Source organism: Bubalus kerabau, chromosome 1, assembly GCF_029407905.1.
Source record: "Bubalus kerabau isolate K-KA32 ecotype Philippines breed swamp buffalo chromosome 1, PCC_UOA_SB_1v2, whole genome shotgun sequence".
Taxonomy (NCBI): domain Eukaryota; kingdom Metazoa; phylum Chordata; class Mammalia; order Artiodactyla; family Bovidae; genus Bubalus; species Bubalus kerabau.
Window position 1 is genome coordinate 230,666,230 of NC_073624.1, and position 144,179 is coordinate 230,810,408.

General features: G+C 46.5%; 1 protein-coding gene and 1 pseudogene across 7 annotated transcripts; both read left to right on the plus strand.

The window, feature by feature from the left end:
- Positions 1 to 2,746: 2,746 nt before the first annotated feature.
- On the plus strand, positions 2,747 to 87,251 carry NDST1 (N-deacetylase and N-sulfotransferase 1). Of its 7 annotated transcripts, none has more exons than XM_055558654.1 (17): positions 2,747 to 2,955; positions 3,827 to 3,885; positions 22,123 to 22,212; positions 32,286 to 33,172; positions 41,525 to 42,019; positions 44,881 to 44,968; positions 62,506 to 62,660; positions 63,316 to 63,501; positions 65,255 to 65,383; positions 66,207 to 66,389; positions 70,218 to 70,314; positions 71,537 to 71,660; positions 73,792 to 73,966; positions 78,841 to 79,011; positions 79,636 to 79,745; positions 81,107 to 81,209; positions 86,123 to 87,251. In XM_055558654.1, exons 4-17 carry the CDS (start codon positions 32,660 to 32,662, stop codon positions 86,240 to 86,242), a joined length of 2,649 nt encoding a protein of 882 aa, XP_055414629.1. In that variant the 5' UTR covers positions 2,747 to 2,955; positions 3,827 to 3,885; positions 22,123 to 22,212; positions 32,286 to 32,659; the 3' UTR covers positions 86,243 to 87,251. The 7 variants fall into 7 exon arrangements, with proteins under 7 accessions (XP_055414629.1, XP_055414608.1, XP_055414657.1 ...); XM_055558665.1 differs by lacking the exon at positions 2,747 to 2,955 and adding an exon at positions 3,266 to 3,393; XM_055558633.1 differs by lacking the exon at positions 22,123 to 22,212.
- A 14,064-nt stretch (positions 87,252 to 101,315) lies between these two features.
- LOC129642250 (60S ribosomal protein L17-like) lies at positions 101,316 to 101,815 on the plus strand (annotated as a pseudogene).
- Positions 101,816 to 144,179: the final 42,364 nt, after the last annotated feature.

A 144,179-nucleotide genomic window follows, 5' to 3' on the forward strand; every position in this document is an offset into this window, starting at 1 on the left:
TAGGTTTGAGGGGATGGAGGAGCAGGGCATCTTGACAGTGTCCCTCAGAGCCTCCCAGGGTATGGATTAGAAATGCAAGTTGTCAGTTCCACTGAGACCCTAGACCCAGGGAGGCTGATTCCCTGGGTGGGGCCTTTTTGCAGGCTTTCTGGGTGACAGTGAGCTGGAGGGCCTTGGGCCCTCAGCTCAGGAAGCCTCTGGACACAGAGAGGGACATGCAGATCATCTCCAGACACACCTGGGCACTTCTTGAGAGTGCAGATCTGTGTCCTTTCAACCCTGTATCTGTTACCAAGAACACAGGGCTTGATGCAGGGAAGACGCCTGCAGGACCTCATGTGGATGAAAATGGTCTTCTAAAGCAGATTTGAGCGTTAGATTTTGGGGCTTGTTTAACCTGCCCAAGACCCAGACAGTATTCAGGGATTTTAGATCGTTGACTGCAGGAACATGGATCATAAAAGAGAATGTGCTGGTGGATGCTGATTTCCCTGGCTAAACTGATGGCATGGCTGGAGTATGCCCTAGGAAGTCACAAGCCTGTCTTTGAATAAGGCCTGCGGTTTGGGCCTGTGGTCACCAACCCTAGGCTAAGTCCTACTGACTGTGCTCCATCTAAACCTGTCACATGGACATGACTGATCTTGAGCCTGGTCCCACCCCCCAGCAGCATACCTTGCTCAAGCCTTTGAGTCTTTCCCTCTCTGAGACACGAGTGGGCTGGCTGAAATCCCTCCTCCCTCTCAACCCCCCCACCAGCACAGGGAGGTTACTCTTTAGGGAAATTGGGGTGAGTCTGTCTTACTCTTAAGAGTCCGGCTTAACTTTTCTACCTCTCCTGGCTTTGCGATTTTTTTTTTTTTTCACTTATATTTTTTGTTTTATTGCAAGATATTCACTTTACAGTATTGTGCTGGTTTCTGCCACACATCAACATGAATCAGCCACAGGTATATATTTGCCCCCTCCCTCCTGAACCTCCTTCCCATCTTCCACCCCATCCCACCTCTCTAGGTTGTCACAGAGCGCTGGGTTGAGCTCCTTGTGTCACAAAGCAAATTCTCACTGGCTGGCTGTTTCACGTAATGGATATGCTTCCATGCTTCTCTCTCGATCCTTGCCACCCTGTCCTCCCACACCATGTCCACAAGTCTGCTCTCCGTCTGTCTCTCCACTGCTGCCCTGCAGACAGGTTTCTTTCTAGACTCCATACACGTGTGTTAATATACAGTGTTTGTCTTTCTCTTTCTGACTTACTTCACTCTGTAAAATAGACTCTAGGTTCATCCACCTCATTAGTACTGACTCAAATGCCTTCTTTTTTAAAGCTGAGTAACATTCCATTGTATGTATGTACCACAGCTTCTGTATCCATTCATCTGTCAGTGGACATCTGCTGCTGCTGCTGCTGCCAAGTCGCTTCAGTCGTGTCTGACTCTGTGTGACCCCATAGACAGCAGCCCACCAGGCTCCCCCGTCCCTGGGATTTTCCAGGCAAGAACACTGGAGTGGGGTGCCATTGCCTTCACCCAGTGGACATCTAGGCTGCTTCTATGTCCTAGCTACTGTAAAAAGTGTTGCAACGAATAATGGGGTGCATGTGTCTTTTCCAGGTATGGTTTTCTCAGGGTATATGCCCAGTAGTGGGATTGCTGGGTCATATGATATATATATATATATATATTTTTTTTTTTTTTTCTTTAAGCTTTGCTCCTACAGTGAGGTAATCTTGAGCCTCTGAAGGCTCTTAGGAAACCACCAATCTATTGCTTTCCAAATTTGCTCTAGTCTCACTCCAGGCCTATGAGTCAGACCTGTAGGGTAGGGTAGGGGCCTGGTGATCTACATCATTAAACAAACTCCTTATGGCTCCTAATCAACCAATCAACTAATGTCCCAGCCCCTCATTTTACAGACAGGCTCATGGATGGCAAAAAGCCCTACCTGGAACAAACACATCTGTGTGCAGGCTCCAGCTCTCAGCCACTTAAGAGACTCCCAGAAATCATTTTGTCTTTCTGGGCCTCAAGGTTCTCATCTATTTAATGAGGATGACCACTGTAATCCTGCCTAATTCACAGGGTCCTTGAGATCCTTGAAATAACACCGGAGGTGGGAAACTGAGGCTCAGTGGGAGAAGAGATTTGCACAATGTCATCCATCTCTTCATCTGCCTGTTACGTGCCAGGCGCTGGGAATTCAGCTGGGAACAACTTGTTGGGGGAGATGACATTCTAGTAAACAATGAAACCAGTAAATGAACAAGATAATCACGGTAAAGGGAATAAAGGGGTTTTCGAGAGTAAGGGCAAAGGGGTAGGGGGTGCGGGGAAGAACTGCGCACGCAGGAGGGGTCCACTCCAGCGGACACCTGGTTGTTGGGGAGCCGTCAGAGGAGGCCCTGGAGGGCTGTCACAAGCCTAGTGGCGGCAGAGCCACGAGGCCCCCTCGGGCCCGGCGGGCCGCTCCCAGGGCCCTTGGAAGCATAGCGGGCGCGGGTCTTTGTCTCCCTCGGTCTCTCTGCAGCCTCTCCGACCCCCCAGTGCTGTTCCCTCCTTGACCCCGAATAACTTGTTGGCTTCACTCAGGCTTTGTTTCCTCGAGGTCACCGCCTCCGGGACTCCCGGCAGCCGCCTCGGGCCCTCGTGGGTCCCGCATCTGACACCCCCTCCCGCCCCCGCCCCCGCCCCCTACCCGCTCCGAGACTGGGGTCAAAGGCAGCCCGCGTCACGTGGTCGCCGAGCAGCACCGAATCGGCCGGGAGAGCCGAGGGAGAATCCGGGTGGAAGCCGAGAAATCCAGCCCCGATAGCAGCGCCCAGTCCCGCCCCGGCCCCCGCCCCGGGGTGCTCGCAGCACGCCCGCCGGCCGCTCGGGCCTCCGGCGCCGATCTCCGGCCGGCACCCACGCTCCACCAGGGGATCGAAACCCGCCTCCACCGCCGAGATTGGGGGAGGTAGGCGCTGGGGCCGGAGGGTGTAAGGGGAGGCAGGTGGGGGGGGGTCCCTTGGCGCGCGGGTTCACCCCTCTGTGCTCCGCGGGCCCGCGCGGGGGCGAGGTGGCGCGCCCCAACTTCCAGTCTCCAGGGAGACCCCCCCACCTCCCACCGCGGGATGAGGGGGTTGGCTGAGCGGTGCCCCAGCGCACTGCCGGGGGCCGGGACTGGGGGCTGGGCACCGGGAGGGAGGGCCTGGGGGTGGAGAGCCTGCGGAAGGCGGGGCGGCGGCGGCGGCGGCGGCGTGGAGCGAGGGTGGGAGCGGCGGGAGGCGGCCGCGAGGGGGTTAACCCCGGCCCGGGCCAGAGCCCCGCGGCGCGCGCTCGGCCCGGGGGACCCAGGCGTCCGGCGGCTCGCCGGGAGCGCCCCCTCCCCCGGGTGGCGCCCTAGCCGAGGCAGGTAAGAGGCTGGGAGGGCCGGGGCCGGCCAGTCCCCTGTCTCCGAGCCGGCGGGGCCCGAGTCGAGCCGGGCGTGCAGGCCGCGCGGGGCCCGAGTGGCTGCCGGCTCAAGTTTGGTGCGGGCGGGCGCCGGCCGGGCTCGCAGCGTCCGCGGGGCCCCGCGCGCGGGGGTGGGAGGACAAAGGGGTCGGGGACCGCGCGGGGGCCAGGGGCAGGCCGGGGTGCGGGCGAGGGCAGCGCGGCAGCTGTAGGTCACGGATAATGTCACTCACGAGGAATGCCCCCTCCCCCTCCCCACTCCCGAACAGGGGAAACTTTTGTCTGGCGAGGGAGGGGGTTAGAGGCCGGGTCCCCGTTTCGGAAGGGTAAGGCAGCCGGACCGGTTTTCCCTGGGTAGTGATCCGTCTGGTCTCTGAACTCCCCTCCTCCCTCAGGTTCTCGGGAGCAAGGACACCCCCGCTTTGAACGCTGCCCTTTAACAACCTGGGACGAGGTAAGAAGGGGGCGTATGTGGATGCGAGGGCTCTGGGACAAACTGGAAAATTGGGGACTGGCCTCCTGGCTCTTTCCCAGACTCAGGCTCCGGTGGGTCAGCGAGGAGCCATGCCAAGCCCAGGGGATATAGAGCCCCACCATCACACCCCCGTGCTGTACCCACCCGCCCAGAGCATTTGGAATGGCCTGGGCATTATTTTCCCTGGTTTGAGGTTCAGATTGATCCGAGTGCCTGTCACACAGCCCAGCTGTGTAAGCTTGGGCTGATTCCTTACCCTCCCCTAGCCTCAATTTTCTCACCTGTAGAATGGGCAAAGTGTAAGAACGGGCCAGGATAAGAATGAAATGAGAACCTGGGGTACCTTCGTAAGCAGAAGCATGCTTACATTCAACAAGTATGTGTCCTATGTGTACTATACGCCGGGCCCTGGGCTAATTGCATTATATACTCCATCTCGTTTAATTCTACCATGTGACTATCAGCAACATTTTACAGAGGGGCAAATTGAGGCACAGAAATTGGGAAGGTTACACAGGTGAGAAGCAGTGGAGCTTGGATTTGACTCCCCTCCCCCAGCCTGAGTCTCAACTACCGGGCTCTATAAGATCCTGCTGTGACTGATCTCCTTTTCCTTTGAAATTATCAGGACACCCTCAGCCTTTCCCTTACCCCCAGGTGTTGCTCCTGCCTTGGTTCTTATTATTGTGGGGGGCTGGAGCCTAGCGCTGGAGCCTGGGCCTGGCGCTGGATAATGGTCCAAGTTCTGTTGCTGGCTGGGACCATGGCAGCAACTCGCTTGTCGTGCGGGTGGTGCAGGGAGGTGTTCTACCCGGCTCTGGCCGGGGACAGCTGGCGGCTGTCTCTTCTCAGCACCCAGGGGACCGAAGAGCTTTCCAACTCCATTCGGACCAGGTCACTTTCAGATCAGCAAGGGGCAGAGGTAGGGCCAGGAGTGGAGCCCTTGGGGGTGATGAGAAACCTATGGCCAAGGGACTTACGTTCAAGGTGTCCTCTGGTGTGACTCATTGGCAGGGTCCTCATTGCAAAGGTGGTGGGCTGTTTTGGAGCCCCAACCCCAAGGGTCCTTGAGGATAGTCATGAAGGGTGGACTTTGAGCCCATGTCTCGATTGCAGAATCCTCATGGAAACTGCATGGGTTTCTGAGCCTAGAGGACACTGTAGGCCCTCAGTAAATAGCCCAGGAATCAATGTGGGGTGGCCTAGACTTTGACTTGCATAAGTGCTCTGTGCTAGCCCAGTCTTCTAGTGGCGGTACCATTCCATGACTATGGATCAGGCTCTGAGTAGGGACCTTGAGAAATTTATTTAAAAATAGAAAACAAATTGCTGGTTAGTAAACGACATATTAAAACAATAGAGTGGGAGTAGATAATGAATAAAGTTTTGGGGAGAGGAAAGTTTGTGCATTACTGTTCTAACTGCTCCAAGGGCTGTTCCAGCACTGAGTCTGGGATTTGCAGTGTCAATAGGCTTTTCCTGGACCCTGAGAGGAGGGGGTCCTCTTGGACTGACAGTTCATTGCCAGTTTGTAGGACCAAGAGGGGAAATTTGACTACTTAGCTAGACTTTAAGGGCACTCAGAAATGTGGGGGATTGAAAAGAGTCCTGAGGGATGGGAATGACCCTTGGTGTGTGGTCAGATTCTCCTTGTCATGATCAGAACAAGAGAATCAACAGGTGAAGGGAGGAGAAGCCAGCAAGAATGAAAAGATGGATGGTGAATCTCCAGCCACAGGGGTATGCAAAGACAGTTTTACAATCACAAGTTGAGGATGCAGTTAAAGGTATGAAATCATAGGCTGGGGGTTGACCTAGGGGCAACTGAGAAACCCTGCATGTGGGACACTTAGGAATGGACTCTGGTTTTCGCAGAGCTTTCTCTGCCCTGGGCTGTGGACCTGCGTGACCCGTCTTGCAAACTTTGAGGTCAAAAACAGGCCTGTAAGCCCCTGGAGACCGGGCAGACTTCTGCTGGCTTGGGATTTGGTTTAGGATATGGCTTGAAATATCTGGAGTGTTTGGAGAACTTGGACATTCTTTACTTGAAATGGAACGTTCGGGTAATTTGTTAAATATGTATGGAAAATGTGGATGGGGGTGACTGGGAAATGAAATGGGGTGAGGTGCTGCTGCTTTCTGACTGGAGAGTCTGCTAATCTGATGGGGGAGGGAAGGCAAGGATCAAGTGATGGCGAAGAGGCAGGATGTGATCAGTGATAGATGGGCTTTGGAAGGTCAGTGGAGGGGAAAAGCTCTTCTGGTTATTAATGTCGACAGGGCTTCCTGGGGGAGGAAGTGCTTGTGAGGGTGCAGGCAGCGGGAAGGGGGGCAGTGGGAGGCAAGATCAGGTTATGGGGAGCTTGCAGTATCCTGCTCAGGAGTTTGGATTTTATTCTGTGGCTGGTGGAGAGGACAGAGGGTTGTAAGCAGCTCCTTGAGTTGGTGCCTGTTACTGTGTCTTGTGCCAGGCTCCTTACAGACGCTTCATTGAAATCTCACAATACCCTGCAAAGTAGCTGCTTGCTGCTTACCCCCAACCCCACCCCATCTTCAGATGAGGAAATGGAGGCTCAGAGGGGTTGAGTCACTTGCAGACCTGTGACTGAGCCCAGGTTTGAACTGTTTCTGCCCTCTTGTGCTGCTTCTCTTGGGGGTCATTTGGCTGGAGATAGTGGCAAGAGTGGCAGGGTTGAGACCAGCTCAGAGATGATGCTAATTGTGGTCCAGCAGAAAGTTGACCAGAGTCTGACTCAGGCCACAGGATGGACTGAGAGGGAAGGAGGGCGAGGCTACAGGCCTTGGTAGGTGCCTTGGGGATGGCATCATCACAAGTGGCCTAAGGTTGGGGAAGGACCCATAAGTGGCCGTGTCACTGCTTTCAATTCCCTTCAGGGCTGTCTCTGGGCAGAGGGCATAATCTTGTCCTGTGTGGCTCTCAAAGGCAGAGACAGCAGCAAGGGTGACAGTGACGCTAACGGGCATAAACTGCCTGGGAAGACGGCAAGGTCCCATTGCTGACAGCACGCGGAGAATCTGGAGAGGGTGCAGAGAGCGTGTGCCAGGACGGTCAGGCCTGGGTGACTTCTCTCAGTTCCCTTTTCACCCGAGAATCTCAGCGTTTAGGGTGTGCTTGACCCACTTCCACTTCATTTTTCTCATTGCTTTTCAGAACTGCCCCTTCTGTGCATGTCTAGAAGTTCCTCTGCGGCGCTCTGCCTGGGAGAGCCCTTGCCCCATGGAAACCCTCAGCCCAGCTGCCCTTTCGGAGGCCCCTCAGGATTTCTATCTAGATCAGCCACCAAAGCCTGAATTGCCAGGGCCTGTGGTTTCACATAGACCTGGAACCTTCTGCCTTCCTTTCTCAGTCTGTGAAATGGGTTCAGTCTGTCTTTCCTCAAATATGAGGAAATAAGGCTGAATCATGAATCAGGCTGACTCAGTTAGGGGTTGGTTTGAAAGTGAGGAATTGGATGGGGTGAGATGTGTGTTGGAGGGGGCCAGGGGTATCTGCCTCCTTCCCCTCATTAGAGGTTAGAGTAGAGTCTCCCAGTCTCAGGGCTCACCAGCCAAGGTACTTTCTTCTGACTGTGGGGCTGTCACAAAGCTCTGTCAGCTTCAGCTTGGATGTTGGGAGCTTGGAAGAAGGGGTGGATGGGGGTGCTTTGGACTGTGTGGTGTTGGGGGTAGAGTCAGTCTGTCACCAGAGGGATTATAGAGGTCCCCAATGGCTCAGCGAGCGGTAAAGAATCTGCTTGCAATGCAGGAGATGCAGAGATTTGGGTTCGGTCCCTGGGTCGGGAAGATCCCCTGGAGGAGGGCATGGCAACTCACTCCAGTATTCTTGCCTGGATAATCCCATGGACAGAGGAGCCTGGCGGGCACAGTCCCTGGGGTCACAAAAGAGTCAGACATGACTGAGCGCACACACACACAGCCTAATGCTCTTATCTCATGAAGAAAAGTTTGTGTCCAGTTGCCTCCTGCACCTTTTTATTCCTGCTTGTTTTATTTGTTGATACAGATTGGATTAGTCTAATTTTAAATGTGCACTGCAAATGAACACTTATTTGAGGGCCAGGCATGGGAGGTGGGTGGCTTGCTGTGTGACCACAGTGCCCTATCTCCCAATCCCCCTAACCCTCACAAAGAAACTGTCCCCTTTCCCTCCCTGTGTGCTCAGTCCCTTCCTGTCTCCACATCTCTGCTCACAGAGAGGACGATGCTCCCCAGTCACTTCCGCTCACCCACCCCAGAGTCCCTCCCCAGCCAGTACCCAGCTCCAGCAGAACCTCTTTCTAAATCCACAGAGCTGGCACTGCCTGCTCCCTGCTTTCCATGCACAGTCTGTTATCTGGGCCTCTACAGGGACCTTCATACACCTGGTTTTGCATTCTGGCTCCTTAAGGACATGTCTCCTCTCCTCCAGGCTCCATGCTCTGGAGGCAGTAGCTGCAGGCAGCCCCTTTCTGCCCCAGTGGATTTGGACAGCTTTGCACAGTGGAGTCAGAAGTCCCAGGTTCACGTCCCAACTCTGTCATTGTTAGCTGTGGAATATAGATCACGTTATGTAAATCTCTCTGGGCATGGTTTTCCTCAACTGCAGAATGAGGATAGTAATAGTCCTGTTTTGCGGGGAGATGGTGTAGATCTGTGCCTGACCCAGTGTCAGAGCCCAGTAAGTGGGAGCTGTTCAGAGATAACAATGGTTATCATAATTATTGTGAGGTGATCTCTCTTTCCAGAGATGAAGGGAAGAATCTCTGGGGTTTCTAAGCTCTCTGTCTAATGACTTGAGGCTTGTATGGGTGAGGAAACTGAGACTGGAGAGAGAGGGCAATTTGCATGGGGCATGGCAGCTGCCCGTCTCATTCTGGAAGCCTCGCAGGATCTCACTCTCTCGGTTACATCTGATTTTCCTTTTTTTTAAAACTAATTTTATTTTGTACTGTCCTGGGTCTTCATTGCTGCACAGGCTTTTCTGTAGTTATGGAGAGTGGGGGCTCCTCTCTGGTTGTGGTGTGTGGACTTCTCATTGTGATGGCTTCTCTTGTTACGGAGCACAGGCACGAGGGCCTCAGTGCTTGCATCTAGGGGACTCAGTAATTGCAGTTCCCGGGCTCTAGAACACAGGCTCAGTAGTTGTGGTGCATGGGCTTTAGTTGCTCAGTGACATATGGGATCTTCTCAGGGGATCGAACCTGTGTCTCCTGCATTGGCAGGTGGATTCCTTATCGCTGAGCCACCAGGGAAACCCATTCTTCTCTTCTTTCATGGTTGAGATGCTCAAGTTCTGTAGTTCCAGCCTCCTCCTTGGTGGCCTGTTGAGTGGTACCTGAAACTTGTGCCAGATGGATTGGCCCAGCTGGCAGGCCTCCTGACTGCCCTCAAGACCAGGGGCCCATACCCTAGACTGTGGGCAGCTGTGGAGGCTGCAACCTCTGTAGGCCTCCCGCCCAGCCTCCCTGTGCCCCAGGAAGGGGGAGAGGATGGTGGCAGGGAGAGGTGACCTGGGCTGGATCTCAGGGTGGGCTGATGGGGACACGCATTGAGAAGAGGCTGGGAACCAGGCTCTGGAGCAGGATAAGCTGGGTTCACATCTCTGCGGGGCCACTTCCTACTTGGTGGGACTCTGGGCGAGCTGTTGTAGGTTCTCATCTGTACAAAGGGGATGACTGTCCTCATCTCATGGCATTTAGAAAGAAAACACAAGGAGGATGCTTAGCTGCAAGCCCAGGCCAGAATAGATATGGTTACCGTAGCTGATGATGTAGTTAATGACCAAGGACCCCATTTTCATTCTCCCAACAACAGAAGGAGGTGGGCACTGTTATCACCCCCCTTTAGCAGATGTGGTGACTGAGGCCCAGCGAGGTGGATGACTTGGCCTGGAGAGGTTCAAACTTGGCAGGTCTGTCCTTGCTGTCTGGTGGTTTCTGAGGGAACTGCTCCGGTCAGATGAAGCTGACTTGCATGAGGCACTGGAAATGCGGAAGCAGTCTGAGCTGGCCAAGATGGAAGGGGATGTGTCTGGAGGTATGGAGCAGAATCCTGCTGCTCCTTGCTGAGAAGTGGTGGAGACCTGAGAGGTCTGGCTCCGTGAGGCGTAGCATGGATTCTCTTCACTTGTGGGCCGGCCAAGGATGGGCCTGTCAGGGCAGGTCTGGGGTGGCGGTTGGTAGAGGTTTGCTGTGGTTATTACGCAGCCACCTCTGGTTTATGCTGCCTGCCCAGGCAGAGGCCAGGTGAGGCGAAATGAAAGTCGTCCTTACAGGGCCTTCTCTCTGGCTGCACCGTCTGCCCAGGTCCCCTTTCTCCTGCCCTTACCCCGGCAGCTCCTGCTCGTGTGTTTACAGGACTGTTAGCATCACCTGTTCACAGACGCTCTCCCTTATTCACCTGCATGTTAAGTCAGTGGTTCTCAAAGTTGGTTTCTGGACCATTGGCATCAGCATTACCTGGGAACTTATTAGAAATGCAAATTATCCAGCCCCACCCCAGACTTACTGAATCTGAAACTGATGAGTTAGGGAGGGGGGAATCCAACAATGTAAGTTTCTCAGGTGATTTCGATGCATGCTCACCTTCCAAAAGTACTTGGTTGGGTTAAAAAAAAAAAAAAATTAATGCTTCTCTGGGCTCTGAACATATACAGACACCAGCAAATACAGGGGACCCAGAGGAAAGCCCAGTTTCTCTCTAGCCTGACTTCAGAGAGTCTCCATCTTGTAACAGCTTCCTCTGCCTGGGAAACAGTCTTGTGCCACAGTGATAGGGTTCAAGAGAACCCCAACATGCTTACAGGAGACAGTGCCAGGGCCACTTGGGAGGTTGGGGGACTTGCAGGTGGCAGACTCTGTGGGTGGCAAGGATGGGTGCCAGGAATAGGCTGGCTGACTGTGTTCTAGCACTGGGGGCAGAGAGTGGTTCCTGCTGCAGAGAAGGGTGTGTCCTGGGGTCGGGGGCACATGCATGCATGTGTGGTCACAGTGACCCGATGTGGTCCAAGAGGGCCATGGGGCCTTAGCTGTTACCAGTCCAATGGTTTTAAAGTGTCTCAGTCATTTTAATGATGGTGATCGTATAATTGCCACTCACATTTGTGGAGAGCTTGTCAATGCTTGCTAGGCACATCCATGTAATCTCTGGAGTAATCCCCAGAGTAATCTTATAAGGTTGGCATCATTATTGGCCCCATTTTACAGATGAAAATACTGAGGGCACATAGCCATAGGTGGTAGAAGTCTAGGAATTTTATTGTGGGGGCCTTAGAAGCGTGATCTCCTTGGAAGAGAGGCTATGGAGGATTGTTTTGGTGTGTTTGTGTAGCAGGCTTTATAGAGCTGCATTCTATCATAGGAGTAAGTCAGGCTTTACTGAGGAGGGGTGATGGGATTGTGTGGGGTTGGTTAGGGCTCAAGCCTCCAAATCATGGCCTCCACTACAGACACTGTCATTCTCCCTGTCTCATGGATGGGCCATTTGAGGCTCAAAGAGGCGCTGAGCTGAGTTCCAGGCCCCACAGCTAGAGCAAGAAATAAAATCAGAGAGAAAAAACCTGGGTCTCCTCTGGTTTTAGCGGGAGGGTTTGGGGAGTTGTGATCAGAGAGCCCAGTGTGCGCCCTGCTGTTCTCATCTGCCTCCGTGTCTTTGGGTGCAGTGCAGGAGCATCCCTGACACAGTATAGGAAACCCTTCATCTCTCAGTGGGGAGCAGGGACCCACACAGGGCCACCCACCGTGTCACGATTGGGACCAGACCTGCAGCGCTCTCTGTTCTGACCAGGGGAGGCTTTGTTTCCTGAAAACTGTCCCTGCCCCCCACCCCTCCTTTGGCAGGCTGGGTAGCCATAGCCCTCAGGCTGGCCCAGACCAGTGCTGGGCTGGGGGTAGAGAAGGGTGTGTCCGGAGGAGAAAGCTGCCAAGGAGGGTGGGGCGGCATCCAAGGGGAAGAACATCAAGAAGCCCAGACCCCAGACGGAAACCAAATGTATTTTCTAGGTCCTGAGAGGATATTTGAAACAATGGAAGTAGAATGGGGGAAGTCAGACTATAAAAAGGGCTTCTTGATATCCTTACAGGAAGAAAAAAAAAGTCTTTAGGTTTGACTTTTGTTTCTCTGAAGGATGTTTATGTAACTTCCTGAAAGCAGGATCCCAAGGCTCTGTGAAATTTGTCCGGTGCTGCTGTTTATAGACTCGGGGCTGTGGCGCTGGGTAGGACTTGATACATTCGTCTTCCCACTTTATAGTTGGTGAAACTGAGGCTCTGACAAGTGGGGGTGCTGCCTGAGCTTGCACAGTGAGGCAGCGGGAGACTTGGGACGGGACTCCGGGTCTTGCAGTACCTTGTAAGGGGCAGTTGTCGTCACCTCTTGCTCCCATGGCACCAGCTGGCCTGGAGCCCAGTGGAGACTGTGGAGGGTCCCCTCTTGGAAACAGAGCCGCTAGAGCCTGGGCAAGGCCAGGTCTAACCTGTAGACAGGTGACCCACTGAATGGTGACTCTCAGGGTGGGGAAGCATGGTGGTAAGCTTGGCGATGCCACCCCCGTCCAGATGCTGGGGCCCAGCTGTGCACCGTCTGCCTAGCAGCTGGGAGCTGTGAGTCACTCCCAGTGGGTGCAGAGGCGGGGGCTATTGTATATCGTGATTCATTCTCTTCTCCCAGCCCTGAAGAAATGACTAGGCCCTGGGCCCTAATGCGTGCCCACGCCTGTGGACTAACGTGGCTGTCCATCTGGGCTCCAAGTTCAGAGATGAGGGGCTCAGAGAGCCTCGGGGAATCCCCTTCCTCCACTTCCCCCCAACTTTGGAGTATTCCATGCTTTGGATCCGCTTTGCTCCCCAGCTCAGGGCTGTATGAGCCCCTCAAATCTCCTGCAATGTTTTGTAGGCATTTCTGTGGATTATTTTTCTGCAGGGAGAATCTGTAGGTTTCATCAGGTTGTCAGAGGACTCAGTGGCCCCCAAAGTGCTGACAGGAGGGCAAGGGGCTGCATGCATGCCCTGAGGGCTTGAGAGAAGGCAGCTGAAAGCCAGTATGGTTCTCGCAGAAAGTAGCCTGATGGCAGTGTAGTTTCATGGTTCGTTGTGTGGTCTTGGAGGCCACTGTTGGGTTCTGAAAACTGGCTCCTCCTCTGAGCCAGCTCTGGCCTCACCTTGGGTAAGTTAGTATGCCTGTGCTTCAATTCCCCCATCTGTAAAGTGGGAAAAATGAGAGTAGTTATCTACAGGTGTTGTGGACTTTTTATATAAGATAAAGATAATATGTGTAAAGGATTTGTGCTCTGCCTGGCACAAAGTAACCACTTGGTTAAAGTTTGCTGTTATTATCAGTTTCAGCTTTGCTGCTAATTTGCTGTGTGATCCTGTTAAGTGCCTTATCTTGGGGTCTTAGTCTCCACCCACAGCTCTGTTGGGCTTTTCAGGAGCTGCGGGGCACAGTTGAAAAGCAGCAGTGGGCAGGGGGAGGCGGGGGAACCTTCTGCATCCTGGGTCTCCCCAGCCCAGGCCCTCACTGGTGCCTTGAGGCAGGATTATGTAACCAGTGGGGCCTGGCCAGGCAGGACGGGATTCTCAGCCTCATTTTGTCCTCCATTGTCTCTTCCTCTCCCTTCCCCACCGTGGGGCTGTTACATTAGCTGACCTGTTCCTCAAGCTCCAGGGATGAAATCGAACCCGTGCTATTCTGCCACCGACTGGTTTAGTTAGGAGGTTTGCTGGGCAAGTGGCCCCTCCTGCGGCCACCTGGGGACAGACAGAGATGATGCCTCTGTGCCTGCTTTGGGGATGGAGACCAGGATTCCTTTTTAGGGGGATAGGCAGGCTATAGGCTGGCGGGTGGTGCCCTTGACCCATGGTCCTTATGGCTTGAATTGGTACGCCACCTGCCCCCCACCCCACCATGACTCCCTCCCCAGGAGTGACCTACCCGTTCCTGCAGCCCAGCGCCAGGCCTCCTCTCCCAGGAAGCCTTCCCTGGTATCTCGGCTACAGGGAGCTGCCTCTTCTGAGCTTTGCATTCTGTTCTCTGTAAGAAAACAGAGGCCGCAGACTGGCAGGCCACATCCACCCCAGGGGCAGATTTTACTTGGCCCACACCAAATATTGAGCTAGTTGCCAACAGGAGATTTTACGTAAGATCTCAACTTCTGGCTTTACTTCAAAAATGAGAAGATTGTAAAACTTTGAGCCTATTTCTCCAGTGGCCACTACTGGAGATGCAGCACGTAAGCTCCACTTCGCCCCATCCCTCCCAAGCCACTTGGCACACTTGCACAGTCTTTCTAGCCTCCTAGGCATCTGAGTTTTCGACCCTGTCTTGTAGGCACGGCTGGCTCGCTCTCCTGTGCTGTGGTATGGTGCCCTGTCTGTCAGCTTTGTGGGCTCTTTGAGGGTGGTGGGGGGTAGCTGACACCTCTCTCTGTCCCTTCAAGCACTGTGCTCAAGCTCAGGACTGCATACACAGCAGGAGCATAATAAGTGTTTCCTTTATGAACGAAGGCGGGGCATTGCTGAGCCTCACCAGCTGTGAAGATTCCATTTAATGGAAGCCTCTGGATCAGCCTGCCCCGTGGCCTGAGAATCCTCCTCCCAGATAAGCTGTGACTGCTTAGCCACTGACCCCGGCAGCTTCTTAAGCTGGGGATAAACAGTCACTCAGAGAGTCATCCCCATGCTGCAGTATAAGCAATGAGAGGGACATTTCCCCTGCAGCTGTCTCCACCTTCCACTCTCCCCCAGGGCTTGGAGGAGCTTCGGGGCAGAGGGAGGCTGGGATCAGCAGCCTTTGGATGGCATCAAGTGCAAACCTCTGCATCCTGGGGAGATGGGAGATGGTGGGGGAGAGTCAGTTCAAGTGTTTACTGGACTGGGTTTTCCCTCCTTCAGGCCTTTCTCTGCTTTATTCTTCTCCTAGAGAATGTGCTTTAACCCCCAGCTTCTTTGTTCAGCTATCTATCTGTGTAAGGCTTATTTTACTATTTTAATGGAAATCCTAACTTTCCCTGGAGACCAGCTAAGATGTCCCCTCTTGGAAGAGGTCTTAGCTGAGAGGTCACAATTGTTCTGGGTATAAGAAAAATCTGGGAAGCTTTTTTTTTTTTTTAAAGTAAAAAGCATGCAGATTTCTGACCCTCATCTTTGAGTCTTTCAGTCCAGAGTATAGTGTCCCCCTCCTAGAGGATTTAGATGCGAGGCTCTGTAGACATGCCTTGAAGACCCTATCTTGGCTTAGGGAGCCCAGGGCTGGAAGGGTGGACCTCTGGGTATGTTTGTGCTATGTGACATCTCGTGCCCCTTTCCCTCTCTGGGCTGCTTTTTCACCTTTTGTGCACTAACACGCTGGGTTAGTGTGCACTAACACTCTGGTGGTTGTGACTGAAAGTATCTGGAGCACCATCCTGGGAGAGGTTGATGGGGGGATCTGGGCAGGTGTCAGAGTCTGGGCCAGGCCCAGAGGGATTTAACACTGCTCAGGTGACAGCTCGGGAGAGGAGGGCCCTGATGGCAGGGGAGGAGGCAGGCTGGAAGCCCGGGTCCCAGTGGGCAGGGCCTGTGCCCAAGAAGGTTGGAGGACTGTCCTGGGCTGCCAGTGACCTGGCCACAGGCTCAGAGGCGCCTTGCTGGGTGGTCTGGTGGCAGACAGGCTGAGGCTTCAAGCACGGGCCGGCAGAAGTCATTTACAGGTGGGTACGTCGAGGTACGCGGAGGGAGGGACGTCCCCTCCCTCCCACGTGTCTCATGTGGTTATGTGGAAAGCCAGGCTTGGACCCAGGTCTTCTGACTCTCAGGCGAGGATCCACTCCTCCATCCTCACCTCTCTCCTCAGGGTCAGTGCCAGGCCCCCCTGCGTACCTCCCCCCCCCCCCACCCCGCCCCGAGCTGGGACAGTCGTCTGGTTGTCTGTGACAACCTCGAGGCTTGGCCTGGAAAAGCGAAGCCACCATCGTCATAGCCACCCTGGAGGCATGAAACTGGTTGGGTGTGCAAATTACCCCTCAGACATCCTCCATCCCATTTTTTTTCATTTTTCCTTAAACTGTCTCCAATGGGCCAGCTGCCTCTGTGCCCGTTTCCGCCTGGCACTGGGCTTCTTGCTCTTTATTCTGAGAACAAAGCTTCCTTCTGACGGTCCTCCTACTGACAACAGGAGAAGGGCAGGCGTGGCACTGGGCCTCCCTCCTCCACCTCCCCTGGCTGGGGGCCTAGGGTAGCCTTTGTCAGATGCCAGACCCCGGCAGCACTGGCGGGCTGGCGGGGGGAGCCCAGCTGCAGCCCAGTCCATGTTCCCGCTGGGATGGGAGCTGCCCCATGGGCTCAGCTGTCAGACCCAGAAGTAGCCAGAAGAGTGGGCACAGGCATCAGATAGGGACCAGTGTAAGCCCTGTTCAGGTTCATGGCGTTACTTGTTCCAGGACTGCCCATGTGACAACTGTCAAGATTCCAGCTGGTACAGGCAGAGTCTCACTTCACCTCCAGGCTCTCCTGGTCTCCTTGGGGCTGAAGAAACCAAAGATGCTCAGATGAGGGCAGCCATAGTCCTCCCGCCAACACATTTTTATTGAGCATCTACTTTGTCCCGGGCACTTTTCTGGGCACAGCAGTGAACAAACAGACCAGGTCCCTATTTTGGACTTGGGGGTGACATTCTAGTGGTGAGAGAGAGTCAACAAACTGATGAATAGTGGCTATTAGTCAGGTGGCCAGAGTGCCTGCCACAAAAACAAAGCTGTGTTGAGTGAGTGGCTCTGCTGTGTTTGGGGTGGGGGTCATGGAAAATCTCTGGTGAGGGGACGGGAGACTCCAGGAGGGAGCTAGGGAGCCACAGGGTGTGTGGGGAAGAGCATTCCAGGCAGAGGGCGCAGCTGCACAAGGCTTCGCGGCAAGAGGGTTTGGGATGTGCTCGAGGAGCAGAAGACTGGCGTGGGGAGGGGCAGAGTGAGAGTGGCCCTAGGAGGAGAGGCGGCCAGCGCGGGCCGGGGAGGACTTTGCTGTTGAGTCTGAGTTAAGGGGAAGCTGCTGAGGGGCCGGGGCCCAGGGCTGACTCACGTTTGCGGGCGGGGAGAAGTCAGGAGGGTGGAAGCAGGACACAGCCAGGCCGGGAGGGAGCGAGGTGTGGCGGTCACACAGGTGGCAGTACAGCTCAGCGTGGCAAGGGGTCGGACTCCGAATGGGTTTCTCAGGATGGATCAGATGGGGGGCGTGGGAGGAAGAAAGTGTCAGTGGCAAGGTTTCTGGTCTGAGGGACTGGAAGGACATTTATGGAGATAGGAAAGGCTGCAGGATGGCAGGTTTAGGGAGAGAAATGGAGATTTCAGATCAGATATGCTAGTTAGGGGCATACCTGGGGGAGGGGAGACGCATGGGTAGAGGTTTGTCCTGGGTGTTCCTGTTGTTGGAGGGGTGTGGGGGTGCCCTGGAGGACCTTCCAGACTCTTGAGAACCTGTCTGTAAGAGCAGCATTTCCTGGGCCTTTCATGTTCTTTTTCTTTCTTTGTAAACCTGCTCCTTTCTCCCCCTTCCTTCTGGACAGAGGAAGAAGGCAGATTCTGAGGGCTCATTGTCTTGGCGGTGGTCCTGGCCTTTCTGCCTGGTGTGTTTCCTTGGGTGGGGGTTCCTCCTGGGGTGGGTGGCGTTGGGGGAGTCCTCAAAGAGGAAGCCGGAGGCCTCAGGCCTTTCCCTGCCTTGGTTACCAACAGAGAGAGGTTTTTCTCTGTGCTTTGGTTTCCCCTCAGGCATATGGAAGTGTTAAGCTGGCCCCAGGGTTCTGAGGGTGGCAGGGAGCACTTGAGTAGGCCGAACGCAGAGGTTAAGAACCTGGCTTAAAGTCCAGTGTGGATGTGAGTCCTTGTTCTGCCACCTGGCTGTGAGACTCTGGGCCACTGGCGTAACCTCTCTGAGCCTCAGTTTTCTCATCTGTGGAAACAGGCCAACCATAGTACCTGCATCCTGCATCAGAGTTTCTGTGAGGGTTAAATGAGAAAACGCACACAGCCACGGCCTCGGCGCACACCACCGGCAGTGAACAGAGGCTGTTAGTAACAGTGGCTGTGCAGTGGGTCAGGTTAAGGGGCTTTGCCCGCAGGTGGTGGGAGCCATGGCAGGCTGTAGAGCAGGAGACTGGTTCACACGTGCTCTGAGGAGGCAGCTGTGAGTTTGGCTGACCCCCGTCCACCTGCAGGAGTGACAACTGAGGGCCACCCCGATGGACTATCCGCCCTTCCTTTAACTGGTGGTCTTCACTGACGTGGCGTGGGCAGCTTCTGCCTTGCGCACGTCCTGTGGGAATGGAGGTGGTCATTTTCCCTAAGATCTCCTACAGAACCCCTTGTCTCTACATCCCAGTGGCTGACCTTAGGGAATGTGAGTGTGGGGCTTTGAGGGGTGGGTGACGTTGAGTGTCCTCAGGTTGTCTGGACAGGATCAGGGCAGGGCAGGCCTGGAGTGACATTCCACTGGGCACTTGGATGTGACCTCGGTTCCTGGTCTGGGTCCAGCCCGGCTGCTTACTCCACTGGAGCCATGGAGGGGTTGACAATGGGTGGAATGTGGCCCCCTTAGGACCCACACTTCAGTGGTGCCCAGGCATGCTGACCGAGCCCTGTGCTTTTGCAAGCCTGTTACCCAGCAGTTGACTCGTGCCAGGACAGCCAAGGACATTTCAGATTCCCCCGTGGCTGGCAGCCAGGCTGTCACCAGGCATTGCTTGTTTTCCCAGGGTCCAAGAGTTTTTCGAGGTGGAGAGGGCTCTGGAGATATTCCAGGGACTTTTCTTAACAGCTGGGTAAATTGAGATCCAGAGAAAGCAAGGCACTTGACCAAGGTCTCACAAGGCCGCCTCCCTCCCATCTGTCACCTCCCTCTGTTCCCATGTCCCTTGCTCAGACTCCTGGCCTCCTGCCTGGATGTTTGTAACAGCCTGCATCTTCTGGGCTCTCCAGGAGCTTTGTTTGTCTTCCTGTTATCCTAATCTCACCATAACCTGCAGGCACACATGCTGTTTGAGTGTGTCTGCTCTCCTTTCCCCTCTGGTCCCAGAGCGAGCACAGAGATTCCAAGGCAGGCCTCAGAGCCAGGCTGACCTCCGGTTGAATCTCCTCTCTGCCCCATTCTAAAATGGTGAACCGGGGAAGATACGCCATGTTTCTGAACTGCAGTGTCTGTGAAATGAGAACAGTGGCAGTAGTTTGTGAAGCTGTGTTGATGGTTAAATGAGATAACGTGAAGGGTGGGTGTAACACCGACTCAATGGACATGAGTTTGAGTAAGCTCCAGGAATTGGAGATGGACAGGGAGGCCTGGCGTACTGCAGTCCATGGGGTCGCAAAGAGTTGGACACGACTGAGTGACTGAACTGAACTGAATACCTGCACAGAATGAGCTCTCAGAAACGTTCGTTAGTGGGAGCTCCTTGGCGGTCTAGTGGTTAGGAGTTAGTGGTTTCAGTGCCATGGCCCAAGTTCAGTCCCTCATCGGGAAACTGAGATCTCACAAGTCATGCAGCATGGTCAAAAAATAGGCCCATCAGTGCTGGTTGAACTGAAAAGGGCATGGAGGAGTAGACAGAGCTCCAGACCTGAGGCAGAGGGTGTGGGCTTCAAGTTCACTGCCAAACGTTGCCTCACTGTGTACTTGGGAAGTCACTCTTCCTCCAGGAACCCCACTTTCCTCATAGCAGAAAGAGGGAAGAAATCCCTGCCATGATCTTAGAAGCTTGTCATGTGATGCCAAAGCAGCATCTGTGAAAAAGCTTTGCATTTGTGTGATGATTTAAAAATGGCACAGTGGTGGCGGTGGTGTGCTGGTGGTGACGAGGACTTTGTGGCCACAGTAGTGGACAGCTGGCCAGGCCGGAGGCTGGTCAGTCTGCAGATGCTCAGCACCCACACAGGCTTCCCATGCCTGCCTCTGCTCCCGCCACCTCTGGCAGCCCGCCTTTTGCATTAGCCTCAGCATTGCACCCTCAAAGACGTGGGAGGTGCAAAGACCCAGTAGCATCTTCTGAGCCGTAGTGAGTTCTGGGTTATCTGGCGGATCCCGTGGAATGTAGGATTACAGCCAGGCCCTGGTTCGAATCTCAGCTTAGCACTTCCCGACTGGAAGCTTGAGCCAGTTGCTTTACTCCCGTGAGCCTCATTTTCCACATTCGTGAAATGGGGGCTTGATGAAGCAGAGGCCAAGCATTTAGGAAAGGGCAGAGCACACGGTTACATAGAGATGTTATACCATGCTTTCTGCCTGGAGCATGGTGCCTGATGGGCTTCTGGATGGCGGGAGTGGGCGCCACTGTGCCCGTTTCTGGGGCTGAGAGGGGAGGTCGGTTATGCTCCCTGCAGAATTGTCCAGCTTGGGGTTAGGTTGGCCCATGGAGTCATCTGGCACCATTCCATTTTACTGGTGAACACAGCAAGGAGGGAGTGCTTGGCTGGGCTCATTGGCAGGTTAGTGGGAGGCTGGGCCTAGGGTGAGGCGAGGGAGGCACTTAGAGGCAGACTGAGAGGAGCATTCAGGTGCTGCAGTGAGACTCCTGGTGCCAGGTAGGTGCCCGCCAGCACCGGAGAGCGGGCACCTGCTGCCTGGATGCCTCGTCCTGGCTCAGTGGAGGACTAGAACACCAGTCTCCGGACCCCAGGAATCAGCCCCCGAGCCTTGGGGGTGTGTGGACACCTGCAGGGTACTTTGTAGAGCCTCACCCAGGGCCCCTTGGCCTCTTTAAAAGGGGCCTTGGATAAGTAGTCACCTGCCCGATGCTGTTTACTCTGTCTCGGCTCTCTAGCTGTCTGTGATCCAGAGAGAGCAAGGCCCTCCCCCTCCCCCACCTGCTGCCCCTTCCCCTGCCAGCTGCGCCTCCGAGTGAGCATCCGAGCCCTCACCCGGGAGGGGAGGCATGTTGGCAGCAGACTCCTGTCGCGGTGACAAGCCCCAGCGAGTCTGGAGGGACGAGGGTGCTTTCATGCGGGTCCTGATGAAGCCTCCTTGGTATCAGCAGGCCTGGCTGGTACCCACCAGGCCTCCAGGAGATTAGGGGGCTTCTGGGGCTCCAAGTGCCTCAGGCTTTCCTTTCCTCTTTGTTGACCCCAGAGCTCCTGGCTTCCCTCCACTCTGGCCACGGGGCCCGGAGGCTTCTCAGCATCCCCCAGGCTTTTGTGCCTCTAGGTCAGTCTCCCCATCACTACCGCTGAGCCACAGGTGACTTGTTATGAGGTGGCCAAGGCTGCTAATCCCTGCAGGAGTTCCTGGGATCACTGCGGGCTGGCAGGAGCCTGGGCCACCCTTGTGGTGTGATGTGAGTAGCCTTGGACAGTCAGCAGTGTCGATCCCCGGACCCTATACGTTCAAACATGTCATTAACGCCGCACCACCCCCCCCCTCCTCCGCGCCCAACTGCTACTCTTGGAGCCCGAAATCCTGGCCTCTCGTGCTCTCCTTGGCATCCTCTAAAAAGGCAGATACGTTCGCAGGTGTATGCTCTTACATGTTTGCAGCTGAAGAGCAAACCCAGGCTAGCCTGGCCCTTGTCCAGCTGCCTATGTGACCATGGCCCAATTGCTTCTCCTCTCTGGGCTTTGTTAAGGCCCTTTTCCGCTCTAGAGCCTCTGCACTCTGGCAGTTACCCTTCTTTCTCCTCTGTTGGGGTTGGTGGGGGCAGTGACAAGGGCCTGGCAGCTGGGGTGGGGGCCAAAATGAGGCGCTTTGACCACCTACTGGCCCTGTAGGGGCTATCAGTCCTGCTTCCTCTTCGTCTCAGGACAGGTGGGGAAACTGCGATTTGGATTGGGGGACGGGCCCTGCTTTGATCACATAGGAAGTCAGGCAGAGCTGCAGTCAGAGCCCAGTTACCCTTGCTGACGGCAAGGGCTCATCCACTCCGGGCTGCCACCCTTGAAAGGAACGTGAGGGCCATCGGCATAGGGTCAGGGACATACTTTCTCCTCTTCTGTGGAAGCCACCTCTCTCAGGGCGGGGGTGAGGGCGCGGGGTCCCTGCCTGCTGTAGGGTCCCCTGGCGTGGGACGGAGTCAGACGAGGCATCCTCTTCCTGAGGTTCACGAGGGTAGGGATTGGTGGCCTCTGGCAAGGGATGCAGTATGGGGGAGGCCTGGAGGCTTCCGGGAACGTGGTTGGTGGCGCGGGGTGCCCCTGGGCCACCCCCTCCCTCCCTCCCAGGGAGGGGACTGGGCTGACAGTAATGCCATTTGTCCTGGCTCTGGGATTAGGCGCGGCTGTGTTAAGTGAGGAGCAGGGAGCCATTACAAGGACACGGCGACATAAAGTGGAGCGGAGCTGAGCGGCTGCCTGGAGCTCTGGTGGGTGCTGTCATTTTTCTCCCTGGCCTCCCTGCCCCGTCTGACCATGGCCTTGTGTGCCCTCCCTCCTGTGCAGTCCTCCCAGGTCTTTCTGATGTGTGTGTGTCCACAGTGTGTTCATGCTCATACCCACGCAGGACGGGGCCTGGGGTGCAGCAGTGGTCCCCAAGCCTGGCCCTGGGGGTCCTGTCTGCATACAGGACCAGAAGCGGGTACCTCAAGGATCTCCACCACCAGGACTGCCCCAGGGAGACAGCCCAGGGCCGATCTGGCAGACTCCTGACTGAGGAGAAGGAGACTGTGGCTGAGGGGTGGAAAGGACGGGCTCAGCTTCTCTCTGCGCTTCTCCTGACAGCTCAGCAAGTCCACAAATCCACCTGAGGCCAGCAGGTCTGGGAGTTAAAGATTTACCACAGGCCCTGGGGGTGCTGGGGTCGTGAGGTCCCCGGGTGCTCCGAGGATACCTTCGTGGCTTCAGTCCTGTCTAGATGGTGAGGATATGGCTTGTCAGAGTCAAAAGGCTGCTGCGGACTTTCTGTGTTCGTTCTTTGTTTTGGCTGTGCCAGGTCTTAATTAGGGCATGTGGGATCTAGTTCCCTGACCAGGGATCGAACCTGGGCCCCCTGCATTGGGAGCACGGAGTCTTAGCCACTGGACCACTAGGGATCCCTCTATGTTCTTAACTTGACTTTTGGGGAGGGGGTCGTTCACAATCTCTGTGAGTTTGTGTGGAATGTGGCATCTGTCTGCAGAGAGTCTGCTGACAGCCTTCATGAGATTCTCAAAGGGTGCCGTAACCCCCAGAGGTCACAAACTTCTGATCTAATCTGTACCCCTTGCTGTCCAGTTGAGGAACAGGCTCAGAGAAGGAAAGGTATTGCCCGGAGGGAGCCGGTGGACACAGTGGGATGCTGATGGTACTCCAGGCCCATGTGGAGTTTGCTTCCTCCTCCAAGAGTTGGAGACCCTCATCCCATCCTGAGTACACATGTTTCTCAGGATCTGTCCAGGGATCGTATGGCAACCTGGGATGGGCAAGAGAGGGTGGGCAGGGGCTGGGGTTGGCCAGCGTTTCCCAGCTCCCCTGCAGGGCTGGCAGACGGGGAGGAATGGATAACGGTAAACTCGTATGTACTTCCTTGAAAGAAAACGACGAATAACTGAGATCATGGTTGGGCAGTGCTTGCCGTAGTATCTGGTGTGTAGCAGACCTGTGAGGCATGCTGGTCCCCATGATCCTTCGAGTTGGCCTTGTTAACTCAGATCTCCTGCTTCTGACCCTCACCACCCAGCTCTCCTCTTCCTCAACACGAAGCCTCTGCCTGGGGCATGGAGGCAGCCTTCCTGTCTCATGTTGTGGGGTCTCTGCCTGTCTGGGATGGGGCAGGGGATGGTCAGGACCCTCAGGCTGAGGTCCTGCCTCTCTGGGGACCTGTGGTACCTCATCTGTCCATGAAGGAAGGCTTTCCTGTTGCTAGGGATGCCGATAAGCCTGCATTGAGGCAACTGGGGCCGGTCACCTGCAGGGAGCAGGAACCTACCCGTCCCTGGGTAGGTTCTGGGCTGCAGACCTAGTTTAGGAATGGTGTGGAGTGCTGGGCAGCTGCACAGAGGCTGGGGCTCCAAGTGGGCCGGCTTGGGGTAGTCCTAGCTCTGCCCTTGCCCAGCTGTATGACCTTGAGTCAGTTGCTTCATCCCCTCTCTGAGCATAGATTTCCCCTCTGTGAAGTGCACGTATCAGTGACACCACCTCTCAGGGTGTGAGGATTGGGTGTGATGAATCAGGGGAAGCCAGCGTCTGGCTGGCAGGGTACCAGGAGTTCAGTCAGTGTCGGCTGCCATCAGCGAGGGAGGTTAGGATATTTGCAAAGAAATATCTTACTGGTTTTTTTTTTTCTTTCCCCCAAGTGCCAGTGATCCAAGACTAAGAGAAATAGCTGGGAATGAATTTGACTGCATAGATGGATTTGGGCGTTGGGTGGAGACAGCCCTATTTTGAGGAGCTCTGTGGGCTAATGAAGAGCATGCTCTGTGAGGGTCCTGCCCGCCTTGGTTTGCCTGAGAGCTCCAGCGGGGCCAAAGGGCAGCTGCTCCTGCGCCCTCTCACTCCCCACTTTGCCGCCCTGCTGTCTTGTTTGTTTGCTCAGTAAACCCTATTTTCAGAGCTGGTACAAAGGTACACTCTCAACTCAGGCCTTGCGGAAGAAAGACAAATTCTCAACAAGTAGGGGGTCTCGGTTCTTGAGATTTTTGTTGGGCATTCCCCTCCGGGGAACCCAGAACAGATCCCAGGTTGGGAGCTGGGGAGTGAACGAGTGCTTTATGGTTTGTTTGCTTGTTGATTGATGCGTGATTTGTGGGTCTGCTTGCAGGCAGGATCGTGAGAGGCTGCTTTTGATGTTAAAAGACACATAAGATGCTTGAAAACAAAAACAGAAAGTGCAGCATTTGAAGGGAACAGAGGACGGGGTGTGCAGGCGCTCGCCTGTGTCAGCTGTCCTCAGTGGACTTGGAGGGCACGTGCTGCTGAAGGATGGATGGGCTGGGGAGATTCCCAGCTACCACTCGTTAGCAAGCCCCAGACCGCTCTGGGCCTTGGTTTCCTCATCTGTCAAATGAAGGGTTTCCTCATCTGTCAAATAGTGGTGTAGTGAGGGGTAAATAATAACATGTAGTACAGGCATATCATGTCTAATACATGGGAGTTCATGCTTTAATACGTTTAGCTTGGCAGTTCATTGTAGCAGATTGAAAAAGGGAAAGGTCATTGGCAGGGGCACTTCACTCTTACGTACCTACCATGGGTGGGTGATCACTTCTGCCTTGGAAAGCTTTTGTTGAAGTTGGGGCCCAGTGTGCTAGTCTTGATTGCAGCTGACATCTCTGGCACATTAGTCTGGCCCTGCATGGTGGGGTACAGGGCAGGACAGCTCATCCAGGACTTCTGAAATTCAGAGCTGGTAGAGTCAACTCTCAGCTGAGGCTGGCCTTGGAGGAGGATGTGTAGGCTTTTTTTGTGGATAAGAAAATGGGCCAAGGCAGGTGGGGGTGGGGCAGGCCTGGCAGGGCAGCCCGAGGTGGTCCTTTCATCTCTCTGGGCCTCCGTGTCCCCGTGTGCTCACCGCAGGGTGGGCCATACACTCTGCAATCCTGAGACCCTTCAGCCAGACTACCGACCGTCCCTTGGTGGCAGCCGTGGACTCCAGGGTGACGGATAGGCAGCCCTTTGGCCCCCAGCCAGGCGGCGCTGCGGGGCTGTGGGGGGTGGGGCGTGCGGCAGATTCCAGCAGAGGAAGGGATTTGCTTCTGGTCTCGGCCTCCCAAGGGTGTGATTTCGCCAGAGAAACTCCTGCACAGCTGGGAAGCAAATGTGAAGGATTTTCTTTGCTATACATGTGGTGGGTGGGGCAGGCTGGGGCCGGGTAGCTGGTGGAGCAGAGTGACTGTGGGGTGTGGCTGGGTAATGGGTGGTGGTGTGACTGTGCTGGGGGTGTGACAGGCTGGGAGGGGCCGAGTCAGCTGTGGGGAACAGCCCTGGGATTGCGTGTGGGGCTCCCAGTGCCCAGCCAGCAGCCACTCCTCCTCCCTGAGGCTGAATGCCCATTCACATACTTTTGAGCCTGTTTGTGGGCTCTCCCCGCACTTCTTCTCAACTCCCCACCCCATCCTTGTGCCTGTGGCCCGAGGCCCGTGTTGACCCATTTGAACATCTCAGCACCATGTAAGTTTGCTTGTCCATTCATGTGCCTGTGAGTGTGGAGGAGGTAGGGGGCATGGTCAGGAGTGACCCAGGCAGGAAATAAAATCTGGGCTGGGTGAGCGTGCGGGGCTCTGGGTCCCGGCCTCCGTTCAGCCCGCAGTAGCAGCACGCCAGAGACCTAGGACCTTGGAGCCCAAAGGCCTGCACTTTCAGTGCCCAGTGCCCTGCTTGGTACCTGGCGGGGCTTGGTAGGAAACAAATGAGGAAACAGAGAATGGATCATCTGCTTGTTCCCAACTTCCAGTGTGCGCCCAAACCTGACCTCTCTTCCTGTTTCTGGATCCACTATCAATTTGATATGTGGTCTTTGGCCAGTTCCTTCTTGAGTCTCAGTTTCCAAATCCATTAAGTGAATAATCATCTTGTTAGCCTGTAATCACCATGTGCCAGGCACTGAGCAGTTTTACACAGATCATCTCTCTTAGTCTTGGCAATAGCCCTGCAAAATAGATAAGTAGTATAAACCCCATTTTACCCTGGGGAAACTGAGACTCAGAGAGGTGGAGAGATTTGCACAAAGACCTTTAACAAGGATGCTAGCAGCTACTGCATCACTGCCCCGCAGATGTTTGGGATGACACAGCATGATGCATACAGCTCTTCATGGGAGGCCTGCGGCACATGGAGGCAGCAAGTGCATGGGAGCTGGGTTGTTAGGTGCACTTCACCGTGAAAGGCTCAGGGGGCTCTTGGTCTCACTTCAGAGCCCACCTGTCCATCCAGGGCAGAGCTCAACCTCCTCCCCAGTCCTCCTCTCTAGACAGCTTGGTTTCTGAGAAGTTCCTTGTAGCTTCTGCCTCTTTTCTCTTTGGGTCCTAGAGAGGATTCTGGGGGCACCTGAGCATTTTGGAGTGGGGGGTGGGGTCATGAGTGACTTTCAACAGAGCAGTGGCCACAGTTACCGTGGTATTTCCCGAAAGTGCAGCGTTGCCATGGCATCTCCATGACAACCAGAGCATCTCATTCATTATCCCCAGCACCTTGGCAGGGAAAGCTGGGCCTAGGGCTGAAAGAGCACAGTGGAGGCTTGGTTGAGGGCTTGGTAGCTGAGGCCCCCTCATGCTCTCCCCTATCCCTGCCAAGATTCCCCTGTAGGCTCTGGAGCCATCACCATTTCATGGGGTTTGGGTTCAGATTTCATTTCTGCCACTGACTAGCTGTGTGGTTTAAGTGGCTTAACATCTCTGAGCCTTATTTTCTGCAACTGTAAATGTGAATGACAGTATTAGTTGTAAGGATTAATTGAGATAAAGTATGTAAAAGTGCTTAGCATACTGCCGGGCACAGGTCGTAAGTTCCGGTCCTGCTGCCATCTGCAGGCTCCAGGGTACAGAGCCATGTGTAGAAACACTCCTGGTCTGCTTCTCCTGGACTGCATGCTCGGGTGTGCTCAGGGGTTGGTATGTGTGTGTGAGTGTGTGCACTTAAGTGCTTAATTGCTCAGTTGTGTTCCACTCTTTGCAACCCTTTGTTGCTTTTTACTTTTTATTTATTATTTTATTTTTGGCTGTGCCGGATCTTCGTTGCTGTGTGTGTTTTTCTCTAGTTGTGGTTTTAAGGGGCCACTCTCTGGTTGTGGTATGAGGGCTTCTCATTGTAGTGGCTTATCTTGTTGCGGAGCCTGGGCTTTAGGGCTTGCAGGCTTCAGTAATTGAGGCATGTCGGCTCAATTGTTGTGGCTCCCTGGCTCTAGAGCACAGGCTCAATAATGGTGGCACACAGGCTTAGTTGCCCTGACTCTGGGATATTCCCAGATCAGGGATCGAACCTGTGTCTCCTCCATTGGCAGGTGGATTCTTTACCACTGAGTCACCAGAGAAGCTCTCTTTGTGACCCAGTGGACTGTAGCCCACCAGGCTTCTCTGTCCATAGAATTTTCAGGCAAGAATACTGAGTGGATTACCATTTGCTTCTCTGGGGATCTTCCTGACCCAGGGATTGAGCTTGCATCTCCTGTGACTCCTGCATTGTAGGTAGATTCTTTACTTGTTGAGCCATCAGGGAGCTAAATGAGGGAGGGAGGTCAGCTATGGGACTGTGTTCACCCACCTGAGGCTGGAGCTTGAAGTATAAGGTACAAAGGTAGCCAATGGGTGTGCATGCCCCATGCTGAGTTCAGCCATTCAGTCGTGTCCAACTCTTTGCGACTCCATGGACTGTAGCCTGTCAGGCTCCTCTGTCCGTGGGATTTCCCAGGCAAGAGTACTGGGGTGAGCTGCCATTTCCGCAGGCCTAGTGTCACTAAAACATGTGTTTTTTTTTAATGGACTTTTTCTTTTTTATTTTGCCACACCACGCAGCGTGTGGGATCTTAGCGCTTCAACCAGGGATTGAAACTGTGCAGTCTTAATCACTGAACTGCCAGGGAAGTCCCTCAAATGTGCTCTTTTTCAAGAAGTTGGAAGTTCTGTTTTTTTTTTTTTTTTTTTTTTTTGCCAGTAAACAACTTAGTCTTCTATTTGCCTAAGGCCAGCTGTTGCAGGCACTGAAGCCCCAAGACTTCCAGAAGGGATGAGGAGTGGGGTGGCGAGCCATCCTGCCTCCCAGCTGCTGCCTGCCCCATCCTGCTTCCTGCAGGAGATGGGAGAGTAGATGAAGTATACCCTTTTGCCATCAAGTATCTCCTCAATTTTGTGTGTGTGTCAGTAGCTCAGTCGTGTCCAACTCTGCCGCCCCATGGACTGTAGCCCATCAGGCTCCTCTGTCCAAGGGATTCTCCAGGCAAGAGTAGTGGAGTGGGTTGCCATTTCCTTCTCCAAGAAGTTGGAAGTTCTGACTTTTATATGAAATCTCCTGATTTTAAGATGCTGATAGCTAGTCTCAAAGAAAACTGCTGTCAAAGAATTTTGCATCCTGTTTTGGCTGGAGGGTCCTGGTTCTCAGCTTCTATGCTATAGAGTAGGGATGGGGCGGGAGCCCGAGGAATGGGACGTGAGGGCAGGAAAGGGGTTGGTGGGTGGAGATGACGATACTGGAACTGGGGTCTTGAAGGATGAGTAAGTGTCCCAAGGGGTAGGGGAAGACATTCCAAGCAATGGGAACTTCATTAACAAAGGCTTAGATGCATGACCAAGACTGGTGACTGGTTGGGCGAGGCTGGAGTTTAGGAAAATGGCTGGTGATGTCGGCAAGGCCCAGGCAGGTCCAGGGCAGGAGGGAAGTGTTGAGGCCTCAGCCCCTAGATGTCCTTGAGGCCTGCGTGGCTCCATGGAGGTTTGAAACCTTTGTTTGGCATCCCTTGAGCCACAGGAGTGCAGGAATTCAGGCAGGTATGGAGGGCCTTGAATGGCTGGTGCCAGGCCCTTGAGGGGTTGCAGTGGGGGCCGCACTGGAGGCCCCCGTGGCCAGCTCGATGGTGGTCAGTGATTTGCCAGGATACTCGGCCTTCTCTGGGGCCAGGGGCTAGCTGGTCACCCGCTTTCCCCCTTTACCCTCTCTTGGGCTTGAGCTTTGCATGGCCTTCTCTCTAGCCTTATGGCTTCTATATGGCCTCTGCTCATCCATCCAGTTCCCCAGCAAGGCATGGCTCCTGAAAGTGGGGATTTGGGATTCCAAGGGCCGTTAGAGACTTAGAGAGTGCCCAGAGCTTCACGGTGCTTTGTGGGCCCACGTTATGAGTATGTTAAATAGGAATACATGAAAACAGCAGCTGGGCCTTCCTCGGGGTTGTGTGCCAGGCTTGACACTTCCTATGTATCCACTCATTTAATTTTCACAACTTCGGAAAGTATGTCAAGTTTTCCAGTTTTACAGATTAGGAAACTGGGGGCACTTAAAGAACTTGCCCCAGATGACACAGGTACTGGGTGGTGGGGCTTGGGTTTGAACGAAGCTGCCTAGCTCTAGTCTGCCCGTTAGGCTCTATTGACCTAGGGCTTTAGGGAGTTGGAGGCCCTGGGTTTGGACTGTGAAGTTGTTACAACATTTCCCAGCATACGTGCATTTTTTTTTAATAGGGAAATGTCTGATTCCCACAGGGGTCGGTGACCTCAAGACGCCTGAGACTGCTGCTTGTGTCATTAGCACACATGTTGAAAGGCTGTTAATGCAACAGGCTGAAGGCTGGTGACCAGAACACCCAGGCCAGCAGGGGAGGTGGGGTTAGATGGCCTGAGTAGACAGGTGCCTCCCCACCCACTGTGCTCCTGTCCTGGCCCTGGGCCAAGGGGTGGGGCTCGCTGTGGCTGCAGGGCAGAGGGCTGCCCTTATCAAAGGGGATCAGGACATGGGTGCACCCTGGGAGTAAGCTGGACCAGTCGCCCCAGCTCTCTTGGGCCCACCCAGGAAGTCTGTCCCGCCTTGCCCTGCCCTCAGCTGGAATTGCAGGGACTCCCTGGAAAGCTCTGCCTGTTCCCTTACGTCTGAGCTGCGCTGTGTGTCCCTCCCTCTTCCTACCCTGGGTCAACCCTTGCTTGGCTTTCTGGCCAGTTCAGGTACCACTTCCTTCAGGAAGCTTTCCTTGATCCTCCCCCTTCCTCCTCCAGGGGGATTAAGTGCCCCTCAGTTCCCTCAGATACCCTCCCTGCTGTCACACTCGCCTGTTTTCTTGGCCGCCTTGGGCTCCCTGTGATGCTGGTACATCGTAGAAGACTGAACTGTAGAATATCAGAGGTGGAAGAGTCCCCAGACGCCATCTGGCCCAGGCCCCTCGCTGACCGACAAGAAGCCCAGAAAGGGGCAGAGTGTGCCGAGGCCACACAGCGCATTATGGCAGAACTGGGAGCAGACCCGGCGTCTGAGACACGTCCTCGTTTCATACCCCTGCCTCTTTGCTGAGCACATCTCTTAAAAATATTTGTTTTCACGTATTCACAAAATAACAAATGATTATTATAGGAAATCTAGGAAACAAAGGAAAAGAAAAGTCAGAGATAATTGTTACTGTTTTTTGTTTTGGTTTTTGGATTTAGTACCAGTTTCTGGCTTACACGTAAAATTTTTCACAAAAATAAGACAGTATGGTCTTATAAAAATGTTTTCTACTTTAACAATATATATGGTAATTATATTTTTGTGTCAGTAAATGTCCTTCAACATACTATAAATGGCTGCCTGGGATTCCATCACATGCTTGCATTATAATTGCTAAAGACAGTCCCCTATTGTTGGGCATTTGCTATTATAAACAACACTCTGGGCTATTATACAGCGCGGGGATTCGTTTTCTTCTGGGGAAATCTTTGCACACTTCTGCAATTACTACCTCTAGGATGAGTTCCTAGAAGTACAGCTTTAGGGTCTCTGGTAGACTGTACCCACGCTGAGCAGACCATATAGTCTGGGGGCTGGGAACGTTTTTGAGGATCTTCATCCCTGCCTCTGGGTCTGAGACTCACATTCCCCTCCTGGCTGCGCCAGCCCAGTCCCTCACTCCTCCTGTCCTTATCCCCATCTCCCATCCTGCATGGGAGCTCTCCTGCCAGCTTTCAGCAGCTGCCTCCACTCACGTTTAAGGGAGACTAGAGGGCCGTGGTTGGGGTGCTGTTTGGGTGAGGATGTTGGGCGAGCTTGGGATCCTCAAGGCAGGGGGGTTTGGTCGCCTGCTGTGCTGGGCTGGTGTGTGCTGCTGCGGGCTTGTGCCCTGAGGATGAGAGATGCCTGTTGTATTTGGGGCAGATAGCGGCAGCTGCCATCTTACGTGTGGCTTACGCCGTGCTCCTCCAGTAGGTTTCCTCGGTTACCCCTCGGCCCCAGCCCGGTGCAGCAGGCCTGGTGATGTCAGACGTGAGATCGCTGATGCTTGAGAGGCCTTCTCGCACAGCCAAGCCGCTGATGCCTCACAGCCTAAGTCTGAATCCTAGTCTGAGCCTTAGGCTTTAATCTGTCAGATGGCGCTGCTGGGCGCATTCCGAGAGAGAAAGGGGTGGGAAGCATGCGGGTAAGGGAGTGGGGGAACGCGGTGTTGGGTCATGATTTAGAATTCCACCTCTAGCTGCCAGGTCTTGCGAACGTTTATTGTCCCACTTTATTCTTCCTGCTTCTGGAGTCTTCTTGGTGCAGTCTTGGGCTCTGGTAATCATGATAAACAGCATCTATCACTGTAGACACCATATGCAGGTAACTGCTCAGCGTGATGTATACTTTATGGGATGAAACCTCCCAGCCTCTGGTGAGGCAGGGACTGTTGTTAACACATGGAGAGACTGAGGCTCAGAGAGATGGAGAAGCTTGCCCCAAAGCATGCACCCAGGTCGAGTGGCAGTAGTCGAACTCGGGCCGACTTAGATCAGATCCTGTGGGTCCACAGTCAGTGGAGACCCCCAGGGCCCACACTCTGACTTTCTACCTTCTGACTCTCCTTCTCTCTCCACAGCCTTGGCCCCGGGGGCCCCACTGAGCGAGCAGCATGTGGCCCCCCCAGGCCTGCCCAGCATCCTTCTGCCCGCTGCCCAGCCCCCCCAGGAGGCCCTGACGCCCTGGGGCACTTCTACTGTGCACAGGACCACGTGGGGGTTTGCCATGGTGACATAAAGGGGTGCGGAGGAAGGAAGGAGCGCAACCAGCCGTGGACTGCGCCCCTGGCTGGGAGGAAGGGCCAGGGCCCGGATCCTCCTCTCCCCCGCCCACTGCGGGCCTCACTCACTGAGTCTCTGTGAATCTCTCGGCCGGTGGACAACTTGGGCATCTCCTCCTGCGTGGGGCCTTGGGGCAGGCCGGGGCCCTGGTGGCCACGGTCTGGGGGCCAGGATGCCCGCCCTGGCGCGCCTCCGCAGGTTGTGTCGGCACGTGTCCCCGCAGGCCGTCCTTTTCCTGCTGTTCGCCTTCTGCCTGTTCAGCGTTTTTGTCTCGGCCTACTACCTTTATGGCTGGAAGCGGGGCCTGGAGCCCTCGGCGGACGCCCCCGAGCCTGACTGTGGGGACCCTCCTCCCGTGGCGCCCAGCCGCCTGCTGCCGCTCAAGCCCATCCAGGCGGCCACCCCTTCCCGCACGGACCCTTTGGTGCTGGTGTTTGTGGAGAGCCTCTACTCGCAGCTGGGCCAGGAGGTGGTGGCCATCCTGGAGTCCAGCCGCTTCAAGTACCGCACGGAGATTGCACCGGGCAAGGGCGACATGCCCACACTCACTGACAAGGGCCGCGGCCGCTTCGCCCTCATCATCTATGAGAACATCCTCAAGTACGTCAACCTGGATGCCTGGAACCGGGAGCTGCTGGACAAGTACTGCGTGGCCTACGGCGTGGGCATCATTGGCTTCTTCAAGGTACGCGGGGGCAGGTCTGAGCAGTGAGGAGCTCCAGCTGAGCTTGATTCTCATCCCACACTCACTGGCTGAGTTCCTGACTTTCCCGTCTGTACAATGGGTGTAATGACAGCGCCTCCTCCCGGCTTGCTGGTTGTGAAGGGTGGGCAGGTGAGTGTAGATAAGGTGCTTGGGGCACATGGTGCCTTGTGCCTGGTAGGTGCCTTTTAAGTATTAGCTTTATTAGCATTGCCTGCGTTGCACAGGCCTTGCACGCTGCTGGCCCACTCTTAAGAGTGGCCCTAGGGATGGGGTGCAAGGGAGAAGAGCATGTGCTCTGATGGGTTATTCAAAACCTGTCACAGCAGTTCTCCCAAGGGCGGGGGTATGTCCCTGTTTTGCAGATGGGCAAACCAAAGCTCAGGAGGGTAAAGTTAGGTTACAGGAAGCTGTGCTGCCTGTAAGTGAGAGAGCCAGGCTCTGAGCCCAAACTTAGATGGTTGGGGCTCTGGGTCCTATACCCTTTCCTCTTGGCTGTGGAGGGGTGTATGGAGTTCATGCACCCCTTGGACCGAGCCATTTTGCGTTGGAAGAAGGAGGGGAAAGAAATCCCAGAGGACAGATGAGCTGCTCTGGGCTTGGTGGGGTACCCGGAGCGACTGCTGGGACCACGGTCCTTTCTGAAATTGTCATGGAGAAGCTGTCCTTGGGGAGGAGGTTGGGGACAGCCAGATAGGAGACCCAGAGGCTCTGGCCAGAGAACTCTGAACTGCAGGGTGAGTGACTGGGACTAGCTGGGTGCTTGGGGGTGTTTGTTCCTTCATTCAGCAAATATTTACGAAGTGCCTACCATGTTTAAGTTCTTCGGTGGACACTGGGGACACAGTGGTGATCGAAGTGTGCCAAGTCCCTGCGGTTGTGCTGCTGACATTTCTGTGCAATGGGTGGGGTGGGTGACTAGACAGTGAGCAAATGAACATACCAGGTGGCAGGTGGTGATAAGTACAAAAAAAAAAAAAAGGGGGCAGGAAAGGGCATGTGAATGATGGGTATGGGCAGTGATGCTGGTTTTGATAGACTGGCCAGAGATGTTTTCTTTGATTAGGTGACTGGAAGGGCATGAGAGGAGCCCATGGCTCTGTGCAAAGGGCCTTCCAGGCAGAGGAGACAGTAAACACACAAGTCCCAAGGTCAGCCCTTGGGTGGCGTGAATGGAGAGAGGAGCAGGAGATGGGTCAGAAGTAGCCGTGTGCACCGGTGGCTACCCGTTCGTGCCCAGGCGTTGGTGGCACAGCCGCGCCCTGGCCCTGTGCCCTGTGCTGGGAGGACTGTGGTCTAGATGAGGGTGTCTCACGGTGTGTTCTTTCATGCATTAATGGAGCAGGATGCTCTGCCACTAGAAAAGGTTTTGTGGGCCAAGAAATTGAAGGCCCTTAGAAGTCCTGCAGTGGACCAACCTGGTGAGCTTTGTTCCCCAGCTGGCTTGATGACAAAACCCTTTATTTCACATCTCAGCATCTGGGAAATGCTGGCCTGGTTTATGGCTGGGCAGTGGCGTAGCGTCAGACGGCTTCATTGTCTGCTTTCCCTTTGCTCCTGGACTCTGTTCCGTTCCTGCCATGAACTTCATTATGCTTGATGCAGAGCCCCACACCTGAGAAACGTCGGCGTGGCTGACAGTTATTGAGTGCTCATGCACAGCCACACACATGCTATGCACTTTATGTGAGCTAACACATTTGACACTCATAAACCATCCTCCAAACCAGGCGGAGGTCATCCTGATTTGAGAGAGAAGAAAACTGAGGCACGGAGGGGCAAAGCAATGTCCCCGCACTCAACACCTCTAATGAGCATAGGCGTAGGATTTGAACCTAGGTGATCTGGTTCCACAGACTTTATTCCCAACGCTGGGATGGGTCCAGGAGCATTGAAAACCACGTATTTAGTAGCATTTGCACCAGAGCCCACGCCCAGTGCCCAGACCCCCCCTGGTTTCTGGGGACCAGTCTGTGGACTCTGGTCATTGGGCGCAGTGGGTACAACAGAGCTGGGATCCTCTTAGGCCCTGGTTCCTTGCTATACAGAAGGTGAACATTTGGCCCAGGGAGGGGCAGTGGTATGCTGAGTCTCCTGTGGGGCCTGTGGTCATTCCAGTGCTCCATGCTCTTTCCACCCTTCTGTTTAAGACAAGACCCCTCCTTGGTTTTCATCAGGGGCCGGTGACTTTCCATTCTGACTGGAGCCATCTGGTGGTCAAGCTGCATGTTTCTGCTCTTCTGCAAGAAACATGTAGGTTGGGGGTTGGGACTCCAGGGGTCTGGAAGTGCTCACTTTCCAATACCCACAGCACTAGACTCCGTGGTCAGTGGGAGAGCAGGGGCTGGAGAGTCCAGACTGTGGGTCAGTTCTTTCTGTCACTTACAGACAGAGTGACCTTGGGCAGGATATTCAGCCAGTCTGTGAAACGGGGCCAATCACAGCACCCACCTTTGTTGCGCCACATTGAAGACAGGACAGTGGACAGAAAGCACTAGCATAGTGCTTGGTACCCAGAGCCACCCAGGAAGCGGCAGCTGGCTGGCCTTGTCGTCTTAGCACACACGACTAGGGGTGGCTGTCTGTCTTGTGGCTCAGCCAACATGTGCCCCTGAAGTCCCTGAGGGCGGAGTCGGTCTTTGTCCGTAGCCCTGTTTCCTGGCTCAGCCTGGCAGCTCCAGGTTCCCCTGGGTTGAGCACATCCTGGCAGAGGCCTGACAAGGGCCACTAATGCTTTCTGTGCACACTTGTGTGTGTGTGGTAAGTTACCTCAATCGTGTCTGATTCTTTGTGACCCCATGGACTGTAGCCTGCCAGGCTCCTCTGTCCATGGGGATTCTCCAGGTAAGAATACTGGAGTGGGTTGCCACGTGCTCCTCCAGGGGACCTTCCAGACCCAGGGTTCAAACCCCTGTCTCTTTTGTCTCCTACAGTGGCAACTGGAGTCTTTACCACTAGTGCCACCTGGGAAGCCCTGTTTGTACGCTTACTCTGTGCCGCACCCTCAGCTCATTGCCTTGCAGGCCTTGTTGTTCAGTTGCTCAGTCATGTCCAACTCTTTGTGACCCTATGGACTGCAGCACGCAGCACGCCAGGCTTCCCTGTCATTCACCATCTCCCAGAGATTGCTCAAACTCATGTCCATTGAATCGGTGACACCATTCAATCATCTCATCCTCTGTCACCCTCTTCTCCTCCTGCCTTCAGTCTTTCCCAGCATCAGGGTCTTTTCCAAAGAGTCACCTCCTCCCATCAGGTGGCCAAAGTGTTGGAGCTTCAACCTAAGTGTCAGTCCTTCCAATGAATATTCAGGGTTGATACCTTTAACATTGACTGGTTTGATTTTCTTGCTGTCCAAGGGACTCTCAAGAGTCTTCTCCAGCACCACAGTTCAAAAGCATGAATTCTTCAGCGCTCAGCTCTCTTGATGATCCAAAACTCACATCCATACATGACTACTGGAAAAACCATAGTTTTGACTAGACGGACTTTTGTTGGCAAAGTAATGTCTGTGCTTTTGAATACCATGTCTAGGTTTATCATAGCCTTATTTCCTCAGAGCAAGCGTCTTTTAAGTTCGTGGCTGCTGTCCCCATCCCCAGTGATTTAGGAGTCCAAGAAAATAAAGTCTGTCACTGTTTCTACTTTTTCCCTATCTTTTTGCCATGAAGTGATGGGATGGATGCTGTGATCTTAGTTTTTCGAATGCTGAGTTTTAAGCCAGCTTTTTCACTCTTCTCTTTTACTTTCATCAAGAGGCTCTTTACTTCCTCTTCGCTTTCTGCCATTAAACTGGTACCATCTGCGTATCTGAGGTTGTTGATATTTCTCCTGGCAATCTTGATTCCAGCTTGTGAGTCATCTAGGCCAGCTTTTCACAGGATGTACTCTGACAGTATACAACCTTGATGTACTCCTTTCCCAGTTTTGAGCCAGTCCATTGTTCCATGTTCGGTTCTGTTGATTAAAGGTGGTCTGGTATTCCCATCATTTTAAGAATTTTCCACAGTTTGTGATCCACACAGTCAAAGGCTTTAGCATAGTCAGTAAAGCAGAAGTAGATTTTTTTTTTTTTAATTCCCTTGCTTTTTCTAAGATCCAACGGATGTTGGCAGTTTGATCTCTGGTTCCTCTGTCTTTTTTGGATCCAGCTTGAACACCTGAAAATTCTTGGTTCACATACTGCTGAAGTCTAGCTTGAAGAATTTTGAGCATAATCTTGCTAGCATGTAAAATGTGCAATTGTGTGGTAATTTGAACATTCTTTGGCATTGCCCTTCTTTGGGATTGGAATGAAAACTGACCTTTTCCAGTCCTGTGGCCACTGCTGAGTCTTCCAAATTTGCTGACATATTGAGTGCAGCACTTTAACAGTATCATCTTTTAGGATTTGAAATAGCTCAGCTGGAATTCCATCACCTCCACTATCTTTGTTCATAGTGAGATTTCCTAAGACCCACCTGACTTCACATTCCAGGATATCTGGCTCTAGGTAGGTGATCACACCATCGTGGTTATTTGGGTCATTAAGACCTTTTTTGCACAGTTACTCTGCGTATTCTTGCCACCTCTTCTTCATCTCTTCTGCTTCTGTTAGGTCCTTGCTGTTTTTGTCCTTTATTGTGCCCATCTTTCCATGAAGTGTTCCCTTGGCATCTCCAATTTTCTTGAGATCTCTAGTCTTTTTGTTGTATTCCTTTATTTCTTTGCATTGTTCATTTACGAAGGCTTTCTTATCTCTTCTTGCTATTCTCTGGAACTTTGCATTCAGTTGAGTATATCTTTTCCTTTCTCCTTTGCCTTTCTCTTCTCTTCTTTTCTCAGCTATTTGTAAGGCCTCCTCAGACAATCACTTTGCCTTCTTGCATTTCTTTTTCTTAGGTATGGTTTTGGTCACTACCTCCTGTACAATGTTACAGACCTCCGTCCATAGTTCTCGAGGCATTCTGTCTACCAGATCTAATCCCTTGAATCTATTCATCAGCTCCACTGAATAACCAGAAGGGCTTTGATTTAGGTCATACCTAAATGTTCTAGTGCTTTATCAAATATATCACTTTGTCAAATATATCACCTATCACTTCATAGGTCCTGTGAAGTGAGTACTTTGTTTTCAGGTGAGGAATTGAGGCTCCAAAAGTAACATGGCTGTCTAGACTGACACAGCTCGTAAGTCTGAGCCAAGATTGAGCCAGCATGCTCAGCTCTTCTAACCCACTTGTAGGAGTAAACTAACCGATGGCTGTGAGACCTGAGGCCCTAAGAAGTAGTGCCTTGGGAAACAGCGCCCTGAGGTTCCCAAGATCATGCAACCAGTTACTCTCAGTCTGTACTGCTGCTGCTGCTGCTGCTAAGTTGCTTCAGTCATGCCCGACTCTGCGACCCCCTAGACGGCAGCACACCAGGCTCCCCTGTCCCTGGGATTCTCCAGGCAAGAATACTGGAGTATTGCCATTTCCTTCTCCAATACATGAAAGAGAAAAGCAACTCTTAGCGACCCCATGGACTGCAGCCCACCAGGCTCCTCTGTCCATGGGATTTTCCAGGCAAGAGTACTGGAGTGGGGTGTCATGTACTAGGCCTTCCCATTCCTGGGTCAGGGCTGTTCCTTCCTCTGCCTGATGACCCCACTGGAAGACTTGGTGTGTCTTGTGTGGGTCCCTAGTGCTAAAGAACAGGAGGGATTCCCCTCCCTTGGGGCGAGGCCCACAGTGGGAGTTCAGTCTCTGCCATGCTTATGCTTACTTTCCCTTCCCTTCCCAGATGGTTGCTTTCACTGCAGGCTGGGGTGGACAGTCAGTGACTTGGCTTTCTCCCTTCCTCGCCGTGTCCTAGCTGGCCAGCTGCCTGAGCTGCCAGCGCCTGGCAGTCAGTTCAGGATCGGGGCTTTGAAATGGGATCCCCCAGTGCCTGTGGTCCACTGTGGCCTCCCCGGCCACAGCAGGTGGTAGACAGGGTCTGAGATGTCGCTGGCCCCCACTGCCTTTGTCCCTGGTGCTGGCTTAATAGTCCTGGGGACCCTGGGGCTGGGGGAGGGGCCTCTCAATTTGGGACTCTCATCACAAGGGTGGGGAGTTGGCAGGTGTTCCTGGTGTGTGGAGAGTGGAACACAGGCCCCTTACCTCAGCTTGTGAGGCCAGGGCCCTCCAGAGCCTTCATGGGAATTACAGAAAAGCAGTTTTGCATGGAGGTTATTACTGAAAGGTGCCCTGGCACAAGGCTCGGCCCTCAGCAAGTGTCCTTGCACGGGGCTCACAGGCCAGCTCTCCAGGGCGGCCCAGCGCACCACCCTGCCTCCCTCTCCAACCTCATTTGGCACCCTTTGTCCACTCTTGCTTTGTCCCACCCCACACAGTGGCCAGATGGACCTTTAAAATGCAAATAGGAACCTGTCATCCCTCTGTTCAGATCCCTTTGATGGAGTCTGTTGGCTTCCCAGTGCCACTTCCAGCCTCCAGGGTCCTGCAGGTCTGGCCCCAGCTGACCTTTCTGCCTCTTCTCCCTGTTGATCACTCTGCTGGCCTTTCCATGATCCTTGACTGTGCCACACTCTCTCCCATCTCAGGACCTTTGCACTTGCTGTTCTTTGAACTTGGCTCCCACTTCTGCCCTAGTTGACACTTACTCATTCTTTAAATCTTAGTTCAGAAGTCTGTTTCCTAGCGAAGCCTCTCTTGAGCTAGCTGACTATGCTCAGTTACCTACTCTTCTAGAGCTCTGAGCCTCTTCTGTGTAGTTGTGCCACATTGAAGTTTTATGTACATTTCTGCTATTTTGATTTCTCTCTGTCTTCTCTGCTTGCCTTTATAGTTCATAAGGGCAGGAGCAGTGTCTGTTTTTCTCACCACATGCCTGTTACTTAACACAGTGCCTGGAATAGTGAATAATTGTGGGATAAACAAATGAAACGTGTAATGAACAGCTGTCATGTGCCAGGTATTCGGGATCTGTCTGTTCTTTCTTTTTAAAAATTCAGTTACTCATCAAATATGCCTTTTCTCCCACTGGGTGTCAAGCCTGTGCTGGCACCAGGAATCCAAGGTGAAAATGACATCGTCCCTGCCCTTGAGAGGGCGTGGACTAGCAGGGAGACTGAACAGATAATGCCGCAGCCGAGGTGAGAAGTGCTGCAGCTGAGGCTTTAATGTGGTCCCAGGGACGAGAAGAGAGGAGATGCTTTGGGTTTTGAAGGATGAGCAGGAGTTTGTCAGGCCAAGGAGACTCAAAGGAGCTGGCACAGGAACAAAGACAGATTGTACTACAACCAGAGGAAGGTGACTGGGAGGGTGAAGGACAAGGGGCAGGGGCTGTGAGTCCAGGGAAGAGGAAGGAGAGGGTGCTGTGGGTACTGTCTGAAGGTCCCCAGAGAGCTGGCAGCAGTGGATCTTGGGAGGAGACAGAGGCACAGGGAGCTGGACTCCTGTGGGGCATGGCCTCGGGAGTGCTGGGGCGTCTAGGGGTTGGGAGCACTCTGCGGCAGAGTGTCTACTCCTGCACCCCTAGCAGTCTCCTGCTTTCTGATCTCTTCTCCATGGGCATTCACCCAGGCTTCCTCCTGAAGAAAAGATGGTGTGGCAAAAGCCAGCTTGGAAAGCCCAGGCAGGGAGCCTGGTGGTCAGGCGGGTGGGCTCTGGGGTCAGCCATGTGGCTGTGCAGCGCGGCTCATCCTGACCACTGTGTGGCCCAGGATGGCACCGCGCTCGGAGCCTCGGTGTCCTTGCCTGTGAAGCGGGATGACAGAGGCTGATGTGAAGACTGAAGGAGTGATGATGATGCTGCCAGCCCTGTTCTGATCACTTTGCCAGGATTAATGCTCACTCTCCTCCACCAGCCCTGAGGGACTTGCTGCCATTCTTGGCCATGTTTTATAGCAGAAGAAACTGAGGCGTCGGGAGGTTACATAACTTGCTCAAGGTCAGGCAGACTGGTGGCAGAATCCATGCGCTCCACTGCTAGCTTTCCCGTGTGTGATTTTGGACAGGTTACCTAGCCTTTCCGGGACTGGTCTCCTTGTCTGCATAACGGAGATGCCTCCATCGTGGGGCAGCTGGGAGGATTACAGGGTCTCTTCATGTGAAGTATGCGAGCCTGGTTCCTGGCTTTGGGAAGCCGTCCTGTGTGTGAGCTGGTGTAGTACTGAGATGGGCAGAGTGGGGTGTGCTATGTTCACAGAGGCTCAGGAGTGTGATGAGGCCTCCGGGAATGAGAGCGGGTACTGCTGACATTACTGTTCTCTGCCCATCTCAGTATTACACCTGAGATTCCATGGTCCCAGGGGGGCTGTGGATCTGATGGCTGTCTTTCCCCTCCCCTCCTTTCCCCTCCCTGCTGCAGGCCAATGAGAACAGCCTTCTGAGCGCACAGCTCAAAGGTTTCCCCCTGTTCCTGCACTCGAACCTGGGCCTGAAGGACTGCAGCATCAACCCCAAGTCCCCGCTGCTCTACGTGACCCGGCCCAGTGAGGTGGAGAAGGGCGTGCTGCCCGGCGAGGACTGGACCGTGTTCCAGTCGAACCACTCCACTTACGAGCCGGTGCTGCTGGCCAAGACGCGCTCGTCTGAGTCCATCCCGCACCTGGGCGCGGACGCCGGGCTGCACGCCGCGCTGCACGCCACGGTGGTCCAGGACCTGGGCCTGCACGACGGCATCCAGCGTGTCCTCTTTGGCAACAACCTCAACTTCTGGCTGCACAAACTCGTCTTCGTCGATGCCGTGGCCTTCCTTACGGGCAAGCGCCTCTCACTGCCTCTGGACCGCTATATCCTGGTGGACATCGACGACATCTTCGTGGGCAAGGAGGGCACACGCATGAAGGTGGAGGACGTGAAGGTATGGCTGGGGTGCCAGCGGGGGCAGGGGAGGCCTCACCACCATCAACCTCTGCTGTCCCCACTGTGACTTTGCTCTTTGTACCTCCTTTATGCTGTCCGTCCCCCTCCCTTGGCCATTTGGTTCTATTGTCTTCTTCGCAGCAGGTTGCCACTTAAAATTATTTGAAGTTCTGAATATAGAGGAATTTTGCATCTGGATATGTGGGGCTCAGGAACATAACTACTGAAAGATGGGAGCTGTGCAGAGTTGTTTACCTACCTCTTAATCCAGACATGATTTTTAACTCTCAAAAATGTGTATGTCAGTATCAAAGCTCCTCCAAAACTCATAAAACACGAATTAGAGCTTAAATCATACACAAGGCATACTTTAACTGAGCTCTGTATAGATGGTGGAAGGCATGTATTTAATTAAAAAAATGTTTACCTGACTTAACTAACTATATGTAAAAGCATTTTGCAAGCCATGAAATTTTACACATGTTTCACTGTAAAAGAGACACCTACAAATTAAGACCATTAAGCATTCTCTAAAGGACAGCTTCCATCTACTCACTATTTTACTCAGGGTTATATGCAAAGGGAACAACATCACTTGTGTAAATGGGGAAATCAGTATCACATGCCATAAATAGAGGGCAACCATAACAATAGATCCAGTGAAAACAAAACAGGGGATTAAATTCTAGTGAAGTACTGCTGCCTACTGACCGCCTGGCCTCTCTTATGTGAGATTAGTGAGAGTTAGAAATGCATTAGCACCAAACCAAGACTTTTTTTTTTTTGATGTTAGGAGGAGGAGTGAAAGAGACTTTACAGGAATGCTTTCCTCCCATGGGTGCTGTGTTGGGATTGGCTGTAGGTCCTGAAAGGGCCATAGCGGGTGGGGCCCCCTGGCTGAGGAGCAGGGGGATGTGTTGACCTTTCCTTGGTCCAGAGTGAAGTCTCTGCTCCTCCTTACACCTCCAGAGGAGAAGAGCAGAGCAGAGGCTTCTGGGGAGCAGGCAGTGTCTGGGGAGTCAAGACCTGGGTTCAGGTCCCAGTCTGCCCCTAAGTGGGTGACCTGAGCACACCCCTTCCGTTGTCTGAACCTCAGCAGTGAAGTGACAAGATGGGGTGGGGGGAGGGGCCTGGATGGCTGGGCTTGGGGTTAGGGGCGTGTGCAGGTGCCAGGCTCTGAGCCCTCTGCCCCACTTTTAGGACAGGGCAGTATTGCTTTTTTACGTGTTTGCTTCTGAGATTTCACCTCCTCAAGGGCTCCTCTGTTGGAAGAAAGTTTTGCGACAGCTCCTCTTGAGCCTTCCAGCTGAGGCTTCATGCGATGCCACGATCCACCTCCAGCAAAGTAGATTACTCTGTTTTCTACCTAGGTCATTTCTTCTGGTGGCCCAGCCTTGCTCTCTCCTCTGTAACTTAGGTCTTTGCTCCCTGTCCAGGATGAGTCCTTGAGAGGTCCATTGTTGGCCCCAGAAGGAAATCAGGCTGCCAGGCTCACTGTGTCTCCCATGAACCCCAGACTTGGCTTCTTGGTTCTTATTTTCCCCATTTTTAGAGTGAGAAGAATGCTAGCAGTTTGGAGCTGTTTCTGTAGAAGAGTACCAACAGAGATGCCCTCTTCCATGCATGCAGCTCAGTGGAGACTGCCGAGCCCTCCAGCAGCCAGGTCCCATTTGCCTTACGCATCCTTTTTTGAGTCAGAATGGACAGTTTAAAAAAAATTTTTTTTCTTCAGTCCCAAGCACTGGTGACAACTGAGCTTTTCTTTCAGAAACATGAATGTTGCCTCATTAACTTGTACAGTACGCGCTGTCCAGTACAACTTAAGTAATACCAACAGCAGCTTTTATTCAAGGCTTGGCAAGCGCCAGGCTCTGTGCTCAGCCCTCTCTATGTGTTGCCTCATCTGATCCTCACAGCAGCTTTGTGAGATGGGTATTGTTTTAAATCCCGTTTTATGGAGGCAGACACTAAGATTCAGAGAGGTGAAGTGACTGGCCCAAGGCAACACAGCTAGAGCATGGGTGTCCATGAGGTAGTGCATGACCCCAGGAGAGCCAGGACTTTCTGTTTGCAAAGTGTTCTGTTAGCAGGCTCTTCTTGCAGGTTTCCCAGCAGCCTTGCACATCATGCCTGGTAGGGACTTTTTCAGTCCCCACTCCAGAGGACAACTGAATGTTTGTTTCACAAGGGTCAGCATCCCTTCTCTGACATGCAAAGCACTGGGTGTGCCGTGCATGAAAACGCTGCATTGCTGGACACACAGTATATCTTTAGAAAAGTTGTGGTCCTTTGATATCAGGCTTTTAGTCACCAGTGATGTGAAATCCCCCTCATTTGACAGATGAAGGCATGAGGCTAACAGTGGCAGTGACTTCAGACATGACAATGCTACCATTTTTCATCATTTGCCAAAATGCCAGGCTGTTTTACATGTAGTATCTCATTTAGAGTCCCATGAGAGAGCTGTTGTTAACCCCATTTCACACCTAGGGAAACTGAGGCCTGGAGAAGTTGCTAAACTTTCTCAAGGACACAGCAGTATCAGGCTAGGGTCTAGGCCTTGTCTTGCCGGAGGCCTGGTGGAGGTGGTGGCACAGGCTGGCTTCGTGGGAATGGGGCCTGCACAATCACACAGGGCCCCATGCTTTGAAGATGCCCACACAAGGTGATCCTCTGCTGTTCCCTTCCTGACATTTTTAACAATTTTTGTGCAGACATCCCTATTCTTATTTTTCCTTGGGCCCTGCAGCCTTTGTAGCTGGTCCTGTAGGAGCCAGACCCTTGATGTGGGCCCTCATGGGAGGAGCAGGGAGCTCCTGGCTTCCTCTCACCGCACTGTCCCCACTCTGCCTATCCTAGGCCCTGTTTGATACACAGAACGAACTACGGACACACATCCCAAACTTCACTTTCAACCTGGGCTACTCAGGGAAATTCTTCCACACAGGTAAGTGGGCCTGGCTCTGCCCCTACTCACGACTTCCGCGGGCCCTCAACATCCAGACCCTCGGAGTGCAGTGCCGTGGGGACAACAGGAGGGTGCATGGGCCCACTTAGGGTCACATTTGACCTGACCCCTGTGGCCTCTGCCAGAACCAGACAGCCCACAGAGCAGTCGCAGCCCCAGGTAGAGGGCACTTGGGGGTAGCAGTGACGCGACGATAGCCCCCAGTTCGTCCCTGGCGCTCAGGCTCTGCTGTCCTGGGGTTGGGCATCTTCTCCCTCTTGTCTGTCTCACCCCCACCTTTAATGTTCTTTGTACTACTTCTGCCTTATAAAGGAATTGGTTGAATTTTAAGAACATTACAGAAATATATAGCAGAGAAAGTGAAAAGGCACTATAATTGAACCCCCCAGAGACGAGCACTGTCATGAGTTTATTTTCTTTCTTTCTTTTTAAAATTTTATTCATGTATAGTTGATTTACAACGTTGAATTAGTTTCAGGTGTGCAGCAAAGTGATTCAGTTATACATATATACGTATTCATTCTTTTTTAGATTCTTTCCTCATATAGGTTACCACAGAATATCGAGTAGAGTTCCCTGTGCTGTACCTCAGGTCCTCATTGGTTATCTGTCTTATTTATGGTCATGTGTACATGTTAAACCTATACTGCTGATTATCCCTCCCCCTCCATTTTCCCCTTTGGTAACCATAAGTTTGTTTTCCATATTTGTAACTGTTCCTGTTTCGTGACTAAGTTCATTTGTATCATTTTGTAGAAATCCGATTCCGCTTATGAGTGATATGATATTTACTTTGGCTTATTCAGTATGATAATCCATGTGGCTGCATATGGCATTATTTCGTTCTTTTTAATGGGGGAGCAGTAGGTACTGTCAGTTGCTCAGTCGTATCTGACTCTCTGCGATCCATGGTCTGTGCCCGCCAGGCTCCTCTGTCCATGGGATTCTCCAGGCGAGAATACTGGAATGGATTGCCATTCCCTTCTCCAGAGGCTCTTCCTGACCCAGGAGTTGAACTTGGGTTTCCTGCATTGCAGGCAGATTCTTTACTGTTTGAGCTACTATATGTGCCTCTTCTTTATCCATTCCCCTGTTGGTGGACGTTTAGGTGGTTTCCTTGTCTCGGCTGTTGTAAATAATGCTGCAGTGAACATTATGGTGCCTGTATCTTGTCAAATTATGGTTTTCTCTGAATATATGCCCAGAACTGGGATTGCTGGGTCATATGGTAGTTCTATTTTAGTTTTTTAGGAAACCTCCATAACATTCTCCCTAGTGGCTATACCAGTTTACATTCCTACCAACAGTGTAGGAGGATTCCCTTTTCTCCACACCCTCTTCAGCATTTATTGTTTGCATATTTTTTTGATTTTTTAATTGGAGGAGAATTGTTTCAGTGTTGTGGGGATCTCTGCCTTACATCAATGCAAATCAGTCATAATTATATATATATATCTCCCCTCCCTCTTGAGCCTCCCCACCCCCTGACCTGGTCTCCTCCTCTGCATCGTCACAGAGCGCCATGCAGAGCTCCCTGTGTATGGTTCGTGTGTTTTTTGATGATGGCCATTCTGACTGGTGTGAAGTGATGCGTCACTGTATTTTGCTTTCCTTTTCTCTGATACTTAGTGATGTTGAGTATCTTTTCATGTGCTTTTTGGCCATCTGTATGTCTTCTTTGCAGAAATCTCTGATCTTCTGCCTATTTTTTTTATCGGGTTGTTTGTTTTTTCGACCTAGAGCTTCATGAACAGTTTTGTGTATATTTTGGAGACTAATCCCTTGTCAGTCACTTTGTTTGCAAATGTTTTCTCCTATTTTGTGGATTGTCTTTCTGTTTATGGTTTCCTTTACTGTGCAGAAACTTTTGAGTTTGAGTACCATTTGTTTATTTTTGTTTTTATTTTCATTACTCTGGAAGGTTAATTCAAAAAGATCTTGCTGCGATTTGTGTCAAAGTGTTCTGCCTATGTTTTCCTCCAAGAGTTTTATAATGTCCAGCCTTATATTTAGTTTTTGATCCATTTTTAGTTTATTTTTGTGTCTGGTATTATTTCATTCTTTTGCATGTAGCTGTCCAGTTTTCCTAGCACCATTTATTGAAGAGACTGTCTTTTCTCCAATGTGTAGTCTTGCCTCCTTTGTTATAAGTTAATTGAGCATAGGTGCGGGGTTGTATTTCTGGGCTTTGTGTCCTGTTCTATTGATCTATATTTCTGTTTTTGTACCAGCAGCATACGTCTTGGTGACTGTGGCTTTGTAGTGTAGTCTGAAGTCAGGGAGCCTGATCCCTCCACCTGCGTTTTCCTTTCTCAGGATTGCTTTGGCTATTCAGTCTTTTGTGACTCTGTACAAATTTAAATTTTTGTTCTAATTCAGTGAAAAATGCTATTGGTAATTCAGTAGGGATGGCATTGAATCTGTAGATTGTCTTGGGTAGTGTAGTCATTTTGACAGTATTGATTCTTCCAATCCAAAAACATGGTGTATCCCTCCATATGTGTCATCTTCTATTTCTTTTCATCAGCATCTTATAGTTTTCATAGTACAGATCTTTTGTCTTCTTACATAGGTTTATTCCTAGGTATTTTATTCTTTTTGATGTGATGATAAATGGGATTGTTTTCTTAATTTCTGTTTCTGACCTTTATTGCTCATGTGTAGGAAAGCAAGTGATTTCTTTATATTAATTTTGTACCCTGAAACTTTATTTACCAAATTCATCGATGAACTGTAGTAGTTTACTAGTACCATCTTTAGGATTTTCTGTGTATAGTATCATGTCATCTGCAAACAGTGGCAATTTTACTTCTTCTTTTCCAATTTAGATTCCTTTCATTTCTTTTTCTTCTCTGATTGCCATGGCTAGGACTTCCAAAACTATGTTGAATAAAAGTGGTGGCAGAGGACATCCTTGGCTTGTTCCTGATTTGTAGGGAATGGTTTCAGCTTTTCACTATTGAGAATGATACTAGCGGGTCTCCCACATTGTAGGCAGATGCTTTACCGGCTGAGCCACCAGGGAAGTCTGAGTTTGTCAAATATAGCCTTTATTATGTTGAGGTAAGTTCCCTTATGCCCACTTTCTGGAGTGGTTTTTTTTTTTTTTTTTAATCATAAATGGGAGTTGCATTTTGTCAAAAGCTTTCTCTGCATCTGTTGAGATGATCATATGGTTTTTGTTCAGTTTGTTAATGTGGTGTGTCACATTGATTTGTGGATATTGAAGAATTCTTGCATCCTTGAGATAAATCCCACTTGATCGTGGTGTGTGATCCTTTTAGTGTCTTGTTGGATTCAGTTTGTTGCTATTTTGTTGAGTGTTTTGTGTGTCTGTTCATCAGTGATATTAGCATGTAATTTCTTTTGTGTGTGTGGTATCTTTGGTTTTGGTGTCAGGGTGATGGTGGCCTCATAAAATGAGCTTAGGAGTATTTCTTCTCTGCAATTTTTGGGAATAGTTTCAGAAGAATAGGCATTAACTCTTCTCTAAATGTTTGATAGAATTTGCCTGTGTAGCCCCCTGGTTATGGACTTTTGTTTTGGGGAGTTTAAAAATCACTGTTTTAGTTTCAGCACTTGTGACTGGTCTGTTCATATTTTCTGTTTCCTCCTGGTTCAGTCTTGGAAGGTTGTGTCTTTCTAAGAATTTGTCCATTTCTTCTAAGTTGTCCGTTTTTTTTTTTGGCATATGGTTTTTGTGTATGCGTGTGTGGTCATCTTATGATCCTTTGTGTTTCTGTGGTGTTCATTGTTACTTCTTCATTTCTAATTTTATTGATTTGCACCCTTTGCCACTTTTTCCTGATAAGTTTGGCTAAAGGTTTATCAATTTTGTTTTATCTTTTCAAAGAACTAGGTTTTAGGTTCATGATCTTTTGTATTGTTTTCTTTGTCTCTATTTCACTGATTTCTGCTGTGATCTTTATGATTTCTTTTCTTTTACTAACTTTGGGTTTTGTTACTTCTTCTTTCACTAGTTGCTTTAGATGTAAAGTTAGGTTGTTTATTTGAGATTTTTATTGTGAGGTAAGATTGTATTTGCTGAGTCCCATAGGTTTGCTATTTTTTTATTTGTCACTTGTCTCTAGTTATTTTTTTTTATTACCTCTTTGATTCTTTCATTGATCCATTGGTCGTTTAGTAACATATTGTATAGTCTCCACATATTTATGTGTTTTATATTTTTTCCCCAGTAATTGATTTCTAATCTCATAGTTTTGTGGTCAGAAAAGATGCTTGATGTGATTTCACTTTTCTTAAATTTACCAAAGCTTGATTTTGGCCTATGGTGTGATCAGTCCTGGGGAATATTCCATGAATACTACAGAAGAAGATCTTTTCTGTTTTCTATAAATATCAACTAAGTCTATTTGGTCTAATGTTTCTTTTAGGGCCCGTGTTTCCTTGTTGATTTTTTTCGTCTGGCTGATGATTGATGAAAGTGGGGTTTAAAGTCCCCCACTATTGTGTGTCACTGTTTCTGCTTTTATGACTATTAGCATTTACTTTATATATTAAGGAGCTCCTGTTTTGAGCGCTTATATATTTACAACTTAAAAAAAAAGACAAGAAACAAGGAAGGGGGCACCATGTAATAATGATCAAGGGGTTAATCCCCAAACAATGTATAACAATTGTTATATTAACATACCCATTATCCTCTAAACTCTTTCCCATCCAGGCTGCAATAGAGCACTGAGCACAGTTCGATATGCCATACAGTAGGATTTGGTGCTTATGCATTTTAAATATAGCGAGCGTGTTCACATGTATCCCAGACTCCCTGCAACCCCTTCTCCCTGCCCTTCACCCCTGGCAACCATAAGTCATTCTTAAGTCTGTGAGTCTATTTTGTTTTCTAAATAAGTTAGCTTGTATCCTTTCTTTTTAAATTCCCCATACAGGGAATATTATGTGGTATTTCTTTCATCTCTGTCTGATTTTCTTCACTCAATAGGAAAATCTCTTGCTGCAAATTGCATTACTTCATTCTTTTTAATGGCTAAGTAATATTCCCTGAATAGGTGCCGCACTTGTCCTTCTGCATTCCTCTGTCGATGGACATTCAGGTGGCTTCCAAGTCTTGGGTATTGTAAACAGTGCTGCGGTGGGCCCTGAGGTGCAGTATCCTTTGGAGTGCTGGTTTCTTCTAGATGTGTGCCTTGGAGTAGGATTGCTGGATCATAGGGTAGTTCTGTACATAGTTTTATAAGGAACCTCAGTGGTGTTCTCTGTAATGGGTGTACCCATTTACACTCCCTCCACCAGTGTAGGGGGCTCTATTTTCTCCACACTGTCTCCAGCATTTATTGTTTGTAGATTTTTTTTATAATGGCCATTCTCACCATGTGCAGTGGTATCTCATTGTAGTTTTAATTTCCATTTGTTTAATAATTAGTGATGTTGATCATCTCTTCACGTTCTGTTGGCCATTTGTATGTCTTCTTTGAGACATGTCTGTTTAGGTTTTGGGTCCAATTTTGCATTCTGTTGTTGGCATCTTTTATATATTCTGAACATTAAACCCATAGGAGGCCTACGGTGTTCCAACATTTTTGTCCTCCTCTAGGTTGTCTTTTCACTCTTGTGAGAATGTCCTGTGATGCATGGAAGTTTTTTATTTTTTGTTTTTTTTTGAAGGCCAATGTCTGATTTTCGTTGTTTTCTGTGCCTTAGGTGTCAAATTGAAGGTTCCAGCACCAAATCGAAGGTCAGGGAGATATTCAGCCTTTTTTTCTTCTACAGTTCTATAGCTTAGTTCCAAAATTTTAGGCCTTGATTCATGGTGCATTAAATTTTGTGTATGGGATGAGGGAAGATCCACTGTCAAGGTTTTGCACGTGCCATTTGTTGGATCTGCAGTTCTCGCCGAAAATCCCATGGACAGAGGAGCCTGGTGGGTTGCAGTCCATGGGGTCACTAGGAGTCGGACACAACTGAGCGACTTCACTTTCACTTTTCACTTTCATGCATTGGAGAAGGAAATGGCAACCCACTCCAGTGTTTTTGCCTGGAGAATCCCAGGGACGGGGGAGCCTGGCGGGCTGCCAGAGTCTGTGGGGTTGCACAGAGTCGGACGCGACTGCAGGACTTAGCAGCAGCAGCAGTGCCATTTGTTGGATCTGTTCTTGGCCCAGTGACCAGTCTTAGCACTTCTATCAGAAATCAAGTGAAAGTAGAAGTGAGGGTGTTTCTTGCTTCTCAAGTCTATTCCGTGGTCTGTATGTCTATGCTACTGCAGTAATACGCATCGGGAATACTATTTGGCTCTTCAGTGTCCCTTGGAATTCCATGTGAATATTATGTTTTTACCAATTCAGGAAAAAAAAACCAGATTGAATAGGAATGAAATGAATCTCTATTTTTACTGAATAGTATTATCATTTGAACATTACTAGGCATTCTAATATATTTAAACATGTTGTTTTCCAATTATTTAGGTTTCTTTAAGCAGTGTTTTAGAGTTTTCAGGGTAGAAGTGTTTAACCTCCTTGACTGAATTCTGAAATATTTTGTATTATGTTTAAATTTTTTTTTGGAGTATAGTTGGTATTCAGTGTTGTATTAACTTCAGGCATACAGCAAATTGAATCAGTTAAATTATTCATCTATCTACTGTCTTTTAGATTCTTTTCACATAGGGGTTAATGCAGGGTACTAAATAGAGTTCCCTGTGCTGCATAGTAGATTGTTACTAGTTATCTATTTTATATAGAGTAATGTGTGTATGTTGATCCCGGTCTTCCAGTTTATCCCTTCCAGCCACCCCTTACTTTCCCTACTGGTAACCATAGGTTTGTTTTCTGTATCTGTGTTATCAATAATGGCATTTATGGCAACATTTTAGATTTTGGATATAAGTGATATCATAGGATATTTGTCCTTTTCTGTCTGACTTACATCACTGGCTGTGAGAATCTCTATGTCCATCCATGTTTCTGCAGAGAACATTATTTTGTTCATTTTTATGGCTATAATACTCCATTGTATATATGTACCACTTCTTCTTTACCCATTTGTCTGCCAGTAGGCATCTGTGTGGCCTCCATGTCTTTGCTATTGTAAACAGTGCTGCCATGAACCCTGGGGTGCATGAATCTTTTTGAATAATAGTTTTCTCTGGATATATGCCCTGGAATGGGATTGCTGGATCTTATGGTATTAATAGTTCTGTTTATTGTTTTTTAAGGAACCTGTATTTTCTTCTCCATCATGGTTATACCCACCTACATTCCCACCATTCGCGTAGGAGAGTTCCCTTTTCTCATTACCCTCTCCAACATTTATTTATAGATTTTTTTTTAACTTTTGTATGCATTTATTTTTTGCTGTGTTTATTTCTGGACTATCAATTTTTATTTCTTTCCTTTCTTCTGGGATATCTTTTTCTTCTGCACAACCTCCTCTTCTGGTTTAGGAACAATGTTTTACTCCAGTTAGCATCATCTCAGTGTGGCAGGGAGGGCTCACTTGTGGGTTGATCTGACCATGAGTCTCTAAGTCCTGTGCTGCCTCCTGGGGTCTTTGTTCACCTGAATGTGCTCAATGACCAGAGAATCTATGTCTTTGCCCTTAAGTTCAGCACTCTCTGCATGTGCGTGAGCATGTGCAGTAAAAATTCGGCACTTTTTTTGGGTCACTGACCCTGTGTCCAGCCCCACTGTTTGGCCTGTGCACACCTGCCAGCTCCACGCTGGAATGATGGAATGGCACACATCGCTTGTTTACTGTGACATCCTTCAGATACTTGGTGGCTTTTCAGATATGCATACACTTAATGGCCTGGGTGGTTTCTCGAGTGTTCTTAAAGTGAACACAAAGATTTGAACCTCTTGATCTGCATGATTTGTGGGGTTTTCTGGGTCAAGTGTATTGTGCTCCATTTTTAGAGATCACTTCAGACCCTGTTGGTTTTATGATGATGGCCATTGTGACCTGTATGACAAGACATCTCATTGTAGTTCTGATTTCCATTTCTCTAGTATTGGTGGTATTGAGCATCTTTTCATTTGCTGTTGGCCATTTGTATGTCATCTTAAGAGAAATGTCTGTTCAGATTTTTGGGCCACTTTTAAACTGTGTTGTTGGCATGTTAAACCCGTAGCAGGCCTCTGGTTTGTAAATATTTCTGCCAACCTCTAGTTGTCCTTTCACTCTCATGAGAATGTCCTGTGACACATGGAAGTTTTTAACTTTTTTGATGACCAGTGTATCTAATTTTCATTGTTTTCTGTGCCTTTGGTGTCACATTTTAGGACCCATAACCCAGGCCATTGTCCTGGAGATGTGTGTCCATTTTCATCTGTGGTTCTTAGCTTAGGCTGAGGGTTTCTTTCTGTGTTCCAAGTAAACTCTATGGTTTGTATGTCTATTTGAATGCAGTAGCACACTTTTGCAAGGTAAATTTGGCTCTTGAACATCCCTTGAAATTCCAAATAAATATTAGGAATTTTTCTTCCACTTCAGGGGGGAAAAAAGTCTCTGATTGAATAGGAATGAAATGAATCTGTATATTGGGCTGACTGCTGCTGCTGCTAAGTCACTTCAGTCGTGTCCGACTCTGTGCGACCCCATAGACGGCAGCCCACCAGGCTCCCCCGTCCCTGGGATTCTCCAGGCAAGAACACTGGAGTGGGTTGCCATTTCCTTCTCCAGTGCATGAAAGTGAAAAGTGAAAGTGAAGTCACTCAGTCGTGTCTGACTCTTAGCGACCCCATGGACTGCAGCCCACCAGGCTCCTCTGTCCATGGGACTCTCCAGGCAAGAGTACTGGAGTGGGGTGCCATTGCCTTCTCCATATTGGGTTGACTAGTATTGTTATTTGAGCAAGAGTAAGCATTCTAATATTTAAACATGGGTTGCTTTCCAATTATTTAGGTCTTCCTTAAGCAATGTTTTTGAGTTTTCAAGGTAGAAGCTTTTCATTTTCTTGATTGAATTCTGAAATATGTTATATTATGTTTAAATTTTTATTAGAGTTTAGTTGGTATACAGTGTTGTATCAGTTTCTGGCATTCAGCAAAGTGAATTAGATCTATACCTGTATGCACTCTGTTATAGATTCTTTTCACATAGGGATTAATGCAGAATACTGAATAGAGTTCCCTGTGCTATATTGTAGGGCCTTATTGGTTATTTGTTATATAGATATAGTATAGATATATTAGTGTGTATATGTTGATCCCAGTCTCCTAATTTATGCCTCCCAGCCACCCCTCACTTTCCCCTCTGGTAACTATAGGTTTATTTTCTATATAAGTGACTCTCTATTTTGTAAATAAGTTGATTTATACCAACTTTTTAGATTTTGCATAAGAGTGATATCACATGAAATTTAACATTTTTTGTCTGACATATCACTGACTATGAGAAGCTCCTGGTCCATCCATGTTGCTGTAAATGGTAGTATTTCGTTCATTTTTATGACTAATACTCCATCGTATATGTGTACCGCTTCTGCTTTACCCATTTGTCTGTCAGTGGATACTTAAGTTACTGCCATATCTTCGCCGTTGTAAACAGTGTTGCAGTGAACTTTGGCATCCATGTATCTTTTTGAATAATGGTTTTCTCTGTACTCTTGCCTGGAAAGTCCCATGGACGGAGGAGCCTGGTGGGCTGCAGTCCATGGGGTCGCTGAGTCGGACACGACTGAGCAACTTCACTTTTCACTTTCATGCATTGGAGAAGGAAATGGCAACCCACTCCAGTGTTCTTGCCTGGAGACGACTGAAGCGACTCAGCAGCAGCAGCAGCTGGATATATGTCTTTGAGTGGGATTGCTGGCTCATATGTAGTTCTGTATACAGATTTTTAAGGAACCTGAATATTCTTCTCCATCATGGTTGTATCCATTTACATTCACAGCAGTAGTGTAGGAGAGATCCCTTTACTCCTCACCCTCTCCAGCATTTATTGTTTGTAGATTTTTTGATGATGGTCGTTCTTTTTTTTTTTTTTTTTTTACCTTTTTATTTTGTATTGGAGTGTAGCTGAATAGCAATGTGATAGTTTCAGGTGGCTAGCAAAGGGACTCGGCCATACATATAAATGTGTGCATTCTCCCCAAACTCCCCTCCCATCCAGGCTGACATGTAACACTGAGCAGAGTTCCATGTGCTACATTATAGGTCCTTGCTGGTTATCCATTTAAACTATAGCAGCGTGTGCTTGTCTATCCCAAACTAGTCATACCCTCTATCCTTCCCGCCTGGGAGTTACAGGTTCATTCTCTCAAGCCTGTGATTCGGTTTCTGTTTTGTAAATGAATTCATTTGTATCATTTCTTTCTAGATTCCACATACAACAGATGTTATATGATACTTCTCCTGTGTGTTACTTACTGTATGACAGCCTCTAGTTCCATCCGTGTTGCTGCAAATGGCATTGTTTCATTCTTTTTAATGGCTGAGTAGTATTTAATTGTACATGTACCACATCTTCTTTATCCTCTGCCAGTGAACGTTTAGGTGGCTTCCATGTTTGGGCTGTTGTAACAGTGCTGCAGTGAACGGTGCAGCGCATCTGTCTTTTAGAATACTGTTTCTTTTCCGGACATATGCCCTGGAGTGGGACTGCTGGATCATATCGTACATAGTTCTTTTTTTTTTTTTTTTAATTTAATTTAATTTTTTAAACTTTACATAACTGTATTAGTTTTGCCAAATATCAAAATGAATCCGCCACAGGTATACATGTGTTCCCCATCCTGAACCCTCCTCCCTCCCCATTCCATCCCTCTGGGTCGTCCCAGTGCACCAGCCCCAAGCATCCAGTATTGTGCATCGAACCTGGACTGGCAACTCATTTCATACATGATATTTTACATGTTTCAATGCCATTCTCCCACATCTTCCCCGTACATAGTTCTATACATAGTTTTTTAAGGAACCTCTATATTCTTCTTCATCATGGTTGTACCCATTCACATTCCCACCTGTAGTGCAGGTAAGGTCTCTTTTCTCCGCATCCTCTCCAGCATTTATTGTTTGTAGATTTTTTGATGATAGCCATTCTGATCCATGTGAGGTTGTATCTCATTATAGTTTTGATTTCCATCAGTCAGTTATATTCTGCATCTTTTATGTGCTCTGGGCCACTTGTATTTCTTTTCTAGAGAAATGTTTTTTTTTAGTTTTTTGCTAATTTTTAAATTGTGTTGTCGACATCTTTTACCTATTCTGGATATTAATCCCATAATCAGTCTGTGGGTTTGCAAACATTTTTTGCTATTCTCCTGCTTGTCTTTTCACTCTTTTGAGAATGTCCTGTGATGCATGAAGGTTAATTTTTTTGAAAGCCAGTGTATCTATTTTTCATTGTTTTCTGTATTTTTGGTATCATATTTAATGAACTCGGAACAAAGCCAAGGTCATGGAGATGTTCACGTATGTTTTTCCTACATAACTGTAGGTTCAGTTCAGTTCCATTGTTCAGTCGTGTCCGACTCTTTGTGACCCCATGAACCGAGCACGCCAGGCCTCCCTGTCCATCACCAACTGTCGGGAGTCTACTCAAACCCATTTCCATTGAGTCGGTGATGCCATCCAACTATCTCATCCTCTGTCATCCCCTTCTCCTCCTGCCCTCAATCTTTCCCAGCATCAGGGTCTTTTCAAGTGAGTCAGCTCTTCACATCAGGTGGCCAAAGTATTAGAGTTTCAGCTTCAACATTAGTCCTTCCAGTGAACACCCAGGACTGATCTCCTTTAGGATGGACTGGTTGGATCTCCTTGCAGTCCAAGGGACTCTCAAGAGTCTTCTCCAACACCACAGTTCAAAAGCATCCATTCTTCAGCCCTCAGCTTTCTTTATAGTCCAACTCTCACATCCCTACATGACCACTGGAAAAACCATAGCCTTGACTAGACGGACCTTTATTGACAAAGTAATGTCTCTGCTTTTGAATATGCTGTCTAAGTTGGTCATAACTTTCCTTCCAAGGAGTAAGCGTCTTTTAATTTCATGGCCACAATCACCATCTGCAGTGATTTTGGAGCCCCCAAAAATAAAGTCAGCCACTGTTTCCACTGTTTCCCATTCTATTTGCCATGAAGTGATGGGACTGGATGCCATGATCTTAGTTTTCTGAATGTTGAGCTTTAAGCCAATGTTTTCACTCTCCTCTTTCACTTTCATCAAGAAGCTCTTTAGTTCCTGTTCGCTTTCTGCCATTAGGGTCATGTCATCTGTGTATCTGAGGTTATTGGTATAGCTCCTGTCAATCTTGATTCCAGCTTGTGCTTCATCCAGCCTGGTATTTCACATGATATACTGTGCATATAAGTTAAAACCAGAGTGATGATATTCAGCCTTGTTGTACTCCCTTGCCAATTTTGAACCAGTCTGTTGTTCCATGTTTGGTTCTAACTATTGCCTCTTCACCTGCACACAGGCTTCTCAGGAGGCAGGTAAGTTGGTCTGGTATTCCCATCTCTCTAAGTGTTTTCCATGATAGGTTTGTTTTCTATATCTGTGACTCTAATTCTGTTTGTAAATAAGTTCATTTGTATCAACTTCTTAGATTTTGCCTATAAAGTGATATCGATAGGTACTTGTCATTTCTGTTTGACTTAATCACTGACTATCAGAATCTCTTGGTTTATTCATGTTGCTGCAAATGATATTATTTTGCTCATTTTTACTGCTGGGTAATACTCCATTGTATATATGCACCACTTCTTCTTTACCCATTGGTCTGTTGATAAGTTGCTTCCACGTCTTGGCTGTTGTAAACAGTGCTGCAGTGAACCCTGGGGTGCATGTATCTTTTGAATAATGGTTTTCTCTGGAATATGGCCTGGAGTGTTATTGCTGGATCATGTGGTATTAATAATTCTGTATATAGTTTTTTAAGAAACCTCTGTATTCTTCTTCATCATGGTTGTACCCATTTATATTCTCACCAATAGTATAGGAGCATTCCCTTTTCTCTGCACCCTTTCTAGCCTTGATTTTTTGTAGATATTTTAATGATGGCCATTCTGACCTTGTTGTTGTTCAGTTGCTCAGTCGTGTCCAGCCCTTTGCAGCACACCAGGCTTCCCTGTACCTCACTGTCTGCTGGAGTTTACTCAAACTCATGTCCATTGAGTCAAGGAAGCCATCCAACCATCTCATCTTCTGTTGCCCCCTTCTCTTCCTGCCCTCAGTCTTTCCCAGCATCAGGGTCTTTTCCAGTGAGTCAGTGGTTCACATCAGGTGGCCAAAGTACTCGAGCTTCAGCATCAGTCCTTCCAGGAAATAACGAAGGTTGATTTCCTTTAGGGTTGACTCGTTTGATCTCCTTGCTGTCCAAGGGACTTTCAAGAGTCTTCTCTAGCACCATAGTTCGAATGCATCAATTCTTTGGCCCTCAGCTTTCTTTATGGTCTAAATCTCATATCCGTACATGACTACTGGAAAAACCATAGATTTGACCAGATGTACCTTTGTTGGCAAAGTGATGTCTGTGCTTTTTAATACAGTGTCTAGGTATCATAGCTTTTCTTCCAAGGAGCAGGCATCTTTTAATTCATGGCTGCAGTCAACATCCACAGTGATTTTGGAGCCCACGAAAATAAAATCTGTCATTGTTTCCATCCCCTCCCCCCCCCATCTATTTGCCATAAAGTGATGGGACTGGATGCCATGTTCTTTGTTTCTTTTGGTCTTGAGTTTTAAACCAGTTTTTCACATTCCTCTTTCACCTTCATCAACAGGCTCTTTATTTAGTTCCTCCTTGCTTTCTGCCGTTAGGGTGGTGTTACTGCATATCTGAGGTTACTGATATGCAATGTTACCGGCAATGTTGATTCCAACTTGTGCTTCATCCAGCCTGGCATTTCACATGATGTACTCCGCATATAAGTTAAATAAACAGGGTGACAGTATGCAGCCTTGACGTACTCCTTTCTCAATTTTGAACTAGTCTGTTGTTCCATGTCCAGTTCTCACTGTTGCTTCATGACCTGCATACAGGTTTCTCAGGAGGCAGGTAAGGTGGTCTGGCATTTCTGTCTCTTTTAGAATTTTCCACAATTTTTTGGACCCACAGTCAAAGGGTTTACTGTAGTCAATGAAGTAGAAGTAGATGTTTTTCTGGAATTCCCTTTCTTTTTCTGTAATCTAATGGATATTGGAAATTTGATCTCTGGTTTCTCTGCCTTTTCTAAATCCAGCTTGTACATCTGGAATTTCTTGGTTCACATACTGTTGAAGCCTAGCTTGCAGGATTTTGAGCATTACCTTTTAGCATGTGAAATGAGTATAATTGTGTGGTAGTTTGAACATATTCTGGCATTGCCCTTCTTTGAGATTGGAATGAAAAATGACTTTTTCCAGTCCTGTGACCTCTGCCGAATGTCCCAAATTTGTTGGCATATTGAGTGCAGTGCTTTAACAGCATCATCTTTTAGAATTTTAAATAGTTCACCTGGAATTCCATCACCTCCACTAGCTTTGTTTGTAATAATGCTTCCTAAGACCCTTCCTAAAAGAGTCTGTTGTAAATAGCATGTGTGTATATGGGTCTTATTTTTGTATCCAGCCAATTTATGTCTTTTGGTTTGAGCATTTAATCCTTTTACATTTAAGGAAATTATCAATATGTATGCTCTTAATGCCATTTTGTTAGTTGTTAGTTAGATTTATTTCTAAAGATTTTTTTTCTTCCTTTGCTCTTTTGTTCTTTTCTCTTGTGATTTAATGTTTATCTTTACTGTTGTGTTTGGATTACTTTTCCTTTTTTGTGTCTGTATCTTTTGTAGATTTTGTGTGTGTGTGTGTGTGTGTGTGATTTCCCTGAGGTTTTGATATAGTAGTCTACATATGCACAAGATTGTTTTAAGTTGTTGGTCTCTTACTTGCCAGTATTCATTCGTACTCTCCTCTTTCCTAGATTTATGGTTTAGTATCAGATTTGTGTATGAATGATTTCCTCCCTTTTGTTTGCCTTTACAGTGAGCTTTCCCATTTTGTACTTTTCCTGATTCTCATCATCCGCCCTTTATTTTCTGCCTAAAGAAGTCCCTTTAAGATTTGTTGTAAGGCTGGTTTGGTGGTACTGAATTCTCTTAGCTTATGCCTGTCTGCAAAGCTTTTGATTTCTCCATTGAATTTGAATGAAAGCTTTGCTGGATAGAGTGTTCTTGGCTGTGGATGTCTCCCTTTATCACTTTAAGTATATTGTGCCAGCCCTTCTGGCCCCCAGAGTTTCTGCTGAAAAATCAGCTGATAACTCTGGGGGACTTCCCTTGTATGTTATTTGTTGCCTTTTGTTTTCAATGTTTTTTTGTCTTTAATTTTTGTCTGTTTTATTAATATGTGTTGGGGGGTTATTCAAAAGCAGAGACATTACTTTGCCAACAAAGGTCCGTCTAGTGAAGGCTATGGTTTTTCCTGTGGTCATGTATGGATGTGAGAGTTGGACTGTGAAGAAGGCTGAGCGCCGAAGAATTGATGCTTTTGAACTGTGGTGTTGGAGAAGACTCTTGAGAGTCCCTTGGACTGCAAGGAGATCCAACCAGTCCATTCTGAAGGAAATCAGCCCTGGGATTTCTTTGGAAGGAATGATGCTAAAGCTGAAACTCCAGTACTTTGGCCACCTCATGTGAAGAGTTGACTCATTGAAAAGACTCTGATGCTGGGAGGGATTGGGGGCAGGAGGAGAAGGGGACGACAGAGGATGAGATGGCTGGATGGCATCACTGACTCGATGGACATGAGTCTGAGTGAACTCCGGGAGTTGGTGATGGACAGGGAGGCCTGGCGTGCTGCGATTCATGGGGTCGCAAAGAGTCGGACACAACTGAGCGACTGAACTGAACTGGGGGGTTTATGGTCCTCCTTGAGTTTATGTTGTATGGGATTCTTTCTGGACTTGGGTGATTATTTTCTCATGTTAGGAGACTTCTCAGCTATAGTCTCTTCATATATTCTCAGTCCCTTTCTCTCTCTCTCCTCCTTCGGGACCCTATAAAGCGAATTTTGGTGTATTTAATATTATCCCAGAGATTTCTGAGACTGTCCTCATTTCTTTATTTTTTTCTTTATTCTGTTCCATGGCCGTGATTTCTATCATTTTGTCTTTCCGTTCACTTCTTCTGACTCAGTTATTCTGCTATTGATTTCTTCTAGTGTATTTTTCATTCCAATTATTGTATTGTTTTCATCTCTGTTTGTTCTTTAAATCTTCTAGCTCTTTGTTAAACATCTTTTGTATTTTAATTATCTATGCCTCCATTCTTTTTCCGAGATTTTGAATCATGCTTACTATTGTTACTCTAAATTCTTATTCCTTGGTGGCTCAGAGTAAAGTATCTGCCCACAATGAGGGAGACTTGGGTTTGATCCCGGGGTTGGGAAGATCCCCTGGAGAAGGAAATGAAAACCCTCTCTAGTATTCTTGCCTGGAGAATTCCATGGACAGAGGAGCCTGACAGGCTACAGTCCATGGGGTGGCAAAGAGTCAGGCAAGGTTGAGCAGCCTCACACTTCAGCATCTTTAAATTCTTCTTCAGGTTGGTTGCCTATCTCCACTTCATTTAGTTGTTCTTATGGGGTTTTATCCTGTTCTTTGCCTGGAATGAGTTTCTTTTCATGTCTTAAGGGTTGAGGTTGAAGGCTGAGGGCTGTCTGGTTCATACTTGCCCTCCTCTTGGTGACTTTCCCTCATTCCTCACCTGCTACCCTTCAGGACTGGGCAGGAGGGAAGAGCCCATGAGTGGTCATCTGTAGTGAGTATTCACTTGAGCTGCTACCTGCTTGGGCCACAGTGAGGACAGCCTCTCTTAAATCCTAGGCAAAGCCTCCTAGTCTGCAGCTCTGGAAGGAAAGTCTGCAGCTTAGCGCCAAAGCCGAAGAAGAGCAACACTGGGTTGTTTGTCAGCATTTTTATGTTCTTAACCCTTAACAGGGCTTTTCCCGGCTGGTACTAGTGGTATAGAATCTGCCTGCCCGTGCAGGAGACACAAGAGAGGCAGGTTCCACCCCTTGGAGTAGGAAATGGCAACCTGCTCTAGTATTCTTGCCTGGAAAATTCCATGGAGAGAGGAGCCTGGCAGGCTGCAGTCCATTGGGTTGCAAAGAGTCAGACATGGCTGAGCCACACACACACAACCCTTAGCATATCAGAGGTAGTTGTGGTGATACACACAAGACAGCTTAAACATCCTGTGTATATGTATATACAAGAAACATCTGTAAGTTAGTAAGTAAAAGATAGCCCAACAGAAAAACAGGAATAAAATCACAGCAAGCAAGTCAGAGCTAGAGGAAACCCTTGGGATCATTGTGTCTGAACTGCACATTGCATAGACAGACCTTGAGGGCCCAAATACGGGGAGAACTTGGCCGAAGTCATCCACTCACTCAAGGCCACATGGTTCCAGGACCTGGGCTGGGGCTCTGTCTGTGCTGCCCTGTAGCTCATAGAACTGCTCTGAGCAACTTTTGGGTGGGACGTGGCCTTCCACGCCCACCCCTGGGCCTTGAGGCAGGTGGGCTGGGCTGAGCGGCCTGTGCTTGGGCTATAGGTACTGATGCTGAGGATGCGGGGGATGACCTGCTACTATCATACGTGAAGGAGTTCTGGTGGTTCCCCCACATGTGGAGCCACATGCAGCCCCACCTTTTCCACAACCAGTCTGTGCTGGCTGAGCAGATGGCCCTGAACAAGAAGTTCGCTGTCGTGAGTAAGATTCCCTACAGGGCAGAGCCGGGTGGGCTTGGGGCTGGACTGGGGGTCAGAACTGCTGGCCTCCCGCTGCTTTTGCAGTTCCATGTGACAGCTTTTTATTAACATTTTTATAGCCACTGTCTCTTTGAAGACTCATTGATACCCAAGAGCCCAGTATCTCGATAGCATCATTTTAGATAAGAAACGGAAGCTCGGGGAGGCCACCCCAGCTTATAAGAGGTCTAACCAGAACTTAAACCCAGGACTGTTGGCTTCCAGAGCCCAAGCTCTTGTCTTGGGCTAGACTAGGAGCCCTGGTCAGCTCCAGGAGGTGCCCAGCAAGGAGAGAATAAGGCCTGGTGCTGGTGCCCCTGAGCTACCAGCCAGTCATAGTGACCACGAAGGCAGAAGGGTGCCCATCCTTGCTCCTCACTCCTGGAGCAGGAGGAAGTGAGCGCTGGGCTGAGAGCTCAAGCCCCGGCTCGGCCGGTTTCCTCCAAAACTCTGGGCCCTGAGCCTCAGCTTCCCCATCTGCACCTCGAGGTCTCGGACCTGCCGCCTTTCCTTGCCTAGTCTCTGATTTCTCTCCCCTGCCCTACAAAGGGGAAGTGAGGCCCGGAGGAGCAGGAACCCTGTGCTCACCCTGCCCTGGCCCTCCTCTCCCCAGGAGCACGGCATTCCCACAGACATGGGGTACGCGGTGGCACCCCACCACTCGGGCGTGTACCCTGTGCACGTGCAGCTCTACGAGGCTTGGAAGCAGGTGTGGAACATCCGCGTGACCAGCACAGAGGAGTACCCTCACCTGAAGCCAGCCCGCTACCGTCGTGGTTTCATCCACAACGGCATCATGGTGAGTGCGGCCTGGAGCCTGAGAGGCAGGACTTTGGGGACCTGGTTAGGGGTTTCTGCTGTCCCCTCTGTCACCTGAGGCTCTCTATCCCAGGGAGGGAGGAGGCCAGTCTGCCTCTTTAGTGAGCGACTCTTATGCTTTTGTGACAGGATCAGGTGGATGAACATTTTTTAAGAGGCCTCTGGTGAGGCCCTGGGACAGGCCTCTGTCTCATCCATTTGTTGGCTTAGGTGAAATGTATCTGTCCCTTTTTTACATACTGGGAATACTGAAATGCACAAAGTCAACAGAAGTCCCCACCTTTGTAGACCTGACATTCTAGTGACAGGAGACAGTGCATTCATAACTGTGTAAAGTATATAATGGTCAGATGGTATAAGTGCTGTGGAGAAGAATCAAGCAGGGGGATGGAGACGGTGTGCTCAGAAGAGGAGAGGGCTTGCCAGGTGGTGCTAGTAGTAAAGAACCTACCTGCCAGTGCAGGGAGACGTCAGAGGCATGGCTGTGATCCCTGAGTCAGAAAGATCCCTGGAGGAGGGCCTGGCAGGCCAGTCCGGTATTCTTGTCTGGATAATCCCATGGACAGAGGAGCCTGGAGGGCTGTGGTCCATAGGAATTGCAGAGTCGGACATGACTGAAACGACTTAGCATGCGTGCGGCAAGAGGAGAAACTTAAACAAGATGGTTAGGGAGAGCCTTTCGGGGATGGAGCCATGCTGCTACATAAGGAAGAGCATGCATGGCAGAGAAAACACGTGCAAAGGCCCTGAGGCAGGCTTGTGCAGGTGGTTTTGAGGACCAACTAGCAGGCGACTGTGGCTGGAAGACAAGTTGGGAGGTGGCAGGAGATGAGGTCAGAAGGGTGATTGGTGGACCAGGTCATGTAGGGCAATATAATACCCCTGGATGGACTTCAGCTTTTAGTCTGGTGGGAGGGTTTTGAATGGAGTTCTCTGATGACTTGACTCATGTATTAAAAGGATTTCTATCATTCTGGCTGCTAGGGGATAAAGTGGGGAGCAGGTGGAGGCTGCTGCAGTCTTCCGGTTGAGGTACAGTGGATGGCCCAGGGTGCAGTGCTGGAATGTGATCAGATTCTGGACTTATTTAGTAGTTAGAGCATACAGGAACTGCTGATGAGTTGGATATAGCATATAAGAGAGAGAAAGATTATTCCCAGTTTTTGACCTCAGCCGCTGGAGTGGCTGGATAGTTCTCATCAGTCCAGATGGGCAGCTATGGGAGAGCCAGAGTCACACCTCCATCCATCTGTCCACTGACCTCCTCCTTTCAGGCATTCCTACTGACTCTGGGGATGAAGGTGGTGACGGAGAGGGTGGATCACATAAGAAACAGCTAAATCAGTGCACAACCAAGAGTGCCATGAGGCAAGTGCTAAAGCCAGGAAAGGAGTCACAGAGCGTGCCTGGGGATGCTGCTCTAGAGAGGGAAGGGGCCCTTGCTGGGCATACAGGCCAGGTTGCCAGAAAGAGTCTCCCTTGCCAGTCCCTATTACCTTGGAGTCTGCTCATTTTGTACAGAGAAATATGAAAAGTATTTACGTATGTAAACGGGCGAGGCTGGGTGGGCTCACTTGGGGGACTGTCACAGGCGGCAGACGTTCTTTGGTGCGGAAGACCCCCAAGGGTGGGGGCCGTGTGGTCACACAGAAGGCTGCCTCTCTGAGGACACACCCTGCCTGCCACCATGCGGACCTGGAGAAACCATAGCTCCTCTCCCGCCCCATCCCTAGGTCCTCCCGCGGCAGACCTGCGGCCTCTTCACACACACCATCTTCTACAACGAGTACCCGGGTGGCTCCAGTGAGCTGGACAAGATCATCAATGGAGGCGAGCTCTTCCTGACCGTGCTCCTGAACCCTGTGAGTGCTCCCCAGCCCTTGGCTGGCGGTGAGGAGGGGCTGCCGGCCCGCCATCCCTGGGGGAGGGCAGGAACAGGTGTGCAGCTGGGAGTTAGAAAGCCCGCCTTCCAGCCCTGGCTCTGCCCCCACTTGCTGTGCGACCTTGGCAGAGAATCTGAGCAGTCTTAGTTTCCTTCTATCATCTTGCATTTCTGTACAGTAGTGTTGGCATTTTTGTCCATGTTCTTTTTCCAATCCTTGTGTGTATAAATATATAAATATTGCGTATTAACATACATAATAAACTGAGTATGTTAAACTATATATCACTATCTATCTGTATACATTTATATATATGTACTGATATATATATAGATTAAAAGGCGCTCGCTATAGATGTAGAGTGCATTTTAAACTTTTCACTTCTTTTCCTGGGCCTCTCTTTCCTTATCTGTAAAATGGAAATAATCGTCCGTGCTTTGATAATGTTAGATAGATATCAAATGGTGGTGGTATCAGCTTTGAGGGGTAACCGTGTATTCCTCATGGTTCATGTACCCCCTCACCTTCCTGCCAAAAAAGTACAAAAGAGCATCCACGTGTCTGCACAGGAGGTCTGCTTCCCTTTTGGGGCTGCTGTGCTTGGTGTCAGACTGGATTCACCTGGTGCATGTAGTCCGAGGTCACATGGCAAGTTTACTGATGGCCCCAGTGAACCGTGGACTGGTCATCGAGTGGCACCATAAGCTTAAGCAAGGCCAGCGGGTCAGAAGTGGGGGTGAAGGTAGTGAAGGAGGCTCAGAGGCTGACAGCCCCTGCTTCCCATCTTCCCTCCCTGGAGCAGATCAGCATCTTTATGACACACCTATCCAACTACGGGAATGACCGCCTGGGCCTGTACACCTTCAAGCACCTGGTGCGCTTCCTGCACTCCTGGACCAACCTTCGGCTGCAGACGCTTCCCCCGGTGCAGCTGGCCCAGAAGTACTTCCAGATCTTCTCCGAGGAGAAGGACCCGCTCTGGCAGGTTAGTGGGGCTGATAGTCTGGATGCCTCGCTGCAGGGAGGGAAGGCCCACCACCCACAGGCCTGCGCTCCAGGCATAGGCTCAGGGACTCGGTCCTCAGGCCCTCATACTCGGGTACACTTGCTCACCAGGGGTACACTTGCTCACCGGGCGTGCACTTGCTCACCAGGGGTACACTTGCTCACCGGGCGTACACTTGCTCACCAGCGGGGGCGCTGTTACTTGTTCTTGTGCACACGAGACCTCCCATGCAGAACCTATGTGAATGCACACTCACACACATCCTGTGAAAAACAGCATCGTAGAACTTCTCACTCCAGCAGGCTCTGAGCCTGGGAAAGGGAAAGTCAGAGAGCTTAAGGGACAGTCCTTTGGGAAGTCTGCCCCAGTGTTCAGTTGCTTAGTCGTGTCCAACTCTTTGCAACCCCATGGACTGTGGCACGCCAGGCTTCCCTGTCCTTCGCTGTCTCCTGGAATTTGCTCAAACTCATGTCCATTGAGTCAATGGATGATGCCTTCGAACCATCTCATTCTCTGTCGCCCCCTTCTCCTCCTGCCCTCAATCTTTCCCACCATCAGGGCCTTTTCTGATGAATCGGCTCTTTGCATCAGGTGGCCAAAGTATTTGAACTTCAGCATCAGTCATTCCAATGAATATTCAGGGTGATTTCCTTTAGGATTGACTGGTTTGATCTCCTTGCAGTCCAACGGACTCTGAAGAGTCTTTTCTAGCACCACAGTTCGAAAGCATCAATTCTTTGGCCCTCAGCCTTCTTTATGATCCAGCAGTCACATTCGTTCATGACTACTGGAAAAACCATAGCTTTGACTGTATGGACCTTTGTTGACAAAGTGATGTCTCTGTCTTTTAACACACTGTTAGGTTTGTCATGACTTTCTCCCAAGGAGCAAGCGTCTTAATTTCATGGCTGCAGTCACCATCCACAGTGATTTTAGAGCCCAAGAAAATAAAGTCTGTTTTCCATTTTTTTCCCTGTCTATTTGCCATGAAGTGATGGGACTGGATGCCTTGATCATAATTTTTTGAATGTTGAGTTTTAAGTCAGCTTTTTCACTCTCTTCTTTTACCTTCATCAAGAGGCTTTTTAGTGCCTCTTTGTTTTCTGCCATTAGGGTGGTGTCATCTGCATATCCCAGCAATCTTAATTCCAGCTTGTGCTTCATCCAGCCCAGCATTTTGTGTGATATACTCTGCATGTAAGTTAAATAAGCAGGGTGACAATATACAGCCTTGACATACTCCTTTCCCAATTTTGAATCAGTCTGTTGTTTCATGTCCAGTTCTAACTGTTGCTTCTTGACCTGCATACAGGTTTCTCAGGAGGCAGGTTAGGTGGTCTGGTATTTCCATCTCTTTAAGAATTTTACACAGTTTGTTGTGTTCCATACAGCCAAAGGCTTTAGTGTAGTCAATAAAGCAGAAGTAGATGTTTTTCTGGTTTTTCCTTTTCTTTTTCTATGATCAACAAATGTTGGTAATATGATCTCTGGTTCCTCTCCTTTTCTAAATCCAGCCTGTACATCTGGAAGTTCTTGATTCACGTACTGTTGAAGCCTAGCTTGAAGGATTTTGAGCATTGCATTGCTAGCATTTGAAATGAATGCAATTGTGTGGGAGTTTGAACATTGTTTGGCATTGTGCTTCTTTGAGATTGGAATGGAAACCAACCTTTTCCAGTCCTGTGGCCCCTGCCGAGTTTTCCAAATTTGCTGGTATTTGAGTGCAGGACTTTAACAGCATCATCTTTTAGGATTTGAAATAGCTCAGCTGGAATTCCAAGACCTCCACTAGCTTTGTTTATAGTAATGCTTCCTGAGGCCCACTTGACTTCACACTCCAGGATGTCTGGCTCTACATGAGTGATTACACCATTGTGATTATTGGGTCATTAAGATCTTATTTGTACAGTTCTGTGTATTCTTACCACCTCTTTTTAATATCTTTTGCTTCTATTAGGTCCATACCATTTCTATCCTTTATTGTGTCCATCTTTGCATGAAATGTTCTCTTGATATCTCTAATTTTCTTGAAGAGATCTCTAGTCTTTTCCATTCTATTGCTTTCCTCTATTTCTTTGCATTGTTCACTTAAGGCTTTCTTATCTCTCCTTGCTTTTCTTTGAAACTCTGCATTCAGGTGGGTGTATCTTTCCTTTTCTCCTTTGCCTTTCCCTTCTCTTCTTTTCTCAGCTATTTATAAGGCATCCTCAGACAACCATTTTGCCTTTTTGCATTTCTTTTTCTCAGGGATGGTTTTGATCACTGTCTCCTGTACCGTGTTACAAACCTCTATCCATAGTTCTTCAGGCACTCTGTCAGATCTAATGCCTTAAATCTATTTGTCACTTCCACTGTATAATCATAAGGGATTTGATTTAGGTTATATCTGAATGGCCTAGTGGTTTTCCCTACTTCTTCAACTTAAATCTGAATTTGGCAATAAGGAGTTCATGATCTAAGCCACAGTCAGCTCCTGGTCTTGTTTTTGCTGCCTGTATAGAGTGTCTCCATCTTTGGCTGCAAAGAATATAATCAATCTGATTCTGATATTGACTTTCTGGTGATGTCCATGTGTAGAGTTGTCTCTTGTGTCGTTGGCAGAGGTTGTTGGCTATGACCAGTGTGTTGTCTTGGCAAAACTCTGTTAGCCTTTGCCCTGCTTCATTTTGTACTCCAAGGCCAAACTTGCCTGTTACTTAAGGTGTCTCTTGACTTCCTACTTTTACATTCCACTTCCCAGTGATGAAAAGGACATCTTTTTTTGGTGTTCTAAAAGATCTTGTAGGTCTTCATAGAACTGTTCAAGTTCATCTTCTTCAGCACTAGTGGTTGGGGCATAGGCTTGGATTACTGTGATGCTGAGTGGTTTGCCTTGGAAACGAACTGAGATCTTTCTGTTGTTTTTGAGACTGCACCTAAGTACTGCATTTTAGACTCTTTCTTTGACTGTGAGGGCTACTCCATTTCTTCTAAGGGATTCTTGCCCACAGTAGTAGATATAATAGTCATCTGAATTAAATTCGCCCATTCCCATCACTTTAGTTCACTGACTAAGATGTTGATGTTCACTCGTGCCATCTCCTGCTTGACCATGTGCAATTTACCTTGATTCATGGACCTAATGTTCCAGGTTCCTGTGCAATGTTGTTCTTTACTGCATCAGACTTTAATTTCACCACCGGACCCTTCTGCAACTGAGCATCATTTCCACTTTGGCTGTCTGCCCCAGTGGGGACTGTCAAAAACTAGGAGCAGAAGCTTGAATTGATGGTCTCACAGTTCAGACCAGGAGTCCATAACCTAGCTTTTAAGTCAGTATGGCCTGTGGTCTGTTTTTGTAAATAAAGTTTTATTGGGACATGGCCATGCTCATTCTTGGACATACTGTCTGTGACTACTGTCAAGCTCCAATAGCAGAGTTGAGTGGTTGTGACAGACCGGATAGTACCCAAGCCTAAAATATTTAATAAACATTTCAAAAGATTTACTATACTTCATAGAAAAAGTTTTCTGACCTCTTACTGAACTTTTAAATTCAACAATAGGAGCCTGTGAGCTCCTGTTGTGCACCAAGTGCTGGGGTGAGCATTTTTTAAGGCTTTGTCTGGGAGCAGGAGACTGACCAGAAATCGTTGCTGCCTACCAGTAGCTCAGTGTCCTGAGGTGGGGATGGGACAAGGACACATGTAGTTACACTTGTCACTCAGGGCTGTGAGAGCCACACGTCCATGTGCAGCGGGAGTCTGGAATCCATTCACTGAGTCCATTCTTCCGCCCGCCCTGACGTCTCTTCCACTGTCATTTTAGGATCCCTGCGAAGACAAACGCCATAAGGACATCTGGTCCAAGGAGAAGACGTGTGACCGCTTCCCAAAGCTCCTCATCATCGGCCCCCAGAAAACAGGCAGGTCTCTCCACTCTTGACGGCTTCCCCTACTGTCCCAGCCACAGAATTCTGGAGACCGTCGTGCCCTGGTCTCACTCCCCAGTAATCTACACACTGTTTCCCAGGAAGTGGGACCGAAGCTGGGGTGACCATGAGTTGCCTATCACTGTGGAGGTGGGAAAGGTAGAGGTTGGGCATTGAATTCTCCTGTTGTGAACCACAGCCTCGGGGAGCTCTCTTGGTGTCCTCTTGGGAGTTTCTGAGTCCAAGCAGAGAAGCCCAGATCAGATGCTCTGCAAGACTGAGCAGTGCCTGGCAAAACTGGGTCAGGGCGAAGAGACTGTGACAAGTTAGCCGTGTCTGCAGTGGTGGCATGCACACCTTTGGTATGGATGGCTGCTCCCACGTTACAGACGAGACACTCGAGGCTCACAGAACTTGTCACTTTCTCTAACACATTTAGTTAGGAGATGGCATATCCAGGTCTGGAACTCTGGTCTCTGTGCCCCCAAAATATATACCCTGAACCACCGAACTCTGTAGTCTCTTCTCTTCTGAAACCTCTCATTAGAGCATGTTAACTGTAGATCCGTGTAGGAAAGGAATGGACTCTCTAAAGGGAGGGAGTCAGCCCTGTACTGTCGAAGGGGGAGGGAGTGTGAGTGAAGGAAGGGTACTCAGAGAGGAGGCATCTGGGCCAGATTTCTTAGCCCTTCAAGAATTTCACACCAGCAGACTGGCAAGTCTAGAACTCCCTTGTCCTTGAGTTCCTCCCAAGTGCCAGAGAGGACCAAGGCCCAGGGCTTGAAGGGGCCAGCAGAAACCATCTTCTTCTGGGGTTTTGAGGGGACTGTAATCAAGTGGATGTGAATGCCGGAGTACAGTGCTGAGAAGGATTCTGAGGCCAAGTCTTCGTGAAGAAGAGTGCTGTGGTGGGCTAGTGATGTCTGCAGTGGTCTGAGGCCAAGTCTTCGTGATGAAGAGTGCTGTGGTGGGCTAGTGATGTCTGCAGTGGGTTCAAGAGTTGGGGCGCCCACCTGCAAGCTCTGTATTTGCCTGTCCTGAGTTTAGTATGTTTCCCTCATGGTAGAGATGAGGAAACTAAACCCAGAGAAGAGAAGGGACTTTTCCAGTGTCTCCTAGTGAGTAACGGAGAGCCAGGACCAGAACTCAGGATTTCAGACTCTGTCTTTTCGCTGGGGGCCTGGGCCCAGGTCTCACCCGCCTTCCTTCCCTGCAGGCACCACGGCCCTCTATCTGTTCCTGGGCATGCACCCCGACCTCAGCAGCAACTACCCCAGCTCTGAGACCTTTGAGGAGATCCAGTTTTTTAATGGCCACAACTATCACAAAGGCATTGACTGGTGAGTGGGTCTTTCTGTCAGCAGTGGGACAGGACAGCCGCCATGGAGGCCGCCAAGGAGGAGGTCTGCCGAGGCCACAGCAGGAAGCAGCTGGCGCTTGCTCACACGCAGCCAGTTCCTGTAAACAGGGACAAAGTCCAGTGACCCTTGAGTCATGATGTTGGAGCCTGCACACAGATGGGACACTTGATGAGGAAGCCCTTTGCCCCTTTATATTGCCTGGACTCATGGAATACTAGAAGTTAGAGTCCATCCCCTTCCTTGCCTTCATGAGTCCAAGAAGAGAAGAGGGACATGCCTGAGGCCCTGAGAGCTGAGGACAGAGCAGGGGTTAAAATCCAGGTGTTCTGACTGGAAATCTGGCCCTTTCCACTGTGTGTGATTGACCATGTAGCAGGAGGCGTTCTTGTGAGCCCTTCAGAGGTGGCTCCTTAAGTCTTCAGGGAGTCTCCTGGGAACGTGGCTGGAGTTGCAGATTCCTACCAGAAGCTGTCCCCAGAGGCTACCCCAGGGTGTGGGTGCTAGGGGGATGCTTTCACACCGTGTTTCTTATGTTTGCCTCTCTCTTATTTGTCTTTTCTAACCTGATACATGTATTACTCTTGTTTATTATTTTTATGTCTGTGGTTTACCTGAAGAGAGACCTCATGGGCATTATTCTGTTTGTTTTTTGGTATTTCTCTGTGTATTTCCATCAGCTTATTTCTATCGTTCAATCTTCTGTCAGGCAATCTAGCTGTCTTTTTCTCTTTCCGATACTGCCACAATCTCTTATCTAAAATCCACTGTAACCAGATGCATGATTGGAAGTCACCTCTTTCTGGATTTAGAGAGACATAATATATTTAACAGCACCTTCACCAAGGTCTGGGGCAGCACCCATTAGCAAGTTTATTAATATATCTGTAGCAAAGTATGTGAACATTTATGCCAAGTAAGATTCTTAAGTCAGGGTTTGCTGCCAGATGGCTTTGCTACAAGCTTAGCAAAAAAGCTTCTTTCTCAGAGCTTTCTCCCTTTAGGTACAACCAACAATGAATTGTGAACATAAAGGTGCTGTTTTGTAAAGAAATTTTGGAAATGTGAGAGAACTAGCAATTTCTCAGCTCCACTCCAAATATTTTGTTTGTAGGGGTACAGAAATCCCCTAGGCCCCCAGGTAACTCTGAATTCTGATAAATGGGTCCCTGGGACCACCCAGGAGAAACCTCACCTCACAAGGGTGGAGTAGGGCTCCTATGCCCTTAACTAAGATGGGCTCTGTGGGCTTTGGTTCCCAGAAAGTTCTGAAGCTGTAGCTCCATCTTGCATGAGTAGGTGCCCCTGGGAGGGTCTGGAGTGTTTGTTTTCTGCTGCTGCTGCTACAGCTGCTAAGTCACTTCAGTCGTGTCCGACTCTTAGCGACCTCATGGACTGCAGCCTACCAGGTTCCTCCGTCCATGGGATTTTCCAGGCAAGAGTACTGGACTGTTTTCTGAGGGGCCCTCAACCTAGAGGTGATCTCAGAGGACTGGTGTGGACAGTCACTTTGGGCGGGATGTGGAAGGTTCATCTGGGAAGCTGTGAGGTTCACCCATATGAGGCAGGCGGAGTAGGGGGGCACAGATGGTAGGCAGTCAGTCGCCTCCCCTCCTTGTCTGCTGGTCTACAGTAACAGCTTAGAAAGTACCATCAGGTCAGGAAGGAAACCCTGCAGCCTGGAGGCAGCAGAGGGCGTCCTTCCCCTCAGTGCTGGGGTTCCCGGGTCAGAAGCGTCCCCGCTCGCCCCCTAGTGGCAGTAAGGGTTAGGGCCCTGTCAGTTTCACTCCAGGAGCATCCCATTTAAGAAGAGAAGACACAACCCCTTCCCATGCGTACACACCTGCCCCCCTCCCCCCGCCCCACCCGCCACACACATCTTCAGATCCTCTTGATCCCAGGTCTCCCCGAAAAAGGAGCTGATTCATAAGATGGAGTCTGCCAAGTGGCCACTCTGTCTTGGATCCTGGCAAGTAAGTCCTTGTCAGACTGAGAGCAGTGTGCCTGCTTGCTTTCTCACGTTCCACACCCAGTGAGCCTGGCCCTCCCGGCTGCGTTCCTCAGGCCCCTCCTGAATCTTGCCTGTGAGCCCTCTTCTGTGGGCTTCCTGCAGGTACATGGAATTCTTCCCTATCCCCTCCAACACCACCTCCGACTTCTACTTTGAGAAAAGCGCCAACTACTTTGATTCGGAAGTGGCTCCCCGGCGGGCAGCTGCCCTGTTACCCAAAGCCAAGGTCCTGACCATCCTCATCAACCCAGCGGACCGAGCCTACTCCTGGTACCAGGTGAGCTGGGTGGGGCCCTGGGCAGTGGCACAGGCTGTGTCTACCACTCAGCCACTAATAAACATCAGCAAACATTTACCCTGTGTCGTCTTTGCACTCGCCCTCAGCTGGGCTCCTGCAGCACCCTGGTGGGTAAGAACAGGGTCCCCTCCACTGTGCGTCCAGCCCAGAGGAGCAGCCGGGCAGAAATCCACGCTGAGTCCCAGCCAGGTTACCTGCTCCCCCTCCCAGCTTCATCTGGGGACCTGCTCTGACTCTGATTCTCCAAGTAGAGGAGGACGCTGGTTTTGTCTTGCTGAAGCCAGGATTTGGTGAATAGTGATCTAGGCTTCATGCTATCTGTGGTCTCCTCACTGGGCTCTGGGTGGGGGTGGGAATTCAGAGAAGGACAGAACACAGGACCTGCCATCCCTAGTGGAGGATGCAAACGTCTGATCAGGTAAGGAAGTTACCTGGACTGTGGTTTGTGTGAGGGAACGCAACTTCTAGTTTCTACTTGATTGTGTAAGAACTAGAATTTTCTTTAATATCAATGACCTGACTGAATTTTTTCTGAGCACCTTTCCACTGGGCTTATAGGAAAGCTTAGGCTCGGGTCTTTTGGGGGGTTTCCTCCCCTACCTTCCAGTCTTGCTGGAATTATGCTTATGCCGGGGGTGGGGGGGGGTGCTTCCTGCTCTAGAGCTGGTCCTACTGTAGGCCTGGCCACACTCTGAGCTTCCTCTCTGGGGCTTTGTTGTGACCACAGGCTGGTAGGAGTCCAGGTGCAGATCCTGCCACAGACCTCTTCCCCTCCTCTCCCTCCCAAGCCTGGTCCAATCTGGTATGCAGCCCCACTCTTCCTCTCACTTCTCTAGGACTTTCTGTCTATACCCAAATATTCTCCTTTCCTCTGGGCTTTGAACGGAAGCCATTTCTCTTGTGTGCCCTGCCGCCCCCTACCCTGTGCCCCAGCAGTGAGCAGAGACTGACCATCTGTATTTATGGGGGGGAGGAAAGAGGAAGGAGAGGGAGGCAGAGGGAAAGCAGCCCTGGGTGGAGGCGTCCGGGTTCTGTCCTAATGCACCTCCTCCTCTAGAGGGCAGAGCTGTCTCCTCTCACTGACAGAAGACCAAGGTTCATCAAGCCGGGTGACTAACTCAAGTTCATGTGCTAGCGTTTTGAACCCAGCTCCTCCAGGTCTAAGCCCCTGTTCTTTCTTCTGTCTGTGGCTGAGGCGGGATAAGGAGAAGGGGGGCCGATTCCTCTCAGGATGGTCCAGAGAGGGGCTGGAAGGAAGGGAAGGGTGATGGCCTGCCTCAGAGGGGAGATCAGGAGGAGGGGCGGCTGTCCCCCCCACCCCTGGCCCAGGCTGTGTGTGATGCTCAGTGAGGGTGTGGGGGCTCCTGAGGGTCATCCCTGGTGAGCAGGCTCGTGATCTCTGGACTTTGGCTCTCTGCAGATGCCAACTGCCCGGGGCGTTATTTCAGGTGCTCCAAACCTGGTGTTTTCCCCTTTCCAGTTCTTCCCCAGTCCTTCTGTTTTAGGCTTGGGCTGCTATAGCAAATATTATAGATTGGATGGCTTAAACAGCAGCATTTTTTTCTCACAGTCCTGAAGCCTAGAAATCTTAAGTCCAAGACTGAGGTACCAGTCGATCTGGTTCCTGGTGAGAGCTCCCTTCCTGGCTTTTAGACAGCCACTGTCTCACTGTGCTCTCATGGCAAACCACCTCTGTGGTGTCTCTTCTTACCAGGGCACCAATCCTATCACAGGGGCTCCACCTGCCTGACTGCATCAAGGCTTAGAGCAGACATTTCTATCTGCCTGGTGTGCGAACACATAGCTTTATTTTTATTGTGAATGATTTTATTTATTTTTATGAATGATTACCTTTATTATCTTTATATATGACAGCTGATTCTAGTTTTCTGTCTGTGAAGGCAGTACTGAGTTTTATTTTGAAATACATTTACGTGAATAAGATGTGTCCACATAAAGAAAATTCTGTTGATTTGGCATGCACAGATGGACATGGCAGAGACCACAGAGATGGTGCAGAGTGACCAGCATTTGGAAGCCCTGACCTAGTCTGACTCCCATCTTGTAAAGATGGGGAAACTAGGGCTCCAGGGGCTGTGACTTCCCTGAGGTCAAAGGGTAATGACAGGTAGAGCCAGATCTTGAGCCCAGGCCTCCTGGTTCCAGCTTGGTGTCTTCTGGCCACCTCTTAGTTCAGATCAGATCAGATCAGTCGCTCAGTCGCGTCCAACTCTTTGCAACCCCATGAATCGCAGTACGCCAGGCCTCCCTGTCCATCACCAACTCCCGGAGTTCACTCAGACTCACGTCCATCAAGTCAGTGATGCCATCCAGCCATCTCGTCCTCTGTCGTCTCCTTCTCCTCTTGCCCCCAATCCCTCCCAGCATCAGAGTCTTTTCCAATGAGTCAACTCTTCGCATGAGGTGGCCAAAATACTGGAGTTTCAGCTTTAGCATCATTCCTTCCAAAGAAATCCCAGGGCTGATCTCCTTCAGAATGGACTGGTTGGATCTCCTTGCAGTCCAAGGGACTCTCAAGAGTCTTCTCCAACACCACAGTTCAAAAGCATCAATTCTTCGGTGCTCAGCCTTCTTCACAGTCCAACTCTCACATCCATACATGACCACAGGAAAAACCATAGCCTTGACTAGACGGACCTTTGTTGGCAAAGTAATGTCTCTGCTTTTGAATACGCTATCTAGGTTGGTCATAACTTTCCTTCCAAGGAGTAAGCGTCTTTTAATTTCATGGCTGCAGTCACCATCTGCAGTGATTTTGGAGCCCCAAAAAATAAAGTCTGACACTGTTTCCACTGTTTCCCCATCTATTTCCCATGAAGTGATGGGGCCGGATGCCATGATCTTCGTTTTCTGAATGTTGAGCTTTAAGCCAACTTTTTCACTGTCCACTTTCACATTTATCAAGAGGCTTTTGAGTTCCTCTTCACTTTCTGCCATAAGGGTGGTGTCGTCTGCATATCTGAGGTTATTGATAGTTCTCCCAGCAATCTTGATTCCAGCTTGTGTTTCTTCCAGTCCAGGGTTTCTCATGATGTACTCTGCATATAAGTTAAATAAGCAGGGTGACAATATACAGCCTTGAGGTACTCCTTTTCCTATTTGGAACCAGTCTATTGTTCCATGTCCAGTTCTAACTGTTGCTTCCTGACCTGCATACAGATTTCTCAAGAGGCAGATCAGGTGGTCTGGTATTCCCATCTCTTTCAGAATTTTCCACAGTTTATTGTGATCCACACAGTCAAAGGCTTTGGCGTAGTCAATAAAGCAGAAATAGATGTTTTTCTGGAACTCTCTTGCTTTTTCCATGATCCAGCGGATGTTGGCAATTTGATCTCTGGTTCCTCTGCCTTTTCTAAAATCAGCTTGAACATCAGGAAGTTCACGATTCACATATTGCTGAAGCCTGGCTTGGAGAATTTTGAGCATTACTTTACTAGCGTGTGCTGCTGCTGCTGCTAAGTCGCTTCAGTCATGTCTGACTCTGTGCGACCCCATAGATGGCAGCCCACCAGGCTCCCCTGTCCCTGGGATTCTCCAGGCAAGAACACTGGAGTGGGTTGCCATTTCCTTCTAGTGCAATTGTGCGGTAGTTATGAGCATTCTTTGGCATTGCCTTTCTTTGGGATTGGAATGAAAACTGACCTTTTCCATTCCTGTGGCCACTGCCGAGTTTTCCAAATTTGCTGGCATATTGAGTGCAGCACTTTCACAGCATCCTCTTTCAGGATTTGGAATAGCTCAACTGGAATTCTATCACCTCCACTAGCTTCGTTCGTAGTGATGCTTTCTAAGGCCCACTTGACTTCACATTCCAGGATGTCTGGCTCTAGGTCAGTGATCACACCATCGTGATTATCTGGATCGTGAAGATCTTTTTTGTACAGTTCTTCTGTGTGTTCTTGCCACCTCTTCTTAATATCTTCTGCTTCTGTTAGGTCCATACCATTTCTGTCCTTTATCAAGCCCATCTTTGCATGAAATGTTCCTTTGGTATCTCTGATTTTCTTGAAGAGATCTCCAGTCTTTCCCATTCTGTTGTTTTCCTCTATTTCTTTGCATTGATCGCTGAAGAAGGCTTTCTTATCTCTTCTTGCTATTCTTTGGAACTCTGCATTCAGATGTTTATTTCTTTCCTTTTGTCCTTTGCTTCTCGCTTCTCTTCTTTTCACAGCTATTTGTAAGGCCTCCCCAGACAGCCATTTTGCTTTTTTGCATTTCTTTTCCATGGGGATGGTCTTGATCCCTGTCTCCTGTACAATGTCACGAACTTCATTCCATAGTTCATCAGGCACTCTATCTATCAGATCTAGGCCCTTAAATCTATTTCTCACTTCCACTGTATAATCATAAGGGATTTGATTTAGGTCATACCTGAATGGTCTAGTGGTTTTCCCTACTTTCTTCAATTTAAGTCTGAATTTGGCAATAAGGAGTTCACGATCTGAGCCACAGTCAGCTCCTGGTCTTGTTTTTGCTGACTGTGTAGAGCTTCTCCATCTTTGTCTGCAAAGAATATAATCAATCTGATTTCGGTGTTGACCATCTGGTGATGTCCATGTATAGAGTCTTCTCTTGTGTTGTTGGAAGAGGGTGTTTGCTATGACCAGTGCATTTTCTTGGCAAAACTCTGTTAGTCTTTGCCCTGCTTCATTCTGTATTCCAAGGCCAAATTTGCCTGTTACTCCAGGTGTTTCTTGACGTCCTACTTTTGCATTCCAGTCCCCTATAATGAAAAGTAGGAAGTCAAGAAACCTCCTAGTTACTGCCCCACAAAAGCCTCTCCCTTTGGTGCCTCCATGTGACACATTGACCCTCTCTCGGCTTGTCTGCAGCACCAGCGAGCCCATGATGACCCGGTAGCCCTGAAGTACACTTTCCATGAGGTGATCACTGCTGGGCCCGACGCATCCTTGAAACTGCGCACCCTCCAGAACCGCTGCCTGGTGCCTGGCTGGTACGCCACCCACATCGAGCGCTGGCTCAGCGCCTTTCACACCAACCAGGTAGGCCTATCCCTGACCCTCAGAAGGGCAGCCATAGCATGGACTTGGGGCAGTTAGCTGAGGACCTCAAGATCTCTTTTGCCAGTGACAGGGCCAGAAATGTGGTTGTTGGACACTCAGGTCTTTGGGATCTTCAGAGGTTTCAGTCTTGTTTATCCCAAGCCCTTGCCCCATCACAGCAGGCTCTGTAACCTTTAGGGGACCCAGAAAGCCCTGGAATAGGCCCTGGGAGGGAGGGAGAGCCCGGTGGGAGAGGTAAACGGCCGGGTTGCTAAGGCATTTTAAGGAAACCCTTGGAGGGTTTAGGCAGGAGAGTGACATGTAGTCCAGAAACTTGGAGAGAGGCAGAGAAGGGGGTGTCATAGGGTCAGGAGGGAAAGGCAGAGGCTTGGTGATGGATTAAATGCTGGGAGAGGACGGCATCAGTCAGAAGAAGCTGGCAGAAGGCAGGGAGAAAGACTGCCCAGGACTGAGGCACAGGGACTCCTCCTGTCCGAGGAGGAGGAGGAAGCACTCTACAGAGCGTAGGGGCCCCAACCCATAACCATGGCTGCTGAAGACTGGGGGCCTGTTGGCCACTGGAGTGAAAATAGGTTCAGATCACACTCTCCTTTTTTTTTCCAGATTCTAGTCTTGGATGGCAAACTGCTGCGAACAGAACCTGCCAAAGTGATGGACACAGTGCAGAAGTTCCTTGGGGTGACAAACACCATTGACTACCACAAAATGTTGGCGTGAGTGTTATCTTGGCCTTTCAGCAGGGGGATGTCCTAAACAGGCACATGGGCCCAAAAGCCAGAGGCTGGAATGATTAGGAGAGAGATACAGATTAGAGTCAGCAAGTATGAGAAAGTATGCGTGGCCTTGAAGGCAGTTTAGCAGAAAAGTTAATATGACTTGAGTCATATAAACAAAGGTATTGACTCAAGAAAAAGGGAGGTGATGACTGTTCTCTTCTGGTAGTCCTTCCCCTAGGGTGTTCCTTTCAATCTGGACTGAACATTTTCAGAGTGTTTAAGTTAGACCAGCAATGAGCAACTCTAATACCCTTAAGGGTTTCTCAGCATTAGTTTATGACTTAAATATAATTTAAGGAAAAAGATACTATGAATATTGTCAACAGTTAATAATTTTCATCACTTAAAACCCAATCCAAGGACACTGAGGATGCCCTCCCAAGATGAATAAGTGCCAGCCTGTGTTGAGGGACTCAGGGCTAAGGAGAGGCTGTCTTCGAGGGTGAATCACAGACAGGTGATGCACACAGCTGGATGAGGGAGTCTCAGGAGGAGAAATAAAGTCTCCTTCCCCAGCTACCTTCTTTGGAAAGCCCTGCAGCAAGAATATCCCCATCTCCCTACTTTGGAGGATGAAGGTAGAAAAGGAAAGTCAGTCCTTTGCTCTGAGGGTAGAGAGAAGCAGCTGCTAAGGGCATAGCTGTGGCAGCAGAGATGCCTGGGTGAGGATTCCGGACCCGTTACTTCTTCAGCTGTGGGACTTTGAACTTGTGTCTTAGTTCCTTCAAGCCTTACTTTCCTCCTCTATAGGTTGGGGGTACAGATAATAATAATTCCTACCTCCTGAGGGTCACTATCTTGTGGAGCTCTTGGCTCAGTGCCCAGCATGTACTAATCTCAGTAAATGACAGCTGCCCTCAGCATCACCATGCCTACCCTGTGACCCATTCAGAAACCCCCATCTCGCTCTCCTGCCAGAAGGAAACTGTTCTCCTGCTGTCCTCATGCCCAAGAATCTCCAGATAGTTGCTGATCTGGGACTGAATTCTGATGTCATTATGCCTCCCCTCCCGGTAACAGCACCTTCTCTCCCCAAAATACCCTGGAAAGCCCAGCATGACTTGAGATTCTGAAGGCAGTCTTGCTTTGTTAGTTCTGGAGTTTACTAAACAGCAACTTTACAGTGATACACATGCTTAAACACAATTGTAGATAGAGCATTTCTTGATAAAGATTGAATTTATTAAAAAGCAAAAGAACCCCCACTAAACTCTCCTACTGGGTCTGGCCCCTGAGTTGGAGAGTGCCAGGAGGGTTTCCAGGCTGAGGAACGATGAAGGCTTTCTCCACCTCCACAGGTTTGATCCAAAGAAAGGATTCTGGTGCCAGCTGCTCGAAGGAGGAAAAACCAAGTGTCTAGGCAAGAGCAAGGGCCGGAAGTACCCGGAGATGGACTTGGATGTAAGTAGCAGACATGCCGCCTGTGGCAGGGGAATAAATGATGGGGGTCCCGTATTGGAGAGAAGCTTCTCTTTACCTGACACCCAACGCTCAATGCATTGCCTTGACATTTCTTGGATAGCATTCTTAGGAGGAAATGTAGGATAGGATTTAGCGACTCGGAGTTGATTTAGTCAGAGAATTTCCTTTTGCAAGGGCTGAATGCTATGGGGCTTTGAGAATGAATCAGACATGTTCTTTGCCTTCAGGGAGTTCCTAGTCTAGGAGGAAGATGAGTCACACATGCAAATAAGTAGAATACAAGGCAAGAAGTGCTTTGTGTAGTGAGGTATGCACGTATGTGATGGCACTTCAGAACAAGGACGTGCCATGTGAGGCTGTACGGGTAAAGGCTTCTCACGTGAGGTGGGGGCTGACTCTGGAGTTGGGCCTGGAAGGATGGGGTAGCATTTGGACCTATGGCATGGATGGATGAGGTGTTCTTGTAGGAGAGGACATCCTTTATGGTATAAATGAATGGTGAAACATACATAACGGTGACTGTGGTTATGTTTCTGAGTTTTTTCATTACCCCTTGCTCATTTTTTAAAAATCCAAGTGTAGTTGATTTACAATATTGTATGTTTCAGGTACACAGCAAAGTGATTCAGTGTTTATATATATACATATATATATATATTTTTTTTTCAGATTATTTTCCCTTGTAGGTTATTACAAGATACTGAATGTTGTTCCCTATGTTATGCAGTAAATCCTAGTTACCTATCTATTTTATATATAGCATTGTGTATCTGTTAATCCCGTACTCCTAATTTGCCCCACCCGACTCCCTTTCCCTTTGGTAACAAATAAGTTTGTTTTTTGAGTCTGTTTCTATTTTGTAAATAGATTTGCTTTTTAGATACCACATATTAAGTGATATCATACAGTATTTGTCTTTTTCTGTCTGACGTCACTTAGTGTGATATCCTGTAGGTCCATCCACATTGCTGCAAAGGGCAATAGTGCGTTCTTTTTCATTTTCTAGTGTGTATATATATGTGCCGCATCTTATCCATTCATCTGTTGATAGTCACATGGGTTGCTTCCACATCTCGGCTGTTGTAAACAGTACTGCTGTGAACATGGGGTGCACACATCTTTCCAATGCACGTATGTGAAAAGATACACGCACCCCAAGGAGTTGCTTTCTTTCTGGATGTATGGCTAGGCGTTGGATTGCTGGATCATATTCTAGATCTAGATTTAGTTTTTGTTTTTAATTGGAGGAAAATTGCTTTATGGAATCGTGTTGGTGTCTGTCATATATCAACATGAATCAGCCATAGGTATACATATGTCCCCGCCGTCTTGAACCTGCCTCCCACTCCTCACCACATCCTGCCCCTCTCGGTTGTCACAGAGCACCACACTGGGGTCCTGTGTTACTCAGCAGCTTCCCACTAGCTATCTGTTTAACATATGGTAATATATATGTGTTAATGGTACTCTGTATTTGTCCCACCCTCTTCTTCCTCCACTGTGACCACAAGTTTGATCTCTATGACTGTGTCTCTATTCCTGCCCTGCAAATAGGTTCATCAGTACCATCCTTCTGGATTCCATATATATATATATACGATATTTGTTTTTCTCTGACTTCACTCTGTATAACAGGCTCTAAGTTCATCCACCTCACTAGAACTGACTCAGATGCATTCCTTTTTATGGCTAATATTCCATTATATATATGGACCACAACTTCTTTATCCATTCAACTGTCAATGGAGATCTAGGTTGCTTCCATATTCTAGCTATTATAAATAATGCTGCAGTGACTAGTTTCTTAAAAGGAACCTCTCTATTGTTCTCCGTAGTGGTTGTGCCAATTTTTACATCCCCACCAACAGTATGGGAGGGATCCCTTTTCTCCGCATTCTCTCCAGCATTGATTTTTTGTAGGCCTTTGATGTTGTCCGTTCTCATCCTTGTGGAGTGATCTCATTGTAGTTTTGATTTCCATTTCTCTAATACTTAGCCATGTTGACTGTCTCTTCATGTGCCTGTCGATCATCTGTATGTTCTCTTCAGAGAACTGTCTGTTTAGGTCTGCTCTTTTCAACTGAGTTGTGTTTTTTTTGATACTGAGTTACATGAACTATTTGTATATTTTGGAAATTAACTCCTTGGTTGCATTGTTTGCACATATTTTCTCTTTTCATTTTGTCAGTGGTTTTCTTTGCAGCGGCTTTTAAGTTTAGTTTGGTTCCATTTCTTTATTTTTGCTTTTTTTTATTTTGCCTTGGGAGACTGACCTAAGAAAACATTGCTATGATTTATGCCAGAATGTTTTGCCTGTGCTACTCTTCTAGGAGTTTTGTGGTGTCATGCCTTACATTTAGGTCTTTATATCATTTTGAGTTTATTTTCATATATGGTATTAGGGAGTGTTCTAATATGTTTCCTTTTTTTCTAAATTTTTATTTCATATTGGAGTATAGTTGATAAACAATGTTGTGTTAGTTTTAGGTATACAGTAAAGTGACTCATTTGTACATATGGATATACCTATTCTTTCTCATCCCATTTAGGTTATTACAAAATATTAAGCATAGTTCCCTGTGCTATACAGTAAGTCTTGTTGGTTATCTATTGAAAATATAGCAGTGTATATATATCAATCCCAAACTCCCAGTTTATTCTCCTCCTCCTTTAGTAACCATAAGCTTGTTTTCAAAATCTCTGAGTCTGTTTCTATTTTGTAAATAAGTTCATAAATGCTGCCGTGAACCCTGGGGTGCATTTTTTTTTCCTTCTCATTATGGTTTCCTCTGGTATATGCCTAGGACTGGGATTCCTGGATCACATGGTAGGTCTATTTTTAGTTTTCTAAGGCATTTCCATACTGTTTTCCACAGTGGTTGCACCAATTTACCCTCCCATCTACAGTGTAGGAGGGTTTCCTTTTCTCCACATCTGCTCCAGTATTGTAGATTTTTTGATCATGGCCATTCTGACTGGCATGAGGTGATACCCCACTGTAGTTTCGATTTGCTTTTCTCTAATAATTAGTGATATGGAATATCTTTTCATGTGCTCTTTAAGCCATCTTTGCTTATGTCTTCCACCCATGTTTTGACTGGATTGTTTGCTTTTTGATATTGAGCTACATGCACTGTCTGTATATTTTGGAGATTAATCCCTTGTCATTGCTTCATTTGCAAAGATTTTCTCCCATTCTGAGGGTTGACTTTTCATTTTGCTTATGGTCCTGTTTATTTTTGTTGTTATTTTCCTTACTCTAGGAGGTAGATCAAACAAGATCTTGCTGTGATTTATGTCAAAGAATGTTCTGCCCATGTTTTCCTCTTAAGAGTTTTATAGTATCTGGCCTTACATCTAGGTATTTTATTCTTTTCAATGCATTGGTAAATAGGATTGTTTCTTTATTTCTGATATTTTGTTGTTAGTGTATAGAAATGCAATAGATTTCTGTGTATTAATTTTGTATCCTGCAACGTTACCAACTTCATTGATGAGCTCTAGTAGTTTTCTGGTAACACCTTTAGGATTTTCTTTGTATAGTGTGTCATCTGCAAACAGTGATGGTTTTACTTCTTTTCCAATTTGGATTCCTTTTCTTTCTTTTTTTTTCCCCTCTGATTGCCATGGCTAGGACTCCCAAAGCTATATTGAATAAAAGTGACGAGAGTGGACATCCTTGTCTTGTTCCTGACTTTAGAGGAAATACTTTCAGCTTTTCACCATTGAGAATGATGTTAGCTGTAGGTTTGTCATTTATGGCCTTTGTTATGTTGAGGTAGGTTTTCTCTATGCCCACTTTCTGGACAGTTTTTAATCATAAATTGGTGTTGAGTTTTGTCAAAAGCTTTTTCTGCATCAATTGATGATCATATGGTTTTTATTCTTCAATTTGTTGATGGGGTGTATCACACTAATTGACTTGAAGATACTGAAAAATCCTTGTATCCCTGAAATAAATCCTATTTGATCATGGTGTATGATCCTTTTATTATATTGTTGGATTAGAATTGCTAGTATTTTGTTGAGGATAAAGATCAGAGCAGAAATAAATGTAATAGTGATGAAGAAAACAGTAGAAAAGATCAATGAAACTAAAAGCTGGGTCTTTGAAAAGATAAACAAAGTTGATAAACCATTAGCCAGGCTCATTAAGATAAAAAGGGGAAAGGGTGTAAATCAATAAAATTAGAAAGGAAAAAGGAAAAGCTATAACTGACACCACAGAAATTCAAAGGACCATTGGAAACTACTCTCAGCACTTACCTAAACACCAGCAAAATAGACAACCTAGACGAAATGGACAAATTCTTAGCAAGGTACAACCTGCCAAGACGGAATGAGGAAGAAATAGAAAATATGAACACACCAATCATAAGTACTTAAATTGAAATGGAAAATGTGATTAAAAAACTCCCAATAAACCAAAGTCCAGGGCCAGAGGGCTTTACAGATAAATTCTATCAAACATTTAGAGAAGAGTTAACCTTCTGAAACTCTTCCAAAAAATTGCAGAGGAAGGAACACTCCCAAACTCATTCTGTGAGGCCACCATCACCCACCCTGATACCAAAACCAGATGAGGATACCACCACAGAAAAAAAGAAAATTATCAGCGAATATCACTGATGAACATGGATGCAAAAATCCTCAACAAAATACTCTTGATTAAGTCTCTCTCTCTTCTCCCAATCACGAGTTTCGACCTTGTGCACTATAGTTTGGTGCTTCTACTATATGTTTTCTTTTGAAGGTTACCATTTTGAAGAAGGTTGTGAATAAATAATGGGAGTGGGGGATAATGGCAGCGGGGTGCTGGTTTTCCAGAGGCGGGGGCGGGGGTCACTCAAACCAGCACATGACCAACGTCTGAGCTTCCCTTCCTGTTGCAGTCCCGCGCCTTCCTGAAGGACTATTACCGGGACCACAACGTCGAGCTTTCCAAGCTGCTGTACAAGATGGGCCAGACACTGCCGACCTGGCTCCGGGAGGAGCTGCAGAACACCAGGTAGCCACGGCCCCCACCGCCGGACTGAATGTGACGGCAGGGACGTCCCGCCACACGCTGAGCCAGACTGACCTGCAGAGTGGGGAGCGGGGCCCGGCTGGCCAAGCACTCACAAGCAATATTCCGCCGTGGCCCGGGCCAGCCAGGAGGAGAGCCCAGGCAGGTGCCCACGTGCCTCAGAGCATCCAGCATGCAGTCGGTGGCCTCTCGGACCTCCCTTGCCACCTGAGGTCCATTCCGCTCACAGTCTTTCATGGAGAGGCCACTTCCTGTTGGTGGAGGACCACAGGCTGGTAGGAAGGAGTCCACAAGACTCTGTTCTCTGGCCCTCACTGTGTCTACCCACCGTGCGCTCTCTCCATCCATCACTCCCTGCCCCTGTAGGGCGTCCACTCAGTATTAGCTGCCACGTCGTCTCTGTCCTCCCGACAACAAGGACAAGGGTCCAGCTGGGGCCTCTGGCAAACCAGGGAGAGAAATTGGATGTTTCGCTGATGTTTCAAGCCAGGCTCTTCAGAGGGATCAGCTGGAAACCCAGAGGCAGCCATAGGCGGGGTGTGAGGGTGGCCACCTTGAGAGAATGCTGGACCTCCACACCCATTGCAGCTTATACCTTTACATCTCACCTTCCCGCTTTGGGGATAGAACTGCTGGTTCATACAGTACCCACCCGGTTCTCAAGGCCACCTTCAGGGCCCTGGGGGCACTGCCATGCCATTTGGACCCAGAGACCCAGTCCTCAACCCTGCTCCCTCTCTCCCCCTGGGACATGACATGCGTGGCGTTTCCTGTGGTAAGAGACTGAGGCGGTCATGGGGCCGGCTGTATACATGCTCCAGTGTACATTTGTTGCCCCCAGGCCCCTGCCTTGACCCCAGGCGGATGCTGGACAGAGTTGGTGAGACCACCACCTCTTTCTGACGCCAGCTCCCTGGGGCCGAGGGTTCCTAGAGCCCCCCTTAACTTCCCAAGTACTAAGAAGCTAAAGTATTTTAATTTTTTTTTTTCTTGGTGCCAGAGTTTATACCCTGGGTGCTGGGGTTGCACTGTGTTACATATATATATATAACTGTGTATATATATATATATTATATATATATATTATATTTTTTTGGTTGGGTTTGTTTTTAATTCAGTCATACAGAATGGTGGCAAGCCCCAGTCCCAAAGGGTGTCCTATCTCAGTGCTAGAGCATGGGATGGGGGCGTGGTATGTATCTTCACGTGTGGGGGCCTCAAGGACACAGGATGGATGTGCCCTTGGAGAGGTCAAGTGCCATGGCTGCCCTGCAGCTACTCCAGGAGAACAGGGGTGGTGAGATGCAGAGGGAAGACCTACTGTCTCCAGGAAGTCTGGCTTCATGAAGTGCAGTGATCCCAGGGGACTTCTGATCAAAGGAAACAGCCAGGCTGAGGTAGGAGACCCCGGGGCTAAATGCTGGCCTGTTCCCCTTCCCCTCACATGGTGCTAGGTTGGGAGCTGCCCTGGGAGCTTGGGGGCCCCCAGGACCCCTCAGAGCTGTCTCCAGGCCCCTCTGCAGACAAGGGGATCTCTGGGCTAGTTTCTGGTGGGGGCCTGCTCCTACCCTCCTCCTAACAATGTGAAGTGACTAAGGCTGGGGTGCCTCTTCCCCAGTCCCTCCCACTGCCAGTTCAGCTTTGAACTGACGCCTCGGAAATCCTTTCTAGAGAGCCTGGTCTTTGTTCATAGAATGTTGGGGCTGAGGGGTCCTTCAACGGGTGTGGACACAGCTCCAGAAAGGGGAGATGGCCTCCTGGGCTGACGTCACAGAATTGACTGGGAGCAGGGCCAAGAAGCAAACTTGAGGCTCCCGCTTCCATGCCCAGAGCTCTTCTTCCAATGCCACACTGCCTCTGAGCCCATCCTTGGGACCCTGCTCTGCCAGGTTGCTGTCCCTCCTTTGGTCTTGCCTTTGGTCATTCCAGGATATGGGGACAAACCACTCCTTCCCAGCGCGGTGCCTTCTCAGCCCCAGATCTGCATCCCTGTTGTGCTCACCCCACCTCAGAAGGCCCTTCCCCAGCCTGGAAACCCAGATCTTGGTTCCCAGGGTCTCCGTGGAATGGAGAAGTGGAGTGTTCTGCGGAGCCGGCTGCATGTGGTTCTACCGTCCCCTAAGGGAAGTGTTCCCATTATGCTTTTCATGGGGCCTTAGAACCTGGCGCTGCCAGCCCGGCGGGGGCTGAGGAGCGGAGTGTCTGAGGACTGGGTGGCATGCCTGCATGCATGCTCGTGAGGACTTACCAGCACCAGGAACCAGACTCCCAGAGCTGGCAGCGGCTTCCGCAGTGCAGAGCCCAGCCTCCCTTCCTGTCCTTCAGTGCGAGGCTTGTGTTCTGTGATGAGGCCCTCAGAGCTCCCACCGTCTGAGGTCTGTCTTCGAGGGGCGGATGGGTCCGGTCCCCTTGTCCTCCAGCCTGAGGAAGAGACAGGCAGGTTTGAGACCCTGGGGGAGCAGAGGAAATCCCGGGGACTTGACCTGCCACGTGTTGTAAGTCTGTCTTGTCACTGCTACTTTTTCCCTTCCCACTAAAGGAATCTGTCTCAAGGACCCCTGCCAGGACTTGGAGGTACTGGGGAGGGGAGAGAGCCCTAGGGGCTCTTTGGCTACTGAGTACACAGATCCCCTGAGAGGGGAGAAAACCAGAGGTCAGTGGTGCAGCGTCCTCGGCATCCTCCATGTCACTAAGTCACTGGCCTGAAAACAAGAGCAGAAACTCTGCCCCCCTTCTGCCATCTCCTCCGCACTCCTGTGCCCCAGGCTGGGCGCAGGTGTGCTGTGTCCCCGGGGTTCTAGAGCTGCCCACAGCAGGTGTCTTGCACTTGGAGAAAGAGTCTGAGGTGTAAGGATGGGTCTCTTCTGCACCTCTCAATAGGAGCAGCCAGTGCCTCTAGGGCCCAGCAAGGGAGCAGTGGTCTGTTCCCAGCAGGTGGAAACTGCTGGGCTGACCTACAGAGACCAGTTGGTCCCAACATGGAGCTATCCCCACAGGTACATTAGAAAGAGCAAGTAAATGTTGTACCAAATATTTTATAACTAACTCCCACTATCCACGGTTTAGACTTACAGTGAACATTTTGCCACGTTTTTTTAATCTTTTTGTCTGTACGTTTTTTCTGAACTAGTTTAAAAGTTGCAGTTATCATTAAGACTCCATCCCAAATACTTCAGCTTACATCTCCTAAGAGGTAGGTCATTTTCCTTCAGTTGGCCCACCATCACTCCCAAGACGACAGTCATTTCCCAGCAACATCAGTCCCTATTTAAAGTTCCCCCAAATAATTTATGCCTGGTTTTAGAATTAGGACCTAGTTAAGGTACACAAGTTGCATCTTGGAAGTGTGTTTTCTAAAATCTCTTTCAAGCCAGTGAAGTTACCATTCTGCTCACTTTGGTTTTTTAAATGACGTTATTTCTGAGGCTCGACGTCCCGCAAGCTGATCTGTTTCTTCAAGGCCCTGTACCGGCAAGGGTGATTTAGGCTATGGGGAGTGTTACCTTTTGTTGCTGACTTAAAAACTTCAGTCCCTTCGCTGTCACCTGTACCAAGTGCCAGATCAACAGAGGGGCGGGGGAGGCAGCTTCCCGACTGGGCTGGGAGAGTCTGGAAGGAAGAGGCCGCACGCGTGGAGGCTGGGCCTGTGGGAAATGAGGCATCTTGGACTCAGAAGGTCCTGTGTTCTCCTTCTGATCCTGGGACTGGACCACAGGGCATCAAATAGTATCTCTTTCTCTGTTTTGCATCTCTGGGTTTTCGCTTCCTGGAGGCCCATGGTCTGTGTGCACAAGGGCAGAGCCGCAGGAACGCACCAAAGAAGGGGGGTGGGGCACCTTGCCCAGGCCGCGGTTGAGGAGAAAGAGCCCTGGGCTGGAGGCAGATGTGAAGTTTTGCCCAAGTTGTGTGCACTGAGTAGCTCAGTGACAGTTTTCCTTCCAGGGACTTAATTTCCCCATCTAGAACAAGCAGATGGGGCTACAGCGTGGGCTTTTCAGACATCAAAGAAGAAAGGAAGTCTGCTCTCGTTGAGGTGGGGATGGAGGTCCCCCTGCGCTTGAGGCAGTGCCGGGCTTCCGGCTTGCTTAGCTGGCTGGGGCTGCCTGTCCCCACGGCTTCCCTTCGCCAGCTCCCACCAGGGAGAGCCGTGGGCCTCGTGCAGTCAGTGTCGAGGGCCCAGGGCAGACTCTGGCTGTGTTTCACCCTAATAAGTTCATCCCTCCCTCCCTCCCTCCTCTCTGTGGCCCTTGAGGAGAAGGAGGGCGGTGAGGGTTTTCTATGACTGTGCTAGCTTTTATTATCAGCAAGAGGGCTCCTTTTGTAATTTGTGCATGAAATTCATGTCATTTCCTGGGGAGAGAGGAGAGAGCTGACTGGGGGGGGGGCAGGTTAGGGGAACAGGCAGAGGTTTCCTTCCTTTGTGGGTGGGGAGGAGAGAGGAGGGTGCTTCCCCACTCAGCTGATCAGGGCTCTCAAACCAGCCGTTTTGGGTTGTGTTGAACGTGGGAACCTTCCTCCATTAATGTACAATCTTGAACTAACTGCTAATAAAGTGGGGTTCTGTTTGTACACCTTGGTCACATCTCTCTGTCTGACCTTTTTTCAAGGCCCACAGGAGTGGTAGAGAGAAGGGTGTTCACACAATGGCCAGTGTGGCCACCCCTGTACACACAGTGACAATCAGATCAAAGACCAATCCCACAGACGATAAACCGCAGCCTTTCTAGACGGTAGGGGCCTGTCCCAGGACAGCCAGATGGGGTGTCTCAGGTGACAGCTCTCAGGCACGCTGGACAGTTAAGTGCTGGAGTTCTGTACTGCGAGGAGCCTCTGTCTAGAGAGAGTTCTGCCGTCAGCGTGTGATGTGATTGAAGACAAGTCACTCTTAGGCTTAGATCCTCAGTTTCTCTCACCTCTTAGGGGCGTGGAAGGTGTTGGGCTCAGTGGCCACTCTGGAGAGCTTGATTCAAATGCAGATTCCCTGGCTGTGCCCCCAAGTATTCCTCTGTGGCAGATGTGTGTGTGGCCCAAGCATCTGCATTTTAACAGCCTCTCCAGCACACCAAGGCGCCCCACTCAGGGAACCCGGGTTCAGATGGGTGGCTTCTGTGGGTTCTAATTAATGACTTCTAATTGATGATTCCTCCTGCCCAAGAAAGGAAAACTTTGGATGAAATGAATGACTTCCTAGTTCTCCCTGCTTGGTTGAGCTCGAGTTTGCCGGGGTGGGGCAGAAGTGGGGAGCAGAGAGGCGAAGCCGCTCCCTCAAAGGCCCCTGGGGGACTTGACAAAATGCACATTCCCAGCCTCCCCCAGTCCCGTCCACTCAGAACCTCTGGGAGAGAGATCGAGAAATGTGGCTTTTAAACAGTCCCTGCCTCACAGGAAGGTGTGGGAACACTTGAGTCAAGCCACCAAGGGTCATCCTGAGAAGCTCCCCAGAATTGTGGACGGCTGCCTTGGGGTCTGCCGGGACACAGCTGGGAACATAAGTGCTGCCTCAGTGTGGACACTGCCGGTAACAGCAGCTCGGCCCTGAACATTCACAAGGCCTGCAGCCCCAGCTCTCAAGAAATATCTGGGGAGAGGTAATCAAAAAAGAATTCAAATCAGGAGGACTCTCTGGAGGCCAATTTCAAGAGGTAAATATTAGTTTCACTATTATTTAAAAAAGAAAAAGCACAGGAAAAGATGGTTAACATGGCCAATGATTAGAGATAAGGGACTCAAAATTGCAACAAGGTATCACCTCCCACCAGTCAGTGATTATCTTTAAAACATCTACTAAGGATACATGCTGAACAGGATGTGGGGAAAAGGGACACCTACAGTGTCCTTGAATGCAAAGTGTAAAGAGCCACATGGAGAACAGCACCACGATTCCTCTGCTGCTGCTAAGTCACTTCAGTCGTGTCCGACTCTGTGTGACCCCAGAGACGTCAGCCCACGAGGCTCCCCCGTCCCTGGGATTCCTCAAGAAACTTAAAATAGAGCTACAGGTTAATCAGGTATTCCCACACCTGGGGATGCATCCGGAGAAAAGGCACAGGCACCCCAGCGTTCACCACAGCACTATTTAGAATAACCAAGACACCAGAGTGGCCAGAATGTCCGTGGACCGATGAATGGATAAGGAGGAAGAGAGACAATGGAATCTTAGCCATAAAGAAGAAAATAAGACCCATCTCAGCAACATGAATGGACCCAGAGATGATCATACTAAATAAAGCTAACCATCATGTGATATCACTTACAGATGGACTCAAAAACTCATCCCATATGAACTAATTTGCAAAAAAAAAAAAAAATAGACTCAGAGACTTGGACAAGAAACATGCTTACCAAAGGGGAAAGGCGAGAGGAAAGGATAAATTAGGTGAAAGAAACCTATACACACACACATATATATATATAATATGATAGATCATCAACAAAGACCTACTCTATATCACAGGAAATTCTATTCAGCATGAGGCTGAGAAAAATGGCCATGTAGAGATGTATAACTGAATCCCTTTGCTGCACACCTGAAATAAAACATCATAAATCAACCATACTCCTAGAAAAACTAAAAGTAAGAAACACCAACTCCATGAGAATTCCCTGGTGGTGCAGTGTGGTTAGGACTCCATGTGTCAATGCTGAAGGCCCGGGTTTGATTCCTGGTTGGGGAACTAAAATCCCACAAGCTGCGTGATGTGGCCAAAAATCCCCCCAAAGGACAGCAAAAACAACCTCGATGGCACGAGGGTGGCACTTTCAGACACTTGGGGTTTGTTGGCTGGGAGCTTGGTAAAAGTCATGGAGCAACAATAACATGGGTGGGAGGTTCCCTGGTGGTCCAGTAGCTAGGACTCTGCACTCCCATTGCAGGGGACTGAGGTTCAATCACTGGTCAAGGAATTAGATCCCACATGCTGCAATAAAGATCAAAGATCTTGTGAGCCCCAGCGCAGCTAACAAATTTCTATATATAAAGAGCATGGGTGTAGTAACATTAACAGGACCAGTGGGTATGCATGATACAGATGGGATTCCTGGGCCAGGTAATGAGTCAAGCTGTATCAGAGTTTTGAATTAAGAAAAATTTTTTTTAAAGAAACGTAATTGAAACCCAGGTAGAGGCAGAGACTTCTCATTGGATTTGGGGTGAGTATCCGGACTCACCAGCTCACCACCTCCGTGTCCCTGCACTATTTTGGAACCGGAAGAATCCTTGAAACACCCCGGGGAAGCCCAGCCCAGGTATTCTTAGAGGTCCCAAGAGTCCTGCAGTTCTAACAGACTGAACAAACGCATCGAAACCTCCTCATCTCCCACGTGAGGAGTCCTGACTCAAGGAGCATCATGCCCAGGGGGCAGTGTCAGATCCTGAAAGTGGGTACTTCCCTCAGAGAAGCCCTGGATCTGGTGCACGGGGCAGTGTGTTTCATTGTAGCAAAGCCCTGTAAACAGCCTAGATGTCCATCCAGAGGGCATCGGCTAAGTAGCCACTGCTGTGGCCACATGCTGGAACATGGTGATGGAGGAGAAAGTGAATAGCTCAGGCCCCAGGTCCCCATCCAGGGAAATGTGAAGAATGACTGACCATCTGTGGAAAGAGGATGCCATACAGCTAAGTACACATACATACTCTGCTGGCTCCAGCTACTTACGCCATTCTGCACTATTTTTCCTGGCAATGTAGCCAGCTCTCTCTCACACCAAACTGATAACTGGCTACTTCTGGAAGAGGGAGAAGGAAATGGGGAGGGGGAAGATTTCAAAGGGGACTTTAGCTTTGTCCCAAGTACTCTGCTAAAAACAAAAGAGATGTATGTATCATTTGTGGAATGAAAACATCATAAAGGTAAGAAACAAACAGAAATGGGCAAAACAGAAAATGAAGTCCAGAGAGCAGGACTGTTGTGGGATGCTCACTGTGAAAACAGCCCTGCTGCTCTCCCAGCCCACAGGCACCCAACATGCAGGGCTGGAGGCGGCCCTGGCTGCGGGGGGAATTCTTGCCTTTCTGCAGGAATCCTGAGCACCTGTCGGGATCCTGACTTGCTGTGTGACTGTGGGTGACTCGGTTCCACATGCTCACACGGGAGAGTTGGAGTGAACATCAGCCTAGCACCTGTGAAATTCATAACATGAATCTACCCAAGAAGAAACAGCTGCACATCCATGTTGAGGGACATTTTTGCAAAATAACTGGCCTGAACTCTCAAAATGGTTGAGGTCATGGAAGGTCAAGAAAGGCTGAGAAATGGTTCAGGAGATTAAAGGATACTAAAGATACTAAAGAGCCCTGGCAAATCAACCATCATTTATAATCCAGGAGAGTTCCTAGACTAGGAAAGAGTTACTTGTAAAGAACACCATACTAACAGCTGGCAAAATGTGAATGTTTCCTGTGTGGATTGGATAATACTATTTACTTTATTATACTGTTATATAAGAATATATCATTGCTCTTAAGTAGTACATGCTGAAATATTGATGGGTAAAAGGGAAGAAATAAAGCTGAATTTTGACCCCTGCGCTTTCTCTAATGGGTCAAACTTATCTGGCACAGTTCAGAACATGTCCACCAGGGGACACTGTCGCCCCACCCTCTGACAAACCAGAGTTGGCTTGAACCTCTGGGAAGACTGGGCTGGGGATCAATGGTGGTGAGGTAATGAGACTATAAATAGTTCAATGACAGGATTAATTAAAAACTTTCTCACTCTGTCAGGGAGGCCTTCTGCTCGTTAAGTGCTATCTCTTTTAATCCTTGCCACAACCGTCTGAGGTAGGTATTATCCTTACTCCCACTATGTAAATGAGTCTGAGATTCGGAGAGGTCAAATAATTCTGCCAGGATCACAGAGCTGGGAGTCCTTGGTCTGTGAGATTCCACTGCCTTCAGCCCCCCGGGTGGTCCTGCCTCCTGTCATGAGTCAGCATGGGGAGAACTCACTGAGCCTGCCCCTGCCCGTCTGTAGGCTGAGCACTTAGAATGTGTGTGTGTCCCCACCCGTGAGTATAAAGCAGACACAACACTGCCTACTGTGAGATCTAAGTCCAGTTCTAAACAGCAACCCCCACCCCACCCCGACCTCTAACCCACCCCAACCCCCACCTTTCCAAGGGAACGACTACCACCAGTTTCTCTGGGTCTTCCCAGAGATTATTTTTCAGATATGCCAGCTCAGTACACACACATCCTCTGCTGACCTGCCCTGCTCACGCATGTTCCGCACTGTGCTTCTTCCCTGGTACTGGGCACTGTGTGGCAGGTACTTGCTGCTTCTACAGCAGTGGATGGAGATTCTGTGGTGGAGGCACTGAGAGGGCTCCACTATCAAACCTTTGGAGGAGGAGGGAGGGAGGGATAAGCTGGAGCCTAAGTTCTCTAGGAGCTGTTCCCCATTCTAGGGAGTTGTCCCTTGGGAAGGGAGGAGGCTGTGTAGCATGGTTGCTGAAATATGCACAGATAGCAGACCTGACTTCAGATAGGTCCACATTGGTTTTGTGACCTTAGGCAAGTACCTTATGTCCCTGAGGCTGTCTTATTGGTAAAATGGGAACAGTGATGGGTGGCAGGTGCCAGGGCTGCTGTGAGGAGTAAGGCCTGCTCCACACTGAGTGCTCAGTAAACCCTGGTCCAGTTCTAGGCACCTGACTTTGGCGGCTCCCATGCCTTGGCCTGGGGCTGGCGCTGCCACCTTTGTCCTGAGGCTGAGGAGGATGGGGCTGAAGAGCCAAGAGGAATGCCCAAGGGGGAAACTCATCACGTGTGATTGTTCTCTCTGGGAACCCTGAAATCAAATCGGTTAGGTGATCTAGGACACTGAGAATGACCCCTCAAAATATACATCCCCTCAACTACCAACTTCAGAGAAATGCAAAGGATCATAAAAGAATACTATGAACTGCATGTCAACAAATAGCTTAGATGAAATGAGCAAATTCCTAGAAATACCCAAGCTACCAAAACTGACTCAAGAAGAAAGAGAAAATCTGAATAGAACTGCAGGTCTAGAGATTGGACTTCCCTGGAGGTCCAGTGGTTAAGAATCCGCCTGGCAATGCAGGGGACACGGGTTCAATCCCTGGTCCAGGAAGATTCCACAAGCCGCAGGACAGCTAAGCTCATGCACCACAACGAATAAGCCCATGTGCCCTGGAGCCCATGCTCTGCAGCCAGAGAAGCCGCTGCAGTGAGAAGCCTGCAACGAGCTTCTGAAAAACGGCAACATCCACTTATGATAAAAATTCTCCAGAAAGTGGGCATTAGGGAGCCTACCTAAACACGATAAAGGACATCTACAAAAAATGCACAGCTAACATCATTCTCAATGGTGAAAAGTTGAGCATTTCCTCCAAGATCAGGAACAAGACAAGGATGTCTTGCCACTCATACAACATAGTTTTGGAAGTCCTAGCCACAGCAGTCAGAGAAGAAAAATAAAAGGAATTCAAACTGTAAAAAATAAAACTGTCCCTGTTTGCAGATGACATGATACTATATGTAGAAAATCCTAAAGATACTACCAGAAAACAGAGTATCAATAAAGTCAGTAAAGTTGCAGGATACAAAATTAATACAGAAATCTCTTACATTCCTATACACTAATGATGAAAGAACAGAGGGAGACATTAAGGAAACAATTTTGTTAACCATCACATCAAAAAATAAAATAATGCCATTTGCAGGAACATAAAAGAACTGAGAGATTCTCATACTAAGTGATGCAAGTCAAAGGAAGACAAGTATCATATGGTATCGCGTATATGTGGAATCTAAAAAGATGGTACAAATGAACTTACTTACAAAACAAAAATAGTCACAGATGTAGAAACGAACCTATGGTTACCAAAGGATGAAGGAGGTTGGCAGAGAGTAAAATTAGGAGATGTGTAGGGAGATCAACAAATACACAATACAACATACATAAAACATAATAAGGACCTACTGTACAGCACAGGGAACTCGACTCAGTATTCTGTCTTAACCTATATAAGAAAAGAATCTAAGAGTGGATATACATAATACATATGAATAATTCACTTTGCTGTATGCCAGAACTTATCAAGATATTATCAACTAACTTCAATAAAAATTAAAAGTATAAAATATTTCAGAATTTATAAATTGAAAGGACTGTACCCTGAAGCCTCTAAAAACATTGCTTAAATTAAAAGGACCTAAATAAATAGAAAACAACACATGTTTAAAGATTAGTATGCTTAATATTGGCCTTCCCTGGTAGCTCAGTTGGTAAAGAATCCACCTGTAATGCAGGAGACCCCAGTTCAATTCCTGGATTGGGAGATCCACTGGAGAAGGGATAGGCTACCCACTCCAGTATTCTTGGGCTTCCCTTGTGGCTCAGCTGGTAAAGAATCCGTCTGCAATGCGGGAGACCTGGGTTTGATCCCTGCATTCGGAAGAACTCCTGGAGAAGGGAAAGACTACCCAGTCCAGTATTCTGGCCTGGATAATTCCATGGACTGAATAGCCCATGGGGTCACGAAGAGTCAGACACAACTGAGTGACTTTCACAAACTCACTCATACTTAATATTGTTCAGATAATAGTATTTCCCAGAATAACATATAGATTAAATTCAATCCCTGTTAAATCTAAGAGTTTCTTTATTTTCCAGTTTGTATTTAAATTTTAAAAACATTTTGTGTTGGAGTATACTTTATTAACAATGTTGTGATAGATTCAGGTGGACAGCAAAGAGACTCAGCCATACATATCCATGTATCCATTCTCCCCCAAACTCCCCTCCCATCCAGGCTGCCAGATAATATTGAGCAGAGTTCCATGTGCTATATTGTAGGTTTTTATTGGTTATCCAATTTTAATTATAGCATTCCAAACTCCATACTATGGAACTATGTATATTCCAAACTCCATAACTATCCCTTCCCCCCATCCTTACCCTCCTCCCCGGCAAAAACAAGTACCTTCACTAAGTCTGTGAGTCTGTTTCTGTTTTGTAAGTTCATTAGTATCATTTCCTTTTAGATTCCACATATATGGTATGTCTACAACATTTCTCCTTCTCTGCCTTACTTCACTCGGTATGACTATCTCTAGGTTCATCCATGTTGCTGCAAATGGTATTATTCCATTTTTTAAAAAAGACTTTGAGTAGGACTCCATTACATAATATACCACATCTTCTTTATCCATTCCACTGCCAATGGACATTTAGGTGAACTCCATGTCTTAGTTATTGGAAACAGTGCTGCAGTGAATAGATCATTTTGGATCATGTTTTTCTCTGGATATATGTGTAGGAGTGAGACTGCTGGATCATATGACAGCTCTATTTTTAGTTTTTCAAAGAACCTCCATACTGTTCTCCATAGTTCAGAGTTACTTTATTTTGTTATTTTAAAAATGGGGAAAAATCCTAATATTCTTTGGAATTCCAAGGGACACCAAAGAGCCCAAAATCTTGCAAAACAGTGGTAATGCATTATTAGAATAGACTTACAGACCATGGGACAGATATGAGAATCCACAAACAAGACCTCACTTCTGTTTTCACTTGATTTCTGATAGAAGTGCTAAGACTGGTCCCTGGGCCAAGAACATTTCCAACAAATGACATTGCAAAACCTGGACCTCATGGGCAAAATCTTGAGGGTGGACCTGACCTCATACCATCCACAGAAGTTAATACAGGATGAGTCACAGCCTAAATTTTGGAGCTAACCTATAGATATGTAGAAAAATATCCGTGAACATCTCCACGACCTGGGCTTGTTCATAGTTCATTAAATATGATACCAAAGGCACAGGAAACAATCAAAAATAGATACACTTGCTTTCAAAAAAAATGCAAAACTTCCATGTGTCACAGGACATTCTCAAGAGAGTGAAAAGACAACCAAGAGAATGGCAGAAAATGTTTGCAACCCACAGGCTGCCTATGGGATTAATATCCAGAGTATATAGAAGATGTCGACAGCACAATTTAAAAATGTGAGACAGCAAGAGACACAGAGATAAAGAACAGACTTTTGGACTCTGGGAGAAGGTGAGGGTGGGATGATTTGAGAGAATAGCATTGAAACATGTGTATTACCATAGGTGAACTAGATCGCCAGTCCAGGTTCGATGCATGAGACAGGGCACTCGAGGCTGGTGCACTGGGACAATCCTGAGGGATGGCATGGGGGGGGAGGTGGGAGGGGGGTACACCCGTGGCTGATTCGTGTCGATGTATGGTGAAACCCACTACAATATTGTAAAGTAATTAGCCTCCAATTAAAATAAATAAATTTTATAAAAAAGAACATTTAAAAAATGAGCCAAAACCCAAACATTTCTCAAAAAAGATGTACAAATGGCCAAGAGCACATAAAAGATGCAGGATATAACTGATTATTAAAGAAATGGAAATCAAAACTATGAGATACAACCTCACACAGGTCAGAATGGCCATCACCAAAAAATCTATAAACAATAAATGCTGGAGAGGATGTGGAGAAAAGAGAACTCTCCTACACTCTTGGTGGGAATGTAAAATGGGTACAAGCGTGATGAAGAAGAATATACAGATTTCTTAAAAAACCATGTATAGAACTACCATATGAGCCAACAGTCCCACTCCAGGGCATATAGGCAGAGAAAACCATTATTTGAAAATATACGTGCACCCCAGGGGTCACTGCAGCACTGTTTACAGTAGCCAAGACACGGAAGCAACCTGTTTCTATAGACAGACAAATGGGTAAAGACGAAGGGGTACATATATACAATGGAGTATTACTCAGCCATGAAAATGAGCGAAATACTACCATTTGCAGCAACAAGGATGGACCAGGAAATTCTCATAGTCACTGATGTAAGTCAGACAAAAATGATAAATATCATATGATATCACTCATATGCAAAAGCTAAAAAGTTCATATAAATGAACTTACTTATAAAGTAGAAATAGAGTTACAGATATGGAAAATAAACCTACAGTTACCAGAGAGGAAAGGGAGGGGTGACCAGGAAGGATAAATTAGAAGACTGGGATCAACATATACACACTACTATATCTATAATAGATAACCAGTAAGACCTACTATAGCACAGGGAACTCTATTCAGTATTCTGCATTAATCCCTATGTGAAAAGAATCTAAAGCAGAGTGGCTATACGTATATGTCGAACTGATTCACTTTTCTGTATGCCTGAAACTGATGAACATTGTACACCAACTATACTCCAATAAAAATTTATAAATAACATAACATATTTCAGAATTCAATCAAGGAAGTGAAAGGCTTCTACCCTGAAAACTCTAAAACATTGCTTAAGGAGGACCTAAATAATTGGAATACAGTCCATGTTTAAATATTAGAACGCTTCAAATAACAATACTAGTCAGCCCAATATACAGATTCATTTCACTCCTATTCAATCTGAGAGCTCTCCCTCCTCAAATTGGGGGAAAAAATCCTAATATTCGTATGGAATTCCAAAGGACACAGAAGAGCCAAATTTATCTTGCAAAAGTGTGTTACTGCATTCAAATAGACATACAGACCATGGAATAGACTTGGAACACAGAAACAAACCCTCAGCCTAAGCTAAGAACACTGACGAAACATGGACACACATCATCATGATCTTGGCTTGGGTTTTGGGTCCTAAAATATGACACCAAAGGCATAGAAAACAATGAAAATTAGATTCACTGGTCCTCAGAAAAATGAAAAGCTGCTATTAGTCATGGAACATTATCATGAGAGTGAAAGGAAAACTATAAAATGGTAGAAAATGTTTGCAAACCATAGGCCTGTTATGGGTTTAAGATCCAGAATATATAGAGGATGCCAAGAACACAATCAATAGTGATCCAAAAACCTGAACAGACATTGCTCCTACCAAGACATACAAATGGCCAACAGCACGTGAAAAGATGCTCAACACCACCAATTATTAGTGAAAATTAGAACTACACTGAGATATCATATAGGTCAGAATGGCCATCATCATAAAATTTACAGAGTCTGAAGTCACCTCTAAAAATGGAGCACAATACACTTGTCCCAGAAAGCCCCACAAATCATGCAGATCAAGAGGTTCAAATCTTCGTGTTCACTTTAAGAACACTCGAGAAACCGCCCAGGCCATTAAGTGTATGCATATCTGAAAAGCCACCAAGTATCTGAAGGATGTCACAGTAAACAAGCGATGTGTGCCATTCCATCATTCCAGCGTGGAGCTGGTCGGTGTCCACAGGCCAAACAGTGGGGCTGGATGCAGGGCCAGTGGCCTGAGAAAAGTGCTGAGTTTTACTGCACATGCTCAGAAATGCAGAGTGCTGAACTTAAGGGCTTAGACGTAGGTTCTCTGGTTATTGAGCACATTCAGGTGAACAAAGCCCCCAGGAGGCGGTGCAGGACTTACAGACTCATGGTCAGATCCACCCACATGTGAATGCTCCCTGCCACACTGAGAAGGTGCTAACTGGAGAAGTACATTGCTCCTAAACCAGAAGAGGTTGTGCAGAAGAAAAAGATACCCCAGAAGAAACTGAAGAAATAAAAATTGATGGCCCAGGAATAAACGCAGCAAAAAATAAATGCATATAAAAGTAAAAACTACGAATAAATGTTGGAGAGGGTAATGAGGAAAGGGAACTCTCTTACACTAATGCTGGGAATGTAGGTAAGCACAACCATGATGGAGAAGAATATACAGTTTCCTTAAAAAAACAATATACAGAACTATTAATACCATAAGACCCAGCAATCCCACACCAGGGCATATATCCAGAGAAAATGGTTATTCAAAAAGATAGATGCACCCCAGGGCTCACTGCAGCACTGTTTACAATAGCCAAGACATGGAACCACTCTGTCAATCAGCAGACAAATGAGTGCAGATGAAGTGGTACATGTACACAATGGAGTATTGCTCAGTCATAAAAATGAACAAAATACTGGTATTTGCAGAAACATGGGTGGACGTAGAGATTCTCACAGCCAGTGATGTGAGTCAGACAGAAAATGACAAATATCGTATATCACTTATATGCAAAATCTGAAATGTTGCCATAAATGCAGTTATCAGTAAAACAGAAATAGAAACACAGATATAGAAAACACACCTATGGTTACCAGAGGGGAAAGTGAGGGGTGGCTGGAAGGGATAAATTAGGAGACTGGGATCAACATACACGTATTATTCTATATAAAGTAGATAACTAATAACGACCTACTCTACAGCACAGGGAACTCTATTCAGTATTCTGCATTAACCCCTGTGTGAAAAGAATCTAAAAGACAGTGGATATACAAATATATTTAACTGACTGATTTTGCTGTATGCCTAAAGCTGATATAACACTGAACACCAATGATACTACAATAAAAATTTAAACATAAATTAAAATATTTCAGAATTCAATCCAGGAGGTGAAATGGTTCAACCCTGAAAACTCTAAAACACTGCTTAAAGAAAACTTAAATAATTGGAAAACAACTCATGTTTAAATATTAGAATGCTTAGTAATGTTCAAATAAAAATACTATTCAGTAAAAATAGATACTCATTTCATTCCTATTCAATCTCAGAGTTTATTTTTTTCTGAATTGGGAAAAATAATATTCATATGGAATTTCAAGGACACCAAAGAGTCAAAATAGTCTTCCAGATGTGTGTTACTGCATTGGGAGAGACATACAGACCATGTAATAGACTTGAGAACCAAGAAACAAACCCTCTCTTCAATTTTTACTTGATTTCTGATAGAAGTGCTAAGACTGGTCACTGGGCAAAGAACACATTCAAAAAACGGCACTGCAGAACCCTGACCTCACGTGCAGAATCTTGAGGGTGGACCTGACCTGATACCATACACAGAAGGTAATGCAAGATGAATCAAGGGCTAAATTTTGGAGCTAAGCTATAGAACAGGGCAGGGCAAAGGAGCAGGCAAAGGCTAATAGAATTTTACCAAGAGAATGCACTGGTCATAGCAAATACCATCTTCCAACAACACAAGAGATGACTCTACACGTGGACATCACCAGATGGTCAATACCAAAATCAGATTGATTTTATTCTTTGCAGCCTAAGACAGAGAAGCTCTATACAATCAGCAAAAACAAGACCGGAAGCTGACTGTGGCTCAGATCATGAACTCCTTATTGCAAAACTCAGACTTAAAGAAAGTAGGGAAAACCACTAGACCATTCAGGTATGACCTAACTCAAATCCCTTACAATTATCCAGTAGAAGTGACAGATAGATTCAAGGGATTAGATCTGATAGAGTGCTTGAAGAACAACAAGCTGTGGAAAATTCTTAAAGAGATGGGAATACCAGACTACCTTACCTGCCTCCTGAGAAATCTGTATGCAAGTCAAGAAGCAACAGTTAGAACTGTTGCTGGAACAGACTCGTTCCAAATTGGGAAGGGAGTATGTCAAGGCTGTATATTGTCACCTTGTTTATTTAACTTATATGCAGAGTACATCATGCAAAATGCTGGACTGTATGAAGCACAAGCTTGAATCAAGATTGCAGGGAGAAGTATCAATAACCTCAGATATGTAGATGACACCACCCTTTTGGCAGAAAGCAAAGAGGAACTACAGAGCCTCTTGATGAAAGTAAAAGAGGAGAGTGAAAAAGCTGGCTTAAAACTCAACATTCAAAAAACTAAGATCATGACATCCGGTCCCATCACTTCAAGGCAAATAGGAAAACAATGGAAACAGTGACAGACTTTTTTTCCTTGGGCTCCAAAATCACTGCAGATGGTGACTACAGCCATGAAATTAAAAGACATTTGTTTCTTGAAGAAAAGCCATGACCAACATAGACAGCATATTAAAAAAGAGACATTACTTTGCCCACAAAGGTCCATTTAGTCAAAGCTATAGTTTTTCCAATAGTCATGTATGGATGTGAGAGTTAGACCATAAAGAAAGCTGAGCACTGAAGAATTGATGCTTTTGAATTGTGTTGGAGAAGACTCCTGAGAGTCCCTTGGACTGCAAGGAGATCAAACCAGTCAATTCTAAAGGAAATCAGTCCTGAATATACGTTGGAAGGACTGATGCTGAAGCTCCAATACTTTGGCCACCTGATGCAAAGAACTGACTCATTGGAAAAGACACTGATGCTGTGGAAGATTGAAGGCTGGAGGAAAAGGGAACGACAGGGGAGATGGTTGGATGACAACACCAACTCGATGGACATGAGTTTGAGTAAGCTCCAGGAGTTGGTGATGGACAGGGAAACCTGGCATGCTGCAGTCCATGGGGTCACAAACAGACGGACACGACTGAGGGACTGAACTGAATTGAACTGGTTTGGTGGTGCTGAATTTTCTTAACTCTTGCTTGGGTTGTGGGTCCAAAAGTATGACACCAAAGGCATAGAAAACAATGAAAATTAGATACACTGCTCCTCAAAAAGTTAAAAACTTCATGTGTCAAAGGATGTTCACACAAGAGTGAGAGGACAACTGAGAGACTGGCAGAAATGTTCACAAACCATAGGCTATTGGTTAAGATTCAGAATATATAAAGGATACCAGCAACACAATTCAAAGGTGGTCCAAAAACCTGAGCAGACATTTCTCCTAAGAAGACATACAAATGGCCAACAGCACGTGAAAGATGGTCAGCATCACTCATTATCAGAGAAATAGAACTTAGAACCTCAGTGAGATATCACATCACAAGTCAGAATGATCATCCTCAAAAAATCTACAAACAATAAATGCAGGATAGTGTGCGGAGAAAAGGAAACTCTCCTACACTGCTGGTGGGAACGTAAATGGGTACAACCGTGATGGAGAAGAATATTGAGGTTCCTTAAAAAACTGTATACAGAACTACCATGTGATCCAGTAATCCCACTCAAGTGTGTATATTCAGAGAAAACCATTATTTGAAAAGATACACGCAGCCCACGGCTCACTGCAACACTACTCACAAGAGCCAGAACATGGACGTTTCTGCTGACAGACAAGTGGAGAAGAAGCGACACTCAACAGGAAAACTTGTAATCACGCTTTAAAATCAAGACACAGAACAGAATTATCTTGGAATATTTTGAAAAATGCAAATGCTCAGATAAAGCTATTTTTCTCCAAGGCTTCAGATGTGTTTCTAATGGCAGCTGTGTTGAAAGGCTTCTGGACCACATGCTGATCATTCACCTTTAGTCTGTTTCGCTTTTTCTATTTCATGTTCAGTGCTCCCGTTTCATTTACTTTATGTTTTCCAATTTCTCTGTCTCTTTTTGTGTTGTTGCTCTTTCTCAAGCATTTATCAAGTGTAGTAGTAAAGCTTTTGTATACAAATACATATACAGTATGTATAATAAAATGGATATATATCTTTAAAAATTCATGAGTTTTTGCCTAGCTAAAATTTTTTTTGACATTTTGATTATACTTGTTTGACTCAGCATGACTAGAATGCTAGATTTTAATTTATATTCACTCAAAATTTTATATAATTCCACGTATTTTGGCATCTAGTATTAGTGCTAAAAATTTCTTAGTGATTTAAAAAAATTTGAATGAGACTTGAAACTTCTAATCCAATTTTAGAATATAAAGATATATGATGTTAAAAAAATAGGAAATAAGTGATACAGTATTATTAACTAAAGTACAGATTTTGTTCAAATATTAAAAAGTTTTATGCCAGTGTCCATTATATGTTTTAATCCTTATCAAGATTCCAAATTGTATTTAGCTGTACCTTCAGCTGGATGCCACAAATTCTGATAAATTCTCTTTTCATTTTTGTTTTATTACAAATATTTTCTCATTTTTCTTGTTTTGGCTTCTTAGATACAGCCATTATTCAAGAGTGGACATTTAATTTCTAAATACATGGGATTTTGTTTAAAGTATCTTTAATATTAATTCTCATTTTGATACTAATTTCTCATTTTAATGATTTCTTCTCTGCCATTACCCTCTGTTTTTCTCACTCTAACTTTATTGAGGCTTTGGATGGCTAAGTCAAAGATCTCTCTTGATAAATGTCATGTTTTATATGAAAATATGCGGGTTGCTTTCAAATATCTTTTGATATTCATTTCCAACACAATTCTACAGTGATAAGAGAACATGCTCTCTACGAGTTCAGTACCTTTAAGACCATGAGATTTCTGCACCTTGTGCTTTGTCCCTGGACATGATCCAGGGTCTTGTAGTTTACAGTCTATGGGAACTTGAGTAGAATTTTTATTACACTGTTGTTTGAAAATTGTATAAATCTTAACTATGTCGAATTGGTGTATAGCATTTTTCAGATCTACTCTGTCCTTCTACTTCTCTGTATATTCCCTGTATTAATTTTGGGGAGATTGACTTGAGACTCCAAATAAAAATATTAATTTACTTAAAAGATAATTGTAATAAATAGTTGAACTGTATATAAACTTGTTCTGCATTTTCCAAGTCTTTTATAAATGTGTCATCATACTTTCATAATTTAAAAATGAAAAGAAAACAGTGGTACATACATACAATGGGGTAATACTCAGCCAGAAAAATGAGTGAAAAACTACCATTTGCAGCTGTATGGATGGCCCTAGAGATTCTCATAGCCAGTGATCTAAGTCAGACAAAGAATGACGGATATCACAATACTGCTTATATGCAAAATCTAAAGAGTTGGTACAGATGAACTTATTTACAAAAAGAATTAGAGTTAGAGATATAGAAAACAAATGTATAGTTACCGAGTGGAAAGTGTGTGGTACTTGGAAGGATAAATTAGGAGATGGGGGAACATATACACACTACTCTGTATGTAATAGATAACTAATAAGGACCTATTATACAGTGCAGGGAACTCTCTTCAGTATTCTGCTTTGACCCCTTTGTGAAAAGAATCTAAAACAGAGTAGATACAGGTGTATGTCTAATTGATTCACCTAGCTATATGTCTGAAGCTGATACAACATTGAACAACAGCTATACTCCAATAAAAACTTAAACATAACATAAAATATTTCAGAGTTCATCAAGGAGCTGAACGTCTTCTATCCTGAAAACTCTCAAACATTGCTTAAAGAAGACCTAAGTAATAGGAAAACAACCCATGTTTAAGTATTAGAATGCTTAGTATTGTTAAGTAACAATACTAGTTAGCCCAATATACAGATTCATTTCATTCATATTCAATCTCAGAGTTTCCTTACTTTTTTTGACAAATTGACAAAAACATCCTAATATTCATATGGAATTCCAAGAGATGCTGAAGAACCAGAATACTATTCCAGATGTGTGTTACTGCATTAGAATAGGTATTTAGACCATTGAATAGACTTGAGAACCCAGAGATAAACCCTCACTTCTATTTTCACTTGATTTCTGATAGACGTGCTAAGACTGGTCACTGGACAAAGAACAGATCCAACAAATGGCACTGCAGAACCCTGACCTCACGTGCAGAATCTTGAGGGTGAACCTGACCTCATAGCATACCCAGAAGGTAATGCAAGATGAATCAAGACCTAATATTTGCAGCTAAGCTACAGAACAGTAGAAGGAAAAACAACTGCACATCTCCATGACCTTGGATTTGGTGATGGTGCCTTAAGTGGCCGACCAGAGGCACAGCATACAACAACAACAACAAAACATAGACACAGTGGCCTTCAAGGAAAAGATGAACACTTTTCATGCATCACAGGACATTCTCACGAGGGTGAAAAGACAACCTAGAGAAGGACCAAAAATGTCTGCAAACCATAAACCTGCATGGATTTACTCTGCAGAATATGTAAAAGACACTAACAACAATATAATTCGGAAATGGACCAAAACCCCAAACAGACATTTCTCAAAGGAGACATACAAATAGTCAAACGAACATGAAAAACTGCTGAACACCATTAATTATTAGAGAAATGGAAATTAAAACTACAGTGAGATACTATCACACAAGGGTCAGAATGGCCGTCATCAAAAAATCTGCAAACAATAACTGCTAGAGAAGATGCAGACAAAGTGGAGCCCCCCTACACTGCTGGAGGGAGTGTAAACAGGTGCGCCATTTATGGAGAACAGTATGGAGTTTCCTTAAAAAGCTCTGTATAGGATTACCGTGTAATTCAGCAGTCTTTCTACTAGGCATACATCTGGGGGGGAAAGTCAGTATTTGAAAAAAATACTTTCATTGAAGGGTTCACTGCAGCATTGTTTACAATAGCCAACATGAAAACCATCTATAGGTCCATTGACAGAGGAATGGATAAAGAGAAAGTGGTACATCTATGCAATGGAATATTTCTCAACCATTAAACAGAATGTAATAATGCCATTTGCAGCAACATGGATGGACCTAGAGATTTTCATACTGAATGATGGAAGTCACACTGAGGAGAAATATTGTATGACATCCCTGGTATGCAGAATCTAAAAAGAAAGGATACAAGCGAATTTATTTACAACACAGAAGCAGACTCACAGACTTATGGAACAAGCTTATGGCTGCTTAGGGGAGAAGAACAGGGAAAGGGATAATGAGGGAGTTTGGGATCGACATGTACATGCTGCTATATTTAAAATGGATAACCAGTGAAGTCCTACTGTGTAGTATGGGGAATTCTGCAGGAAGGGAGTTTGGGAGACGATGGATACATGTATATTATGTATGGTTAAGTCCCTTTGCTGTCCACCTGAAACTATCACAACATTGTTAATCGGCTATACTCCAGTATAATATAAAAAGTATATTAAAGTATAATATAAAAACTAAAAACAAAAAATAAATTAGATACTACCATTTGCAGCAACATGGATGGACCTAGAATTTCTTATACAAAGGAACATTAAGTCAGATAGAAAAGAGAAATATCATTTGATATCTCTTACATGCAGAATCTAAAAAGATGATACAAATGAACTTATTTGCAAAAGAGATAGAGAGGCCTTTATATAGAAAAGAAACCTATGGCTATAAAGGGGAAAGTGACAGGGCGGCAAGGAGGAATAAATTAGAAGATTGGGATCAACATATATGGATTACTATATATGTATTAGTAAGGTCCTACCATATGGCACAGGAAACTCTACTCAGTTTTCTATATTAACCTACATGAGAAAAGAATTTAAACAAAGTGGATATATGTATAACTGGTTTACCTTTCAATGCTTATTCACTTATTCACTTCAGGTGCTGTACACCTGAGACTGATACGTTGTTCATCAACTGTACTCCAATAAAAGTTTAAAAATAATAAAAAGTATTTCAGATTCCAAACAAGGAGGCAAAAGACTTCTACCCTGAAAACTTTAAAACACTGCTTAAATTAAAGAGGACCTAAATAAACAGAATACGGTCCATGTCTGAAGATTAGAACACTTAACAGTGTCCAAAATAGCAATACTCTCCAGAACAAATACAGATTTAATTTGATCCCTATTTAGCTCAGTGTTTCTTTTTTTTTCCTGTTGTTTCTCAAATTGGGAATAAATTCTAATATTCATATGAAACTCCAAGGGACACCGAAGAGCCAAAATTACCTTGCAAAAGTATGTTACTGCATTCCCATAGACATACAAACCATGGAATAGACTTGGAACCCAGAAACAAACCCTCAAATTAAGCTGAAAATCATAGATGAAAACATAGACACACATCTCCATGACATTGGCTTGGGTTATGGGTCCTAAAACATGACTCCATAGGCATAGAAAACAATGAAAATTAGATACACTGGTCCTCAAAAGAATCAAAAACTTCCGTGCATCACAGGACATTATCAGGAGAGTGAAAGGACGACCTAGAGAGAGGCAGAAACTGTTTGCAAACCATAGGCCTGCTGTGGGTTTAAAATCCAGAATATGTAAAGGATGCCAGCAAAGCTATTCAAATGTGGTCCAAAAATCTGAACAGACATTTCTCCTAAAGAGACATAAAAGTGGCCAAAGGCACAACGAGAGATGCTCAGCACCACTAATTATTAGAGAAATGTAAACTAGAACAGATGTTCAAGCTGGTTTTAGAAAAGGCAGAGGAACCAGAGATCAAATTGCCAACATCCGCTGGATCATGGAAAAAGCAAGAGAGTTCCAGAAAAACATCTATTTCTGCTTTATTGACTATGCCAAAGCCTTTGATTGTGTGGATCACAATAAACTGTGGAAAATTCTGAAAGAGATGGGAATACCAGACCACCTGACCTGCCTCTTGAGAAACCTGTATGCAGGTCAAGAAGCAACAGTTAGAACTGGACATGGAACAACAGACTGGTTCCAAATAGGAAAAGGAGTATGTCAAGGCTGTATATTATCACCCTGCTTATTTAACTTATATGCAGAGTACATCATGAGAAACGCTGGGCTGGAAGAAGCACAAGCTGGAATCAAGATTGCCGGGAGAAATATCAATAACCTCAGATATGCAGATGACACCACCCTTATGGCAGAAAGTGAAGAGGAACTGAAAAGCCCAGGTAATACTATTTTTTCCTGAAGCTTCAGATGTGTTTCTAATGAGCAGCCACGTTTAAAAACAATTGGACTATATGATGATCTTTTACGTTTAACTAGTTCATTTCACTTTTTCTATTTCATATTCAGGACTCCCATTTCATTTAGTTTGTTTTCCAATTTGTCTATTTTTGTTGTTGCTGTTCTTTCTTGAGCCTTTATTAAGTGTAGCAGAAAAGCATTTGTATACATATGTATAGTATGTATAATATTAGAAAATTTATGAATTTTTGCCTAATTATAAAAATTTATGACATTTTGATTCTACTTGTTTGATGTAGTATGACTAGAATGTTAGATTTCTAATTTATCTGCATTCAAAACTTTGATATAGTTGCATGCATTTTGGCATCTAGTATTACTGCTAAAAGTCTAGAAAATTTATTAGTAACTCAAAATAAATTTGAATGAGGCTTGAAACTTCTAATCCAATTTGAGAATATAAAGAAATATTATGTTGTTAAAAAAAAAACCATGAAATTAACAAGTGATACAGGATTATTAACTAAAAAGTACTGATTTTGTTCAAATTTCACAAAATTTTATGCCAGTGTCCATTATTTGTTTTCATACCTCACTCAAGACTCCACATTGTATTTAATTGCACTGAGCAGCTTCAGTTGCATGCAACAAACTCTGACAAATTCTCTTTTCATTTTTACTCTATTACAAATATTTTCTAATTTTCCTTGTTATAACCTCTTAGGTATACCCATCACTTAAAAATGGACATCTAATTTCTAAATACATGGGATTTTGTTTAAAGCATCTTAGTATTAATTTCTTATTTTGATATTAATTTCTCACTTAAATGCTTTCTTCCCTGCAATCACCCTCTGTATGATTTTTTCTGGCTAACTTTGTTGAGGCTTTCAATGGTTAAGTCAAAGATCTTTCTTGGTAAATGTCATGTTTTGCACTTGAAAATATGTGTGGGTTATTTTCAAATATCTTTTGATACTGATTTCTAATGTAATTCTACAGTGATAAGAGAATAGACTCTGTATGATTTCAGTACTTTTAGACCATGTAATTTTTGCACCTTGTTTTATGTCCCTGGATATGTTCCAGTGTCTCCTAGTTTACAGTCAATGGGAACTTGAATTTGTCTCCTACTGTTGTGTGAAAATTGTATAAATCCTAATTATGTTGAAATGGTTCATAATTGCTCCCAGGTCTACTATATCTTTCAACTTCTCTGTATATACATTCTATTAATTTTGGAGAGTGTGATATTGAAACTGTAACTAAAAAACTTATCTAAGTAAAAAAATTATAATGTATAGTGGAACTATATATAACCTTGTTCTGAATTTTCTAAGTCTTTTGTAAATGTGTATACTTTCATAATTTAAACAATAAATTACTCAGCCATAAAAATGAGTGAAACACTACCATTGCAGCAACGTGGTTGGACCTAGAGATTCTCATAGCCAGTTATGTAAGACAAAAAATGACAAATATCATATGATATCGCTTATAAGCAAAATCTAAGAAGTTTATACAAATGAACTTATTTACAAAAAGAATTAGAGTCATAGATATAAAAACAAACCTATAGTTGCCAGAGTGCAAAGTGAGGGGTGGCTAGGAGGGATAATTTAGGAGAAGGGGATCAACATATAAACAATACTCTACATATAATAGATAACTGGTAAGGACCTACTCTACAGTACAGGAAGCTCTATTCAGTATTCTGCATTAAGAATGTGATGAGAATCTAAAACAGAGTGGCTATCAGTATATGTCCAACCAATTGCTTTTGCTGTATGCCTGAAACTAATACAACACTGAGCACTAACTACACTCCTATAAGAATGTAAAAATAATATAAAATATTTCAGAATTCAATCAAGGAGTTGAAAGGCTTCTACACTGAAAACTTTAAAACACTGCTTAAAGAGGACCTAAATAATTAGAAAACAACCCATGTATAAATATTAGAATGCTGAATAATGTTCAAATAACAATACTATTCAGATCAATATGGAGCTTTATTTCATTCCTATTTCGTCTCAGAGTTTCTTCTTTTCAGAATTGGGAAAAACATCCTAATATTCATATGGAAATTCAAGGGATGACAAATAGCCAAAACTGTCTTGCAAAATGTGTGTTACTGCATTAGTGTAGACATACAGACCATGGAATGAGAACTGGGAATGAGAACCCAAAAATAAACCCTCTCTTCTATTTTCATTTGATTTCTGATAGAAGTGCTAAGCCTAGGCACTAGTCAAAGAACAGATCCTACAAATGGCACTGCAGAACCTGGACCTCATGCTCTGAACCTTGAGGGTGGACTTGACCTCATACAATAAACAGAAGGTAATGCAGGATCAATCAAGGCCTAAATTTTGGAGCTAAGCTATAGAACTGCAGTAGAAAAAACAGCTGGACATCTCTATGACCTTGGATTCAGAGATGGTGCCTTAAATATCATACCAGAGGCACAGAAAACAATGAAAAATAGACACACTGGCCTTCACAAAAAAGAAAAACTTCCATGCATCACTACAACAGAATCTTAGTTAGCCACTAAAAAGAATGAAATAATGCAATTTGCAGCAACACAGATGGACCTAGAGATTTTCATATTGAGTGAAGGAAGTCAAACAGAGAGGAAGAAATATTGTATGGCATCCTCTGGATACAGAATCTAAAATGAAAGGATATGGGAGTATGATATTGAAACTCCAACTAAAAATCTTAATTTATCTAGGTAAAAAACTATACTATATGGTGGCTTTATATAGAACCTTGTTCTGTATTTTCCGAGTCTCTTGTGAATGTATTATCATTCTTTCATAATTTAAACAATAAAAAAATTTTTAGAAAGAAGAAAGAGTGGTACATTCATACAATGGAGTATTACTCAGCCATAAGAATGAGTGAAATATTACTATTGCAACAACATGGTTGGACCTAGAGATTTTCATAGCCAGGAATGTAAGTCAGACAAAAAAATGACTAATATCATATGATAACGTTTTTAGGCAAAATCTAAAAACTGGGTACAAATGAACTTCTTTACAAAAAGAATTAGAGTCATAGATATACAAACAAACTTATAGTTACCAGAGCAGAAAGTGAGGGGAGGCTGGGAGGGATAAACTAGGAGACAGGAATCAACATATACCTGCTACTCTATATATAATAGATAATTAATAAGAACCTACTGTATAGCATAGGGAAGTCCATTCAGTATTCTGCATTAACTCTCATGTGAAAAGAATCTAAAAGAGAGTAAACACATGTACATGTCTAACTGATTCACTTTGTTACCTGAAGATGATACAACAGTGAACACCAACCATACTCTAAAAAAAATTAAGAATACTATAAAATATTTCAAAATTCAATCAAGGAGGTGAAAGGTTTTTACCCTCAAAACTCTGAAACATTGCTTAAAGAAGACCTAAGTAATTGGAAAATAAGCCGTGTTTAAATATTAGAATGTTTAGCATTGTTCAAATAACAAAAATATTCAGATCAATATAGAGATTCATCATTCTTGTTAAATCTCATCATTTCTTTTTTTTTTTTCTGAATTAGGAAAAATGTCCTATATTCATATGGAATTCAAGGGATGCTGAAGAGACAAAATTATCTTGCAAATGTGTGTTCCTACAGTAGCAGAGACATACAGATCATGGAATAGACTTGAGAACCCAGCAACAAATTCTCACTTCTATTTTCACTTGATTGCTCATAGAAGTGCTAAGACTGGTCACTGGGCCAAGAACAGATTCAACAAATGGCACTGCAGAACCCACACCCCACGTGCAAAACCTTGAGGGTGGACCTGACTTCATACCATACACGGAAGTTAACACTAGGTGAATCAAGGCCGAAATTTTGGGGCTAAGCTACAGAACTGTAGAAGGAAAATCAGCTGCACATCTTCATGACCTTAGACTTGATGATGGTGCCTTAAGTATCAGACTAGAAGCACAGAAAATAATGAAAAAGACATTGGCCTTCAAAAACATAGTGAAAAAATTTCCCTGCATCACTGAATCTTCTCATGGGATTGAGGATACAACCTAGTGAAGGGCAGAAAATGTTTCCAAATATTAGGCCTGCTATGGTTTTAATACTCAGAATATGTAAACGGACCAGAAACACAAACAGACATTTCTCAAAGGAAACATACAAATATCCAGCTGCTCATGAAAAGATGTTCAACATCACTAATTATTAGAAAAGTGGAAATTAAAACTACAATGGTATACCACCTCACATGGGTCAGAATGGCCAGCATCAAAAAATCTACAAGCAATAACTGCTGGAGAGGATGCAGAGAAAAAGCAACCCTCCTATACTGCTGGAGGGAATATAAAATGGGTATATCAAATACTGAGAACAGTATGAAGATTCCTTTAAAAACTATATCTAGAATGGCCATATAATTCAGCAGTTCCATAGCAAGGCATACATCTGGAAATAAAAATTAGTATTTAAAAAGATACATGCACCCCAGGGTTCACTGCTGAAGAGTTTACAATAGCCGAGACATGGAAGCTACCTAAAAGTCCATCAACAGTGGAATGGATAAAGAAAAAGTGGTGTATCTATACAATGGGATATTACTCAGCCATTGAAAAGAATGAAATAATGCCATTTGCAGCACCATTGATGGACCTAGAGATTTCCATACTGAGTGAAAAAAGTCAGATAGAGAAGGAGAAATATCGAATGACCTCCCCTGCATGAGTAATCAAAAAAGAAGGGATATAAGTAAACTTATTTACAAAACAGAAACAGATTCACAGATGTAGAGAATGAACTTATGGTTTCCGGGGGTGAAGTATGGGGAGAACAGATAGTTAGGGAGTTTCGGATTGACATGTAGATACTGCTATGTTTAAAATGGATAACCAGCAAGGTATAGCACAGGGAACTCTGCTCAGTGTTTTGGGGCAGCCTGGAGGGAAGGGGAGTTTGAGGGAAAACATACATGTATACGTATGGCGGCGTCCCTTTGCTGACCACTTGAAACTATCACAACAGTGTTAATTAGCTATACTCCAATGAGCAGTTAAAAGTAAAATAAATAAATGAAATAGAGCCATGTGCAGCAACATGGATGGACCTAGAGATTCTCATACAGAGGAACACTAGTCAGAAAAGAGAAGTATCATTTGATATCTCATACGCAGAATCTAAAAAGATGATACAAATGAACTTATTTACAAAAGAAAAATCGAGGCACAGATATAGAAAACATACCTATAGCTACTAATGGGACAATTGAGAGGGTGGAGAAAAGGAATAAACTAGGAAATTGGGATCAACATATATACACTATTATATATAATAGATAACTAACAAGTACCTACCATAAAGCACAGGGAACTCTACCTCAAAATTCTGTATTAACTTATATAGGAAAAGAATCTAAAACAGAGTGAATATATGTATATGTATAACTGATTCACTTATCGGTGTTTATTTACTTATTGACTTCAGGTGCTGTACACCTAAAATTTACAACATTGTTAGTCAACTATATGCTATTAAAAATTAAAAAATAATATAAAATATTTCAGAATTAAAACAAGGAGGTGAAAGACTTCTACCCCGAAAACTCTAAAGCATTGCTTAAGTGAAAGAAGACCTAGATAAATGAAATAGAGCCCATGTTTGAAGATTAGAACACTTAATATTGTTCAAATAACAGTACTATACAGAACAATATACACAATTCCCATTCAAGCTCAGAGTTTGCTTTTTTTCTGTTCTTTTTTGAATTGGGAAAAATTCTATTATTCATATGAAAATATGAAATTCCAACAGATCCTAAACAGCCAATAATCTTGCAAAAATGTTACTGCATTCTCATAGGCATACATACCATGGAATTGACTTGGAAACCAGAAACAAATCCTCAGGCTAAGCTAAGAACTACAGATGAAAACACAGACATAGATCTCCATGACCTTGGCTTCGGTCATGGATCCTAAAATATGACACCAAAGGCATAGAAAACAAAGAAAATTAGATACACTGGTCCTCAAAAAAAAAAACAAAAAACATTCTTGTGTCACAGGACATTCTAAGGAGAGTGAAATGACAACCTAGATAATGGCAGAAAATGTTTGCAAACCATAGACCTGCTTCGGGTTTAATATCCAGAATAGGTAAAGGAAGCCAACAACACAATTCAACAGTGGTCCAAAAATCTGAACAGACATTTCTCCTAAGACATACAAATGGCCAACAGCACATGAAAAGATGCTCACCACCACTAATTATCAGAGAAATGGAAATTAGAACTACAATGAGATATTCATCACACAGGTCAGAATGGCCATCGTCAAAAAATCTACAAACAATAAATGCTGGAGAGGGTCTGGAGAAAAGGGAACTCTCCTACAATATTGGTGGGAATGTAAATGGGTATAACCATGATAGAGAAGAATATAGAGATTCTTTTTAAAATGTATACAGAACTATCATATGAGCCAGCAATCCCACTCCAGGGCATATATCTGGAGAAAACCATTATTCAAAAAGATACTGCACACCACGGTTCACTGCAAAATTGTTAGCAATTTCCTAGACATGGAGGCCACCTAATTATCTATCGACAGGCAAATGGGTAAAGAAGAAGTGGTACATATATATAATGGAGTATTACTCAGCCATAAAAAAGAACAAAACAGTGTTAATTGTAGCAATATGGATGGACAGAGATTCTTATACCCAATGATGTAAGTCAGACAGAAACTGACAAGTATCATATCAAGGAGGGATAAATTAGGAGACTGGGATCAACATATATACAGTCCTCTATATAAAATAGATAACTAATAAGAACCTACTATACAGCACAGGGAACTTTATTCAGTATTCTGCATTAATCCTTATGTTCAGTTCAGTTCAGTTGCTCAGTCATGTCTGACTCTTTGCAGCCCCATGGACTGGAGCCTACCAGGCTTCTCCATCCATGGGATTTCCAGGCAAGAGTACTGGAGTGGGTTGCCATTTCCTTCTCCAGGGGATCTTCCTGACACAAGGTTTGAACCCAGGTCTCCCGCATTGCAGGCAGATGCTTTACCCTCTGAGCCACCAGGGAAGCCCTTATATGCAGAATCTAAAAAGATGATACGAATTAACCTATTTACAAAAGAGAACTAGAGACACAGGTATACAAAAGAAACGTATGGTTACTAAAGGGGAAGGTGAGAGGATGGAGGGTTGGAATAAATTAGGAGACCAGGACAACACATATACATTAATACACGTAATAGATAACTAAAAAGGACCTACCATATAGCACAGGAATCTCTACTCAGTTTTCTGTATTAACCTATACGGGAAAAGAATCTAAAACAGAGTGGAAATAAGTATATGCATCGCTGATTCACTTATCAGTGCTTATTCACTTATTTACTTCAGGTGCTGTACACTTGAAATGGATATAACACTGTTAATCAACTGTAATCTCATACAAATAAAAAATAATGTAAAATATTTAAGAATTCAATCAATATGAAAAGGCTTCTACCCTGAAAACTCACATTGCTTAAATGAAAGAGGACCTGAACAAATAGAAGACAACCAGGTATGGAAATGAGAACACTTAATATTGTCTAAATAGCAACACTATCCCCAATATACAGGTTCAATTCGATCCATATTCAGTCTCAGAGGTTTCTTTTTTGTCTGTGGTTTTTTGAAATGGGAAAACATTCTAATATTTTATGAAATTCCAAGAGTCACCGAATGGCTGAAATAATCTTGCAAAAGTGTGTCACTGCATTAGCATAGACACACAGACTATGGAACAACCTGGAACCCAGAAATAAACCCTGGAGGTAAGCTGAGAGCTACAGACGAAACATAGACACACATTTCCATGATCTTGGTTTGGTTCCTAAAAATGACACTAAAGGCATAAGACACAATGACATTTAGATACACTGGTCCTCAAAGAAATTAAAAACTTCCATGCATCACAGGACATTCTCATGATAGTAAAAAGACAACCTAGAGAACGGCAGAAAATGTTTGTAGACCATAGTCTGGCTACAAGTTTAATAATCGGAATATGTACAGGATGCTACTATCTCCTGTCACTATCTGGTGTCACTATCCAGAAGATAGTAAAGGGCAGGGAAACCTGTGTGCTGCAGTCTATGGGGGTCACAGAGTCAGACACGACTTAGCGAGTAAACAATATCAACACACAAAGGATGCCAACAACACAAGTCAAAAGTGGTCCAAAAATCTGAACAGACATTGCTCCTAAGAAGACATACAAATGGCCAACTCTACATGAAAATAGGCTCAAAATCACTAATGATTACAGCAATGGAAATTGGAACTACAATGAGATGTCACATCATACAGTTCAGAATGGCCATTGTCAAAAAATATACAAACCACAAATGCTGAAAAGGGTGTGGAGAAAAGGGAACTCTCCTATACTATTGGTGGGAATGTAAATGGGTACAACCATGATGGAGAAGATATGGAGGTTCCTCAAGAAAATCTATATACAGAACTACCATATGAGTCAGCAATCCCATTCCAGAGCATAGATTCAGAGAAAACCATTATTCGGGAAGATACTTGCACTCCAGGGTTCACTACTCACTGTTTACAATAGCCAAGACAGGGAAGCCACCTAAGTACCTACAGACAAATGGTTAGAGAAGAAGTGGTTCACGTAACAATGGAATATGACTCAGCCACAGGAATGAACATGATCCTGCCATTTGCAGCAATATGGATGGACCTAGAGATTCTCATAGCTAGTGATGTAAGTCAGACAGAAAATGACAAATACCACGTATATGCAAAATACAAAACATTGGTACAAATGAACTTATTCACAAACAAGAAACAGAATCACAGATATAGAAAACAAACCTATAGCCACCAGAGGGGAAAGTGAGAGGTGTCCGGGGCAGATAAATTAGGAGACTGGAATCAACCCACACACTCTACTCTATGTATAACAGAGAACTAATAAGGCCCTACAATACAGCGCAAGGGAACTCCTATTCAGTATTCTGCTTTAACCCCATGTGAAAAAGATCTTAAACAGAGTGGATATAAGTATATGTATAACAGATTCACTTTAATGAATGCCTGAAAGTGATACAACATTGAACACCAGCTATACTCTAGTAAAAATTAGGAAATAATGTGAAATATTTCAGATTTAATGAAGGAGGTAAAACAAATACTTCTACCCTGAAAACTCTAAAAATTGCTTAAAGAGGACCTAAATACATGGAAAACAATCCGTGTTTGAAGATTAAAACACTTAATATTGTTCAAATAACAATACTATCTAGAACAATATGCAGATTCAATTCAATCTCAGAGTCTCCTTTTCTCTTGATGTTTTTTGAATTGGGAAAAATTCTAATATTCAAATGAATTTCCAAGAGATGCTGAATGGTGGAAATAATCTTACACAAGTGTATTACTGCCTTAGCATAGACATACAGACCATGGGACAGACTTGGAACCTAGAAACAAACCCTCAAGCTAAGCAAAGAATTACAGACAGAAATACAGACGCACATTTCCATGACCTTGATTTTAGTTATGGTTCCTAAAATATGGTGCCAAAGGCATAGAAAACAATGAAAGTTAGAGGCACTGGACCTCAGAAAAAATGAAAAACTTTCATGCATCACAGGATATTCTCACAGAAGTGAAAAGACAAGTTAGAAAATGGCAGAAAACATTTGCAAACCATAGGCCTGCTTTGGGTTTAAAGTCCAGAATATGTAAAGGATGCCGATGAAACAATTCAAAAATGGGCCAAGGGGCTTCTCAAGTGGTGCCAGTGGTAAAGAACCTGCTAGCCAATGCAAAACTGGCCCAAGGCTTCCCAGTGGTAAGGAATCTGCTTGCTGGTGCAAAAGACACAGGTTCAATTCCTGATCTAGGAAGATCCCACATGCTGCAGGTCAACTAAGCCCGAGGGCCACAACCGATGGGCCTGTGCTCTCAAGTCGGGGAAGCGCAACTACCTGGACCCAGATGTCACAACTACTGAAGCCCACTTGCCCTAGAGCCTGTGCCAGCAGCAAGAGAAGCCACTGCAATGAGAAGACCACACGCCACAACTAGAGAACAGCCCCGATGGTCACAACAAGAGAAAAGCCAGCGCATCAACAAAGACCTAGCTCAGCGAAAAATAAATTAATAAAAGAAATTTTTAATGGTACACAAACCCGAGCAGACATTTCTCCTAAGAAGACATACACATGGCCAACAGCACATGAAAAGATGTTCAACATCACTAATGATCAGAAAAATGGAAATCAGAACTACAATGAGATGTCAAGTTACATAGGTTAGAATGGGCTTCATCAAAACAACCACAAAGAATCCGCGCTAAAGAGCATGTGGAGAAAAGGGAACTCTCCTATACTATTGGTGGGAATATAAATGGGTACAGCCACGGTGGAGAAGCATATGGAGGTTCCTTAAAAAACTGTATGTAGAACTACCAAATACAGGAATAGACTTCAGAACCCAGAAATAAACCCTTCTATTTTCACTTGATTTCTGATAGAAGTGCTAAGACTGGTCACTGGGCCAAGAACAGACCCAACAAATGGCACTGCGGAACCCAGACCTCACATGCAAAACCTTGAGGGTGGACCTGACCTCATACCAGGCACAGAAGGTAATGCAAGATGAATCAAGGCCTAAATTTTGGATCTAAGCTGTAGAACTGTAGAAGAAAAAACAGCTGCACATCTCCATGACCTGAATTTGGTTTTGTTTCCTTAAATATGAGACCAGAGGCACAAAAACAATGAAAAATAGATACAGTAGCCTTCAGGAAAAAAAGAAAAATTTCCAGTCATCACAGAACGTTCTTAAGAGAGTGAAAAAATAAACTAGAGAAGGGCAGAAAATATTTGCATACTATAGGCCTGCTGTGGGTTTAATATTCAGAATATGTAAAAGATATCAACAACAGAATTCAAAAATGGACCAAAAACCTAAACAGATGGCCAATGGCACATGAAAAGATGCTCAGTATCACTCATTATTGGGAGAAGGCAATGGCACCCCACTCCAGTACTCTTGCCTAGGAAATCCCATGGATGGAGGAGCCTGGTAGGCTGCCGTCCATGGGGTCGCTAAGTCGGATATGACTGAGCGACTTCACTTTCACCTTTCGCTTTCATGCATTTGAGAAGGAAATGGCAACCCACTCCAGTGTTCTTGCCTGGAGAATCCCAGGGACGGGGGAGCCTGGTGGGCTGCTGTCTATGGGGTCGCACAGAGTTGGACATGACTGAAGCGACTTAGCTTAGCTTATCACTCATTATGAGAGAAATGGAAATTAGGACTACAATGAGGTATCACACATCATACAGGTCAGAACGACCATCATAAAAAATCTACAAAATATAAATCCTGGAAAGGGTGTGAAGAGGGAACTCTCCTACACTATTAGTGGGAATATAAATGTGCACAACCATGATGAAGAAGAATATGGAGATTCCTTTAAAAAAAAAAACTGTATATAGAACTACCATATGATCCCACAAACCCACTCCAAGGCATACATCTGTAAAAACCAGTATTCAAAAAGATACATTCACCCCAGGGTTCACTGCGGAAGAGTTTACAATAGCTAAGGCAGGGAAGCCACCTAAATGTCCATCAACAGAGGACTGGATAAAGAAAATCTGGTGCATCTATACAATCGAATACTGCTTGGCCATTGAAAAGAATGAAATAATGCAATTGGCAGCAAAATGGATGAACCTAGAGTTTTGCATACTGAGTGAAGAAAGTCAGAGAAGGAGAAATCTCATATGACATCCCCTGTATGTGCAATCTAAAAAGAAAGGATACAAGTAAACTTACTTACAACACAGAAAACGGACTTAGAGAATGAACTTATGGTTGCCAGGGGCAAAGGACAGGGAGAAGAGATAGTCAGGGAGTTTGGGATCAACATGTACACACTGCTATACTTAAAATGGATAACCAGCAAGGTCCTACTGTATAGCATAGGGAACTCTGCTCAATGTTATGCAGCAGCCTGGATGGGAGGGGAGCTTGGAAGAGATGGATACATGTATATGTATGAATGAGTCCCTTTGTTGTCTACCTGAAACTATGACTCCAATATAAAATAAAAAGTTTAAAAGTAAATACAAATGAATAAATCACTGAAATGCTATTTGCTATAAAATGGATGGACTAGAGATTGTCATACAAAGGAATGTTAGGTCAGATAAAAAGAGAATCATTTGATATCACTTATGTGAAGAATCTAAAAAGATGATTCAAATGAACTTCTTGAGAAACTATAGTTACTAAAGGGGAAAGTGAGAGGGTGGTGGAGAGGAATAAATTATGAGGTTGGGATCAACATAAATATACTACTATACATATAATAGATAACTAATAGGGACTTACCTTACAGCCCAGAGAACTCTACTCAATATTCTGTATTAACCTATATGGGAAAAGAATCTTAGACAGAATAGATCTATGTATATGTATAGCTCAGTGGGTGAAGAATCTGTCTGCAATGCAGGAGACACAAGAGACACAGGTTCCATCCCTGGCTCAGGAAGATCCCCTGGAGAAGGGCTTGGCAACCCACTCCAGTATTCTTGCCTGGAGAATCCCATGGACAGAGGAGCCTGGCGGGCTACAGTCCGTAGGGGTGCAAAGAGTCAGACACGACTGAAGTGACTAAACACATAACTGATTCACGTATCAGTGCTTATTCGCTGATTCTCTTCAGGTGCCATATACCAACCGATATAACATTGTTAAACAACTATTCTCCAGAAAAATTAAAAAATAATACAAGGGCACTTCTCTGGTGGTGCAGTGGGTAAGAATCTGCCTGCCAATGTAGGGGACACGGGTTAGATCCCTGGTCCGGGAAGATTCCACAGGCCGTGGAGCAATTAGTCCTGTGCCGCACAATTACTGAGCCCACGTACAACAGCTGCTGGAGCCCGTGAGCCTAGAACCTGTGCTCTGCAACAAGCGAAGCCCCTCAGAGAGAAGCCTGCTCCCCACAGTGAAGGGTAGCCCCCCTGCTGCAACAAGAGGAAACCTGCTCAGAAACAAAGACCTAGTGCAACCATAAATAAATGGTTTACAAATAAAGTACAGCATTTCAGAGTTCAATCAAAGAGGTGAGAGGCTTCTACCCTGAAAACTCTAAAACATTGCTTACAGAGGACCTAAATAAATGGAAAACTGTCCATATTTGAAGATTAGAACACTAAACAGTGTTCAAATAACAATAGTATCAAGAAAAATACAGAGTCAATTCAATCCCAGAGTTTCCTGCTTTGTTGTTCTTTTTTGAATTGGGAAAAAAAATCTAATATTCATATGAAATTCCAAGAGATGCTGAAATAATCTTACAAAAGCATGCTACTTCATTCACATAGACACATAGATCATGGAACAGACCTGGAACCCAGAAACAAACCCTCAGGCTAAGCTAAGAACTATAGATGAAAACACAGACACACATCTTCATGCTCTTGGCTTTGCTAATGATTCCTTAAATATGACACCAAAGGCATCGAAAACAATGAAAACTAGATACACTGGTCCTCAAGAAAATGGAAGAAGTCCATGCATCATAGGATATTCTCACGAGAGTGAAGAGACAACCTAGAGAATGGCAGAAAATGTTTGCAAACCATATGCCTGCAATGGGTTTAAGATCTGGAATATCTAAAGGATGCCAACACCACCATTCAAAGTGGTCCAAAAACTGAACAGGCCTTTCTCTCAAGAAAACATACAAAAGGCCAATGGCACATGACAACATGCTCAACATCACTCATTATTAGAGAAATGGAAATTAGAGCTACAGTGAGAGATCATGTCACACAGGTCAGAATGGCCATCATTTAAAACATCTAGTCAGTGCTGGAGACAGTGAAGAGAAAGGGGAATCCTCCTGAACTATTGGTGAGAATGTAAATGGGCATAACCACTATGGAGAAGAATATGGAGGAATATTAAAAAACCATATATGGAACTATATGCACCCCAGGGTTCATTTTAGCACTGTTTACAATAGCCAAATAATGGAAGCCACCTATATGTCCAACAACAGAGAAATGGATAAAGAAAAAGTGGTACATCCATACAATGGAATATTACTTAGCCATTAAATAGAATGAAATAATGCAATTTGTAGCAACATGGATGAATCTGGAGATTTTCATACTGAATGTAGTAAGCCAGACACAGAAGGAAAAATCTTGAATGACATTTCCTGTGTGCAGAATCTAAAAAGAAAGAATACAAATGAATTTATTCACAAAACATAAACAGACTTATAAACTTAGAGAAAGAACTTATGGTTGCCAGAGGGTAAGGACAGGAAGAAGAGATTGTCAAGGAGGCTGGGATGGACATGTACATAGTGCTATATTCAAAATGGATAACCTAAAAGGTCTTACTATATAGCATGGGGAACTCTGTTCCATATTGTGTGGCAGCCTGGATGGGAGGGAATTTGGGGCAGGGGGAGAATCGATACATGTGTATGTATGGCTGAGTCCCTTTGCTATCCACCTGAAACTGTCAAAATGTTGTTAACTGGCTATACTCCAATATAAAATAAATAGTTTAAAAGTAAAAACAAGTAAATGAATACTGCTATTTGCAGCAACATGGATGCACTGAGAGATTCTCATACAAAGGAACATTAAGTCAGATACAAAAGAGAAATATCATTTGTATCCCTTATATGCAGAATCTAAAATGATGATACAAATGTACTTTTTCACAAAAGAAACAGAGACTAGATATAGAAAACAAACCAATGGTTACTAAAGGGAAAAGATGACACCACCCTTATGGCAGAAAGTGAAGAACTAAAGAGCCTCTTGATGAAAGTGAAAGAGGAGAGTGAAAAAGTTGGCTTAAAGCTCAACATTCAGAAAACGATGGGCATCTGGTCCCATCACTTCATGGGAAGTAGATGGGGAAACAGTGGCTGACTTTATTTTTGGGGCTCCAAAATCACTGCAGATGGTGAGTGCAGCCATGAAATTAAAAGACGCTTACTCCTTGGAAAGGAAGTTATGACCAACCTAGACAGCATATTAAAAAGCAGAGACATTACTTTGCCGACAAAGGTCCGTCTAGTCAAGGCTATGGTTTTTCCAATAGTCACATATGGATGTGAGAGTTGGACTATAAAGAAAGCTGAGTGCCAAAGAATTGATGCTTTTGAACTGTGGTGTTGGAGAAGGCTCTTGAGAGCCCCTTGGACTGCAAGGAGATCCAACCAGTCCATCCTAAAGGAAATCACTCCTGGGTATTCATTGGAAGGACTGATGTTGAAGCTGAAATTCCAATATTTTGGCCACCAGATGCGAAGAGCTGACTCATTGGAAAAGACCCTGATGTTGGGAAAGATTGAAAGCAAGAGGAGAAGGGGACGACAGAGGATGAGATGGTTAGATGGCATCACCAACTCAATGGACATGAGTTTGGGTAAACTCCTGGAGTTGGTGATGGACAGGGAGGCCTGGCGTGCTGTGGTTTACGGGGTCGCAAAGAGTCAGACACAACTGAGTGACTGAACTGAACTGAGAGGGTGGCAGGGAGGAATGAACTAGGAGATTGGAATCAACTTATATACACTGCTGCTGCTTCTAATAAGGACCTACTATACAGCACAGGGGCCTCTACTCAATATTCTGTATTAACCTATACCGAAAAGAATCTAAAACAGAGTGGATGTATGTATATGTATAACTGATTCACTTATCAGTCCTTATACACTCACTTCAGGTGCTGTACACATGAAACTGATACAATGTTGTTAAGCAACTACAGCCCAATAATAATTTAAAAATAATTTTTAAAATCTCAGAATTCAATCACAGAAGTGAAAGGCTTCTACCCTGAAAACTCTAAAACATTGCCTAAATTAAAGAGGACCTAAATAAATGGAAAACAACCCATGTTTAAAGATTAGAGCACTTAGCAGTGTTCAAATAGCAATACTATCCAGAACAACGCAGATTCAGTTTGATCCCCATTCAATTCAGAGTTTCACTTTTTTGTTTTTCGAGTTGAGAAAAAAATCTAATATTCATATGAAACTTCAAGAGATGCTGAACAGACAATCTTGCAAAAGTGTGTTACTGCATTAGCATAGATATACAGACCATGGAACAGACTTGGAACCCAGAAACAAACGCTCAAGCTAAGAACTACAGACAAAAGCAGACGCAGATCGCCATGACCTTGGCTTTGCTTGCTGCTGCTGCTGCTGCTGCTTATGATTCCTTAAATATGACATCAAAGGCACAGAAAAAAATGAAAATTAGATACACTGGTCCACAGAAAAATGAAAAACTTCCATGGGTCACAGGACATTCTCTGAAGAGTGAAAAGACAACCTAGAGAATGGTAGAAAATGTTTGCAAACCATAGGCCTGCTATGGGTTTAAGATCTGCAATATGTAAAGGATGCCAACACCACCATTCAAAAGTGGTCCAAAAGCCTGAACAGACATTTCTCCTAAGAAGACATACAAATGGCCAATGGCACATGACAACATGCTCAACATTATTCATTATTAAAAGTGAAATGTTAGCCCCTTCAGTTCAGTTGCTCAGTCATGTGCAATTCCTTGCGACCCCATGAATCACAGCACGCCAGGCCTCCCTGTCCATCACGAACTCCAGGAGTTCACTCAAACTCATGTCCATCAAGTCAGTGATGCCATCCAGCCATCTCATCCTCTGTCGTCCCCTTCTCCTCCTGCCCCCAATCCCTCCCAGCATCAAAGTCTTTTCCAATGAGTCAGCTCTTCACATGAGGTGGCCACAGTATTGGAGTTTCAGCTTCAGCGTCAGTCCTTCCAGTGAACACCCAGGACTGATCTCCTTTAGGATGGACTGGTTGGATCTCCTTGCAGTCCAAGGGACTCTCAAGAGCCTTCTCCAACACCACAGTTCAAAAGCATCAATTCTTTGGCAATCAGCTTTCTTTATAGTCCAACTCTCACATCCATATGTGACTACTGGAAAAACCATAGCCTTGACTAGATGGATCTTTGTTGGCAAAGTAACGTCTCTGCTTTTTAATATGCTGTCTAGGTTGGTCATAACTTCCTTCCAAGGAGTAAGCGTCTTTTAATTTCATGGCTGCACTCACCATCTGCAGTGATTTTGGAGCCCCAAAAATAAAGTCAGCCACTGTTTCCACTGTTTCCCCATCTATTTCCCATGAAGTGATGGGACCAGATGCCATGATCTTCGTTTTCTGAATGTTTAGCTTTAAGCCAACTTTTTCACTCTCCTCTTTCACTTTCATCAAGAGGCTCTTTAGTTCTTCTTCACTTTCTGCCATAAGGGTGGTGTCATCTGCATATCTGAGGTTATTAATATTTCTTCCAGCAATCTTGATTCCAGCTTGTGCTTCTTCCAGCCCAGCGTTTCTCATGATGTACTCTGCACAGAAGTTAAATAAGCAGGGTGACAATATACAGCCTTGACATACTCCTTTTCCTATTTGGAACCAGTCTGTTGTTCCATGTCCAGTTCCAACTGTTGCTTCCTGACCTGTATATAGGTTTCTCAAGAGGCAGGTCAGGTAGTCTGGTATTCCCATCTCTTTCAGAATTTTCCACAGTTTATTGTGATCCACACAGTCAAAGGCTTTGGCATAGTCAATAAAGCAGAAATAGATGTTTTTCTGGAACTCTCTTGCTTTTTCCATGATCCAGCGGATGTTGGCAATTTGATCTCTGGTTCCTCTGCCTTTTCTAAAACCAGCTTGAACATCTGGAAGTTTACGGTTCACATATTGCTGAAGCCTGGCTTGGAGAATTTTAAGCATTACTTTACTAGCGTGTGAGATGAGTGCAATTGTGCGGTAGTTTGAGCATTCTTTGGCATTGCCTTTCTTTGGGATTGGAATGAAAACTGACCTTTTCCATTCCTGTGGCCACTGCTGAGTTTTCCAAATTTGCTGGCATATTGAGTACAGCATTTTCACAGCATCATCTTTCAGGATTTGAAATAGCTCAACTGGAAATCCATCACCTCCACTAGCTTTGTTTGTAGTGATGCTTTCTAAGGCCCACTTGACTTCACATTCCAGGATGTCTGGCTCTAGGTGAGTGATCACACCATCGTGATTATCTGGGTCGTGAAGCTCTTTTTTGTACAGTTCTTCTGTGTATTCTTGCCACCTCTTCTTAATATCATGTGCTTCTGTTAGGTCCATACCATTTCTGTCCTTTATCAAGCCCATCTTTGCATGAAACGTTCCCTTGTTATCTGTAATTTTCTTGAAGATATCTCTAGTCTTTAGCCCCTTAGTCGTGTCCAATTCTTTGCGACCACATGGACTATAGCCCACGGAATTCTCCAAGCAAGAATACTGGAATGGCTGCCATTCCTTTCTCCAGAGGATCTTCCCAAAACAGGGATCAAACCCAGGTCTCCCACATCACAGGCAGAGTCTTTACTATCTGAGCCACCAGCAAAGCTCTGATGGGTACAAGCATGATGGATAAAATATGGAGGGTCTTTAAAAAACTATATATAGAAATACCATATGAGCTAGCAATCCCATTCTAAATCATACATCTGGAAAAACCCATTATTCCAAAAGATACATGCATGCCAGGTTTCACTGCAGCGCTGTTTATAATAGCCAAGACAGGGAAGCCACCTAAGTGTATCAATAGACAAATGGGTAAAGAAGAAGTGGTACATATATACTAACGGAATGTTTTCCAGCCATAAAAATGAACAAAATACTGCCATTTGCAGCAACTTGAATGGACCTACAGATCCTCATAGCAAGTGATGTAAGTCAGACAGAAAATGACAAATATCCTGTGATATCGCTTATATGCAAAATCTAAAAAGTTGGTACAAATGAACTTATTTACAAAACCAAAATACAGTCAGAGATGTAGAAAACAAACCTATAGTTACCAGACAGGAAAGTAAGGGGTGGCCAGGAGGGATAAATTAGAAGATTGGCATCAACACATACACAGTACTATATATATAAGAGATTAACTAGTAAGGACCTACTATATAGCACAAGCAACCCTGTTAAGTATTATGCATTAACCCCTATGTGAAAAGAATCTAAAGCAGAGTGGTTACATATATATATACATGTATATAACTAATTTAATGGTTCATGACCATCACCAGGGCAGATGTTTCCCTTTAATAACCTAGCAGTTGGAGCCACACTGGCCTGAAGATGAGAGGAATCACTAGCTGGGGTGGCTGGGGGCAGCAGGTACAAGAGCAGGAGAACAGCCATCTTGAGTGGTTTGACTGTACACTCCTCCCCTCTTTACCATGCACGACCTTTACCATCTTAGTCTGCCTCTCTTGTGCTCTGTGCCTGAGGTCAGGTATGTAGAGGGGCACTGCAACCAAACAACACAAATGTAACACAGGTAACTGCAGATAGAGAGTGTCTAGAGTTCAAGACGGAGAAGGCAATGGCACCCCACTCCAGTACTCTTGCCTGGAAAATCCCATGGGCAGAGGAGCCTGGTAGGGTGCAGTCCATGGGGTCGCGAAGAGTCAGACACAACTGAGCAACTTCACTTTCACTTTTCCCTTTCATGCATTGGAGAAGGAAATGGCAACCCACTCCAGTGTTCTTGCCTGGAGAATCCCAGGGACGGGGAGCCTGGTAGGCTGCCATCTATGGGGTTGCACAGAGTCGGACACGACTGAAGCGACTTAGCAGCAGCAGCAGCAGAGTTCAAGAGGTGGGCAAACTTTGGAGCCAGGCACTTATCAGGTCAGTTTTTCTTGGAATTTGAGGACAACAATGGCATCTCACTGCAGACCCAACAATGAAACTCATTTCACAGTGAGGCCTCCATTGTCCCCCAGACCCGAAACAGATTCCCCCTGGCCTTGGACTATGACTGTAACCAACTGAGCAGGACCAATGGGGCCTTCCTGGGACAGAGATTCCTCCATGTCTACTTCCTATCCCTTTGTAGAAAAACTTGAGCCTCAGAGGCCTTTCCTGAGTTCCAAAGAATAAATTTAACCCAAGAAGATGTAGAAACCAAAACAGTCAAGCAAGACAAAATAATAATTCAACCATTAAACAAAATCAAGGACCTTTAGTTCATCCTCAAGGATTATAGATAATATTCTGAACCAAATCATTTGAGCTGTTTGCAGATATTGAAACAGATGAAACGTAAGATGTTTAAGAGATACAGTACAGGGAAGGTCATAACCGTTAAGCAAAATACAAGTAGTAAGAGCATTCAGAGATAATAGCACCTCTGCCTGAGGTTTTGTCCTGGCCTGCGGCACCACACCCTCTGTCCACTCTGTCCCCACAGCCAGTGCCCAGTACTGGAGAGGCAGTATAATAACAGACAATGGGTTAATATAATGTGAAAGTGTTAGTTGCTCAGTCATGTCTGACTCTTTGGGATCCCATGGACTGTAGCCCACCAGGCTCCTATGAACACAGAATTCTCCAGGCAAGAACACTGGAGTGAGTAGCCCTTCCCTTCTCCAGGCGACCTACTCGACCAAGGGATTGAACCCAGGTCTCCTGCATAGCAGGCAGATTCTTTACCATTTGAGCCACCAGGTAAGCCTAAAATATAATTAAATATAATATAAAGAAAGCTGAGCACCGAAGAATTGATGCTTCTAAACTGTGGTGTTGGAGAAGACTCTTGAGAGTCCCCTGGATTGCAAGGAGATCAAACTATCCCATCCTTAAGGAAATCGGTCCTAAATATTCATTGGAAGGACTGATGCTGAAGCTGGAAATTCAATATTTGGGCCATCTGATGTAAAGAACTGACTCATTGGAAAAGACCCTGATGCTGGGAAAGATTGAAGGGAGGAAGAGAAGGGGACAACAGAGGATGAGATGGTTAGATGGCATCACTGACTCGATGGACATGAGGTTGAGTAAACTCTGGGAGTTGGTGAAGGACAGGGAAGCCTGGTGTGCTGTAGCCCATGGGGTCACAAAGAGTAGAACACGACTGAGTGACTGAACTGAACTGACTGAATATAATATAATAAATAGAATAGAATAGAATATGTTTTTCTCCAGTGGGGGGCCCAGATTAATTACTTTAGTAGTCTCAGGTGGGGCCAGGTAGAAGACAGGTGAAATCTGTAAGTCCCTTTCTGATCCTATTCCCCATGAGGTAGCAAACTCAAACCACCAGTAACCTGCAAGCTCCAAGGCCATTTTACAGTGTGTTCCCTTGGGGAAGTGAGTTATTGTCCTGACAAATAGTTGGCAGTGGTCCTCTGGTGGTCAAGAGTTGAACTTGGATTGTGTTGCTGCTTGGTAACAGGGCAGAAGCACTGGGATGTGTCCATGAGTTGAGAAAGCAAGTTTCCTGTCTCTGTAGTTGTTTAAGTCCATTCAGAGCCCAGCAGCAGTGAACTGCCGTTTGTATCAGCCCATTCTTAAACTTCATGGTTGGTAAAATGGGTTCCTTGGTTGCTATCGATTTCCATGGAGGGCCTTATGTCATGCACAGCTGTTCTAGACCCCTGAATAGTGCCCTTTTCCCATTATTCAACTTTTGTAGCACTGTTGATCACATGTGGCTGTTTCATCACACTATATCATTGCTCTGCCCCTTTCCTGAGCTGGGACCAGAAGACCGAGAGTACTCATATCATTTTGCCACTGCCACTGACTGCATCCAAATCGTTCCAGGTAACCAATACACAATCCTGTCCCTGAGTTAATATCCCTAAGACTTATGTCTGTAACTATTTAATAGTGTCAGGGGTATGCTTGTCTTTTCTGACCAGCTAACATTCAAGTATTTGATAGATAATCCAGGTCCTTACATTCTGTCTGTACCCACTAGCTGTCCTCATGCAGTCAGATGAGCCACGAGCTGCTACTTTTAAACTGAAAAGGCTCTGAGGTTAACAGGATAGCATCAGCTTTATGGAAGAGAAAGACATTTTTGTGGTAGTCAGCTGCACAGTGCTCCATTCAAGTGGCAGTCACCCTTACTCCCACAATTTTCCATTCCCTGTCCTTATTTCCTGACATCCCAGTGCTCCCAGGAGTTTCTCGGGCTGGCTCGTCAATTGCTGGGCTGCACCCCAGCAAGTGTTGTAGTTGCCCAGCTTGAAGACTAAAGAAAGGGTCTGGAAGTAGCGACAGAGACATCAATGGTTTATTGGACAGGGGATTTAAAACGTCCAAAACAAATGGGTCTGGAGCAACACCCTCATTGTGAGTGGCAGCCAGCAGGCAGGACATGGCAAGTAATCTGAGCTACTATGAGGAAATGGAGGCCACCATTTATAGGGGGAATTGACTTCAGGGTGGTTCATCAGTTACCATGGAAACCAGGAGCTGGGGCACCTCAGGTTCAGGACCATCACAAGGGCAGATGTTTCCCTTTAATAACCTAGCGGTTGGAGACACTCTAGCCTGAGGATTAGAACAGTCACTGGCTGGGGCAGGGAACAGCACGCTCATGTGAGCAGGGTACAAGCAGGACTGGTGGGGCAGCGGATGTACAGAAACAGGAGAACAGCCAGCTCGAGCGGCCTGACCATATAAGCAGACACACAAAAGGCCAAATATCGTTATGATTCCTCGAAACATCTAGAATGGGAAAATTCACAGGGAAAGTAAACTAGAGGTTATCAGAGGTTGAAAGAAGAGGGAATGGGGAGTTTAATGGTCCAGGGTTTCCGCTTGGGGTGACAGAAAATATTAGAAATAGAGAGATGTTTGCACAACACTGGGAAGGTAATTAATGCCTAAAAGTGGTTAGAATGGGGACATCCCTGGAGGTCCAGTGGTTAGGACTTCATGCTTCCACTGCAGGGGGCATGGGCTCCATCCCTGGTCAGGGAACTAAAATCCCATGTGGCGTGGCAAAAAAAAAAAAAAAAAAAAAAAGTGGTTAAAATTGCAAATTTTACACTATATATTTTTTAGCACAATTAAAATACATACATGGCATTAAAGGGAACTCTAAAAAATTGAGATTAAAATTCACATTCCATAAAATAATGCTTTAAAGTGTACAACCAGTGGGTTTTAGTATATTCACAAAAATATACTAAATTGGTGTATTTTCAGTCATCACCACTCTCTAATTCTAGAACATTTAATCACCTCAAAAAAAAAAAAAAAAAGGTTCATATCCATTAGCAGCTGTTCCTCATTCTTCCTTCTTCCCAGTCTCTGGCACACACTCAATTACTTTGTTTCTATGGGTCACTTATTCTGAAGATTTCACATAAACAGAATCCTACAATATATGGCCTTTTGTGTCTGGTTTCTTTCACTAAAACATAATGTTTTCAAAGTTCATCCACGTTGAAGCATGAATCAGTACTTCAAACTGTTTTCCACAGTGACCAAACCAGTTTGCATTCCTGCCAGCAATGTACAAGGGTTCCAGGTTTTCCACATCCTTGCCAAAACTTATTATTTTCCATTTAAAAAAATTGTATCTATCTGAGTGGGTGCAAACTGGTTTTTAATTTGCGTTTCTCTGATAATTAATGATCTTGAGCATCTTTTCATGTGTTTGTTGGCCATTTGCATGTCTTTGGGGAGATGTCTATTTAAGACCTTTTGCCCATTTAAAAAAATGTTTTAAAATGTATGATTTATCTTCATGTTTGGCTGCGCTGGGTCGTCGTTGCTGCTTGAGGGCTTCTTCTGGTTGTGGGGAGCAGGGCCCACTCTCTAGGTGCAGTGCTCAGATTTCACATTGTGGTGACCTCTCTTGTGGGGCACTGGCTCGCGGGCACGTGGGCTTCAGCAGTTGCAGCACAAAGGCTCAGTACTTGCAGCTCCTGGGCTCCAGGGCACAGGCTCAAAAACTGTGGTGCACAGGCCCAGCCACTCCACAGCATGTGGAATCTTCCGGACCAAGCATTGAACCCATGTCTCCTGCGTTGGTGGGGTGGATTTTTAACCACTTGACCACCAGGGAAGTCCTGTTCATGTTTGAATTGTCTTTTTTTTTTTTTCTTCTTGAGTTGTAAGAGTTCTTGATACATTCTGGATAAATGGTCCCTTCTCAGGTCATTTAGGTCTTTGATCCATTTTGAGTTGATTTTTGTACATTGTGTTCCTTGGCGTAAGGCTAGCCAGGCAAAGAGGAGGATTAAGACTCATGAATGTCACCCCACCCCATGTTCTCTCCACAGACACTGAGAACTCTGGGCCAGAGGTTCCCAAACACCCACCTGTGCCAGTCACAGATACTTACAGCCTCAAAATCAATTGGGCAACTTCCAAAATTCAAATATTCAAACGCTCCAAATTCTGATTCAGGAACTCTAGGAAGGGCCCAAGAATCTGTGTTTTACCAGGTTCCCCAGGGGTTCTGCTGCGCATCCAGGGCTGGGAGCTGCTGGGGCTGGCAAGTCTTGATCACTTTAACCCAGTGCGCTTTCTTCCTGCCCTCTGCTGTACCAGGCTGTGTGTTTCCAGGGTGGCGTACAGACATGGATCCCTGTTCCAGATGACCCATCCCAAAAGACTCATAAAATCCCCTCTCTTTCAAGTCTCTTTCTTTCATCTCTTCCCTCCTTCCCTCTGCCTGCCATATTTATAGCTCTTAAATCTCTCTTCTTATAGGAAGTCTTCCTGGCTAGCCTCTACTTACTCTTTGATCACAGATATTCATAGTCATTTTGAAATTATAGAAATAGAATTTCTATAAATTATAAAGAGTATGATACAGGACTTCCCTGGTGGTACAGTGGGTAAGAATCTGTCTGCTAATGCAGGGGACAAGGGTTCAATCCCTGGTTCTGGAAGATTCCACATGCCACGGAGCAGCCAAGCCCGTGCCCCACAACTAATGAGCCCACACTCTAGAGCTCGTGTGTTGCAGCTATTGAAGCCCTAGAGCCTGTTCTCTGCAACAAGAGAAGCCTCTGCAATGAAAAGCCTGCATACCTCAATGCAGAGCAGCCACCACTCCTGTGCGTAGCAACGAAGACCCAGTGCAGCCAAAAAAATATATAAAAACTTTAAAAAACCACTTTTATAAAAAAGAGTATGATACTATAATTTATAATGTATGGGTTACATTAGAGGTAATATTGTTATAGTATATGTTTATATTATCATATACATATTTTTTATCATATTATGACCTTTAATTGCAGGTATTTAGTCCCAGTGCATTGGAGAAGGCAATGGCACCCCACTCCAGTACTTTTGCCTGGAAAATCCCATGGACGGAGGAGCCTGGTGGGCTGCAGTCCATGGGGTTGCTAGAGTCGGACACGACTGAGCGACTTCACTTTCACTTTTCACTTTCATGCACTGGAGAAGGAAATGGCAACCCACTCCAGTGTTCTTGCCTGGAGAATCCCAAGGACAGGGGAGCCTGGTGGGCTGCCATCTATGGGGTCGCACAGAGTCGGACACAACTGCAGCAACTTAGCAGCAGCAGCAGCAGCAGCAGCAGTCCCAGTGTATAGATATATGAGTTAAGCATGATGTGGTAGAGCTGAGAAGGCCCATCTAGTCTCTTAGTTCCTCTCTTCTCCATTTTTCAGAAGGGGAAATTGAGGCCAAGGGGCATAGATAACAGGGCTCAAATGACTTTAAGGACCCTTGGTTCCCGCATCCCTTGCTCACTTGGCTGTAAGCTCACCCAGGACTCACCCACCCAGTTCTCTAACTGCCTGACTCGTAGCAGCCTGTGGTCTAAGTAGGGGAGGCTGAGGCCAGCCCTCAATGGTTTGCCCAGCCCCCATCCAGCTTCCAGCCTTTACATGAGGGCCAGGGCCATCTACACAGCTGGAGTCAGTTATCCAGATGTTTATGGGTCTTTGCCTCTGGTGTTTATAGTTCCGCCTTTGGGTCTGCTTTGCATCCCGCTCTAATTAGAACAATACCCCAGAAGGCGGTAAGAGGGGGGAACCACTGGATGGGGAGCCGTGGGCTGGACCTGAGCCCTGGCTTCTGCCTAGCATCCATTTAACAAGGTCTTCGGGCCTCTTTCAAGGACGCAGGAAGGACAGCAAGATGGCGCCAATTAAAAGTGGACAAAAGCAAGCACAGAGGAGGAGGAGAAAGGAGAGGAAAGAAAAAGGCTAAAGATGCAGGCTACCACAACTCCGGCGCTTCACACAGGCAAAGCCTTGGGCCAAATCTTTCCTTTTAAGAAAATATATTTTTTAATCACAGAAGTTATAGATGTCCATTGTGGAAAATTGAGAACATATAGACAAATCAGAAGAAAACAAAGATGTCTATACCTATGACTCTGGAATAATCACTGTTAACATTTTAGGACTTATCCTTTCTGATGTATAAATTCGTTTTGTAGAAATGAGAATATACCAACATTCTATTTTGCTTTTCAATCATAATAGTCAACATCTTTTTGTTGTTGTTTAGTCTCTCAGTTGTGTCCAACTCTTTGCTACCCCATGGACTGTAGCCTGCCAGGCTTCTCTGTCTGTGGGATTTCCCAGGCAAGAATACTGGAGTGGGTTGCCATTCTCTTTTTTAGAGGATCTTCCCAGACTCAGGGATTGAACTCATGTCTCCTGAATTGACAGGTGGATTCTTTACCACTGAGCCATCAGGCAAACCTCATCAACATCTTTACATGTTATTAAATATTTTCCTATTAACATATCAAATTGTCTCATTTCCATTTTCATCGAGATACATGATTGTTGGCAAAAGAATAGCAGTCATCAGTGAAGTGCACAAAATCTAAAGCGTAAGAGTCTCTCTTTTCTGGGTCCCTAGGCTAACACTTCTAACTCTTTGGTGGGCTTCCTTCACAAGCTCTCCTATAAATGATCCCCTTGCGTTGAACACTGAGGTTAGGTACCCGACTGTGGCTTGAAGCCCATGGGCAGCCAGTATGGTCAGGGAATCTTCCTAGGACCAAAAACAGATGAGTTTCTCTCAGAAAATCCCATCAGCGTATCATAATTAATAATGTCCTCCACACCATGCTGGCAGGAACCACAGGAACAAGTTCCACGCTCTGTTTCCTTGAGAATTCATGTTTGCTTTTATTTTTCAAATTAATGCAAATAATACACATTCAATTGCAGGAAAAAAAATGTAAATACAAGCATGCCAACCTAAGAAAATTGAAATGACTCATAATGCACTTTGTTGTCTTTAATCATAAAAGCTAATGTTTATTGGACGCTTGCTCTGTGCTAGTCTCACTGTGCTAAGGGCCTGCACACATCACAGAGGCGGTGTCGTTCATCTTACAGAGGAGGCAGCCTGGCTTTGAGGTTTGGTGCCTAGTCCATCATCCCCTGGCTACAGGGTGGCAGTGTCTGCCTTCGGATCAGGCCTTGTAGCTTCTGAATCTACACTCTTACACCATACCTCCTGCTTCCTCTACATGTCTGCCTGAAGGTTTTCTTCTTCTGCTTTATTTTTCTGACCATCTCCTGTATCATTAAATATTCTTGGAATTCAGTTTTGTGAATGTCCCAGTCTTTAATTGTTGACTGTGTTAAATCTTTAGTATCATAAACAAAGCCACTTGAGCATTTTTGGAGCTTAACCCTCAAAGACATCTGCAGTTATGACCACAGAGCTGTTTTCTCCAACTGCCCTCGCTGACCAATCACAGCAATGGGCATGGGGGTGAGGGTGAGGGGGGACACTAGTGATATGTGAGCACCAGCTATTGGCTCTGTCAGCTCACCTGGAGGGAGACGTCCTACTCTACGGAGCAGACAAAAGGGACAGCTCATCTTAAAACTGTCCTCTAGAAGTGGGTTCTCAGCACAGCTCAGAGAACCACTGAAAGGCTAAGAGCTAGAAATGACTCCCCTGTAGCCACATCAATACAGCCCCCTCAATTTCCCAGATGGTTGAGTCAGAAGAGGAACAAAGAAAACCGATCTAAGGGAGGGGGTGGGCATCTTCAACAGAGGGGAAAGGAAGCTCTCGTTTCTCTGGGGAGACTGATTTGGAGTTTGGAGCCTGGCCCATAGAACAGCTCACAAGGCCCCAAAGCTCTGTTCCCAACCCTCTGGAAAGTAGGGAAGGTGTGTCTCAGAGCCCAGTGGGGCAGATGGGGCATCTGGTCTACCTGGGTGCTTGGCTGAGTCTTGAAGGACTGGTCAACCCGGGTGGGAAAAGGAGAGGTTCCAGGCAGGTGAAAACAGGAACGAAGACTGGAGGAGAAGGACAGAGGGCCAAGAGCTGCCAAGGAGCTGAAGGCCTTAGTCTGGAGAGTGGGAGTTGGGGCAGGGGTAAGGGAAGAGGGGTGATGAAGCTGGAGACTTTTGGCAGGTAGGTCCTTGGGGCCTCATCTAAGGTATAAGGAGTCTGCACTTTATCCCGACGGTGGCAGGACTGCCATCCTGGTTTGGTACAAAGACACAGGTTTGTGCCTCCCCCCGATACTCCCACCTCCCCTCTGTTGTCAAATGTCCAGGAGCTGCTCCACCGTGCCAGGTGCTGGGAGGGAGTATGGAGGAGGACATAGGTCCTGGAGCCTCTAGACAGGGCCAGAGACCCTCAGGGAAGGCGCTCTCAGCTCCCATGGCAGGTCACCGCACGCCGGCCGCCCTGCCGCAGGTGGTGTGGCAGCAGGAGCCTGGTCCCTGGAGCCTCGTGTCCAGCTCTGCCTCTCCCAGCAGTGTGGCTGCAGCCTGGCTGTTTACCTTTCTGGATGAGTTTTGCTGCATGTATAATGGAAACATTAATAGGAGGAGGAGGAGAATCAAGTAAGATGCTGCATGTAATGCACAGAGCGCAGCACCCAGAAAGTGCTCAATATGTGTTAGTCGTTCAGTCGTGTCCAACTCTTTGCAACCCTGTCCATGGCTCCACTGTCCATGGGATTCTCCAGGCAAGAATACTGCAATGGGCTGCCATTTCCTTCTCCAGGGGATCTTCCCGATCCAGGGATCGAACCCAGGTCTCCTGCATTGCAGGCAGATTCTTAATCATCTGAGCCACCTGGGAAGCACTACATTCATTATTCCCATCCTGTCTGCCATAGAGGAAGGAGGCCGGCCACCCCCTGCTTGCCTGCCTCCTTCATGAAGCTGAGGTCTGCTTCTCTAGCTTGCTTGGTGAGGCCTTTTCAAGTGTGAGGGGAGCGGATGGAACCACAGAGGTGGCTGTAGCCCTCCCCTGTTCACAAAGAAAGTCATGATGGAGACCAGTTCCCTTGCTCCAAGCCGGGGCCCTTTCCCTTCCCCATTAAATTGAGTGTGTGGGCCCCCTGGCCCCCTGACAGGCTGGACTCTAGGAGCAAAGTGCACACCCTGTTCCAGGCCGTTTCTCCATGCTAAGCTTCATCTCACTGAAACCCCGCAGGTCCGGGAAGAGACTCCGTTACTCCCCTCTACATGGAGGGTGGCGCCCGGCCCAGAGAGCTTCTGTGCATTGCTCAGACTGAGCCTGTGGGTGGCAGGGCCAGGATGCCTCCCATCTCTGTCTGACCACAGGCCCTGGCTCTTAACAGAGGTGCAGCCTGTCCCCCCAGCCCAGCCCCCCACCCCCGAGGTCCCCTCACATGCCTCCCTCCCCGAGGCTGCCCACCTGGCCTGGCCTGTGCGGAGGTGAGCCCTGCCGGGCTCTCACAAGGCGCCATTCATCCAGGCAGGCTGCTGATGGAAACCATGTGTGGTGCGGCCGGCCAAGGTGGCGGCAGCTCCGGAAGCCGGACCTGGCCGGGGGCCTGGGGGCCCTGGGAGGGTTGGGGGAGGAGGTCCAGCTGACCCACAGGCTGTCGGGCTGCAGGGAGCTCCAGGCAGGACTGACCTCCCCCTCCTAGGCACACACCAAAGGGACTCTGAGCTGGGGCCCTGACTCCTGCACCCCGACTGGGGATGTGGGGGGCAGAGAGGCCCCCTCCAGGTGCAGATGGGGAGCACCTTGGGGCCCTTCCAACTGGGCAGGGTTCTGTTACTGAGGACGGTGTGCTCGTGTGTGGCTGTGTGTGTGCTGACACCCAAGGAGGGTGTCCTGAGCCCTTGGGCCCATGAACACATCAGGGTTTCCATAAAGCACATTGGTGCAGTGGTTAAGACCATGGGCTCTGAAAGCTCACAGGCTTGGGTCTGAATTCCACCTCTGCTGCTTCCTGGCTGTGTGACCTGAGACAAGCTGCCCAGCCTCTCTGATCTCTGCTCCTCATTCGCCAAAGGAGGCCTGGGGCCTGGTCAGAGGGCCGGAGCAAAGACACACTGGGGAGGGGGCGGGTGGTGTGGGGTTGGGGTTGGTCCTGGGCCCTAGCCCCCAGCCCCAGGGCCCCTGAAATCATTTTAGCCCTGACTCCTGACCTGACCTTTCTGGGAACTGGGAGGGTGCTAAGTGTGGGTGTCTGGGTCTCTTCTGAGGCCCAAGGTGCCAGATAGTGAGGGTGAGTGGGGAGCATTGGATCGCCAGCCAATGTGAGGTGCGGCTAAACTAGCCACCCCCTCCTGGGCCAAGAACAGAGCGGGGCATTGTTCACAGGGCCTCCTCCTTGGCACTGAGGCCCCCACAGGAAGGGGTGGGAGGGCTAGGCCACGGCCAGCACTGACCACAGGCTTGGCTGAGCTGGGACCCTACAGGGCCTTGGTGTCCCAGAAGGCACCCTGGTTTCGCAAGGAATGCATGTTCTACTGGGCGCCTCAGGCCTCATCCCGCCTGAGGTCGGGGGAGACAGACACTTTGAGGGCACTTGGTCCTGGCTGAGCGTCTCTCATGGATACCCTTGAGACATCCCCAAGGATTAGACTTGGCCTGGAATACAGCACCCAGAGATAGGGGGCTCCAGACTCCACCCTCTCCTCCAAGGACAAACCTGGAAGAGCCCTGTCCCCACCGACACAGGACAATGCCGAGGCCAGGGAGGAGGGGTGCCCATATCACATGGCCCTCAGGGGTGGACGCCCAGCATTTTCCTCTGGGGTGGGGGCTGCGGTGAGGGGGAGTGAGCAGATGGCTGTTGTGAGGAGGAGGACCTGAGCTGATATGGAACATCCCTCCACTTCCCAGCTGAAAGTCTGGCGCAGCCACATACCCTCCTTAAAGCTCCAGTTGCTTCTACAGCAGAGAACAGGATCCACCGCACAGGGCTGGATGAGTACTTTTCTGATGCAGAACCTGAGAGTGGCGGCACCATGTGCTGGAGGGAGCCTGGGTTCAAGCTCCCAGCTCCTCCTCCTCAGCTGCGTGAGCTTGGGCAAGTCATTTTCTTCTAGAATAAAAGAGTTTGAAAAATCTTCCAAATTGGTTTGTTAGAGAAGCAAACCAGCTGACTTGGACTTGGCATTACATCTGGCCCTAATGGTCAGCTTTATGTGTCAACTAGGCTGGCTGCAGTCCCCCGTTATTCAGTCAAATACTACGTGTTTCTGAAAGGGTATCTTGTAAATGCGATTAAAGTACATAATCAGTTGAGTTTAGGTAAGGGAGATCAGGGGGATTCCCAGGCATTAGTGGTAAAGAACCCACCTGGCAATGCAGGAGACATAAGAGATGTGGGTTTGATCCCTGGGTCAGAAAGATCTCCTGGAGGAGGGCATGGCAACCCACTCCAGTATTTGTGCTTGGAGAATGCATGGACAGAGGAGCTTGGTGGGCTACAGGCCATAGCTTTGCAAAGAGTCGGATTGAAGCAATTTAGCACGCAGGCAAGGGAGATTATTTTAGATAATCTGGGTGGTCCTGACTGGATCAGTTGGTAAGCCTTAGTAGCAGAGCTAAGGCTTCCTTGAAGAATATATTCTACTTGTGCCTGAGAGTTCTACCTTGCCCTTCCTGACAGACAACCTGTATTACAAAGGGTTCTCCAGAGAAACAGAGCCAATAGAATGTACACATATGGATACCCACAAGTAGTGTTGGTAAACTCAGGAGAGGTGATGGTATAGTTCCACCTTGAGTCTAAAAGCCTGAGAACCAGGAGAGCCAATGTTTCAGTTTGAGCCGAAAGGCAGGAAAAAGCTAACATCTTAGTTCAAAGACTGTCAGGCAGAAAGAATTCTCCCTGACTCACTAGAGCATCAGTCTTTTTATTCAGACTTTGAACTGATTAGATGAAGCCCACCCACATTAGGGAGGGCCGTCTGCTTTACTTGGTCTACTGATAAAAATATCAATTTCATCCAAAACCATCCTCAGAGAAATGCTCAGACTAATGTTTGGCAAAATATCTAGACACCAGATCAAGTTGACATGAAATTAACCATCACCTATGGATTTCATGGTTGCCTAGCCAGCTTCTACAGTTGTGTAAGCCAGTTCCTTGCAGTAAATCTCTTAATATGTCCCTCCTACTGGTTCTGTTTCTCTGGTTGAACCCTGACTCTAGCAAATAGTAAATTAAAATAAGAATAGTAGTCATTATCATCAACATCTTTGAGAATTCCCTAGCCATGGGCTTGCATATTGTAGGCTCTTGGCAAATGTCATGGAGCCCTGTCTTAAAGGGAGCATAAGTCATGTCAGTTTCTTTCATGACTTGAAAGGAGCCCAAGCAGCAAGGACAAGTCCCTTCCCAAGCCCCCAGCAATGAGCAGCTTCACAGCCCCATACCATGACCAGGCTGGCATCTATGGATGCCAAGGCCACATACATAGCTCCACCAGGACCTCTACCAAACACTTCACTTATTAACTAATTTAATCCTCATAACAGCCCTGTGAAGCAGCCACTGTAATTCTCCCCATTTTACAGAAGGGAAAACTAAGTCATAGGGAAGCTCATGGTATACACAAGATCCCAAAGCCAGGAAGTAAAGGATCAGAGGCCCAACCTAGACCACACTCTTCCCCCGCTGCTTTCAGGACAGCACAGGACCTGCCACCTCTAGAAACTAAGAGAGGTTTTGGAGCGACAGTGTCAGGTTACTTTTATGTTTTCCCTCTTTACAAGATGCTAACGTGGGTCTGCTTGAACTTTGATCTCTGTTTGAATCCCAGCTTTGACCCTTCAATGCTTGATTCATCTTTGGATCCTGAGTATTTGGCACAAGGAAATGGCAACCCACTCAAGTATTCTTGCCTAGGAAATTCTATGGACAGAGGAGCCTGGCGGGCTACAGTCCATGGGGTCGCAAAGAGCTGGACACGACTTGAAGCAATGTAGCACGCGTATACAGGTGTCCAATAAATATTAATTATTACTTCTTTTTTCTGGACCTCAGTTTTCTCAGTTATACAGTGAGGTTCCTGATACATTCCTTGAGCTTTTAGGTGTCCAACTGATTTCCCTCTTTCTCATTTTACATTTGTCACTTACTTATACCGCATTATGCCACCTGATGTGAAAAGCCAACTCACTGGAAAAGACCTTGATGCTGGGAAAGACTGAAGGCAAAAGGAGAAGGGGGCAGCAGAGGATGAGATGGTTAGATGGCATCACCAACTCAATGGACATGAATGTAAGCAAACTCCGGGACATGAATTTAAGTGAAGGACGGGGAAGCTTGGCATGCTGCAGTCCAAGGGGTCACAAAGAGTCAGACACAA

Bases quoted from the DNA above. Each gene is read 5' to 3' on its own strand.
- NDST1 (XM_055558654.1), top strand. From the start codon at position 32,660: ATGCCCGCCCTGGCGCGCCTCCGCAGGTTGTGTCGGCACGTGTCCCCG. The intron at 65,384-66,206 runs GTGAGTGCTCCC...TCCCTGGAGCAG, and splicing joins TGACCGTGCTCCTGAACCCT to ATCAGCATCTTTATGACACA. The intron at 73,967-78,840 runs GTGAGCTGGGTG...GCTTGTCTGCAG, and splicing joins GAGCCTACTCCTGGTACCAG to CACCAGCGAGCCCATGATGA.